The sequence below is a fragment of the Oryctolagus cuniculus genome, chromosome 4 (genome assembly GCF_964237555.1).
Source record: "Oryctolagus cuniculus chromosome 4, mOryCun1.1, whole genome shotgun sequence".
NCBI lineage: Eukaryota > Metazoa > Chordata > Mammalia > Lagomorpha > Leporidae > Oryctolagus > Oryctolagus cuniculus.
In genome coordinates, this window is record NC_091435.1 from 155,465,345 (window position 1) to 155,567,705 (window position 102,361).

Genomic DNA, 102,361 nt, shown 5'->3' on the forward strand with positions numbered 1-102,361 from the left:
GGAGCTGGATCTGAAGTGAAGCATCCGGGACTTGAACCAGTACCTATATGGGATGCCAGGATTGCAAACAATGGTTTAATCCACTTTGCCACAACCCCAGCCCTGCAACGCTGGCACCCCATTTGCACTCCGGTTCGTGATCCAGCTTCTCCATTTCCAATCCAGCTCCCTGCTAGTGGCCTGGGAGAAGCAGTAGAAGATGACTCAAATGTTTGGGGCCCTGCCACCTACATAGGAGACCTCAAAGAAGTTTCTAACTCCTGGCTTCAGCCTGGCTCAGCCCTGGCCATTGTGGCACTTGGGGATTGAACCAGAAGGTAGAAGCATTCTCTCTCTCTCTCTCTCTCTCTTTCTCTCTCTCTGCAACTCTTTTAAATCAATCAATCAATCAAAAATGCATAGTTTATAGCTCCATTTAAATGAATACGGAAATTTTTATTTGTTGGTATTGTTTAGTCAAAAGTCATTTCCTTTAAATCAAGGCCACTTTAATCTGAAATAGTGGGGCTGGCACTGTGGTGCAGTGGGTTAAAGCCCTGGCCTGAGGTGCTGGCATCCCATATGGGCTCCAGTTCTAGTCCCGGCTGCTCCTCTTCCAATCCAGCTCTCTGCTGTAACCTGGGAAATAAGTAGAGGATGGCTCAAGTCATCGGCCCCCTGTACCCATGTAGGAGACCTGGAAGAAGCTCCTGGCTCCTGGCTTCGGATCGGCACAGCTCCAGCCATTGTAGCCATCTAGGGAGTGAACCAGCGGATGGAAGACCTCCCTCTCTGTCTCTACCTCTCCCTGTAACTCTGTCTTTCAAATAAATAAAATAAATCTTTTTTAAAAATCTGAAATAGTGACTCCACATTTAAATGTTGATTGTGCACATTTTCCTGCTGTTTGTAGCTTTTCTTCTTGATAATTTTTTAGAAGATTTATTTATTTGAAAGAGCTGCAAAGAGAGGGAGGGACAGAGAGAGAGAGAGAGAGAGAGAGGGATGGATCTTCCATCCACTGGTTCACTCCCAAATGGCCACAACATCCAAGGCTGGGCCAGGCAGAAGCCAGAAGCCAGGAGCTTCTTCCAAGTCTCCTACATGGGTAGCAGGAGCCTAAGCACTTGGGCCATCCTCCATTGCTTTCCCCAGGCCATCAGCAAGAAGCTGGATTGGAAGTAGAGCAGTCGAGACACAATATACTTTCAAAAAAAAGAAGTTTCTAACAGAACAAACCATATAGGCTGCATTCTGAACAAAACAGTATTCTTAGTGTTAATCTAAATAACTAACTAACCATCCTCTAACCACTTAGATACAAGATATTAGCTGCGACCTTTTTTTAAGATTTATTCATTTGTTTGAAAGGCAAAGTTACAGAGAGACAGAGGCAGAGAGAGAAAGTGAGAGAGTTCTTCCATCCACTGATTCACTCCTCAAATGGTTGCAATGGCCAAAGCTGGGCCAATCTGAAGCCAGGAGCCAGGAGCTTCTTCAAGGTCTCCCATGTGGGTGCAGGGGCACAAGGACTTGGGCTATCTTTCACTGCTTTCCTAGGCCATAGCAGAGATCTGGGTTGGAAGTGGAGCAGCTGGGACTTGAACCGGAGCCCAAATGGGTTGCAGGCAATGCAGGCAGTGGCTTTACCCGCTATGCCACAGAGCTGACCCCCAGAGTCAGTTAAAGATATTGATATAGTATATGAGTTCTCTCCAGGAAAGAATGAAAAGCTTTTTCCTTTGCCCCAGTGAAGGTATGTTCACCTCTATCCACAGAGTGGAAAATCAGGCAGAGTAATTACAGGTAGAATAAAAGCTGTAAGCTCCCGATTACTCTCAGGAAACATTTCTTAGTCTAAATGCACTTTTTAATTAGATCTTCCAATAGCATCATGCTAATTGGCTAATTTGGGAATGATATGAGACCCTGTGTGCTTTAAAGAAAATATGTTTGTTGACATATTTATTTGCAACTGAGACTGTCTTATTGCTGGCAGGACAGATATTATTAAAACAGAATCACCTGCTTATTTTAACCAGTTTTTTTTTCACTGAACACACATGAGTTGGATTATCCCTAGGGTTTCAGGAGGAAATATTAGCATTTTGAGTGATGGGAAATTTCCACTTAACTGGGAAATAAATGAGCTTTAAATAGATCCTATTATTTTTTTACATAGTTATTATTGTAAATGTTTCATCACAAAAGAATGTCCTTCCAGTCCATCCTCATTGTTGGTTTATGATTAGGGTGTTCACCTCTCACTAGGCCAGCTCTTCACATCAAGCCATGATGAATTTTCATGAGCAATTATTATGTTTAAAAAATTACCCTTTATCGGCTTACATAACAATTCTAACAAGTTTCTCAGACTGTTAGCTATGTTGTGAATAAAATGTGCCCAGTCCATTTGCTGAGGCTGGAAACAGCAGTTTTTAAGCTTTTAGCCATTTGATGTATTTTACTCCTAAGACTATACTGAATACTATGGATACAAGATTTATGGAGAATGTAGTGATACATTTGCATATTTGTTACATACCACCTGACTATTTCACACTGCTTTACCTGCTTCCATAAGAGATGGATGACACTCCATGATCTCTGTTGATCCAAACAAACCTTGCCTTTAACTTACTATTTAAAGTATTCCTCTTCAACCTAACTTCTACTGCTAAATAATCAAAGAAGGAAACTACATGGATAACTCTGATTTCTGTGAAGTTCAGCAATAAACATTCTCCTTCTTTCAGTTTAACATCTCTGTATCTGAAAGTACCTAAAATTCAGTAGGCTACAGCTCTATTCCAAAGTCAGTTAAGGCTCATTGCTAAGTTTGGAAATGCTAGAGTGCCCCCTGCCGTTGAAAATGGGGAAATATGTTTCTTTGCCTTTCCTTTCAGAGAACAGCATTCTTCCAAACAGGGCATGTAATCAAAACACAGAGAAATGAAGATTAATCAGATGGATGACGGAAGATGGATGGATAGATGTGTAGATATATAGACAGATAACAATGACATATACTGTAATTACATTAGGATAAATTTTAAATTTTGGAGCCAGAAGTATTTTTTTAAAGATTTTTTTTATTTATTTGAGAGGTAGAATCACTAAGATTGAGAAGGAGAGGGAGAGAAAAAGGTCTTCCTTCTATTGGTTCACTCCCCAGATGGCTGCAATGGCCAGAGCTGCACCGATGTGAAGCCAGGAGCCAGGTGTTTCTTCCTGGTCTCCCATGTGGGTGCAGGGGCCCTAGCACTTGGGCCATCTTCTACTGCTTTCCCAGACTGCAGCAGAGAGCTGGATTGGAAGAGGAGCAGCCAGGACTAGAACCGGCGCCCATATGGGATACTAGCTCCACAAACAGAGGATTAACCTACTACACCACGGAGCCAGCCCCAACCAGAAGTATTTTTAAAGTTCACCTGATATAGAGTTATCCAGGGGAAATGAGGAAGTAAATATTACATGATCAAAAGCTTCTGTGTAGGGGTCAGCACTGTGGGGCATCAGGTTAAGCCACTGATTGTGACACCAGCATCCCATATGGGAGGGATGATTTCAATCCCAGCTCCTCTGCTTCCAATCCAACTTCTTTCTAGTGAACCTGGGAAGATAGTAGAGATGGCCCAAGTGCTTGAACCCATGCCATCCAAACGGAGACCAGGATGGAGTTTCTGGCCCCTGGCTTCAACCTCTCCCAGACATGTCTGTTGCAGCTATCTTGAGAACGAAACAGTAAATGGAAGATTTCTCTCTGTCTCTCCCTCTTTCAGTCACTCTTTCAAATAAATAAATCTTTTTTTAAGTTCACAGAAAATTGGATTTTAAATAATTTTATTTAAAAAATTGTATGTGTATATGCATTGTTCTAAAATAATAGGATGTGTAAGTTGCATCATAATTTCAAAGGAATATGTAACCTGGGTCACTATCCTTTTCTACCACCTTCCTATATTCTCTCTCAGAGAATATATTCACCTCCATGTGGGTGACCCATGTATTGTAACACCAGACTTTGCCTTTCCAGAATTCCTCTCTATCAATGATCCTGTTCTTCACCTGCTTCAGTCAGTCAGTCCTAATATCACATCCAAAACATTGCCATTACCAATAATGCTACCACCTCTACTCTGATCGCTAACCCCTATTTCTCTTTAGAGAGATAGATAGATAGATAGATAGATAGATAGATAGATAGATAGACAGACATATATATGTATGTATGTATATGTATATAACTCCTCTACCATTTTTTGACCCACTAGGATGACCCAATACATCTGTCCTACCATTTTTTTCAGTACCAACTCTTTTTTAAAAATTTTTATTTATTTATTTAAGAGAGAGAGTTACAGGTAGTGAGAGGGGGAGAGAGAAGGTGAAGGTCTTCCATCTACATCTATTGGGAATCACTCCCCAAATGGCACAATGGCCAGAGCTGAGCCAATCCAAAGCCAGGAGTCAGGAGTTTCTTCCGGGTCTCCCACGCCAGTGCAGGGGCCCAAAGCATCTGGGCCATCTTCTACTGCTTTCCCAGGCCATAGCAGAGAGCTGGATCAGAAGAGGAGCAGCCAGGATATGAACTGGTACCCATTTGGGATGCCAGCACTGCAGGCAGAGGATTAACCTACTGAGCCACAGCACCGGCCCCCTCAGTACCATCTTATCTCTGAACTCTCTCCTTCCACATCTAGTTTCTACGGTACATCCCTGGAATCATTTCCTTTGAGTAAATGCAACTCCTTTGTCCCTCCCTCCCACTATCTAATTCAACAAATGAAATTCACCCTGGATTATTTATTTGAGAGAGAGAGTTACAGATAGTGAGAGGGGGAGAGAGAAAGGTCTTCCATCTACATCTATCGGGGATCACTCCCCAAATGGCAACCTGGATAAAACCAACAATTTATATGAACAAAACCAACAGAAGAAAAACACAATGCCAAGTGCTCAGTCTCTCTTTAAATTTGCCATCACAAAATTCAAAGGGGCTGGCAGTACTGCTATACTTCCTTAGTCAACTCACTGCAGCACTCCCTAAGAAAATCATTTCATACCTTCTCAGATCTCTCCCAACTTTCAATACGCCCTTCTCTGCCTCACTCTAGCCAATGAGCCTTTCATACATTTAAGCTGTCTTCCTCTTCTCTTCCTAGCCAACAGGCAAGTGACCCAGGGAAATGACTCCACCTTGGCAGTATCCCAACCTTTGTTCCCAACTCAACAACATTGCTCCTACGAGTATTTGCTCTTACTTCTGCGTCACAACTTTGTTCTTCACTATAGCATGATTCCCATAAATACCGAAATGTGCAGGAACACACCTCATAGTTTTTGCTTTTAAGATTTATTTTATTTATTTGAAGGGCGGAGTTATAGACAGAGGGATCTTCCATCTGCTGGTTCACTGCCCAAATGGCTGCCACAGCCAAGGCTGGGCGAGACCGAAGCCAGGAGCCCAAGAACCAGGAGCCAGGAGCTTCTTCTGGGTTTCCCACATAAGTACAGGGGCCCAAGGACTTGGTCCGTCTTCCACTCTTTTCCCAGGTGCATTAGCGGGGAGCTGGATCAGAACTGGAGCAGCCGTGACTAGAACCAGTGCCCATATGGGATGCCAGCATCACTGGCAGCAGCTTTACTCGCTATGCCACAATGCTGGCCCCTAATCTCATAGCTTTAAAAGGCTTCATTTCTCTGTCCTCTTTATAGTAAATACTATAAAAGTGTTTTCTATTCTCACTCCGCTAGTTGCCTCCTAATCTTCTATGGGCCCATTTTCATGAAACTGTGACCATCACCAGAGGCATAAAAGAGCTCTTGTTAAGGCTGCCAGTGACGTCTGCATGCTCTAACCAATTCTTAGCTTCCTTAATGGTTGGTTTCTCCCTCCTTCATAAAATACCTTATTCATTTGGCTAAGTGCTCCATAAATGTCTATTGAATGAATATTCCTCAAAATATATCAGTGCAGAATTAACCCTAGGAACCTAATGTACAAATGTTAAAAAAAAAAAAGAGGAAGAGTTTAGTATTTTTTCATCTAAGTCTTACACAGGTTATAGATGGCTTAGTCAGGACTTTGTGTGTATGATCTTCTCATTCCAATACTCTGTGATTGACTGCATATTATTGTGGCTGTTTAATCTATTAAGTATATTTTCCATTAAATCACCAAAGATTTATTGACAGATTACTATATGCCAGGTAATGTAAATCAAGAAATTTATCAAATTTAGATTATGTTGTCAAAAGTATATTCTACTGTGACTTAAGTAGAATTTAATATATAGCTAATTATCAATACAAAATACAAAGTGATCATTGTCTTACAAAGATACAGAGAGGATTAAGCAAGTTTAGAGAAAAAGTGGATTGTTTTTTACTAGATAATAATTCTAGAAAATTGTGTGGCAAAATTAAATCTTGAACTGCTCCTTAAAGAAGACATAGAGGCTGGTGCCATGGCTCACTTGGCTAATCCTCTGCCTGCAGCGCTGGCACCCCAGGTTCTAGTCCCAGTTGGGGCACTGGATTCTGTCCCAGTTGCTCCTCTTCCAGTCTAGCTCTCTGCTGTGGCCCAGGAAAGCAGTGGAGGATGGCCCAAGTGCTTGGGCGTCTGCACCCATATGAGAGACCAGGAAGAAGCACCTGGCTCCTGGCTTCGGATCAGCGTAGCGCCGGCCGTAGTGGCCATTAGGGGAGTGAAGGAGTGAACCAAGAGAAGGAAGACTTTTCTCTCTGTCTCTCTCCTCACTGTCTCTAATGCTACCTGTCAAATCAAAAAATAATAATAATAATAAGAAGAAGAAGAAGACATAGAATTTAGATATGCAGGTGAAGCAGGGAGAATGGAAAGATTCCAGGCAAAAAATTTGAGCATGGTGGTTATCAGTCACAGGACCACTATATAGTTCAGTTTTTGCAGAAGCTAAGACTAAATGAAAAGGGACAGTATGAAATGATGTCATAAAGAAACACTAAGAATACATAGAGCCTTTAACTGTTAGATTAATCATCTATATTTTATGCTCTACAATACAAGAAAATCTTTGAAAAGTTTTAAGGTATAGTAGTGACAACATTGTGCATAACGGAATGGATGGAGAAGACATTAGAATCAGAAGAAAGAACAAAGGAACAGGTGAAACACTACAAGAATACTAGGGATTATTGAAGAGGTAACAGATTAACAATACTCCAGAAATTGAGTGATTGTAATAGAAGACAAGAACAGGGAATTTATGACTTGAAGCTGAGGTTAGAGCTAAGTTTAATTTAGAATGAGATAAGATATCCGTTCCCCAAACTTATCTATTAATTTGACACAATCCCAACCAGAACCCAAGCAATACCTTTGAAGAAATTAGTAAATTTTAAAATGGAAAAAAATAATTAGGAAGGCCAAAAGAATGCTGAATAATAAACAAAGGTAAAGGATTCACACTGACTGACTCCAAGGCTTATTCCAAAGCTCTCATAACAAAGACAGTGTGGTACTGGTGAAAGGATAAGCACATAAATCAATGGAACAGAATACAGAGGCTGCAAATAGACTCACACAAACATAACCAATTAACTTTTGGCATGTATGCAAAGGCAATTAATTCATGTGAGGATACTCTTTTCTGAACAATAATACTGAAACAATTCAACATCCATAGAAAATCTTTGATGCTGTAAATTAGGCTAGACTTTCTTAGAAAATGCTGGCTTTAAATAAAGGTAAATTAGAAAGTTTCCAATTCATCTGACATTAGGAAAGACAACCTTTATAAAGAAAGTCCCAAGAGGCGTCAGTAAAATTCTCAGCCAGACATCTGGCAGCCAACACCAGCCAGCAGGCCTATAATAGGCAGAGGAGGCTTCTGCGTGTCGTCTGATGCAGCTTAACTGTAAATTTCACTTAGAACACTTGGTGTACTCTGTGGGTGGCAGTGACTTCAAATGATAGCAGGGTTGCCAAGATCCAGTAAAAAAGCAGCTGAGACAAGAATTTGATTCTAGAGAAGAGTCTTTCCGTGTACATAAACCTTCTAGACATTAGGAGAGGGGAAAATTTAAAGATTTATTTACTTGAAAGGCAGAATGAGAGAGAAAGAGAAAAATCTTCCATCTGCCAGTCCACTCCCCAAATGGCCACAATGGCCAGGGCTAGTCCAGGCTAAAGCCAGGAAAGTAAAACCCCACCCAGGTCTCCCAAGCAGGTGCCAGGGGCCTAATGACCTGGACCCCTTTCTGTTGCTTCCCCAGAAGTAGAGCTGCCAGGACTTGAACCAGCACTCTGCTATGGGATGCCAGCATCACCCTGCTGCACCACAACAGCCATTAGGTGGTGAGAATTTTAAATGGTCAGTAATTCATATACTGTTATGCTACAGAGCAAAGCAATGAGGCTCAAACCTTTAATTGTGGTTGCCCAGAGAAACATCACAAAGTTATCCTACATATAGGGCAGGGAGCAAACCATTAATCAGCTCAACTTGATTCATCTGAATCAAGAATCACCTCTGTTACATATCCCAGTTTGATTCTAGATGGTTTAATTCATAGGAGAAGCAAACGTCGAGGAGGTGGGCTTCTGAATCTTAAGCAATTCCAAAGCAATAATCCACAGAAATAGCCATTGAGCATAGGATTGAAGGAATCCACTCAATTCAGCCGAGAAATTCAAAGGAAAATGAATACTTAGAGTTACCAAAAAGGCTGTACAGAGGACGACACTTCATAATAAGTTATGACCAAGCTCCTGTTGCAAATTTGTAAACATTGCAAGAAGGAAATAATGTCTCAGAAACCACTCCTCAAAAAGAGGAGACTATAAATATAAATAAGTGGATTCTCAGCCCAGATGTGGCAAATGCTTGGTTCCATAAGTAACCTCTTTTCTCCCAAATTAGTTAAAAGTCTAAGGGTCGTAAATTCTGGCTATGTGACAGACACTATGAGCATCCTAGTGAGGCTGAAATCAAGATTTTTCTCCATCTTCCTCCTACACTCAGATACCATGGAGTCTCTGCTGTGACACACGTACTGGGTTCTGGAAGCATCATCTCCACTGAACTAACTGCTGTCAGGGCTGAGGATTGGTTTGTTTCAGGAAATTGATGAGTTATCTGAAATCCCATATGTCATATGATACATCTGGCCTCCTAAAACTGCAGGTCAGGAGGCAGAGCAAGACCACAGTTGAGTAAGATGCTCCAGTGATTGTCCCACAGATAGACAGCAATTTGAGCAGATATTCATGCACAAATTCACCTTCATAAGACCTGCAGAAGCCAGGCCAGTGCCTGCTGATGTAGTGCATAGACTTGCCCCAGTTTCAGATGAAGACCTGTTTTCCAGTCAGAAGGACCTATTTTGGCTTGTATCACCGCCAACCTCACATGGATCTTAAATTGTGCAGGGTCTGGTGACCATGAGGTCGAGGTATGGTGAGGCTTATGCTGCCCTGGGCAGCCAAAGGACTGTCCTTAATGTACCTCCCTCAATCTTGGGCAGACAGAAAGAAAGAAACCACAGGACTATATTTAGAGATTCTAATCTTGGCTGATAAAACCAAACACTGGGAAGATACTAACAGTCCCCATCTCTAGTCCAGTGCTTGCAGATGGAAGCTGTGGACATGCCCTGGTGCCAGATGCAATCCTGTGGCTTCAGTTGATCAGTTTTATATCCCATCCAACACTACTTGCCACTGCTGGCTAAGGCTGGGAGTATACCTCAGCAACAGACAGACCACAGTGGTTTGGGATTTGGCCCCGCCCCTGTGCTCCACTAATCTCTGGGATGTGATCCAGTATTGTGGCATTGGTGGCTACTGGACCAGACACCTGCGTCCACTGTAGCCCCAGAAAGAAGCCTGTAACTATCCTTTCTAGACACTTCTCCAGTTCATTCTGAACAACACATCATCTGAAGATTTGAAGCACATCTGAGATTGGACATTCTCTAGTACTAAAACAGTGACAACACAACAATAGCAGACTGGCCCAAATTTTGACTTAGGGTGCCATCTAGTGCTGAAATAATACAAGTGTCCATAGACTCAGAAAGTAAGCGTACTGCTTTGGGGTAGCCGGTTAAAGCCCTGGCCTGAGGCGCCAGGATCCCATATGGGCGACGGTTCTGGTCCCGGCCGCTCCTCTTCCGATCCAGCTCTCTGCTGTGGCCTGGGGAGGCAGTGGAGGATGGCCCATATCCTTGGGCCCCTGCACCCACATGGGAGAGCTGGAAGAGGCTCCTGGGTCCTGGCTTCAGGTCAGCACAGCTCCAGCCATTGCGGCCATCTGAGCAGTGAAATAGTGGATGGAGGACCTCTGTCCACCTCTCTGTAACTCTTTCAAATAAAATAAATCTTTAAAAAATAAACACACTGCTTACAATTCCAATTAGGACAGCCACAAATGAAGTATGAAGGACAGAAAAAAAAATAATCCTTGATGTGTAGTGATGTCACAGGCCACATGTATCAAGAGCTTCCAAAGAGGCTCACAAAATAGGTGGCATAAACTGACCAGATAACAACTGACATTTTCAGATGAGTGAGCCAAGACAACTGCTTTAAAGAAACTCAGCGAACTTCAAGAGAACACAGAGAAATGATTTAACATCCTAACAGATACTTGAAAGAGATATAGAAGTAATTTTAAAAATTAAACATAAATCATTCAAATGAAAAAGACGTTAAGCAAGATTTAAAATGTGACAGAAAGTGTTATGGGTATGGTAGGACTTCTTGCCCCAAAACTCATGCAGATGCTTAGACTCTGATGTCTTAAAAAAAATTATTTATTTATTTGAAAGGCAGAGTTACAGAGAGGCAGAGACAAAAGCAGAGAGAGGGAGAGGGCTTCCATCCATAGGTTCACTCCCCAAATGGCCTCAATGGCTGGAGCTGGGCCGATCTGAAGCCAGGAGCCAGGAGCTAAGAGCTTCTTTCAGGTCTCCCACTACTGGAGAACCCAAATATACAAAACAGAGATAGACTCAAATACAATAATAGTTCAGGCTTTAAAATTTATTTTTATTTATTTGAAAGGTGAAGAAACAGAGAGAGACAGAGACTAACAAACAGATCTTCCATGTCACTCTATAAATGCTGGAGATGAGCCTGGACAGAGCCAGGAGCCTGGAACCCAACCTGGGTCTCCCATGTAGGTGACGGGAAAGTATTTGAGCTATCACCTGCTGCATTCTGGGGTAGCCCATTAGAAAGGAAGCTGAAGTTGGGAGTGGAGCTGGGACTTGAACCCAGAACCTGACCTCAGGGGCTCTGATATAGGATGCAGGCATCCCAAGCAACGTCCTTGCTGTTTTGTCAATGGCCCACTTCCCATACAAGACTTTAATACCCCTCCCATTTTTAGAAATGGACAGATCATTAGACAAAAATCAACAAGGAAACAGGAGGGTTAAACTGCATCGCAGAGATCAACTGAACCTAAAAGTACATTCTTCTCAACAGCACATGGCAGAAAAATAGTAGGTTACAAAACAAGTCTCAACAGATTTAAAAACACAGAAATCATATCAAATATCTTTTTTTCTCCATGTTGTAACACATCTAGAAAGCAGTAACAAGGAAAACTTTGGAAGCAATATAAATACATGGAAATTAAACACTGATGACCAATGGATCAAGGAAGAAACTGAAAAGAGTGGCCAGCGCCTTGGCTCACTTGGTTAATCCTCCATCTGCGGCGCCGGCATCCCATATGGGCGCTGGGTTCCAGTCCCGGTGGCTCATCTTCCAGTCCAGCTCTCTGCTGTGGTCCAGGAGGGCAGTGGAGGATGGCCCAAAGTGCTCAAGCCCCTGCACCCGCATGGGAGACCAGGAAGAAGCACCTGGCTCCTGGCTTCAGATCAGTGCAGCACCGGCCGTGGCGGCCATTTGGGGAGTGAACCAATGGAAAGAAGACCTTTCTCTCTGTCTGTCTCTCTCACTATAACTCTACCTGTCAAATAAATTAAAAAAAAAAAAAAAGAAACTGAAAGGAAAATTTTTTAAAATCTTGAAATGAATGAAAATTGAAATACATGGTAATAATTATGATTATTTGTCCATAATATTTGGATTAGATTTGATATAGTTCAAAAATAAATTTCAGAGAGCAAAATGTATGCTTCATAAATAATCGTAAATAGCTTAATTAATTTCTATATTAAATTTTAATTTAATAAGGTGTATTCTACAGAATAATTAGCTTGACTCATAAATAAGATCCAGGGTAATAAAGCTTAAAGACAGAATCAGGGCCACAACTTTGGCCATTACAGCCATTTGGGGAATGAACCAGCAGTTGGATGATCGAGAGAGAGAGAGAGAGAGAGAGAGAGAGAGAGAGAGATCTTCCACCCACTGATTCATTCCCCAAATGGCAGCAACAGCCAGAGCTGGGCTGATCCAAAGCCAGGAGCCTGGAGCTTCTTCCATGTCTCCCACATGGGTACAGGGCCCCAAGGGCTTGGGCCATCTTCTGCTGCCTTCCCAGGCCATAGCAGAGAGCTGGATCGGAAATGGAGCAGCCAGACTTGAACCGGCGCCCCTACAGGATGCCAGTGCTTCAGGCAGTGACTGTATCCCAGAGCACTGGCCCCATAAAATAAATTATTAAAAAAAGAAGAAGAATCAGGGCCAGCCCTCTGGTGCAATGGGTTAAGGAACCACTTGGAATCCTGGCATACCATATTGGAGTGCTTATTCAAGTCCCTGCTGTTCCGTTTCTGATTCAGCTCCTGCCAGTGTGCCTAGGGCAGTGGAAGATAGTCCAAGTAACTGGGCCTCTGCCCCCTAGTGGGAGATGCACATGGAATTCCTGATTCCTAGGTTTGACCTGGCCCAGTACTGGCTGTTGTAGCCAGTTAGGCAGTGAAACAACAGATACAAGATCTCTATCTCTCCCTCTCTCTCTGTTGCTCTGCCTTTCAAATAAATAAATAAATCTTTTTTAAAAAAAATAGAATTGTCAGCCGGCGCCGCGGCTCAATAGGCTAATCCTCCACCTAGCGGCGCCGGCACACCGGGTTCTAGTCCCGGTCAGGGCGCCAGATTCTGTCTCGGTTGCCCCTCTTCCAGGCCAGCTCTCTGCTGTGGCCCGGGAATGCAGTGGAGGATGGCCCAAGTGCTTGGGCCCTGCACCCCATGGGAGACCAGGAGAAGCACCTGGCTCTTGCCTTCGGATCAGCGCAGTGTGCCAGCCGTTGTGGCCATTGGAGGGTGAACCAATGACAAAGGAAGATCTTTCTCTCTGTCCCTCTCTCTCACTATCCACTCTGCCTGTCAAAAAAAAAAATAGAATTGTCTCAGATATTAAAGAGATACGACCATTAAATACATCAAGTGATTATAGGCTGGATGCAACATAATATAGAGTAAGAAAAAAATCATCACTATAAATAACATTAATAGGATTATTGGAGACATTTGAATAAAGTCTATAGGTAACACCACCATAGCAATGTTAATTTCCTGATTTTGAAAATTGTACCTGTGCTTATGTTTGTTTTCAGGAAATACACACAAGAGTATTTAGCACTAAAGGGTAATGTGTCTGCAATCTACTCTTACCTCGTAAGTGTGTGTGTGCATATAGGTAGGTGGTGGTTACATGGATGCCTTGGTCTGATGGTAAACTTTTAGCCAGTTCTCCGGGAGAGAAGGAGGATAATCCCTGATTTTTTGGAACTTGTTGGTTTCCTTGGTGTAAATATTTCCACCATAGCTATCCATGTGATGTCACTAAACACAGACTGGGAAAAGATGCTCACACATGGCTTTCATGAGCCATTAAGAGCAGGTCACAGCAGGGTTTTTTTTAGATGTGTTTATTTGAAAGACACAGTAACAGAGACAGACACACACACACACACACACACACACACACACAGTCAAAGAGAGTGAGATCTTTCATTCACTGGTTCACTCCCCAAATGGCCATAACAGCTACAGCTAGACCAATCTGAAGCCAGGAGCCTGGAGCTTTTTCCCAGTCTCCCACATGAGTGCAGGTGCCCAAGCACTTGGACCATCCTCTACCACTTTACCAGGCCATTATCAGGGAGCTAGATAGAAAGGAGAGCAGCTGAGACTCAAACCCCTGTCCATATGGGTTGCAGGCAATGCAGGCAGCAGCTTTACCTACTAAGCCACAGTGCCGGCCCCTGCATTTCATATCCGAGTGCCTGGGTTTGAGTATCAGTTCTCCTTCTGGCCCAGTTATTGCTAATGTTTATCCTTAGATGCAGCAGATGATGGCTCCACACTTGTAGAAGACCCAGAGTGAGTTCTAGACTCCTGGTTTCAGCCACCCAGACACAGCTGTTGAAGGCATTTGGGGAATAATAGGGGATGGAAGACCTCTCCCTCTCTCTCTTTCTGCCTCTCTTTTTCAAATAAGTAAAATAAATAATCTTTAAAAGTTTTTTAAGGACCAGTGCTATGTCATAGCTTGTTAAGCAGCCACCTGCAGCACCAGAATCCTATATGGGTGCCAGTTAGAGTCCTGGATGCTCCACTTCCAATCCAGTTCCCTATTAATGATCCTGGAAAAACAGCAGAAGATGGCCTAAGTCCTTGGGTGCCTTCACTCAAGTTGAAGACCCAGAAGAAGCTCCTGGCTCCTGGCTTTGGTCTCACCCAACATTGGCTGTGGCGGCCATTTGGGGAGTGAACCAATGGATGGAAGATCCCTCTTTCTCTCTCCTTCTCTCTTTGTAACTCTGCCTTTCAAATAAATAAAATAGCCGGTGCGGCGGCTCAATAGGCTAATCCTCCACCTGCGGCGCCAGCACACCGGGTTCTAGTCCCGGTCGGGGCGCCGGATTCTGTCCCGGTTGCTCCTCTTCCAGTCCAGCTCTCTGCTGTGGCCCAGGAAGGCAGTGGAGGTCTCTCACATGGGAGACCAGAAGAAGCACCTGGCACCTGGCTTCAGATCAGAGTGCTGCGCCAGCCGCAGTGGCCATTGAGGGGTGAACCAACAGAACTCTTCACTGGCATGGGGTGATGTCTCAAGCTGCTGTCTCCTGGGTAGGGAGCCAAGTATATCCCTGTAGCAGCATTTGGTTGACCGCAGGGTTGGTGAAGGCCTTGATTCATTCCATTATCAACTCCTGTAAACACTTAAACAGACACTGTAGTATAAAAGACAGGGTGAGAACAGTAACCAATGATCCTAAGAGTGGCATTAACCAGGTAATGAGAGGATTTCATAGAGGAGAGGAAATGGGGGAGGGGGGTCTCTGGACCCTTGTGAGGACTGCTTGATGGACGTGGTTTAAAGCTGATCCCAACCAAGACTGGGAGAAAGGCCACTCAACTTTTGCAGGTAGAGGCCACTCAACTTTTGCAGAGAAAATCCTGAACAATCATACAACATTGAGTAGGGGAGAGGACCATCAATAGACACAGGTCAGGAGTACAGCCATTGATGTTAGAGTAGAGGCTATGATTATAAAGGAATGAGGGACAGTACTGCGGCTCAATAGGCTAATCCTCCACCTGTGGGGCCGGCACACCAGGTTCTAGTCCCGGTCAGGGCGCTGGATTCTGTCCCGGTTGCTACTCTTCCAGTCCAGCTATCTGTTATGGCCCGGGAGTGCAGTGGAGGATGGCCCAGGTCCTTGGGCCCTGCACCCGCATGGGAAACCAGGAGAAGCACCTGGCACCTGGCTTCGGATCAGCGTGGAGCGCCAGCTGCAGCGGCCTTTGGAGGGTGAACCAACGGAAAAAGAAGACCTTTCTCTCTGTCTCTCTCTCTCTCACTGTCCACTCTGCCTTTCAAGGAAGGAAGGAAGGAAGGAAGAGGAAGAAAGGAATGAGGCCCCAGTGATCTAGACAGGGTCTAAAACAAAGGATAGAGTCATTATTGGAGAACATAAGAAAGGTGCTATCTAAGCCACAACTAAGTTTTCTGATTGAGAGGCAAATAGAAACTGACAGAAGGGGCTTGATAATAATCTGGTGGGTGGGGTACATCATAAGGGAGATGTGACTCTCTTGGGGAAGGCACTCTGTTGAATTCCATTACCTAGCTGGCCTGGGAGGAGAGCTGGCCAGGTAAAGGCAGGTGGCAACTCCAACAGGAAATTTACAGTTCTGCCTGCAATGTTACTGAGCCTACTTGGCCGTCCCCTCCGCAGCGGTGGTCACTTTGGAAGCTGGGCCAAGTGAAGGGCTTTTCAGCCTAGAGCCAACAAGGTCTGTGGCTCTGACCTAGGTGTCCTTTTTAAAAATAGGTTCCGGCGCCACCATAGCTCAATAGGCTAATCCTCCGCCTGCAGCACCGGCACACAGGGTTCTAGTCCCGGTCGGGGCGCCAGATTCTGTCCCGGTTGCCCCTCTTCCAGGCCAGCTCTCTGCTGTGGCCCAGGAAGGCAGTGGAGGATGGCCCAAGTGCTTGGGCCCTGCACCCGCATGGGAGACCAGGAGAAGCACCTGGCTCCTGGCTTCGGATCAGCACGGTGCGCTGCCGCGGTGGCCATTGGAGGGTGAACCAACGGCAAAAGGAAGACCTTTCTCTCTGTCTCTCTCTCTCACTGTCCACTCTGCCTGTCAAAAAAATAAAAATAAAAATAAAAATAAAAAAATAGGTTCCAGCACATCTTACATAATTCCGTGTATTACTTCTGTAAATCTTCTGTAAGTCTGAAATTATCATCAAAAAAGATAAAATTTTAGCATAAATTATCCATATAAAATTTATTATAGAATTATTTTTTCTAGAGGTTAGAGAAAACAATTTTTTAAGCTTTAGTGCTCCTTCTATTTTAGTAATAGTAGCAAAACCATAACATGTAAGTTAAACGGCATTTTTTCATTCTAATAGATGGCAAACTGCTCAAGGTCTACCACCAGGAAACACTGAATTTATATTACTGATCATTCAATCAAGTTATACTGAAGAAGCTTCAGTCATGAGTCCACCCCACACAAGTACCTATTTGACATACAGAAAGAACACATCATCACCATTACCACCCCATCCTGGCCTGGTTACTGAATTTGTACAGCAGTCAAAACACAAGGAAGGGGGCCACGTTAGGATGCATCAGGTTAAGCCACCACTTGCAATGCTAGAATCTCATATTTAAGTGTTAGGAGTCCCAGCTACTCTGCTTCTAATCCAGCTTCCTGCTAACATGCCTTGGAAGGCAGAAGATGGCCCAAGTGCTTGACCCCCTGCCACAAGTGGGAGACCCAGATGGATTTGATGGAGTTCCTGGCTCCTGGCTTCAGACTGGTCCAGAACTCACTGTTGCAGCCATTTAGGGAATGAACTAGTAGAAGGAAGATTCTGTCTCTGGGGCTGGCGCTATGGCACAGTGGGTTAATGCCCTGGCCTGAAGCGCCAGCATCCCATATGGGCGCCGGTTCAAGACCTGGCTGCTCCACTTCCGATCCAGCTCTCTGCTACGGCCTAGGAAAGCAGTAGAGGATGGCACAAGTCCTTGGGCCCCTGCACCCTCGTCGGAGACCCAGAAGAGGTTCCTGTCTCATGGCTTCAGATCGGTGCAGCTCCAGTTATTGTGGCCAATTGGGGAGTGAACCATAGGATGGAAGACCTCTCTCTTTCTCTGCCTCTCCTCTGTCTGTGTAACTCTTTCAAATAAATAAATAAATAAATCTTTATAAATCTTTAAAACAAAAGCACACACAGGGCAGGACTTTGGCACAGTGCTTGGGTTACCTTTGGGATGCCCACATCTCATATTAGAGTGCTGGGTTCAAATCCCAGTTACTTCACATCTGATCCAGTTCCCTGCTAATGTGCATTCTGAGAGGCAGCAGACAATGGCTCAAGTAAACTTGGATCCCTGACATCCATGTGACAGAACAGCACTGAGTTCCAGAGTCCTATCCTCAGCCTGGCCAAGTCCTGGATGTTGTAGGCACTTGGGGAGTCAACCAGCAGATGAAAGATTCCTCTCTATCCCTCTGCCTTACCCAATAAAAATGAAAATTAATTAATTAATTATCTAAAAATCCACAACGGGGAATGATTCAGAAAATTTGCTACTAATAACCCTCTAAGGCTAGCCGGTACTGCGGCTCACTGGGCTAATCCTCCGCCTTGCAGCGCCGGCACAACGGGTTCTAGTCCTGGTCGGGGCGCCGGATTCTGTCCCGGTTGCCCCTCTTCCAGGCCAGCTCTCTGCTGTGGCCAGGGAGTGCAGTGGAGGATGGCCCAAGTGCTTGGGTCCTGCACCCCATGGGAGACCAGGAGAAGCACCTGGCTCCTGCCTTTGGATCAGCGCGGTGAGCGGGCTGCAGGGTGCCAGCCGCGGCGGCCATTGGAGGGTGAACCAATGGCAAAGGAAGACCTTTCTCTCTGTCTCTCTTTCTCACTGTCCACTCTGCCTGTCAAAAAATAAATAAATAAATAAATAAATAAATAAAGTAACTCTCTAAGGCTACATCTAATGGCAAGTCAGCTGTTTCTCTTCAGATACATCAACGATGTACTTTTCTGGCCATAAACAGCTATTGAGAATTAATGGCCTTTATATAATTGCTAGAATTTCCAGTTTTTGTATCAAAATTCTGCTCCTTTTGATCAAGTTTATTTTCCTCAGATGCTCATAGACTAAAATACTTATTAAGCTCAAGTCATATCATAGTGAAGACTAAAGAGAAGAATAAGGAAATGTTGAAAGAAAAATAAATTTGGCATCAGACTTCAGACTTCAGACAACCAACCAAAATAGATGGAATTCTTAGGTCTACTTACTAAGTATTACCAAGCTTCTCACATCATCCTGAGCTATGCCTTTTGAAAAGATGACAGTTAGGCCGGCGCCGCGGCTCACTAGGCTAATCCTCCGCCTAGCGGCGCCGGCACACCGGGTTCTAGTCCCGGTTGGGGCGCCGGATTCTGTCCCGGTTGCCCCTCTTCCAGGCCAGCCCTCTGCTGTGGCCAGGGAGTGCAGTGGAGGATGGCCCAGGTGCTTGGGCCCTGCACCCCATGGGAGACCAGGAAAAGCACCTGGCTCCTGGCTCCTGCCATCGGATCAGCGCGGTGCGCCGGCCGCAGCGCGCCGGCCGCGGCGGCCATTGGAGGGTGAACCAACGGCAAAGGAAGACCTTTCTCCCTGTCTCTCTCTCTCACTGTCCACTCTGCCTGTCAAAAAAAAAAAAAAAAAAAAGAAAAGATGACAGTTAACTCTGCAAGCACTTGTCAAGTTCTTTGATACTTGAAAGAGAACAATAAACTACAGAATCCAAAGTTTAATTTATTAGCAACACATAAAGGCATATGAATCCTACCACACTGTTTGCTGAATTCTTACAGAATAGCTAAAACCACTATAGATTGAACATTTTAGATGAACACAGATTTAAGAATTCTTGTGTTCCAATTAATGAAGTCCAGAATATCACATGGTTGCTTTGTACTTGATCCGTTCTGCATGCTGTAGCTCATCTAGAACATTCCTGATGGTCTCAACACAAACTTCGCCTCTGTGATGCTTTTTTGATGCGAGGTCCCATACATTTTCAAATTCTTCCTCAGAAAGTTTGACACCAATGTTACACAATATCTTTGCAATCTACAAAAAAGCATTTAAAGGCAGACCAAGATTTATATATTTGAAAATTTGTACTAAAAACTTTTGTAACATCTACAAATATTGAAGTTGATTCAAAAAAGTATTGTATACACATGTATTTGCTTCTATGTGTGTGTGTGTGTGAGTGTGTATCATATATATAAAATGAGAAAAACATCAAAATTCCAGTACTTTCATCTCAGGAATCATTTTGTTATGTTGCATATAAGAATGTTCAACTATACTAGCTAATATATAAATTCAATTCTAAGTGTTTCTGGTCCTTTTAAAGACAAGCAGAAAGATTGAATTAAAAAGAATTTAACATAGAAGACTTAATAGTTTTGAGTTCCATCTCCATTTCTTATTGTCACTATGACCCTGCATATGCCACAAAAACCCTTTGAATGTTAGTTTTCTGTTCTTTAAAATAGAATCATTTATAAAATGTATCTAACAGACCCGTTGTAAACCTTAACTAAAACCATAGGTGAACAGATGCCAGAGAGAGAGAATGCATGCACAATCCAGTCAGTACACTGCAAACCAGTAAACTGCGTTACTCATAATCTCTCTGCAGTGATAACTATTAGGAGAGATTAAGGGAGTGAAGAAACATTGTTTTTAATGTCCCAGCAAAAATATAAGAAAGGAAAGTAAGAACTAGTAGCAAGAAGAAAGGATAAAACGAATGCAAGAAGAAAAGATATAATGAGTAGAGGGAATAACAGACATGAAAACAAAATTTTAAAAATAAATTAAATTTACCAGAAGAAAGTCACTCATTTTTATAAAGCATACGAGGAAAAAAGTGAAAAGATTAAAGAGCAAATTGGAAAGCCAAAGAAACAGATGAGTTGCAGAATACATTCATTAAATAATCACAATTAAAAGAATCCCTAGAAATGATGTGCCCTAGTGCCCTAAACAGCACTCTGGGCCTCAGAATCAGCCCTTAAAGCATTCAGATCTGGCTAAAAAGCCCATGAGATCATTTTAGGCATGGAAAGCCAAAATATTGTGGCAAAAAAATGACCTAAATGAAAGATATCTGTGAGTGAGGTCCCAGCGGAAAGAATGGGCCATCAAAGAAGGACGTACCTTTCTCTGAAGGGATGAAGAGAACTTTCTCTTTGATTATGGCCTTGTCTAAATAAGGTAGGAGTTTGTGAACTCAAGAGGCTTCCATAGCCTTAGCAGCTCACAAGAGCCTCGGGTAATCACTGATGTCATAAATAAGAGTGTCAATTGTTAAATCAACAGCAGGAGTCACTGTGCACTTGCTCCCCATGTGGGACCTCTGTCCTTAACGTGTTGTACTATGAGAATTAATGGTAAAACTAGTCTTCAAACAGTACTTTATACTTTGTGTGTCTGTGTGGGTGCAATCTGTTGAAATCATTTCTTAGTATAGAGTTGATCTGCTGTATATAAAGATAATTAAAAATGAATCTTAATGAAGAATGGGATGGGAGAGGGAGTAGGAGGTTTGATGGTTTGGAGGTGGGAGAGCAGGTTATGGGGGGAAGAACAGCTATAACCCAAAAGCTGCACTTATGAAATTTATATTTATTAAATAAAAGCTTCCGGCCGGCGCCGCGGCTCACTAGGCTAATCCTCCGCCTAGCGGCGCCGGCACACCGGGTTCTAGTCCCGGTTGGGGCACCGGATTCTGTCCCGGTTGCCCCTCTTCCAGGCCAGCCCTCTGCTGTGGCCAGGGAGTGCAGTGGAGGATGGCCCAGGTGCTTGGGCCCTGCACCCCATGGGAGACCAGGAAAAGCACCTGGCTCCTGGCTCCTGCCATCGGATCAGCGCGGTGCGCCGGCCGCAGCGCGCCAGCCGCGGCGGCCATTGGAGGGTGAATCAACGGCAAAAGGAAGACCTTTCTCTCTGTCTCTCTCTCTCTCACTGTCCACTCTGCCTGTCAAAAAATAAAAAAAAAAAAATAAAAAAAATAAAAAAATAAAAGCTTCCAATAAATAATAAAAAATAATGTGCTCTTATGGGAAATCAGCAGTGTAACCAAATACAAACCAAACACTGCTCAAATTCAAATCAAATACTGAAATTCCAAAGAGTAGAGCTTCCAGGAAGTACAACAACAACACGGCAAAAACAGCGACTTTCCCACCCAGGGTAGGTAAAGAATGTCCTGCAATGTGAAAGAAAGGGCTCCCAGGCTGTCCTGGTCATGCCAGACTTCCCCACTTCCTCTCCCACTCCTCAGGAGGCATTGCTCCAATAACTTAGCACCCCATCAGCAGTGTAGTGGCCAGCTACAAGACCTGGGTGGGTGGGGTCTCCCTGGAACCCACGCATTCCCAATTTAACACTATTATTCCAACCAGTATTTCAGTTCTTACTTTTTAATCTAGAATGAAGAGCATGTTTAGGCACCATGAGATAAGCAGGAGGTCTTCATTCCTTTTGGCAATCCAAGGCCAAAAGATTGAAGAATCCTTTATTTGAGAGAAGGAAAAATACAGTCTGGGGGTATCTCCTCTCTGATCCCCTAGGAAAGATACTGGTTCCCTCATCTGGGGGCCTCTGCTGTTCATTTCCCCTCCCTCTCTCCCTTGTCAGTGGGAATGCATTGTTGACATGAAACTGTCATTCATTACGTCAGTATTTAGTAAGCTTTGAAGTCAACCCTTCTGGGTTGAGAGGGTAGCCTACGTCTCTTTCTATTCTTTCCAAATCTGGGTTTGAAGGTGCTGAAGAAAATGTTGCTCCCTGGATTTTGCACCTGCTTTCCATGAGTGCAGATCTGGACGGGCTGGGCTGACCGAGCTCCATAGTCACTCCCGGCCCCCAGGACACCAGTGGTTATTCTGAGACGATTGCTTCCAACTTCTCCTAAAGGAGAGGATCACCAGGGATATGGGACCACATTTTTTGAGTTTAAAAAGAGAGAGAGGAAAAAAAAAAAAAGCCAGATACATGACCTGATGTATAATGTGGCAATGGGACAGAGTGTTTTTAATCAAAGTGTGTTGCAGATAATCTGAGCTGTGTGGTAGCAGTAGACAATCAGGGTGGCAGAGTGGCCGTTCTCATGCTGCCTTGGTTCTAGAGGCCCAAAGCCATCAGGAACTTACACAAGGAAGAGACTGGCCCTTTCTCTTTTTCTCAACTAAAAATAGTACTAAATGTTTTGGGAAAAAAAAATTTTAAATACAAGGGTCTTAGTGAGTATATAACATGAGTGAAAAACTTCCTATAAAATTCTACTTCAAGAAGATTCAACAAGAATCTCAAACATGAGAGATGGAGGAAGCTGAACATTATTTATCAAGAATCTCACATATTGGTAGATAGAGAAAGGCAGTGGTGGAATAAGAAGATCCTGCAGCATTGTCTCCCCACAGAGACACTAATTTGAACAGCTGTTCACATACCAGTCTACCTTTACAAGGGCTGAGGATGTCAGGTGAGAGACTACAGTACCTGATTTTAGTATAATTGTAAGATTCCTTGAAGAAGGAAAAAAGAAAGAGTTGCTGTATTACCCCCTCTTCAATTCCAAGAGGTACAGAATAGGGGAAGAGCTCCATCACCAGAGAGTAGAATAAGAAAGGGAGCACAAGGGGCCGATGCTGTGGCGTAGCAGGTAAAGCTGCTGCCTGCAGTGCCAGTATCCCATGTGGGCACCAGTTCACGTCCCAGCTTCTTCACTCCTGATCCAGCTCTCTGCTATGGCCTGGGAAAGCAGTACAAGATAGCCCAAGTCCTTGGGCCTCTGCACCTGCGTGGGAGACACAGAAGAAGCTCCTAGCTCCTGGCTTCAGATCAGATCAGCTCCAGCTGTTGTGGCCAATAGGGGAGTGAACCAGCAGATGGAAGACCTCTCTCTCTCTCTCTCTCTCTCTCTCTGCCTCTTCTCTTTCTGTGTAACTCTTTCAAATAAATAAATAAATCTTTTTTGAAAAGAAGAGAAGAAAAAAGAAAAGAAGGAAGGAAGCTCAGGAAATTGCAGAGCATGGAGATACAGGATGACTTTATACAGAAGGTAACTAAGCACACAGCCCCTGCCATGTGCTCTCTAGATCAGCCCAACCTAAAAGGGACTTCATTTCACAAGGCCCCCAGCAGTTGCCACTCACACCACAGACACCTGAGGCATTTACCACTGGAGAGCAGCGGGGCTCTTACAGATCATTAGCCTAGTATGGCAGCTGCTGGATTACTGGACTTAACTACAGAAAACCATGCTGAGACCCCACCCACCTAGTTCTTATGAGGCAGCTCCTCCTAGCAGCTCTATAGCCTAGCCCTGTGAACTTGATAGGAGGCCCTGCCAACACTCACATACCTCTAGTTAGAACTCGAGAGCACACTTTAAGTGGCTTATTCTGCAGAGGTTCTCTGCATACAGCTAGACAGCCCCATCTACCCTCTTGCTGTCCTACAGGCAGTCAAGTGGCTCCAGTATTTCACCCTTAGCCATGGAAAGCAATGGATTAGCCTTTCCTGAGTGGATCAACCCATCAAGGCCCCAGAAAGCCACTGAGCAACCCTATCTGGTTCTTGTGGCCCCAAGAAACATTTCATTGCCCATTCTCAGAAGTTTAGCACACTGAGACCCCAATAAGTGACACTCAACCTTGTATACCCATCCTTGGCCCCAGAAAGGAGCTGAGCAGATTCTAAGTAAGTAGGGCTGAAACCTCTACATGAAGTTACCTGTGCAGCTTAACAGACAGGTATCCCCACCTGGGCACGCTATTTGCACAGGTCCTGTACAGACATCAGATGCAAACCAGCACCCCATACTAGACATACTCACTGCATCCACCTAGGCCTATGGGGTGGCACCACACTCATATAACCCATAAGACATGGATGTGAGCCCTACACCCACAGCCAAGTCCGTTGTACAGAGTTGCCAATGAATCTGCCCCTGCAGCCTATTCCACTGAGACACTTGCAGACATCACAAGCAATGATCATAGCTAAAGAAGCTATGTGGATGCCACACTAGAAAATCCACTTGGAGCCAAAACCAAGATAGCATATTGAACCAATATCCTAGGGTACATTGCCAGAAGAAACCTTAATACTTTAATGGCCACCCTCTAAAATTGGTAGAAGCAACTGACTCATCAGAGGCACAAAAACCAATGTAGGGGCACAAGAACCTTTCAAAAAACAAGGCACATGACACCTCCAAAGAAAAATAATAGCTCTCCAGCAACAGAGTGCAAAGAAATGGAAATCAGCTAATGTCTGACAAGACTTCAAGAGAATGACACTTAGGAAACTTAATGAGATACAAGAGTATACAGACAAACTATAGATGTTAAAAAGACAATGCATGATATGAATGAGAAAGTTAGCAAAGAGATAGATTAAAGAACAAAAAAGACCCATCAGAAATCTTGGCATTACAGAACTCAATAAACAAAATAAAAAAGTATAGTTGACAGCCTCAACAGCAGAATAGAACAGAGGAAAAATCCTGACCTTCAGTGTAAGTCTTTCAAAATAATCCAATTGGACAAAAACTGAGTTAAAAAGAATGAAGAAAGGAGGCCGGTGTTGTGTGGCAGGTAAAGCCGCCATCTGTGACACTGGCATCTCATGTGGGAGCCAGTTGAGTCTCAGCTGCTCCACTAAGCAGCAGAAAATGAGCCAGGTCCTTGAGCCCCTGCACCCATGTGGGAGGTCCAGAGGAAGCTCCTGGCTCCTGGCTTCAATCTTGCCCAGCCTTGACCACTGCAGCCATTTGGTGAGTGAAAAAGTAGAAGATCGCGGCCGGCGCCGCAGCTCAGTAGGCTAATCCTCCACCTTGCGGCGCCGGCACACCGGGTTCTAGTCCCGGTTGGGGTGCCGGATTCTGTCCCAGTTCCCCCTCTTCCAGGCCAGCTCTCTGCTGTGGCCCGGGAAGGCAGTGGAGGATGGCCCAAGTGCTTAGGCCCTGCACCTCATGGGAGACCAGGAGAAGCACCTGGCTCCTGCCTTCGGATCAGCGTGGTGCGCTGGCCGCAGCACACTGGCCGCGGCAGCCATTGGAGGGTGAACCAACAGCAAAAGGAAGACCTTTCTCTCTCTCTCTCTCTCACTGTCCACTCTGCCTGTCAAAAAAATAATAAAAATAAATTTTAAAAAAAGTAGATCACTTTCTGTCTCTCTGTCTCTCCCTCTCTCTCTGCAACTGTGCCTTTAATGAAATAAAATAAATCTTTAAGAGAAAAAAGAAATGAAGAAAGCCTATGAGACTTACAGAACACTAATAAACAAGTAAACATTCACATGTCTGATATTCCAAGATATGAAATCAACCTTACTATCCATCAACAGATAAATGTATAAAGAAAATAATATTCTATACCTCTTCTTTTGATCTGGTCTTGAAGAAATCTCTTTCAAACACTCCTTTCTGGGCAAAGATGGTGGGCTGTAGTAATGAGTAAGCATTTCCCTCCTCCCCATAGTTAGTTCTATCACTGATGCGACGAATTCGGGGTGCAGGAATATCAGATCGAATGGTAGGTATGCCACAAATAGGATAACCTAGGTCATTAATGAGGGAGGAAAACAAACATTTTAAAACTAAACTGCATAATACATTCTAAAACTAAACTGTATAATACAGTAGCCACCTACCACAAGTGGCTACTAAGTACTTGAAATGTGCTTGAAAGTATAAAAATATAATGAGAAATATTTAATAGTTTTATATTGATTAACAGCTGAAATAATATTTAAAAGTTTACTATGAAAATTACTTTCTTTTACCTAGAAATCTTTTTATTTAAGATATACAAACCATGCATTGAATATAGACAAATTTAGAAACAGTAATTCTTCCCACCCTTCTCCCTCCTCCCTCTCCTATTCCCATTCTTATTTTATACAAAGATTTATTTTCAATTCATTTTATCCTCATAAGATTAACCCTATACCAAGTAAAGAGTTCAACAAATAGTATGGAAAAATAAAAAAAAATTAAAAATCTGTTCCTCAACAATCAAGACAAGGACTGTTCAAAAATCATCACATCTCAAAGTGTCCATATCATTCCTGCAAGGTGTCCGGTGTGTAACAAATCTTCCCAGGCAGACAAATCAATTAATTCACAAGCTTTTATTGGGATTCTGCTCCCGGGCGAGGTTCACTGGTCCCAACAGAGCAACAGAGCGGAGGCAGGGGAAGTCATGCATCAGAGGTTGTGAGGGCTCCTTTTATAGATACAGGGTATGGGGGTTAAAGGTTGAGGCAGATCTGATCCTCATTGGTTGACCTTTAGGCTCCCATGGGGACCTTGACAAGGACTTTTCTTCACCAGAAGTATGGGTAGGGTCTCTCCATTCCCAGAAGTGTAGGCCTTCCCTCCTTGTGGATCCCAAAGCTACCAATTTCTACAGATTACATTTTAAGTACTCTATTAGTTATCCCAGATCAAGGAGAACAAATGGTATTTGTGTTTTGGGGACTGACTTATTTCACTAAGTATAATGGTTTCCAGTTGCATCCATTTTGCTGCAAATAACCGGATTTCAAGTTTTTTACCACTATGTAGTCTTCCATGGTATACACATCCCATAATTTCTTTATCCAGTCTTCAGTCTATGGACATTTGAGTTGATTCCACATCTTAGCTATTGTGAATTGAGCTGCAATAAACATAGGGATACAGATAACTCTTTCATATGCTGATTTCATTTCCCTTGGGTAAATTCCCAGGAGTGGAATGGCTGGGTCATTTGATAGGTCTATTATCAGATTTCTGAGGTATCTTCATACTGTCTTCCACAGTGGCTGCACCAGTCTACATTCCCACCAACAGTGGATTACTTTTTCTCCACATCCTCACCAGCACTTGCTGTATGAAAGCCATTCTAACTGGGATGAGGTGAAATCTCACTGTGGTTTGGTTTTGATTTGCATTTCCCTGATGGCTAGTGATACTGAGCCTTTTCATGTGTCCATTGGTAATTTGAATTTCCTCTTTTAAAAAATGCCTGTTCAAATCCTTTGCCCATTTCTTAATTGGATTGATTGCTTGTTTTGTTGAGTTTCTTGAGCTCTTTATAGATTCTGGATATTAGTTATTTATCATTTGCATAGTTTGCAAATATTTTCTCCCATTCTGTCAATGGCCTCTTCACTTTTCTGAGTGCTTCTTTTGCAGTGTAGAAGCTTCTCCACTTGATGTAATCCCATTTGTCAATTTTGGCTTTGATTGCCTGTGCTTCCAAGATCTTTTCCAGGAAGTCTTTGCCTATGCCAATGTCTTGCAGGGTTTCCAAATGTTCTCTAATAATTTGATGGTATTGAGCCATAGATTTAGGTGTTTGATCCATTTTGAGTGGACTTCTGTGTTAGGCATGAGGTAGGGGTCTTACTTCTGCATGCAGAGATCCAGTTTCCCAACACCATTTGTTGAAGAGACTGTCCGTGCTCCAGCGATTGATAAAACTACTTTCACATTGTCTTTGTTTTTTAAGTTTTAACTTTTAAAATATTTCTTTTCATTTTTATTTAAATAACAAAGAAAAAGAGGGAGACATAGAACAGAGAATGAGAAGTGAAATAGCCAGGACTAGAGCCAGGAACTCTGACAGGGGAAGCAAGCATCCCAATGGCAAGTTAACCACTATGCCAATGTCTCTCTCCCCATATTTTTTGTTTGTTTGAAAGATAGAGTGACAAAAACAGAGAGTCAGAGATCTTCCATCTGCTGGTTCACTCCCCAGATGCCCACAATAACCAGGGTTGGGCTAGGCAGAAACCAGGAGCCCAGAACTCCACTCAGATCTCCTTCCTGTATGGCAGGGACCCAAGTACTGAGCCATCATTTTCTTCCTCCCAGGGTGTGCGTTGATATCAGGAAGCTGGATAGACAGCAGAGCACAGACTCAAACCTAGGCCATGAGTCCCAAGCGGTAGCTGAACCACTTGCCAAATGCTTACCCCCAAATTTTCTTTCTTAGAATGTGCCATTTTTAATGTGCTAGAAAATTTTAAGATGCAAAAAAAGACTCCAATTATATTTCTATTGAACAGTACAATTCTTAAGTAGCTAATGTTATCAAAGGAACTGCTGAGCTACAGCCAGCCCGTGAACAGTACAATTCTAAAGGGAGTGGAAAGATTCATAACACTAGAATGCAAACTCAAGGCCTTGAGAAACTTAGGTCTAATGGAGAGGGAGGCTGAGGACAGTGCAAGGACTGACTAATGACACTTTGTTTCCATGCCTACTGATCATTTCAGAACTCATCAAACAATGTGGCATACTTACAAACAGAAGGCACAGCTCCTACCACAGCGCTGATCTCAGAAGAAGTCGTCGTGTAATGCTTAGAAACCCTATCGCTTGGTCTCAGAAGTGTCCGGAGAGTCTTCTCGGAGCTCCCTGGTTCTTTCAAGACAATATCTTCAGGCTTTACCAGGAAAGTTGGCTCAGATGCTTCAACACTAGCCTCAGTCAGGCTTGCACAATCTGGTTTTCTACCTTTAAGAAAAAATAAAGAAAACATGTTCAGGAAGACATTACTACTTTTGGTGCTTACTGCTCTACCACAAAATGAGCTTTCTCAGTGAATCTCTTCCTGCCAATGGAAACTGAGCCAGTGTGAACCCTCTGCCAGTTCCACAGTGGAATGGAAGTTCAGGCTAACGTCACATAGCAAGAAATCTTAACATAGTCTAATGTTTCCTTTTGCCTCCTCACTCACTTTATTCTAAAATAAAATTTCAAATTGGAGAGACAAAATGAAAACAGAATCCATTATTTTATTTTCTTCTTTTTATTTTGTTTAAATTAGGGCTTTTTTATATCTAACATGAACTACATGAGTTATTTCTATGACTGTATCCTAGGGAGAGATTAGAGAAGACATTATTTGGAGTTGAAAATTCCACACATAGTTGATGGGAGTAGGAAGAGCATGTATTATTGCAATACCCAGAGAGGTTATCAGAACTCACTGTGAGCCCAGAAACTGATTATTTAACTAGCATCCACAAAACCCTGAGGTAGAGCTGAAATTGTAAGATAGATTTGCATTATTTTCATATTTTTCAATATTTATTTAGGTGCTTTTTATTTTTAACAGATTTAATATATTTCATAAATACAATCCTAACAATATAATGATATTCCTTCCCTTCCTCACTCCCTCCCAATCTCTCCCTTTCTTTTTTGATGGATTTGCATTGTTGAGTCAGTACCGAAGTTTAGTTTTGTCAATTCCTAAGACATCATTTTAAAAGATGCAGCTATTACACGGATACCACCAGAGGGCGTTTCTCCCTCCAGAACTGGAAAGCAGAGGGAAGTGTGCCCCAGGCCAGGATCCTGGTTCAGCTAGGTCTCCCACCCCATCATCACCATGGGAGTACTCAGACCCAGAGTTCCAGATCATCTCATCCTACCTCCCTACCCTCACCGCAGAAAGCTAGGCAAAGTTTGGGAACAATTCCTCAAGAAACAGAAAGCTACTCTCAGAGGGTACCTGAGAGTCAACAGTTAAGTTAGCACCTGTTGTAAGCAAATTCTTGACTGAAGATTCCTGGGCCCCTTCTGTACCTACTGAGTACTGTTGTGCAATTTTTAACCTGAAATTCAAACAGAAAATTTCTCATGAACTCTGCTGAACATAGTTGATGCCATTAGAATCCAAAAACCAGGGAAAAAAAATTGAAGAACTATCTGCTTTGACTACAAGCCTCTTCTTATCCTCCACCCCTTTGTGAGTTGAGCCAAGAAGATAAAAACTCCATCATCCCCTGTTAATTTGTGAGAGGGTTTCTGTAAAATATGTCATTAAGTAGAGAATATTCTGGCACTTTCCTAGTGGTGATAGGGAAAGGTTGTCCAGGACACCCTGCCTAAGGGTTCACATCAGCATTAAAGACCAAAAGCTGGTTTTGACCTTGCAGAAAGGCTTGATCCAGGAATAAAAATGAAAACAGTAATACCTTCACATTTTAGAGGAAAGATATTCCGAGAGGAAATAAAAGTATACACAACCTTTTAAAGTTAATACTAACAATCCAAACACAAAAATTAAAGCAAGCACTGTACCATTATATAACAACTAAATTATAAGAATGTTTGAAATAACATACAGTGGTAACAACACTGATATAAAATCTTTGCTTAGCTTTGGTTGATAAGGTTGCAAATTGGTATGATCAGTTAGAAAGGTAAAATGAAAACAGAAAGTTACTTCTGGGACCATAATAACATTCATAAGAAAGGAAATATAATTAGAAATCTTTTTGAGAAATGATAATCATTGTATAACCCATATTCCTATAAAAATATCTAGAAACAACCTGAATTTCAAAGAGTGTAGAAATAATATTCTCACATTAGCATGAAAGAACTAAAAATAGAACTGATAGAATTCATGAAAATATCTCTCATGTAGAAATTTTAAAGTTAAATTTTAAAAAGATAAAAAATACATTCACTGTAATTTTAGATATGTTTAAAATAAGAATTACTTCAAAAGGTTCAAAGAAAAATAGAATTAAAGGTAGGTTTATTTTGATTCAAAAAACAATTTAAATCCATGCATATAAAAAATCTTCAGTAAGTTCGTGGAAAATGCATTATTATGAAAAAATTATGCATGGATTTCAAAAATCTTCCCACCAAAATAAACTTACCTTTTAATCTCATTTTTCCATGAACTTTTTGAAGACTCTTCATATATAAACAGACACATTACATATGTATATATTAATCCTCATATATGGTTAATTATTCAGGAAGATAATATGTAAACACAAAAATATTTGAACCAAACATAAAGACTATTATAACTTTTGTACAAAATTTTAAAAATCAAATTTTCTTATGTCAAATTCTGTTTCACTATTAATTTCTCCTGAGGGAGAGAGGCTAATTACTCTAGTACAAAGGTTTTCTTTTCTTTTCTTTTTTTTTTTTTTTTTTTTTTTTGACAAGCAGAGTGGACAGTGAGAGAGACAGAGTGAAAGGTCTTCCTTTGCCGTTGGTTCACCCTCCAATGGCCACCGCAGCTGGCGCACCGCACTGATCCGATGGCAGGAGCCAGGTGCTTCTCCTGGTCTCCCATGGGGTGCAGGGCCCAAGCACTTGGGCCATCCTCCACTGCACTCCCTGGCCACAGCAGAGAGCTGGCCTGGAAGAGGGGCAACTGGGACAGAATCTGGCGCCCCGACCGGGACCAGAACCCGGTGTGCCAGCGCCACAAGGTGGAGGATTAGCCTAGTGAGCCGCGGCACTGGCCTTAGTACAAAGGTTTTCAAACACTTTTCTGAGGAACTGTCTTTGTTGTTTTGAGCTTCTATGTAAAAATCTTGCTTTTAATCTTTTTGAATGAAAAATACAAAGTTCCAAACTCAAAAGATACAAAGACAGATTAAAGAGTGAGACTCTGGAACTAAATGTTATCATATGCCTTCCCACCCTTCCACAGATATTTTATGCATAAATAAATAAATAATTATGTAAATACGTATGTTAAAGTTGACATTAAAGTTGACAAGAGTTGGGTTCCTTAAAAAATGAAAATATCAAGAATTCAGCAAACCTTTGACAGTTAAGTACCTTTAATAATGACCCTCTCTTCATACTCTTTAAGAAGCATTTTGTCTTTCCAGTTAAGAAAATTTGCAAATTCTAGGTAGTTAATAAGGCCGTCATTATCCACATCACAGTAGTGAAACAGCTGGTCCAGGAGGGTCTCATCTAAATGCAGGCTGGCCTGTTCACAAGCTTCCTGCAGTTCTTCTTTATCTATCATCCCATCTCCCTTCTGTTAGACAGGAAGCACAAAAAAGAAAGAAATGACCATTGTCTTCCAGAGCAGAGCGGGCAGCAGCTCTATCGTTTTGCTTAAGAAAAAAAAAATACCTCTAACGCATAAATTCAAATACTTGATTTCCATCTTCACAGAAGAGGAGTTAAATGTTAAGTGACAGTGACCCTCTTCACGTCGACCTCATACATACACACAGTACTGGCTGGAGAAGGATGTGGCTCAGAATCTTTCATCCTTTTTGTTTAATCATTTTCTTTAAATCACGCTGTCTACATTGTGAAGGCGCAGATAAAACCACGATTTGGGTTTGACATTTCTTTTGCCCAGTGTTGTGCGCTTTTGACAGCTCTCTATGACTTCATGCTTACGAAGTTTTCAGCACCTCATGTGTTTCCACTGGGCACTAAGTGGTCGTTTACTGCATTGCCTGTTAATGAGGAGGAATTGGGAAGCTAGTTGAAGGCCAAATACAAGGGAGGTGGATTCAATGACAGTTTCCTTGTTTTGACAAAACGCATATAGACAAGAAGGACACATTATAAGTCTGGTGTTCAGCCCTCATGGCAACAACTGTCCCTAAGAGTTTCTGGAGGCTGGTGCATAGCAGGTAAAGCTGTCACCTGTGACGCCGGCATCCCATATTGGTGCAGGTTGGAGTCCTGAGTCCTGGCTGCTCCACTTCTAATTCCAATCCCTGCTAATGGCCTGGGAAAGCAGCGGAAGATAGTCCAAGTGCTTGAGTCCATGCCATCCACATGGGAGATCCAGAGTAAGCACTGGGCTCATAGCTTTAGCCTGGCCCAGCCCCTAGACCTTATAGCCATTTAGGGAGTGAACCAATGAATGGAAGACCTCTGAAGAGTAACACAGTGGATAGACCCCTCTGTGTGTGTGTGTGTGTCTCTCTCTCCTTCTCTTTCTCTCTCTACTTCTGTCACTCTCTGTAACTCTTTCAAAAAAAATAGCCATTTGCAGAGGGTAGGGGGCAGAAGTCTTGCCTCCTCTCAGACAACAGTTATGTGCAGAAGGACCACCCCTGAGTGTGAAGACATTTCTGAGGAGCTAATTCTTGTGGGAGATGAGGGAGTGGTGCACACAATGCTTGCTACGGAGGAATGGCAATAGCTGGGGCAGCTTATCATTCACCCTCCTGCATTCTATCAAGCCAAACTCAAATCCATTCACGGATCATGGTAAAGGTCTAAGTTGGGGAAGAGGGGGTGTTTTTTTGCAGTGGATCATACTGCTGTAGCAGGTAAAGCCGCCACCTGCAGTGCCAATATCCCATATGAGTGCCAGTTCAAGCCCCAGCTGTTCCACTCCCAATCCAGCTCTCTACTATGGCCTGGGAAAGCAGTGGAAGATGGCCCAAGTCCTTGGGCCCCTGCACCTGTGTGAGAAGACCCAGATGAAGCTCCTGACTCCTGGCTTTGGATCAGCTCAGCTCTGGTAGTTGCAGCCAATTGGGGAGTGAACCAACAGATGGAAGACACCTCTCTCTCTCTCTCTCTCTCTCTCTCTCTCTCTGCCTCTCCTTCTTTGTGTAATTCTGACTTACAAATAATAAATAAATAAATATTAAAAAAAAAAAAAGAGGTATGGCCTCCCAGGGAGATTTTCCAGAGAGGAAATCTCTCCCAAAGGAAACCATAAATGAGTCATTGAGTAGTAATCAAGCTCATACCATCCAAGACTAGATTTACAATGCTGGGGGAGGTGACCCCTGGAGAATGAGAAATTGCCCAATGAGATGGACCCCATGAATTCTAGGCAAATTCTTGACAGTGAGACCTTCATCCCTAGAAAGCTTTCCTATGCACTGTGTTGAAACAGAATGAAACAGTATCTTGACAATGGAGCTGCAAATGCCCCAAGTAAGGTAGGTTCCTTCTTAAAAGTCTGCTATAAGGCTAGGTAACCATAATTGCAAACCCCAATCCCTGGCTGAAAAGCAATATGGGGTATGGCTGTTGAATCAAGAGATCCCCAAAACTGAAACAGATGTTGTCAGTAACAACTTTGCTACTTTAAACAGGGCTTTCAGTGGACCGCAAACATTGGTGGTTTGTTTCATTGAGCTACATGACACCACTATACCACCCAAAATTCAGAGTTAGCACTTCTTTTTTTAAGATTTATTTATTTACTTTAAAGGCAGAGTAACAGAGAAAGAAAGAGAGAGAGAGAGAGAAACAGAGAGAGATCTTCCACCTGCTGGTTCACTCTTCAAATGGCTGCAATAGCAGCCAAGCTTGGTCCATCCTGGTCTCCCATGTGAGTGGCAGGGGCCCAAGGACTTGGCTCATCATCCGCTGCTTTCCCAGGCACATTAGCAAGGAGCTGAATGGGAAACAGAGCAGTCAAGGTTGAACTGGTGCTCAAGTATGGGATGTTGGCGTGGCAGACCAGTGGCTTAACTAGCTGTGCCACACTGCCCAGCCCCAAATGTTTCTCTCTTCTTGGTGCTGAGCCATCCTAGCCCTCTGTACCTTAGTCTCTCCCTTGCCCTTACCCCAAATTTAACTTTTTTAAGCAGAAAGAAGATTAGGAGTGAAACCAAAGTCTCTCTGTCCCCAAGGAGTATCAAAGGTCCCATGTATCAGATACGCATGTATGTGGAAAAACTGTAAGAGGGTAAATACTGAAATTATCATAACTTTGGATATAGTCCCAGGTTGGGCAGGGGAAAGAGGTGTCTGGATTCAGCTATTGGGGTTGCTTTATGATGCTACTATCCTCAAGAATTATTACATCTTGGCTGCCTCCTGGACAATAATCAGAATAAGTGAGGGTTTTAAAGGCCTATTTTGAAAATGCAAGATTCTATCATAACTGTCCCTCCTGTTATGATACATCTTTTCCCCCTGAGTAGCAACCCCAAGGCAGCAGGGGTGGTCTACCCTCTTGGTAGCAGCCAGACACAAAAAGGATTTTAAGGGATTCAAATATTTCAGCCACTTGATTCTTTTGTTGGGTTGATGTGGTCTTGGGTTTGATGGAGTACACTGCTCACCAAGTCCTATAATGCCCAAAATAGCAAATGAAATGGGCATCTGAAACTTTGCTAAAAATTCCTTTGTCCCTCTTGCACCCAAAGGTCTGAGTGAAAAAAGGGAATAATCAAGAGAAAAGGTGAACTTACAAGAACCAGTGCTGTGGTGTAGCAGGATAGCTGCTGCTTACAATACTGGCATCCCATATCTGAGTACTGATTTGAACCCTGGCTACTCTACTTCTGATTCGACTTCCTACTACTGCACCTGGGAAAGCAGCAGAAGATACTTTCCCAATACCTTGCCATCCAGGTAGGAGACCTATATGGATTTCCTTTCTCCTGACTTCAATCTGGCCAAGCTACAGCTATTGTGGACATTTTGAGAGTGAATCAATGGGTGGAATATGCTTCTGTATCTCTCTCTCTCTCTCGCTGATGCTCTGCCCTTCAAATTTATAAAAAATAAAGTTATAGCTACTGAAATGGGATGCACCAATTTTGTGATAACAGAAGGAAAGTAGCAATGGTGTTCTTGGTGAGAAGACATCATAGACCTAGGATATTCAGGGAGTGAGAGACATTAAGATACTTTATCTTTCAGAATACCCATTGAAGATCACAAAATAAAGAAAAATGCCCTCACGCAGTTCTTCCAAACTGTCAGAAGCACTACAAATAGAAATGAATGCCAGGCAATTCCAACCACAATTTGAATGCTATTCTCCACAACCACATCAAGAAATCCTTTGGAATTAGCAGAGAGTGATCCTGCTACTGCATTTCTCACATGGTATACCTTTGGATGTCTTCCCCGCCTCCATCATCACCACTTAACAGGGTGAGCAAACACCCTTGGCTGGTGGCATGGACAAACAAGTTGGACTGACTCCATGCAGCCTGTCCAAAAGCAAGGACTGGGCACAATTATTGAACTTAACTGAGAATACCAAGGCCTATCAGCAAATTCATTTTAGCAAACTATTCTAGTTTTAAGTTAACAATGTTTACATATTGGCAACAAATGTATTCCTTAAGTGAGCATGAATTACTGAGTTCTACACATGCTTATTAGACAATTGTTTGCACAAAGAGAGAATCATCAGCTGACTTGCTAAGACCATCCATCATCAATTATATAGTCTATGATAGCTAACAGCCAAAATCCCTGGTTGCATCTCTGACATTATTGTAGCACTCAACTCTCACTCTATTCTACCACAATGGTTCGAACTGGGCCAGGCCAAAGCTAGGAACTATAAACTCCATCAGGATCTTCCAAGTGCTTGGCAGGGACCTCAGTACTTGGGCCATTTCCCTCTGCTTTCCCAGGCATGTATGAAGGGAGCTGCATTGGAAGAAAAGCAGCCGGGACTTGAACCATAGTTTTCATATGGGATGCTGGTATTTCAAGCAGAGGCTTAGCCCACTGCACCATAACACTGGCCCCTTTAGTTGTATTTTGAGTGCTCAATAAACAATAGAATTAATTTTATAAGCCAATAAGATTCAATTAGGAAATAATTGTTTGGTGCATTGTTTTTTCCATTAAATTAAATTTAGCCATTCAGTAATGCAGGATTGAAATAAAACTTATCTACAGCTGTACTAGACCCTCATTGCAGCCTCTCAGAAAAAAAGCTCCTTAAGGACTCTGAGCGCTACACTATGCGCATTAAAATTTAACTGTTTAAATGGCATATCAGCATTAAATGACTCTAAGTAATTTCCTTCCTGTTTAATTTAATTTCTTCATAAGGAATGTGCCTGGTGGTTTACTCAAATAATCAACAACTGTTAAAGTAATCATATTTCTTACAATTACATTTAAAATGAAGAATGTTTAAAAGCCAGGCACTATGTAGTGTGGCAGCTTCTCTTATGCATGTCACTACTATGAAAATTTCCTCAAACATCATATTTGGGAGATGTCCAGACTTGAGGAAAGTGTGAAACGTAGTTATTTGAGCTTTCTTGTTTTAATTCTGAAGATTCATTCTGAAGCTATTAATAGAAATTGGTCTCAGGGCTGGCGCTGTGGCTCAGTGGGTTAAAGCCCTGGCCTGAAGCACCGACATCCCATATGGGCGCCAGTTTGAGTCCTGGCTGCTCCTCTTCCAATCCAGCTCTCTGCTGTGGCCTGGAAAAGCAGTGGAGGATGGTCCAAGTCCTTGGGCCCCTGCACCCACATGGGAGACCTGGAGGAGGCTCCTGACTCCTGGCTCCTGGCTCCTGGCTCCTGGCTTTGGATCGGCACTGTTCCAGCCACTGCAGCCATCTGGGGAGTAAACCAGCAGATGGAAGACCTCTCTTTCTAGCTCTACCTCTCTCTCTGTAACTTTGTCTTTCAAATAAATAAAATAAATCAAAAAAAAAATAAAAATAAAAATAAATTGGTCTCTACTAAAAACCAAACACTTATTTTTCTAAATGTGGTTTTGAGGAAAATGTAGTTGATTACTACTTTGTAGATGGTTGTCCTTATACAGTTAGTAAAATTTTATTTAAGATTTTATTTACGTGAAAGACAGAGTGACAGAGAGAGATGGAAAGGTAAAGAAAGAGAGATCTTCCATCCAGTGGCTCACTCCCCAAATGACAGCAAAGGCCAGGGGTGGGCCAGGCTAAAACCAGGAGCCAGGAACTCCATGGGTTCTCCCATTGAGTGGCAGGGGCCAGAGTGGCTCACTCCCCAAATGACAGCAAAGGCCAGGGGTGGGCCAGGCTAAAACCAGGAGCCAGGAACTCCATGGGTTCTCCCATTGAGTGGCAGGGGCCAGAGTACTTGGGCCATCATCTACTGCCTTCCTAGTGCATTAGCAGAAAGATGGCAGAATAGGGGTAGCCAGGACTCAAACCAGTGCCCAGATATGGGATGTCAGCATCAAAGCAGAGACTTAATCTGCTGTGCCACAATGCCAGCCCCTCTCCCCATCTCTCTGTCACTCTGCTTTTCAAATAAATAAATTTTTTTTAAAGTGTCGCATTTCAATGTAAATCTCTTACAATTCTCTTTGGTGTAAGCTACAGGAAGTACAGTTTCATAAAAGCAGTTCTGTGATGGCCTAAAATGATATAGGATACTGATCTATCGAGCTAGTACTGTAGTGCAGCAGGTTAAGCCACTGTCTATGACACCAGCATCCCATATGAGCACCAGTTTGAGTACTGGCTATTCCACTTCTGATCCAGCTCCCTGCTAATGCTCCTAGGAAAGCAGTGGAAGATAGCCCAAGTAGCTGGGCCCCTGCCTGCCATGGGGGAGGCCCAGATGGAGTTCCAGGCTCATGGCAGCAGCCTGGCTGATCCCCAGCCATTGCCATTGAAGCCAACTGGGGAGTGAACCAACTAATGGAAGATCTTTCTCTTACTCTATTTCTCTCTCTCTCTTTCTCCCTCCCTCCCTCCCTCCCTCCTTCACTCCCTCTGTAACACTGCCTTTCAAACAAAATAGGTAAATCCTAAAAAAAAAGAAGAAGAAGAAGAAGAGAGAGAAAGAGGTCAATAATGTGCCATAGTGGGTAAAGCTACCACCTGCAATGCCAGCATCCCATATGAGTGAAAATTCAAGACCCAGCCGCTCCACTTCTGATATAGCTCCCTGCTGATGGCCTTGGAAAAGCAGCAGAGGATGGCCCAAGTGCTTGGATCCCTGATACTCATGTGGGAGACCTGGATGAAGCTACTGGCTCCTAGCATTGGCCTGGTCCAGCCCAGGTCATTGAGGCCACCTGGAGAATGAACCAGCAGGTAGATCTCTCTCTTTCTGTCTCTCCCTCTCTTACTATAACTCTGATTTTCAAATAAATAAATAGATTTTTTTAAAAGAGAGAGAGGTCACCTGTAGCACCCACATTCTATATGGGTGCTGGTTCAAGTTGTGGCTGCTCCACTTTTAATTCAGCTCCCTGCTAAAGCACCTGGGAAAGCAGTGGAAAATAACCCAACTCCTTAGGCTCCTGCAGCCACATGGGAGATGCTGATGAAGCTCCCGGCTCCTCTTCAGCCTGGCCCAGCCCTGACCGTTGTGGCCACTTAGGGAGTAAACCAGCAGATGGAAGATATCGCTCTCTCTCGCTTTCTCTCTCTCTCTCTCTCTCTCTTTTCTCTTTGTGCCTCTCCTTCTCTAGTACTTGGGCTCTCAAATAAATAAATAAATCTTTAAAAAAGAGAGAGAGAGAGAGAGATAATGAGGTAGCCCTAGACTGATCTGACTTTATCAAAGGATGACCTTTAGAGTAGATTGAAAATTGAATCATCTGACATTTTCAAACTGAAACCACATCCTGCTTCCAGGGGAAAGGACAGTCTACGTTTGGACCCACACTAAGGGTGCTGTGTGTATACATTCAGATTTAGGCATAAGTTGTGGTATCTTCCTCAAGAATTCATAGTGCTACCTCTGCCCCCTTGCTCTCAGCACACTTCAGTTCAACAATTCACAATAGTGGTTGTCAAACTGGAGTGGACATCAGAACCATCTGTCAAAATCGCTAGGCTCCAAGTCAGAGTTCCTAATTCAGCAAGTTGGGGGTGGGCCTTAGAATGTGCATGTCTACGAAGTTCCTAGGTAATGCAGATGACAGCAGCGGAACCACATGTTAACAATCACTCATCTACAGACATTTTCTTTTGCAGGCTACAGTCTTTGATACTACCATGCAACTTCTGCATTTGCAAAAGCAACCACAGGCCTGACTTAAAACAACATGGGCACGGTTGTGTTCCAGTTCAACTATATTTGCAAAAACAGGTAGTAGCCCATGGGCCCGAGTTGCTGAGCCTTGATTGACATAAGCTTGCTGGGAACTACAAACCCATGCATTACACCACAGCCTCTGCTCTCCTACTTGCCTTGTCGTAGTGCCTAAAGGCTGCCAGCAAAGTGTCAAAGTGTTGGTAATTAAATTTCTTCAAGTGGTGTCGAACTGCTGCAATCAGCGCTCGCTGTCTATCCTTGCCTCGAAGACATTCACTGGGAAGTCTATTATGGATGAGGTCACCAGCTCCTATTGAAGAGAGAAGGAAAAGTAAGTCTTTCATATGAATTAAAAGTCTGTCAATACTGTTTCCATTTAAGAGAGAGATTTAGCAACCTCTGTGAATTGAAAAAAAAGAACTCATATCTGACACTATTGTGCAGCACGTCAAAATCCTTGTATGTGAAAAAGTACATCAAGTAATTGATAAAAATCAATATTTCTGTTTTATGTTACTTCTCTGTTACAAAGAAATCTAGGGGCTGGTGCCATGGCACAGCAGGTTAATCCTCTGCCTGCAGTGCCGGTATCCCATATGGGCGCCGGTTCTAGTCCCGGCAGCTCCTCTTCCTATCCAGCTCTCTGCTATGGACTGGGAAAGCAGTAGAAGACTGACCAACTCCTTGGGCCCTTGCACCCACTTGGGAGACCCGGGAAGAAGCTCCTGGCTCCTGGCTTTGGATCGGTGCAGCTCTGGCTGTTGCAGCCATTTGGGGAGTGAACCAGCAGATGGAAGATCTCTCTGTCTCAGTGTCTGTAACTCTGCCTCTCAAATAAATAAATAAATAAAATATTTAAAAAAAAATCTAAAAAATGAATGGTAGGGGCGTCATTGGCCCCACTGGGCTGTCAAGGCCCTTTCCTAAGACAGTGAAGCCCTCGCGTGGCTCCTGGGTGACATTCATCTAACAATTCAAGGATACGAAAGCTAGGGGCCCCTCAGTGTGCCCTGGAGTTAGCTGAACTTCTAGGACCCTTGTAAAAGTTAAACTCAAGTTCCTTACTCCCTCTTAACGTGAGTCTCCAGTTGGCCTTTAGTCTGTATATGAAGTTCCTGTTTCTCGGTCCTGCTTCCTCTATATCACCACTGGCCCTGAAAGCCTGGCTCATCCACAGTTCCATTAACTAAGAGACCTAGGCTGCCCACCCACTTAGAGTTCACCACTCTGCTTCAGATGTGGTAGACAGGTGAACGTCACCAGGGAGACCTCCTCCCTCTGTTCAGCTTCCACTGGCCTACACCTTTTCCCACTTCCTACAAGAACTCTCGGGCCGGCACTGTGGCTCACTTGGTTAATCTTCTGCCTACGGCACTGGCATCCCATATGGGCACCAGGTTCTAGTCCTGGTTGCTCCTCTTCCGGTCTGGCTCTCTGCTGTGGCCCAGGATGGCAATGGAGGATGGCCCAAGTGCTTGGGCCCTGCACCTGGCTCCTGGCTTTGGATCAGCACAGCGCTAGCTGTGGTGGCCATTTGGGGAATGAACCAACAGAAGGAAGACCTTTCTCTCTGTCTCTCTCTCTCTCTCACTGTCTATAACTCTACCTGTCAAATAAATTTTTTAAAAAAAAAGAAAAGAAAAGAATTCTCAGCTTTCCTGGAGCAAGCAATGCTGGCAGTTGGCTGGGATGCCCTGGATGGATTAATTTAAATTGCAGCATTGGTTGCAGTTTAAGACAACTAATATTATACCTACTTTGCATGAGGTATGCTTAATTCCTAATGGTTGAATCAAGGATCTCTCAATAGTTTCTGTAGTTCCTGCAGTTGCTTATTTATTATCAAACCAAGAACTAATTATGCACATGTTGAGAAAAGTCTTGTTTTTTTGGATAGGTGCTGAGTGTGTGAGAAACTCACAACTAATGCTGGTTCCGGGGACAAGGCAATGCCTCAGACCAAGGGCATCTGAAATGGGGTCAGTTACCATCAAGTCATGCTCAAGTGGACAAGATATAAGAAGGGTTCTGGGGCCAGCACTGTGGCATAGCAGGTAAAGACGCTGCTTGCAATGCCAGCATTCCGTATGGGTGCCGGTTCAAGTGCTGGCTGCTCCATTTCTGATCCAGCTCTCTGCTATGGCCTGGGAAAGCAATGGAAGATGGCCCAAGTGCTTGGGCCCCTGCACCCATGTGGGAGACCCGGAGGAAGCTCCTTGCTCATGGCTTCATATTGGCACAGCTCCAGCAGTTGTGGCCAACTGGGGAGTAAACCAGAGGATGGAAGACCTTTCTCTCTCTGTCTCTCTGCCTATGCCTCACTGTAACTCTGCCTTTCAAATAAATAAATAAATCTTTAAAAAGAAGAAGGGGGGAGGGGAGGGAAGGGGGAAGAGGAGGTGAGGAGGAGGAGAAGGAAGGGTTCTGGGAGTGAAATGCAACATTGCTAGGGCAGAGTTCTGATAAATATGCATGGCCTCTTTTCCTCCTCCACACCCCTTCCTCTGACATAAACTCTTTGGGTGGTTATTTAGGTAAGGAAGGTCTTCCTTCTTCAACCAGATGGCTCTTGGTTGAGTGTTTCTGTATCTTTAGGGTGCCTTTCCTCTCCATTAACATATAAAGAAAAGTCATTTCAGTGGTTTTTTTCTCCCATGTTTCCCACCAAGACCCCATCAGATTTAACTGCCTGGTATGTGAGACCTATGCTTATGCCTTCTTTTAGCCCAGCCTCAAAAGAATATTTATGAAGCTGATGTCAAATCACTTGCAATTTCTCAGGAACTATTTCAAAAGAACTGCAATCAAATGTGCCAGAGAAGGCAGCAAAAGATGGCCTAAGTACTTGTGTAACATGTGGGAGACCCAGATGGAGTTCTGGGTTCTTGCCTTTGGCCTGCCCAAACCTGGCTGTTGTGCTCACCTGGGGAATGAACCAGCAGATCAAAGACCTCTCTCTGTCTCTCTCTCCATCTCTCTCTCTCCTTTTTCTCTCCCCCTTTCTCTCTCTTCCTTTCAAATAAAAGAAAAAGTACAAGCTGTGGCCCTAAGAGAGATCCTGACTAGCTGGCAGTCAGAAAAGCAGAACAGGTTCCCCAACTGTACCCTTTTTGCAGCCCATAACCATGAGGCACCACTGTCTACTCACAGCATCTTCTTCACTTTGCCTCTGCCCTGGTGCCTTTCAGGGACAGTCACTGCACTCTTCCTGGAGGCATCTTAATATAGTCACTAACCCCAGGAAGGAGGCATTCCTTGTGCAGCTGCCTTAAGTTTCCTGAATAAAGAGAAAACTATACCCATATGTCCCTGGAAGTATGCAAACCCTGTAGCTTTCCACAGAATGGATGCTTATCAGTTAATCCCAAACATAGTTAGAAGCAGCCAAACCCAAAGTAGAATTAATCTGTGCCCATTTATGGATTCCAAAAAAAGTTCTGTTTTCACAGTTACACTATAAAGCACCAAGGCTGGTATTTATTATTTTTTGAAATTATTAATATTTGGGGCAGGCATTGTGGCACAGAGGGTTAAGCTGCCATTTGGGATGCTGGCATCTCATAGGAGTGCCCATTTGAGTCCCAGCTACTCAGCTTCTGACCCAGCTCCCTGCTAATGCACCTGAGAGGCAGCCAATGATGGCTCAAGTACTTGAGCTCCTAGCACTCACATAGGAGACCTATATGGAATTCCTGGCTCTTAGCTTCACCCTGGCCCAGCCACACTGTTCCAGCTTTTTAGGGGAGTGAACCAGCAGATGGAATGATTCTCTCTCTCACTCTCGCTCTCACTCTCGCTCTTGCTCTAGCTCTCTCATACACATACACACTCAGCATTTCAAATAAATAAACAAACCTTTAAAAAGAAAACCACTGATATACAGCCCAGTCTTGATAAGCTGTAGCGCATTTTCTACCCCACTTTGGCTTAGAAATAAGACAAATCCTTATACGTTTCTTCTGTCACTTTATGGACCAACTGGCTGATTGCCTGGGGCAAGAGTGGGTCTGAACTATGTGGTGATAGAAGGGTGCTTCCTCAGATTTCAATGTGCTTACAATTCATCTGAGAATACTGTTAAAAATGCAGTTGCTCAGGGCCAGCACTGTGGCACAGCAGGTTAACGCCCTGGCCTGAAGCGCCAGCATCCCATATGGGCGCTGGTTCAAGACCTGACTGCTCCACTTCCAATCCAGCTCTCTGTTATGGCCTGGGAAAGCAATAGAAGGTGGCCTGAGTCCTTGGGCCCCTGCACCCACGTGGGAGACCCGGAAGAAGCTCCTGGCTCTTGGCTTCAGATCGGCTCAGCTCCAGCCGTTGGGAAGTGAACCATTGGACCGAAGACCTCTCTTTCTCTCTGCCTCTCCTCTCTCTGTGTAACTCTGACTTTCAAATAAATAAATAAATCTTTAAAAAAAAATGCAGTTGCTGGGACAGGCACTGTGGTGTATCGGGTAAAGCCACCGCCCGCAGTGCCGTATCCCTTATGGTCACCGGTTCAAATCCCAGCTGCTCCACTTCTGATCCAGCTCTCTGTTATGTCTTGGGAAAGCAGTGGAAGATGGCCCAAGTCCTTGCGCCCCTGCACCCATATGGGGGACCCAGAAGAAGCTCCTGATTCCTGGCTTTGGATCTGCACAGTTCTGGCCATTGCAGCCATCTGGGGAGTGAACCAGTGGATGGAAGCTCTCTCTCTCTCTCTCTCTCTCTCTCTGTGCCTCTGCCTCTCTGTAAGTCTGCCTTCCAAATAAAATAAATAAACCTTATATTTAAAAAAATGCAGTTGCTGATTCAGTAGGTCTGGGGTGGAGCCCAAAATTGCATCTAAACGACTCCCAAGGACTCCAATAGTAGCAAAAGTCCCTAGAACAACATCTGAATTCATTCAAAAGCTGTCTCATTTCATTTGGGTATGTTGAATACAGTCTAAATTTATTTTGTTTTTTTTTAAGATTTACTTATTTATTTAGAAGGCAGAGTTACAGAGAGGCAGAGAGAGAGAGAGAAAAAGAGAGAGGTCTTCCATCAGCTGGTTCACTCCCCAGATGGTCACCACAGCCAGAGCTGCACCAATCCAAAGCCAGGAGCCAGGAGCTTCTTCCAGGTCCCCCACATGGGTGCAGGGGCCAAAAGATTTGGGCCATCCTCCACTGATCTCCCAGGCCATAGCAGAGAGCTGGATGGGAAGTGGAGCAGCAAGGACTGGAACCCGCGCCCATATGGGATGCTGGCGCTGCAGGCAGCAGCTTAGCCCACTACGTCACAGCACCAGCTCCTAAATTTACTTTCTAAATAAATCTAAAGCCTAACCTACACTTATGATATTTATTGCAAGGGCTTTAAAATGTACCTATTTCAAACATAAAATGAAAATTTTTTTCTTGTGTTACACATTTTTCTCATTAATGCAAAATATTAAGCCTTTAAAATTAGAAGCTTTGAAAGAAGAAGACAGTGAACTTAACATATAACTTTGAGGGTTTTGATTTAGTTGTTTATTTTTAAAGAGAGTTTGTATACTTACCATATTCCTCAGGACGGAGACAGGCTCCAAATGTGTGGCCTGGGGGAACATTCATTGTTTCTGCAATACTGTCAAAGAAAACAAAGCCTTTAGTTAAAATACCCACCACAGGGTACCCCTGGAACTTCAAATATGTTTGCCATATGTTCTTAGTAGCCTATATTTTTTCCCATAGCCAAACTACAAAGATCAAGCAAAAGTTCTCCAACTGATCTTTTGTCTAATCTTCCACTTCCATGAACAATGGCAAATGCTTTCACTGCCTTTCACAGCCAAGATTAAAAAAAAAAAAAATCACATTCAAAGCAAAATGATGGAAATGTAGAGAGTGAAATAGGAACAGAGAAGACAGAGCAAAATGTAAACACAATGAGTTAAACTTCTGACTTCCCAGAAATAAATCCTTACATAAAATTCTCCCTCCCTGTTCTCTAAAGGCTATCTCCTTACTGGAGAACTCACCATTCTCCTGGAATCTCAAATTCTAAAGAAACTACCAGAGTTCTGCTAATTAACAACGAAAGAATATTTTATTTAATAGATAGAATCTAAAAAACTAACATTTACCACAAGAGTGTTTTTTAATTTGATGCAAATACACTGGCACTATGAAATTAATCATTAACTTACGGATCTAAAACTCTTCCAAGTTTATGCTGAAACTTTTCATTGAAATCATCAACTCTCTTGGATACAATCTTGGCTCCTCTTTTCCTGTAAAATTAGAAAATAATTAGGTAACTCTAACGTTAAGAGCTAAGGCTTAAACCCCCAAACCCGATTAAACTGGGCACAGATAGATCATCCAATGGCTACTACAATGTTTACTGCTCAGGAAAGCCCCTCACCTGGGACATTCCAAACTGCTAAGACCATCACTGTAAATTTCACCTCTTTGATGCTCATCCCCCACCCTCCTTATCAGGGTCCATGTAGCACTAAGCATCTCCCCCAGTAAGCAGTTTAAGAAAGGATTCAGCTTGCTACTCAAACGGAATAAGCCCTAGCTACAAAACCCTGCCCTCTGTCCTGGCAGGCTCAGTGCCCACTCTCTTTACCCTCCCCAATCTACCCCTCCCAAAAAAAAGTCTTTCCTTTAGCTAACCGCCTTCTCACCTCCTTGGAACCCTAAAATCCTAAAACCTAATATCTAGTACCTAAAGTATCTGCAGCTGCTAAACATGCATATGGTATCATTGTAACTTAAATAGAACGAATGTAGTTTCAAAAGAAATTCTATGCTGGGACCAGCATTGTGGCATTGTGGCTGCAATGCCAGCATCCCATATGGGTGTCAGTTTGAGTTATGGCTGCTCCACTTCTGATCCAGCTCCCTGCTAATGGCCTGGGAAAAGCAGCAGAAGGCTTAGGCCCCTGTCACCCATGTGGGAGAAATGGAAGAAGGTCCTGGCTCCTGGCTTCAGCCTGGCTCAGCCCAGGCCATTGTGGCCATATGGGGAGTGAACCATTGGATGGAAGACCTCTTTCTCTCTCTCTTTCTCTCTGTTTCTCTCTCTCTCTCTCTCTCTCTCTCTCAGTAACTCTTGCAAATAAAAAAATAAAATTTTGTTAAGAAAGAAAGAAAAAATTCTAGGTTAAAAAGAAAGTTTTGCGGCCAGGACTGTGGTGTAGCTGGTTAATATACCACCTGCAGTATAAGCATTCCATAAGGGCATTGATTTGAGTCCTGGCTGCTTTACTTCCCATCCAGTTCCCTGCTAATGCACCTGGGAAAGCAGCAAAAGATGGCCAAAGTGCTTGGGCCCTTGCACCCATGTGAGAGACCCAAAGAAGCTACTGGCTCCTGGCTCCTGGCTTCAGCCTGGCCCAGCCCCATGTAGCCATTTGGGGAATGAACCAGCACATGGAACATTCTCTCTCTCTCTCTCTCTCTCTCTCTCTCTCTCTCTCTCTCTCTCTCTCTCAGATTTATCTACTTATTTATTTGAAAGTCAGAGTTACACAGAGAGAGAAGGAGAGGCAGAGAGAGAGAGAGAGAGAGAGAGAGAGAGAGAGGTCTTCCATCTGCTGATTCACTTCTCAGACGGCCACAATGGCCAGAGCTGCGCCGATCCAAAGCCAGGAGCCAGGAGCGTCTCTCCAGATCTCCCATGTAGGTGTAGGGGTCCATACATAGGATCTTCTTCTACTGCTTTCCCAGGCCATAGCACAAAGCTGGATCAGAAGTGGAGCAGCTGGGACTTAAACTGGCACCCATTTTAGGATGCCAGCATTGTAGGCGGTGGTTTTACCCGTTATACCACAGTGCTGGCCCCTCTCTCTCTTTTTTTAAATGTTTATTTTATTTTTTATTTATTTGAAAGGCAGAGTTACAGAGAGAAGAGGAGAGGTAGAGGTAGAGGTAGAGGTAGAGGTAGAGGTAGAGGTAGAGAGAGAGAGACAGAGCGCAATCTTCCATTTGCTGGTTCACTCCCCAAATGGCTGCAATCAATGGCAAGGGCTGAGCCAGGCTGAAGCCAGGAGCCCGGAACTTTGTCTAGGTCTTTCAAGTGGGTGCAGGGGCCCCAGAACTTGGGCCATCCTACACTGCTTTCCCAGGTGCATTAGCAGGGAGCTGGATCAGAAGTGGAGCAGCCAGGTCTCAAACTGGCGCCCATATGGGACACTGGCATTGCAGGCAGAGGCTTCACCTGGTAAACCACAACTCCAGCCCCACTGGGGGTCTCTATGTCCAACTAGGGCTCTTGATATCCACAACATAATTTAAGGATTACCATCCCCACAACAAGAGGATATAAAAAGATAACTTGAGTCCAACATTATGGTGTGGTAGCTTGACTGCCACAGGAGATGCCAGGATCTCACATGAGCACAGGTTCTAGTCCCAGCTACTCCACACTTGATCCAGCTACCTGCTCATGCACCTGGGAAAGCAACAGAAGATGGCACAAGTGCTTGGGCCCCTGCTACCAACATGGGAGACCAGGATGGAGTTCCAGGTTCCTGGCTTCAGCCTGGCCCAGCCCTGTTAATTGTGGCCATCTGGGAAGTGAACCAGCAGATGGAAGATCACTGCTTCTGTCTGTGTGTCTCTCTGAAACTCTACTTTTCATATAAATAAATAAATCTTAAAAAAAAAAAAAAAAGAGGAGGCAGCACTGTGGTGTAGTAGGCTAAGCCTCCGCCTGCAGCACCGCATCCCATATGGGCACCAGTTCAAGTCCCAGCTGTTCTTCTTCCAATCCAGCTCTCTGCTAATAGCCTGGGAAATCAGTAGAAGATGACCCAAGAGCGTGGGCTCCTGCACCCACATGAAGACCTAGAAGAAGCTCCTGGCTCCTGGCTTCAGATCAGCCCACCTCCAGCTGTTGCGGCCATCTGGGGAGTGAACCAGCAGATGGAAGACCTTTCTCTCTGTCTCTCCCTTTCTCTGTCTGTAACTCTACCTCTCAAATAAATAAATAAAATTTTAAAAAAAGATAACTTAGTAACTAGTAAGCAAGTGTATGGAGAAGTTATAATATGCTTTAATAATAACTGCAAAATAAAATAATAACAAGGTGTTTTTCTAGTAAACAAGTATATATATTTGTGTGTGTATAGATATACATACATACATACATACATACATATAGTGAGAGGGAGGAGGAGGGAATTTAAAGTTGGGAAAATTCTGATAAAACACTCAGTTTGTTAATACAATTTCCTATAATTCATCAATATGAATCAAAAATTATAAAAATGTTTATGCCCTTTTATCCACATCTGAGAACCAATAAAGTAATAATACACACAACAATTAAAAATGTTGAAAAGTCTTATGTATAAAAATGTTTGCAGTCTCTTAGACTATAATGGAAAAAGGAAAAATAACTATAATGTTGTCATGAACACTAACAATGATTAAATTAGGTCACATTAACAAAAATGAGCTCTACATACTTTTTAGATGTTAGTTATGAAAAACATACAGCTATATACATATGTAGTTATTTTATGTTAAGTGAAAAATCAAGACATAAAATGGGATTGCACCACAGTGAAAACTACACAAAAATCTACATAGAAATCCACACAAGAAAAATACCTACATTAAAATTATAATAATGGTTGAATTAAGGTGACAACATTATGGGTGATTTTATTTTGCCAATTTTCTGTAATACAATTTTGTTACTTCTATCATTATGATTCAGTGAATAAAATTTATTTATAAAACCACAAAATTACAATAGCACTATTTAGTAACATTAAAATTAATAAATTCTCTATTGTTTTGGTAAAACTAAAAATAATGAACATTAAATCCTTAAACCTCCATTTGCTTTAAAAAAATATTTCTCATACTATTTAAAGACTGAACCGAATAATTTTCTGGAGAAGAGTGACACTCTGTGGAGAAACAAAAGAAGAAACATAAAATAATTCACCTCTTATTTCTCTATTCCTCTCCTACTGTGAGAGGAGAAGGAGAAAAGAAAAAGAACGTGAGCAAAATCAAAATCAATGGCAGTTTAAAGGTCATAATTTGAACAAACAGAGTTGAAATCTATGAACCAGCTCCAAGGGGAGTAATTAAGAGCATGCAGGGAAGATAAAAACAAAGACTGTACGACAGAACTAACGTTTTTATTCTAAAATGTCTTGGATTATGCTTTGGGGAGAATCAGAACGTATCTATGGGCAGTCACATTATGTCAGAATATCAATAACTGCATCATCATTACACAGCCTCACAGCCCTCACCAACCAACTCAGATCAAGTCTTTGTGTGCCAGTGAATTCACTCATTCAGTCACTCAAACACACACACTACCATCTTATTATTCAAACCAAAGGTCATAGACTAGAAACAGACAGTGTCTTACAGAAGAAATATATCCCTCAAATTAGATCCCCAAAATGTAAAGAAACATGTTTGGCTCCAAGTTTATAATAGAAATCACACTGAAGAATGAGGTGACGAACTTTCTTTTACACCCAGCAAAACAAAAGAATGAAGATTTGTGCCAGTATTTGTGGCACAAGTTAAGCTGTCACCTTTGTCACTGGCAACACAGTTTGAGTCCTGGCTTCTCCACTTCCAATCAAACTCTCTGCTAAGGTGTGTGGGAAGGCAACAGAAGATGGTTCAAATACTTCAGACCCTGCCATCACATGGGAGACCTGGATGGAGTCCCTAACTTTAGGCTGGCCAAGCCCTGAACCCTGTGGCCATTTGGGGAGTGAACCAATGGATGGAAATTCTCCTCTCTGTCTCTTCCTCTCTCTCTCTCTGTCACTCTGGTTTTGTGTGTGTGTGTGTGTGTATGTGTGTGGTTTTTTTTTTTTTTTTTTTTTTTTGACAGGCATAGTGGACAAAGAGAGACAGAGAGAAAGGTCTTCCTTTTGCCGTTGGTTCACCCTCCAATGGCCGCCACGGCTGGCGCTCTGCGGCCGGCGCACCGCACTGATCCGAAGGCAGGAGCCAGGTACTTATCCTGGTCTCCCATGGGGTGCAGGGGCAAAGTACTTGGGCCATCCTCCACTGCCTTCCTGGGCCACAGCAGAGAGCTGGCCTGGAAGAGGGGCAACCGGGACAGAATCTGGCGCCCCGACGGGGACTAGAACCCGGTGTGCCGGCGCCGCAGGTGGAGGCTAATGCCTAGTGAGCCGCGGCGCCGGCCAACTCTGCTTTTTAAATAAAAAAAAAAAAATCTTAAAAAAACAAGTGTATTTCTACTCCTTTAGCAGTAATATTCCAGTTGGTTTCATGACACAAAATGTATTAACAAATAAAACATTTTCCATGAGTGAAAAATGTCCTCTTGAAGGAACTGACAACACACTGCATATTACTCTCATAAACTTAGTATTTGTCTATAACATCCCAAATCTTTGATAAATACATCCTTGTTAATGGCCCTAGGGTGCTGCTCTAAGAATGTTCTTTTTGTTTGGTTGGTTTTGTTTTTTGCTAACCTGCTGTGCCACTGCACCAGCCCTTCTCAGGACATTCTTGAAGGTCACACTGTTGTTAATGTAATTATTTCACATCTTTCATAAATGAGAGCAAGTCCATATTCTAAACCTTTAAAAATTGATAAGCCATATTTGTTATCTCCTTAAGTATACATTTGCACATTATATTTATTTATAAATCCTTATAATATAGTCATTAAATACTTAAATCATAAAAAAACTTAAATCATATCTTCATGCTTCCTTTGTGCATGATTTAACCATGTTAGTCATGATAAATTAATGAATACTTGTTATGAATATCTCTTCTATATCCTAAAAAAGCTATTTCACACAGCCTTACTATAATGTATAAATTTCTTCTGTGTGTGCTTCACCATGTTTATTTTGAATAATTCAAGTATCAGAAACTCCTAACAAAGGAGTGGAGAGGAATGAAAATCATATTCCAAGCCTGTAAGCAGGTGGTCAGAGTTGCGGCACAGCAAGTTAGATGCCACCTGCAACACCCACATACCATATGAAAGCCGTTTTAGTCCCAGTTGCTCCACTTCTGATCCAGCTCCCTGCTAACTGCCTCCCAAAGCAGCAGAAGATAGCCCAAGTGGTAGTTCCTGCTCCTGGCTTCGGTCTTGGCCAGTCCCTGCCATGGCTGCTCTTTGGGGAGTGAACTAGCAGATGAAAGATTACTCTCTCTTTCTCTCGCTCTCTCTGTCTGTGTCTCCCTCTCTCTGTTACTCTGCCTTTCAAATAAATAAATAAACCTTAAAAAAGAAAAAGCCTGAAAGCAGGTGAACATACAACCCGTGCCTGTAAGCCAGGTGCAATGGTAAAGAGCAGTTTCTGGAACTGAGCTGCCTGGGTTTCCTGCCTACCCCAGTCCTTCTGAGTTGTCAGCTCTTAAGCAAATGATTAAAACCCTGAGGCTGGCACTGTGGCGCACTTCATTAATCCTCCGCCTGTGGCACTGGCATCCCATATGGGCACTGGTTCAAGTCCCGGCTGCTCCACTTCCAATCCAGCTCTCTGCTATGGGAAAGCAGTGGAAGATGGCCCACGTCCTTGGGCCCCTGCACCCATGTGGGAGACCCAGAAGAAGCTCCTAGCTCCTGGCTTCGGATCGGCACAGCTCCGGCCGTTGTGGCCAATTGGGGAGTGAACCAGCAGATGGAAGACCTCTCTCTCTCTCTCTGCCTTTCCTCTCTCTGTAAAACTCTGACTTTCAAATAAATAAATAAATCTTAAAAAAAAAAAAAAAAAAAAAAAAAAGGCAGAATAGATCTACCCCTACCATCACACAGGACTGTGGTTATTTATTTCCTTTGGTGGCTATGATAAACTACCATAAACTGGTACTTACAACAACAGAAATGTATTCTCTTATACCTCCAGAGGCCCAAAATATGACACAAGGTGTCAGCAGGTCATGTTTCCTCCAAAAGCTCTAGGGGAGAATCCATATCGCACTCTCTTCCAACATCTGACAGCTGCTGACATTACTCAGCATCCCTCTGTTTATAGCCAGCCGCATCACTCCATCTCTGCTTCCTTGTTCATATCACCATCTTTCTGGACGTCTTTTTCTCTTTGGTGTCAGTTTTCCCTGTGCCCTTCTAAGGATATTTATCATTGTATTTAAGGCCCACTCAGATCATCCAGAATGACCTCTTCATCTCAATACCTGGAATGTAATGACATCTCAAAGACCTTTTTCCCACATAAGGTAATACTAATAAATTCTGGAAATAAGAACCAGCACTTATCTCTCAGAAGAAAGTGGCACCACTATTCAAAATCTTCAATTCACTACACTACTGTTGACAATCAGAGTTTTTTAAGATAACAGAAAATCTCTTAAAGTTTAAGCATTGCTTTAAAATAAAACATAACACAAGAAATGAAGAACTGATCCCACCTTGATTTCCTGGGGAAGAAGTCACATATAGAATGACAACATTAAAAGGTCACAATTTACAAAAGTAAAGTAAGATAATCAGATGCTGAATGATAAATGTCAGGTTAATTACATGTGACATAATCATCTTGGTAGAGATTGAAAAGCCCATTATCTTTAAGAAACACAAATAGAGTTGATCCCATATATTTAAAATATATATTCATGTATTTACATTTACTTATAAAGGCATGAAGTAACTTTGGAAAGTTACTTCAGAAACACAAAGGAAAGTTTCATGGTTATCTCTAGAGGACCAGACATTTCACTATATATTTCTATTAATTTTATGATTGAATCATGTCAATTTATTACCTCCTCAAAAAATATAGAAAATAAACTTTCCTTTAGGTCCAGGTGTTGAATATCTAATACTCATTCCTGAATATAGTATAATTAAACTTACATTTGTAGTTCATGGAGCCAATGTAAAGTTTTAGCCATAGTCCGTCCATCATTAAAATGTGGTGTTGCAATGCCAAACAAGTTAAACCTGTGGAAACTTGATGGATCATACTTTCGGTTCTTTGCTTCTCCTGTGGGTGTGGGGGTCAAGGAAATGGAAAGGAAAACTTCTGACTTAAGTAACACAAATAATCTTATCTTGAAACAAGCACAGTATGTTCCCAATGGCATTAAAAAATAAGTGTTGGACAATGGTATTGAAACAGTGCAGGAAATTGCAGATTTAACTACAAATGATAAAAGCATTTCTCTATGTGAACTGGAAGACTAGTGGGATGCTACACACAGAGTTCCTTACATTAAAATTTCAAAAATCATTAAGAGAAAACCCCAAAGACTCCAGCAAAAAAAATAATAATAAAAAAATAAATAAAAAAGCTGTTAGAATTAATATATGAATTCAGTAAAGTTACAAGACACAGTCAATACACAAATATCTGTGGCATTCTATACAAAAATAACGACCTAATCACAAAAGAAATCAAGAAAATAATCTCATTTACAATAACAACAAAAATTAAATGAGGGGTGGGCAATTAGCTGGTAGTCAAAATGCCAATTAAGATGTCCACAGCCCATTCTGGAGTGTCATCTTGGCTCTAGCTCCCAATTCCAGCTTCTTGCTAATGCAGATCCTGTGAAGCAGCAGTGGTGACTAAAGTAATTTTCTTCTTGTCACCCACATGAGAGACCAGGAGTGAGTTCCTTACTTTGGCTTGGGTCTCAGCCCAGGGTCATTGTGGACACTGGGGAGTGACCATCAGATAGGAGTTTTCTCTCTCTCTCTTACTCTCCATACGTGCGTCCTTCTGATTCTCAAAATAATTTATTTAATTTTAATAAATAAAATACTTAGGAATAATTTAACCAAGGAGTTGAAAAGTCTATACAGTGAAAACTATAAAACACTGATTTAAAAAAATGAAAGAGGACATAATGTATGCAACTGGATGACATCATGTTAAGTGAAATAAGCTGTACACAGAAAGACAAATACCACATGTTCTCCCTTATATGTGGGAGCTAAAATTCTTAAAAAAAAAAAAAAAGAAACAAAAAAAAAAGAAATATCTGTGTGTATCAGTATTGCTGCAAATATAGCTTTGTAAAACTTGGTTTTATACTGGGGCCAGAACTGTGGCTGCAGTGTCAGCACTCTATATGGGCACCAGTTTGAGTCCCGTATCCTCCAATTCTGATCCAGCTCCTGCTAATGTGCCTGGGAAAGCAGTGGAAGATGGGCCAAATGCTTGGGCCCCTGTACCTATGAGGGAGACCTGGATGAAGCTCTTGGCTCCTAACTTTGGCATGGCCCAGCTCTGGCTATTTTGGGCATTTGGAGCGATCCAAGAAATGGAAGACTTCTCTCTCTCTGACTTTTCTTCTCCCTCTCCGTGACTCCTCCTTTCATATAAATACTTTTTTAAAAGAGTTTCGTTTTATACCTTTGTCAAAACAATGGTTAAGAATGTTACATTATTTTAAAAATAGTACATATGATGTGATTATGGCAAAATGTTAAAAAAAATATTAAATCTATGTGTGTTAATTAAAAAAAGAGGACACAAAAAAATGAAAATGTATCATATTATTAAAATATCCATACTACCCAAAGTAATATACAGATTCCATGCAGTCCAGATCAAAATCTCAATACCATTATTCATAGAAATACAAAAAAAATCCTAAACTTCACATGGAAACACAAAAGACCCAAATAGCCAAAATAATTGAAAAAGAAAAATTTGAAATTAAAAAACATATTACAATGCCATAATAATCAAAATAGTATGGATGTGTCATAAAAGCAAGACACATAGACCAGTGAAACAGTGAGAGAGCCCAGGAATAAACCCAGACATATAGGGTCAGCTATTTTCTTTTTTTTTTTTTCTTTTAAAGATTCACTTATTTAAATGGCCACGACTGCTGGAGCTGGGTCTATCCAAAGCTAAGAGCCAGGAGCTTCTTCCAGGTCTCCCACACAGATCCAGGGGCCCAAGAACTTGGGCCATCTTCTACTGCTCTCCTAGACCATCAGCAGGGAGCTGGATCAGAAGTGGAGCAGCTGGGACTTGAATTGGCAGCCATATGGGATGCCGGTGCCACAGGCATGCTTAAACCACAGTGCCAGCCCGGGCATCTAATATTCAACAAGAACACCAATAAGACACAATTGAGAAAGGATAATCTATTATTTAATAATTAGTGCTTGAAAAAATCAGATTTCTACAAGCCAAAAAATGAAATTGGATCCTTATACTGTAAGCAAAAATCAGCTCAAATTAAATAAAAGACCTAACTGAACCATAAAACTCCTTGAAAAGGCAGGAAAAACCTCTTGACATTAGCTTTAGCAATGATTTTTTGGATGTCATGCAAAAACAAACTCAGGCTACAAAAGCAAAAGTAAACAAATAGAACTACATCAAACTAAAAATTTCTACACTAAAAATTTCTAAACAACAAAGAAAACAGTCAACAAAATAAAAAGGCAACTTACAAAAAAATTTGTCAACCATATCTCTGATAAGGGAATAATATTTAAAATTTATATAGAACACATACAACTCAATAAAAAAAAATGTACCCCAACTTAAAAATGGCAAGGGATCGGCACTGTGGCACAGAAGGTTAAGTCTCTGCCTGCAGGGCCAACACCCATATGGATGCCAGTTCAAATTCCGGCTGCTCCACTTACAATCCTGCTTCCTGCTAATGTGCCTGGGAAAGCAGTGGAGGATGGTTCAAGTGCTTGGACCCCTGAATCTACATGGGAGAAATGGAAAATCTCCTGGCCCCTGGCTCCTGGCTCCTGGATCCTGGCTCCTGGCTCCGGATCAGCCCAGCTCTGGTTATTGTGGCCATTTGGGGAGTGAACAGCGGATAGAAGAGTTCTCTCTGCCTCTCTCTGTCTCCCTCTCTCTCTCTCTCTCTCCTTTTCTCTCTGTATCTCTGCCTTTCCAATAAATAAATCTCTTTTTTAATGGCAAAGAAACTTAATATTTTGAAAGTAAGTAGGGAAATTATACTGAAGGAAGATATTAGTGATAAAAACACAGGTCCTTGCATTGTTACAGAAATCCTGAAGATCAAAGGAAGAATTGCCACACTTTGGGAACCCAGCAGAATTTTCCACTACGCTAAGACTGAAGAGGCTGGAGTTTAGTAGGCGTTCTCACAAAGCTTTAGTGAGCTTATCAGAACATTTGCAATCTGTGTTTCACTGTAATCACTTAACTCATTTTGGAAACACTGAAAGGATGACTGTTGGCTGAGAATCCAATAGTGAAGTCTCCTTTATTTAAGGTCTGATGCTGAAGTTTTTTCAAGTCTTTTTTTTAAAGATTTATTCACTTGAAAGTCAGAGTTACAGAGAGGGAGACACACACACACACACACATACACAGAGAGAGAGAGGGAGAGAGAGAGAGAGACTAAGAGAGAGAGAGAATTTTCCATCTGCTGGTTCACTCTCCAAAGGGCCACAAGGGGCAGGGCTGGGCCAGGCTGAAACTGGAAGCCAGGGGTTTCATCTGGGTCCCCCACGTGAATGAAGGGGTCAAAGCACTTGGTCCATCTTCCACTGTCTTCCCAGGTGCACGAGCAGGGAGCCGAATTGGAAGTAGAGCAGCCAGCACTCAAACTGGTGCCCAGATGGGAGGCCAGCACTGCAGACAGCAGCTTAACTCGCTAAGCCACAGTGCTGGCCCCTAGACTTGATGTGGTGGTAGTTTTCTATTTCTAGATAAGAAAGTAGCATTAAAACTAGAGAACAACCATGAGGGTAAGACATGATAGGGAAAAGAAATTCAGTCTCAATAGTAACCCAAATAATATAAATAAAAATAGTAACGGGGCAGGTATTCTAGTGCAGCAGGTTAAGCTGTTGCTTGCAATGCTAGCATCCCATATCAGAGTGCAGCAGGTTCAAGTCCTGACTGCTCTGCTTCCAATCTAGCTCTCTGCTAATTTGCCTGAGAAACCAGTGGATGTTGGCCCAATACTTGGGCTCATGCCAACCATGTGGGAGATCAGGATGGTGTTTCTGGCTCCTGGCTTCAACCTGGCCCAGCACCAGCTGAGGCAGGCCATCTGAGGAATGACTCAATATATGGAAAATCTCTCCTTTCTTGGTCTTTCCTCTCTCACTCTCTCTCTCTCTCTATATATATATATATATATGCCTTTCAAATTGTGAAGGCAAATTAAAACAGTTATTCAGGCTGACAATTTGATATCTAGAGTGAAAATTTCCAATGTTCAGAAACCCAGGAATGAAACCTAAGGGAACACCAGGCCCCATCCACAAAGCTATATATTGGGGCCAGCACTGTGGCGTAGTGGGTAAAACCGCCGCCTGCAGTGCTGGCATCCCATATGGGTGTCTATTTGAGTCCAGCTGCTTCACTTCTGATCCAGCTCTGTGCTATGGCCTGGGAAAGCAGAAGAAGATCCAAGTGCTTGGGCCCCTGCACCTGCATGGGAGATCTGGAAAGAAGCTCCTGGCTCCTGGCTTTGGACCAGCACAGCTCCAACTGTTGCGGCCATCTGGGGAGTGAATCAGTGGATGGAAGACCTCTCTCTCTCTCTCTCTCTCTGCCTTTACCTCTCTGCTCTCTGCAACTCTGCCTTTCAAATAAATAAATAAATCTTAAAAAAAAAAAAAAAAAAGCTATATAGGCTGGCGCCACAGCTCACTAGGCTAATCCTCTGCCTGTGGCACCAGCACCCCGTGTTCTAGTCCCGGTCAGGGCGCCAGACTCTGTCCCATTTGCTCCTCTTCCAGTCCAGCTCTCTGCTGTGGCCTGGGAGTGCAGTGGAGGATGGCCCAGGTCCCTGGGCCCTGCACCCGAATGGGAGACCAGGAGAAGCACCTGGCTCCTGCCTTCGGATCAGCGCGGTGCGCCGGCTGCAGCGTGCCGGCCACAGCGGCCATTGGGGGGATGAACCAATGGAAAGGAAGACCTTTCTCTCTGTCTCTCTCTCTCACTGTCCACTCTGCCTGTCAAAAAAAAAAAGCTATATATTAACAATAATATAGTTTTTTAATATTGAAAAATCCAAAATAGATACTGATACAAAAAGATAATTCAAATATTTCATAAGACTAAGAAAAAACAACAAATGGAAAAAAATGTATTATCAATGGTGTGAAGTAACACACACATATGCTCATACAGATGAACATGTAAAGAAAAACATCAATGAAAGGGTCATCCGTGGAAGAGTGGGAATTGTAGGTGACTTTCTTTGAATACTGTATATATCTATATACCTTGCATTTTATCTATCACTTCAGCCAAGACTACAGTTAGGTGTGTTTGAAAGATATTATAGATCTATACTTATTGCTATTGAATGTTGCCCTTGACATATTATTTTAAGTCAAAGAATTTAAATGTATATAGCAGGTTCCTCAAAGGCATGGAGAGTATCATCCCATTTATCTAAAGATAAATGGCTAATTGGATGAGGATTAGAAAAATGTTCAATTTATTAATTATAATTATCTCCAGCCAATGGGATTTCAAACTTATATTTGCTTTCTCCTTGTTTTTTTTTTAAGATTTTATTTATTTATTTGAGAGGTAGAGTAACAGACATTAAGAGGGACAGAGAGAAAGGTCTTCCTTGTGCTGGTTCACATCCCGAATGTCCACAATGGCCGGAGCTGGGCCAACCTGAAGCCAGGAGCTTCTTCTGGGTCTCCCACGTGGGTGCAGGGGCCCAAGGACTTGGACCATGTTCTACTGATTTCCCAGGCCACGGCAGAGAGCTGGATTGGAATAGGAGCAGCCAGGACTAGAACCAGCTTCCATATGGGATTCCAGTGCTTCAGGCCAGGGCATTAACCTGCTGCGCCACAGCGCCGGCCCCTTCTTGTTTTTTTAAATGATAGTTAAATTGTCTACAATTATAGATAGATAGGTAGATAATAGATGGATAATAAAATAATAGATAAAATGGATAATAAAAAATACTTTCCTGTGTAAAAATAAGGACAATATTTAAAAGATCAGATTCTATGACTTTTCAAGTTACTGAGGCCATCCAATGGGGCTGTGGGTCTGTGGGCCCCTCAGACATAGGCAGAATGTCTTTAACAAGCAAGCTGTCAGCTGTAGCTGGAAAGCCTGTCTCCACACCAACTGACATCTCCCCAGCTAATAGCTTCTTGTGCTGCATGTGTGACCCTATGGCTTTAAATCACACCTTAAGGGTGGGTGCAATCTTTCACTCAGAGCTGGCAGGGGAAGGGGCTGAGCCCCTGGGGAGAGTCAGACTGGTTCCAGGAGATCCAGGCTTCTTGTGTGACCTTATGGCTTTAAAACACACCTCCAGGGAGGCTGCAATCTTCCACCCAGAGTTGGCAGAGGAGGGGGCTGAGTCTCTAAGGAGACGGACAATCTCCAGGAGACCTCTGCTACCTCCTTGAGCGCCAAGCCAATCAACATACATATGTGAACCCCCTGTCCAGTGGGCACCCCCACAGGATGACCCAATAAACAGACACTAATGCTTTAAGAACCCGGGACACTTCCTCAAAGCCAGTGTCCCATTCACGCACTCTGCCTGGTCTCCTCTCGGACCAGATGCTTTCTCTGTCGCTTGCCAATTGAATAAGTGTTTTCCTGTTTGCAAATTGTTTCCCGGCTTTTTATTTCTATACTACGCTGAGGAAAAGAACCCACGAGACTCGCTCCAGCAACTGCCTTCCCCTCTGTGACCGGTAACACTAATGAAACTTTATAAAACTTGATAAATGAAGGTAATATCGGTCATGTTATGGCACATTAAAGTTCTCAAAATATAAAATAAAAACTTGCACTAATTTTCCTTAAATTATTAAGTGATATCTCATTATAGGTTGTCTATATTGGTACATATGTACATGCGTTTATATATAATAGTATACATATTCATTGACACAGTTCTTTTTTAAAAAATTAAAAGGCATTATACTAGATTGTTCAATAGATGCTAAAATTTTCCAAAAGATGAATAAACTATTTTCACAAGATAGGAAGGGAGAAAAGGAGGGAGGAAGGAAGAGAGGGAGAGATGAGGCTGAGGAAGTAGAAAGGGGAGATACAGAGAGCAGTCAAGGTTGTGAGAAGGAATGTGGTGTCCAAGTAAGTAGAAACAGTGGCAGTCTGAATGGGAGGGGAAAGAATATCAGGTCTGGGAACGAGTTAGGGAGTGAAGGGAACTAGCAAAGATTGGCTCTGAAAAAAAAGCAATGGTAGACAGACAGTAGAGGAAGAGGGGCAGGAGACAAGCGTCAGCTATGAACAAAAGTTTAGGAGTAAGAGCATAGAAAGCCAGTACGGTGTCAGAGGGCAGTGAAGTTATAGGGAAGAAAAGTAAAGAGATAAAAAATAAAGAGCAAGGAAGAGGGGGTGTTGTGCTGTGGCTCTTGTTCTAGCTCCCGCAGACTGAGTGCTTGAATCATGCACAATCGCTGGGCTTTTTCAGGACAGATATCAGAGTCTAATTCTTAATACTCACCAGGAATGTACTTAGCATTAACATACTGGCAGTTAAATTCTATTTTACAACACTACAAAATATAATGCCTTTTAGTTCTATAGAATAATTCTAGCGATATGCTACTTATTATAAGACACAATCACTTAATAATGATAGCTAATAGTTACAAACACTATGTTCCAGGCATCATGTTAAATATTTTGCTGTACTCACTCAATCCACACTATAACCATTTGAAAGGTAAGAATAGATGATGAGGGGGCCAGCGCTGAGGCGTAGCAGGTAAAGCCACCGTCCACAGTGCTGGCATCCCATATGGTTGCTGATCCACTTCTGATCCGGCTCTCTGCTGTGGCCTGGGAAAGCAGTAGAAGATGGCCCAAGTCCTTGGGCCCCTGCACCCGCATAAGAGACCTAGAAGAAGCTCTTGACTCCTGGCTTGGGATCTGCCCAGTTCAGCCACTGTAGCCATTTGGGGAGTAAACCAGCAGATAGAAGATCTCTTTCTCTCTCTCTCTCTCTCTCTCTCTCTCTCTCTCTGCCTCTGCCTCTCTGTAACTCCACCTTTCAACAAATAAATAATTTTTTTAAAAAATAGATGATGATCAGATAAGTATATTGCCCAAGTTCTAAAAGACAGTAAATGAGGCCGGCGCCGCGGCTCACTAGGCTAATCCTCCGCCTTGCGGCGCCAGCACACCAGGTTCTAGTCCCGGTTGGGGCGCCGGATTCTGTCCCGGTTGCCCCTCTTCCAGGCCAGCTCTCTGCTGTGGCCAGGGAGTGCAGTGGAGGATGGCCCAGGTGCTTGGGCCCTGCACCCCATGGGAGACCAGGAAAAGCACCTGGCTCCTGGCTCCTGCCATCGGATCAGCGCGGTGCGCCGGCCGCAGCGCACCGGCCGCGGCGGCCATTGGAGGGTGAACCAACGGCAAAGGAAGACCTTTCTCTCTGTCTCTCTCTCTCACTGTCCACTCTGCCTGTCAAAAAATAATTAAAAAAAAAAAAAAAAAAAAAAAAAAAAAAAAAAAAAAACTGTAAAAGACAGTAAATGGAGGAGTTAGGATTTGAACCTGATTTTCACTATCACTCAGGATGCCTCATATAAAACTAAGCACTTAGAATAAGCTTGACATTTGAATAAATACTGTAATCTTTTGAGATTTATTTATTTATTTGAAATACAGAGCTAGAGAGAGAGATTTTCCATCCACTGGTTCACTTCCTGATGGCCACAATGGCTGGAACTGGGTTGGTCTGAAGCCAGGAGCCAGGAGTCTCTTCCTGGTCTCCCACAGGAGCCCATGCACTTGGGCCATCTTTTGCTGCTTGTACCCATAAGGGATGTCAGCACCACAGGCAGAAGCTTGACCTATTATGCCATAGTGCCAGCCCCAAGCACTATAATTTTCTAACCTAAAAGCACTAAAACAAGACTAACATTACATCTTTCTTAACAGCTTCTTTCCTTTTATTGATACATATATTTCTATACTTTACATATGAAACACCTAAGTATATATGTTCCCATCTATTGGGATGTGTGGCCTTATGAACAATATGATGCTATCATTTATTGGGCACCTATAATATGTCAGGCATCTCATGTTATGCACATTACCTCCTTTATTATTCTTCACAAAGCTAAGGATCCCAGATTTTACACTGATGGACACTTACCTACGTAATAATCATTGTGAGAAACAACATACAAATCATGTCCTTCCTTCCTTTCTTTATATACTTCTTCATAGGACTTTGGTGGATTCACCACATCTCTAGCAGAGGATTCTGAAGGAAGAATTAACGAAATCAGTTTTAATGTATTTTTTCATTTATTTATAATGTATTTTATTTGACTAAGACAAATGACAAGTGAAGCACACTGATCGTACAACTGCAGAGATAGTCTGGAAGACCACAGAGTCAGTGTAAATACAGATTTATCAGGAAAATCAAAAACAGTCTAGGTGCTATAGTGCTAGGGAATCCCACTTTACCTGGTCATTCCCTAGACTTCTAACGAATAAAAAACCCTGTCTTGGCTAATTGTTTACATTGTCCTGAACCATGTTCCAAACCAAGTTAAATTCCCTGTCCTGAGAATCTCTGGGCAATTTTTATTTTAGTTTGCTCCAGACTTCTCAAGATGATCTAAGCAAATCTGATTCACAAATTAAAAACCCTTTGGGTTGCCACGGCGCGAACTTTGGCAGCTGTGGGCTGAATCCCACACCATGAGGCTGCTTTCATCTGTGTCTCCATCCTCAATGCAGTAAGAGGCATGGGGAAATCTGAAATGAGGCAGAAAGACTTTTTCTAGTACTACTTGTCTCAAATCTAGGTAAGAAGTCTGTTTAATGGCTGCTTTCCCATAACGGGTGGCCCCACTTTTAGGTACAGTGAATTATTTCATTTTCATTTTTTTATGCAATAATTTTTAAAGGTACCCACATTCACAATTGTATTCTTCCTTTCTACCTCATAGTACATATGAGTAAGTTTCCTCTCTCTTGAGAATACCAGAAAGGTGACCCCACTCAAAATAACACTGTGAAGCAACATCTCTCTCTCTCTCTCTCTCTTTTTTTTTTTTTTTTTTTTTTTTTTTTTTTTTTTGACAGGCAGAGTAGACAGTGAGAGAGAGACAGAGAGAAAGGTCTTCCTTTTCCGTTGGTTCACCCCACAATGGCCGCTGCGGCCGGCATGCTGCAGCCGGTGCACTGCACTGATCTGAAGCCAGGAGCCAGGCACTTCCTCCTGGTCTCCCATGTGGTGCAGGACCCAAGCACTTGGGCCATCCTCCACTGCACTTCCCTGGCCACAGCAGAGAGCTGGCCTGGAAGAGGAGCAACCGGGACAGAACCGGCGCCCCAACCGGGACTAGAACCCGGGGTGCCAGCACCACAGGCGGAGGATTAGCCTATTGAGCCGCAGCGCCAGCCAAGCAACATCTCTTTTTACATTCACCAAACTTATTTTCCTCTAAGAATTTGCTTCATAAACAGTTAATTGAAATGAACACATCAGAGGTATTAGTGGAAATAAAACACACACATGTATGTCTAGTAGGAAAAAACTGCAGTCCTCACAGCTGGGGAGCCAACTTTCTCAGTCTCCTTCCTGTCTTAACCTATGTCTGCTCTCTTCACTGACATCTCTACTCCAAAACCTGAATTTCTATTGCCTTGGCACATGTAAACTCTAAGGACTTCAGTTCTAAGAGTAACTTTCTTGCCATGATCACATCTTTCATTCTAGAACCATCATTTATACCAAGGGTGGGGAACGTCCAGCTTGAGAAATTATTTGGTCTGGCCCTACCAAAGCAACTGAAGGTTGGACAGAAAATTCATTGAATCTGAAGCAGTCTAATTTTCAAGTTGATAACAGTATATGGACACAAATGATGTTATAAATATCTAAATGATCCCCAGGAGAAAACAGGTTTCCCCACCCCCTGATTTAGACCATCACCAAATACCAAACCAATGTTATATTAAATCCAATTTTCCAAGAAGACTTGGAAAATTATTTTTCCAGTTATTTTTTACTACCTCTGACAACTGCTGTCCCAAATGTAGTATTGATTACATCCAGTCCTTGAGGCAATGCTGGTGCTTGATCATATGATTTCCCTAATGGTGCCCGTTGGTTGGTAAAATATATAGATTCCTTTTTATCTTTAATTTTCTGTTGAAATGCGGTAATAGGTTGTGGGTTTATCAACGTGCTTGCCTAAAGAAATCATATAATGCACAGATGTATTAACAAAAAGCATGCTAAGTGGAAAACTGACCTTAATCAATAGCTGGGGAGAGGAAAATAAATAATTATGGAAGAAACATTTTACCATCACACAGGCTTTGTTCCCCTTCAAATGAACTGTCAGAATCTCTCAGGGAATTAAGATTCAATTGACTAAAAGGTTTAGGAAAAGAGCTCCAAAATTACTGGATTCAAATAGTCAAGAAAAGTGATAAAAACAAGCACAAGAACCATTTTATTTCCAGATACAGAGACCCGATCTTTTGAATTAAGACTGTCCAGTCTACCATTCTTTTTTTCTTTTTTTTTTAAAGATTTATTTATTTGAAAGTCAGAGTTACACAGAGAGAAGGAGCAGCAGAGAAAGAGAGAGAGAGAGAGAGAGAGAGAGAGAGAGAGAGAGGTCTTCCATCCAATGGTTCACTCCCCAATTGGCTGCAACAGCTGGAGCTGCGCCAATCCGAAACCAGGAGCTTCTTCCAGGTCTCCCATGCAGGTGCAGGGACCCAAGGACTTGGGCCAACTTCTACTGCTTTCCCAGGCCATAGCAGAGAGCTGGATTGCAAGTGGAGCTGCCGGGACTCAAACTGGTGCCCATATGGGATGCTGGCGCTTCAGGCCAGGACGTTAACCCACTGTGCCACAGCACCTTTTTTTTTTTTTTTCATCCTTTATATTTAATTGGCTATTTTAATAAAAGCAGTGTCAGTCAGATATTCAGCAATACTTTTCTTACCCTACCTGGTATTTTCTTATATGAGACATGGTAACGTACCAGCAGATTTATCATTTTTATTCATTTCATTTCTATAGTAATTTACAATACACTTTTTTCCACATTTAACTCACCCTTGTAACAACACTTGAAGATGGTCGCACATTTTAAAGTCACACATTTTTTTTTTTATCTTTTATTTAATGAATATAAATTTCCAAAGTACGTCTCATGGGTTACAATGGCTTTCCCCCCCATACCGTCCCTCCCACCCACCACCCTCCCCTTTCCCACTCCCTCTCCCCTTCCATTCACATCAAGATTCATTTTCGATTATCTTAGTATACAGAAGATCAGCTTAGTATACCTTAAGTAAGGATTTCAACAGTTTGTTCCCACACAGAAACATAAAGTGAAAAATAATAGATGATTTTTTTTTTAAATGATGATGAAATCAGATCAGACCTATTGTCATGTTTAATCCCAGTGAGAGTCAAGTTGGGAATTGATAGTTTCTTTTCTTTTTTTTTTTTTTTTTTTAACAGAAGATCAGTTTAGTGTACATTAAGTAAAGATTTCAACAGTTTGCACCCCCATAGAAACACAAAGTGAAATATACTGTTTGAGTACTCGTTATAGCATTAAGCCTCAGTGTACAGCACGTTAAGGACAGAGATCCTACATGAGGAGTAAGTGCACAGTGACTCCTGTTGTTGACTTTACAAATTGACACTCCTGTTTATGGCATCAGTAATCTCCCTATGCACCAGTCATGAGTTTCCAAGGCTATGGAAGCCCCTTGAGTTCTCCGACTCTTATCTTGTTTAGACAAGGTCATAGTCAAAGTGGAGGTTCTCTCCTCCCTTCAGAGAAAGGCACCTCCCTCTTTGAAGACCTGTTCTTTCCACTGGGATCTCACTCACAGAGATCTTTTTGCCAGAGTGTCTTGGCTTTCCATGCCTGAAATACTCTCATGGGCTTTTCAGCCAGATCTGAGTGCCTTTAGGGCTGATTCTGAGGCCAGAGTGCTATTTAGGACATCTGCCATTCTATGAGTCTGCTGAGTATCTCACTTCCCATGTTGGATCACTCTCCCCTTTATTTATTCTATCGGTTAGTGTTAGCAGATACTATACTTGTTTCTAAGTCCGATATTCTCTCTTCTGCTTCACCCATTCTGTTTTTAAGGCTTTCTAATGTGTTTGTCATTTGATCTATTGAGCTCTTCATTTCATTTTGATTTCTCTTGACTATTACACTTTCCTGTTCTACTAGTTTCTGAGTTTCATTTTGACTCTTCCTTAAAATTTCATTTTCACGAGAAAGATTTTCAATCTTGTCCATTAAGGGTTTCTGTAGTTCAAGGATTTGCTTTTGAAAACTTCTAAATGTTCTTATCATAAATTTTTTGAAATCCGTATCTTGCATTTCTTCTATCTCATCATCTTCATACTCTTGGCTTGGGGTGTTTTGCTTATTTGGAGGCATCATAGTGTCATCGTTGATCTTGCTCCCTCTATTTCTGTGTTTGTTACTCGGCATAGTTAATTCTTCTTGCGTCACTGTGCGCTTTTTTTTTTCTTTTTTTTTTTTTTTTTTTATACTGTGTCCGTGTTAAGTGGACTGCCTGCTGTTGGAGGAGCCTTGAAGGCTTGAGATGGGTGGGGCCTGAGAGCTCTGCCTGGTTCTTCCAGGTTAAGGGTGTGCAAAGGTGACACCCTCAGGTTATGCGTGGTAAATCTCTCTCTTTTTATTTATTTATTTATTTTATTTATTCAGGGGGTAAGTAACACTGCAGGGCAGGGCTGTGCAGAATTGATGGTATTTAGCTTCCAGTCTTTGGCTCCTCTGGACTCCCACTGGGTTGCCTAGGCTACTGAATTGTAGTGTAAAGTCACACATTTTAAAGATGGACAGACTTCGAGGTAGTAATGGAAATCATCCAACAAATTATTGCTCTAATTTTGGTAAAATTATTGAGTTCAACGAGGGTAGTGGTAATTGCAAGTCTTTGATAGAGTCTTGAGTGGGTACAGCACTGACCAAGAGATAGAGTGGATATAGCAATAACCAAGAGAAACGCCTCTGCCTTGGTAATTTGGATCCCTTTCTCTCTCATTGATGGAGCAGGATAAGAGTCCTATTCTGAAGTTGGCATACCTCCAGTTCCCCACTGGGGTCAAAGGCAAGGCCACTGCCACATTTTCACACCACCTTTGTTTCTGGGTCCTAATGAACCTCAACTCAGGCCAGTCACTTGTGGCCACCACTTCATACCCCACGTCCATGACACAATCTGCATTGTAAGCTGAGACTGCTCAGTCAGCTCTCATCGTAGATGTTGATAGCTCTGAATGCCCTCTCAATTTCTCATTCATCCACTGATCTTGCATCCTCTCCTCTTCGCTCCAGCTCTCCTCCCAGGCCAGCCAGGTAATCAGGAAATAACATTCTGACTGCACCTGCACTCCTGTCTACATAAGTACTCTGTAGTGCCTGTAGGGTCACCGAGGCTCTGTCCTCTTCATTCTCTAAGGAAGCCTGACAGCACTTCTCTTGACTGTGGAAAAATGAGGTGTACAACTTGGTTTTCAGCATCTGAGGGCAGAATACTTTGTGACTTAAATAATTAATTCCTTCACACCACCTGGGCTGCTGCTGCCTAGAATTTGTTCACTGCTCAACATAAACGGTTTAAGAGGACAGATTGAGAAAAGGCTGATTAAAAAAAATCTGGCAGGAAAGGAGACTGGAACGGATACATTTCACTAATACCTCATGAGTGCATTGTCACCTTGGTATATTAATAACACACACGGAAAAAAAGAAAAGAAGTTACCGGTATTGAAATTTTAGATCTTATTCCATGTGTCAAGTAAGGTGCAATTTGGGGATCATTTGCTCTGCCATAAAATACTCTCTCTGCTCCAGGAGGTGGATATCTGAAGTTGCAATACTTTTTTGCTTCTTCTGGAGTAATTGGCTACAAAGAGTGAGGCAAGAAAATAGAATTATTAATGATAGTTTTAAATATATTAACAGAACTGAAATACACTAATCGATGAACATTCCTAATTATACACCCACACTAAGTGTTTGGGAACAAAGGCTCCAAATACTGAAAACATTTATTTATATAAAACCAAGAACATGTTTAAAAAGTTACATTTAAGGAACAAGCAGGAAGTATTATCCAGGTTAGAAGTATACCATTATTCTTAATGAAATAAATTGAATCCCTTGTAGTTGTTGTGGAGCTAGAAATTCTAAACCTGAAGTTTCCTCTTGGATGCTATCAACTTAAACACATTAAATTTATACATCCATACGGCACATTGAGAATTGTCTCTCTCTTAAGACTTATGTGGAGGGGGCCAGCGCCGTGGCACAGCGGGTAACGCCCTGGCCTGCAGTGCCGGCATCCCATGTGGGCGTCAGTTCGAGACCCGCCTGCTCCATTTCCCATCCAGCTCTCTTCTATGGCCTGGGAAAGCAGTACAAGATGGCTCAAGTCCTTGGGCCCCTGCACCCATGTGGGAGACCCAGAAGAAGCTCTTGGCTCCTGGCTTCGAATTGGCACCGCTCTGGTCGTTGCTGCCAACTGGGGAGTGAAACATTGGATGGAAGACCTCTCTCTCTCTCTCTCTCTCTCTCTTTCTGCCTCTCCTCTCTCTGTGTAACTCTTTCAAATAAATAAATAAATCTTTAAAAAAAAAAAAAAGACTGATGTGGAAATCAAAAATAGAAATATAAAGGTATATTGGAAGTGCTCACCCTAGGAAGTTTTTCAGTTAAGCAAGTTGCAACTCTGTGTCCGATCGGAATAACTTTCCCGGCCTAAGGAAAGAAGACATAATTGATCATGGTCAGAGAAGAAGTGGAGCATTTTGAGGAGCAAAATAAAATTTACTTCAGACTTGGCCAATGCTTCCGATGCTAAAAAGTTTCAACTACTTACATGAAAAAAAGAATGAATATTAATTCTAAAGCAACCCAGATTCAACAAAACACAATAAAATACATATATTTTAATCCTAGGTATCTTTTTATGCTACCAGCATTGTTAGTGATGCATACAGTTGCAGAACCTCTGCAATTGGGCCTGGCACTGAGGTGTAGTGTGTAAAGCCGCCACCCGTGGCACTGGCATCCCTTATGGGCACTGGTTTGAGTCCTAGATGCTCCACTTCAGATCCAGCTCCCTAATAATGCACCTAAGAAAACAGCCAAATAGGGCCCAAGTTCTTGGGCCCCTGCACCTATGAGGGAGACCCAGAAGAAGCTGCTGGCTCCTGGCTTCAGATCGGCCCATCCCAACCATTGAGCCCGTTTGAGGAGTGAACTAGCTTATCAAAGATCTTTCTCTCTGCTCTCCTCCCTCTCTCTCTGTATCTCTGCCTTTCAAATAAATAAATAAATCTTTAAGGAAAAAAAAAGGAACCTCTGTGACATGCTCATGAATTCAACTTTCAGAAGCAATGTTGTCACAGCTCACAGGATAATTATCCATTAAACTACATCATCAGTGAAGTGGAAATGAAGTGGCATTAAAGCTAAGACCAAAAAAGAATTAAGTGTGTCTAATTAAGTGCGTATGTTTCTACCAATACACTAACTTTGACACACTTCTGGCCCGGTCCCTTCAGTGAATGGCCCAAATCCCACTTGGCTTTGTCTACTTGATTCTAATTTCGATCTTATCTGTCCTTCCTCTGCCCAAAACAAAGATTACAGTGGCTCATTGTGTCATTCCCAGAAAGGCAACTCTTATCTATTTTCCCTTTGTCTATTTTTGGGAGTGTAAATTTTTCTCTTAAAAACCAAGAGAAAGAAATTTCTCATAAAGAATGTTCTGGGTCCCTGGAAAAGGAAGAACGGAGAGAGAGAGAATTTCAGAGAGATCGAGAATTGAGGGGAATGGATGGATAAAGATATACATGTGGCTGGCAGGGGGTGGATTAATTAAATAAATGGAGAGATGAATGGATGAATATATAAATAGATGGATGTAGATGGATAAGTGAAAGGTTTTTTTAATTATGTTGGGTGTTATGCACAGAATTCCTCTTACAGGGAGAACCATCAACATTTAAGAGAGAATTTTTTGTTTTGTTTTGTTTTAAAGATTTATTTATTTATTTGAAAGGCAGAGATACAGAGAGAAAGTGAGACTTTCCATCTGATGGTTCACTCCTCCAACAGCCACAACAGCTGGAGACAGGCCCATCTGAAGCCAGGATTTAGGAGCTTCTTCTGGGTCTCCCGCATGGCTGCAGGGGCCAAATACTTGGACCATCTTCCTCTGCTTTTCCAGGAACAATAACAGGGAGCTGGATCAGAAGTGGAGCAGCCAGAACCTGAACCAGCGCCCATATGGGATTCTGGCACTGCAGCAGAAGCTTAACCTTCTAGGCCACAGCTCCAGCCCTTAGAGAGAATCTTGATGACATCTCTGGAGATAAAAAAGGAAGTCTGCTGACAATGGGTAGGCAGACAGTGAAACTGCTTTGCAAAAAATGTAATACAATATGAACTTCTGATTGGATAGACTTAGAAGGATTCAACAAGATTAAATAAATTTAGAAAAAGGGGGATGGTGATAGAAGACATGAAGTATCCTGGGTCGAACGGTAGGGTTATATTCAGGTTTCTGAGGAATCTCCAGACTGATTTCCATAGTGGCTTGACCAGTTTGCATTCCCACCAACAGTGGGTTAGTGTCCCTTTTTCCCCACATCCTCTCCAGCATCTATTGTTGGTAGATTTCTGTATGTGAGCCATTCTAACTGGGGTGAGGTGAAACCTCATTGTGCTTTTGATTTGCATTTCCCTGATTGCTAGTGACCTTGAACATTTTTTCATGTGCCTGTTGGCCATTTGGATTTCCTCTTTTGAAAAATGTCTATTGAAGTCCTTGGCCCATCTCTTAAGTGGGTTGTTGGTTTTGTTTTTGTGGAGTTTCTTGATCTCTTTGTAGATTCTGGTTATTAACCCTTTATCTGTTGCATAGTTTGCAAATATTTTTTCCCATTCTGTCGGTTGTCTCTTCACTCTCCTGACTGTTTCTTTTGCAGTACAGAAACTTCTCAATTTGATGCAATCCCAATAGTTGATTTTGGCTTTGACTGTCTGTGCCTCCCGGGTCTTTTCCAGAAAGGAGTTTAAATTGATAAACAAAAAAGCGGTCTGCACCCTAATGTTTATTGCAGCACAATTCACAATAGCCAAGACCTGGAACCAACCTAAATGCCCATCAATGGTAGACTGGATAAAGAAATTATGGGATATGTATTCTTTAGAATACTATACCGCAGTAAGAAACAACGAAATCCAGTCATTTGCAACAAAATGGAGGAAGCTGGAACACATCATGCTGAGTGAAGTAAGCCAGTCCCAAAGGGACAAATACCATATATTCTCCCTGATCGGTGACAACTGACTGAACACCAAAAAGGAAACCTCCTGAAGTGAAATGGATACTATGAGAAATGGTGACTTGATCAGCATAGCCCTGACTGCTAATGGACAACTTAATACATTATCCCTCATAGTATTTTTTTTTTGTCTGTTCTACTTAATATGACTGGTTTAATTCTGTAATTATCACACAGTTATTCTTAAGTGTTGAAAATTAACTGAAATGTGATCCCTGTTAAACATAAGAGTGGGAATAAGAGAGGGAAGAGATGTATAATTTGGGGCATGCTCGGGCTGACTTGTCCCAATTGGTAGAGTTGGAAACATACCAGGGGATTCCAATTCAATCCCATCAAGGTGGCATGTGCCAATGCCATCTCACTATTTCAAGTGATCAATTTCAGTTCACAATTGATCATAATGAAAGGACTAAGAGTCAAATGGAGCACATAAACAAGTCTAATATCTGCTAACACTAACCGATAGAATAAATAAAGGGGAGAGTGATCCAACATGGGAAGTGAGATACTCAGCAGACTCATAGAATGGCGGATGTCCTAAATAGCACTCTGGCCTCAGAATCAGCCCTAAAGGCATTCGGATCTGGCTGAAAAGCCCATGAGAGTATTTCAGGCATGGAAAGCCAAGACACTCTGGCAAAAAGATCTCTGTGAGTGAAATCCCAGTGGAAAGAACAGGTCTTCAAAGAGGGAGGTGCCTTTCTCTGAAGGGAGGAGAGAACCTCCACTTTGACTATGACCTTGTCTAAACAAGATAAGAGTCGGAGAACTCAAGGGGCTTCCATAGCCTTGGAAACTCATGACTGGTGCATAGGGAGATTACTGATGCCATAAACAGGAGTGTCAATTTGTAAAGTCAACAACAGGAGTCACTGTGCACTTACTCCTCATGTAGGATCTCTGTCCTTAATGTGCTGTACACTGAGGCTTAATGCTATAACGAGTACTCAAACAGTATATTTCACTTTGTGTTTCTATGGGGGTGCAAACGATTGAAATCTTTACTTAATGTACACTAAACTGATCTTCTGCAAAAAAAAAAAAAATTATCAATTCCCAACTTGACTCTCACTGGGATTAAACATGACAATAGGTCTGATCTGATTTCATCATCATTAAAAAAAATCATCTATTATTTTTCACTTTATGTTTCTGTGTGGGAGCAAACTGTTGAAATCCTTACTTAAGGTATACTAAGCTGATCTTCTGTATATTAAGATAATCGAAAATGAATCTTGATGTGAATGGAAGGGGAGAGGGAGTGGGAAAGGGGAGGGTGGTGGGTGGGAGGGACGGTATGGGGGGGGAAGCCATTGTAACCCATGAGTCATACTTTGGAAATTTATATTCATTAAATAAAAGATAAAAAAAAAAGAAGACATGAAGTATCAAGAGAGGTTAGGGCAGCTAAGGCACAAAATTAGTCTGTGTAAAATGGACTAACCTCAGTGCCAACCTTTGAGTAAAATCTACTCACAGAATTATAAGTGAAGAACTTTGTGGAAAAAGAGTAAGGGGCAGAGGTGGGAGGCATTTGGCCAGCAGGTAAGACACCACTTCAAACACTTGGATTCCATATCTGAGTGCCTGGATTCGCATAGTGACTTTGCTTTCAACTCCAGCTTCCTGCCAATGCATACCATGCAATGCAGCAGGTAATTGGGTTCCTGCCACCAATGTGGGAGACCCAGATTGAACTCCTGATGTAGGCTGGGAGGTAATGAGAAACAAGATGGCCAGGATCTGCACAACAGCCCCACCCACCACCCAAGCCTCACCCCCTTCCATGCAGAAGTAGCTTTCCGGGTGGTACTAGCTAGAATATCCAACATGACTGCAGGCTCTTCACGCCCATTACAACTATGCACCCGACCATCAGGCACCACTGTCACAACACTTCTGAAATTTGCAAAAACAAGGGCAATGAAATGGGTGGTACTTAAGCCCTGTCCAAACACTGCCCTCATCTGAACATTCAATTGTGCCCTCTCCCAGACACCATCCCCTATCCAATGAAAGGATGACTCTGAAATTTCTTATCATTTATTTATTTTTTAAAGATTTATTTATTTATTTGAAAGGAAGAATTAAGAGAGAAAGAGAGACCCTCCCTACACTGGTTCACTCCCCAGATGGCCTCAACAGCTGCAGCTGGGCTGATCCAAAGCCACCAAGAGCCAGGAGCTTCTTTGGACTCTCTCAAATGGGTGTAGGGGCACAAGAACTTAGGCCATCTTCTGATGCTTTCCCAGGCACACTGGCAGGAAGCTGGATCAGAAATACAACAGGCTGGACTCGAACCGGTGCCCATACGTGATGCTGGTGCCACAGGTGGCGGCTTTACCCATGAAGCCACAGTACCGGCCCCAATTCTGAAATTTATTGACCGTAGCTCTCCCTCATAAGTTTGCCCACAATCATAGTGTATACTATCCTTTTCTCTTAAAATAAATCCTGCTTTACTGCTCACTTCTATCTATGTCTCCTCCTTGAATAGTTTCATACATAGAGACAAGAACCTGGACAAAGTCTAGCCAGGGTCCTCCATCCCCCCATCCCATCCCACCCAACTCCCCCCACCCCGCCAACATTCTCAGTTTCTTGCTTTGGCCTCACCCAGACTCTGCTGTTGCCAGCATTTGAGGGGAGACCCAGCAGATGAAGAACTTTCTCTCTCTCTCTCTCTTTCTCTTTCTCTCTCTTTTTCTCTGCCTATCAAATAAATAAAAATAAAATAACTTGGCCTAAGACAGGGCAGAGAACAGGAGACAGAAAAACTGTGACTTCTTTTTTATAAACTATAAATTTTAAGAAATCCCAGTGGTACTACAGAACATTGTCTTTCACTATATTTGGCAAAGGAACTCAAGCCATTCATTCTTTTAAATATCCTGAAGGGGGTCAGAATATGCCACTCAAAAATATATCATTTTAGTATAAATATTATGGAAATGGGGATCCCAAAATTATATTGTGAGGATTGAGAGCCCTGGCTGAGCTCAGTTGAGACCTCCAGGCTAGACTTAGTCCCCAATTTTGTTTTCCTGTGTGTAAGAATACAACTGGGAGACACAGGAAGAGGTGAACAGAGCACACGTTTTATTGAAAGGAAAAAAAAAAAGCAGGGGTGGGCAGTATCATGGTGTTGGGCCTCGACTTGTGGCACTGGCATCCCATATGGGCGCCGGTTCAAGCCCTGGTTTCTCCACTTCGGATTTGGTTCCATGCTAATGTGCCTGGGAAAGCAGTGGAGGACAGCCCAAGTGCTTGGGCCCCTACACCCACGTTGGGGTCCTAGCTTCAGATCGGCCCAGCTCCAGCCATTTCGTCCATTTGGGGAGTGGGCCAAGGGATAGAAGACCTGTCTGTTTCTCCCTCTCTCTCTCTCTCTCTCTCTCTCTGTCTGTAGCTCTATCAGATGAATGAATGAATGAATGATCAATCACTCACTGGAATAACTGCCAAACTTAAAAAAAAAAAAAAGGGCAAAAAAAAAGTACACACTCAAATGTCACTGTGGGGAGCCTCAAAAGAGAGAATTGACCCCACATAGGTTCAGGTCACCCCTTAAGTTAGGGGTGGTGCTCAGGGCCGGTGTGATTGAAGATCCAAGAGAGATAAGATTTTGACAGGGCTGCGGTTCATGTGCAGGTCTCTAGGAAGGTGTCATGGTGATGGGAACATGATGGAAAGTGAGGCTTACCTACATGATGAACCATTTTGAAATGCCATGGAAGATGATGGGATTTTGATGGGATTTGCATAGGGCACAAGGCTTGGGTGTTGGCAATCCTTAACTCCTTATCCCTTCCTGACTCCCTGCCTCATCCACATCAAGAATCAACAAACAGACAGTTCTCTGTCTTCTCCCTTTTCTGCTTAAAGGCAAAGATGTATTTCCTTTTGTCAAAGTGCCTACCATTAAAACACAGATAAGAGCAACTCATCACATGAGAGGAATAGTTGACCAATATAAGTTTGCATAAACACATCTTACTAATCTAGTTCTTATCTTCCATTAGTTCCCCCATATATTTCTTTTTACTTTTTTTTTTTTTTTTTGACAGGCAGAGTTAGTGAGAGAGACAGAGAGAAAGGTCTTCCTTCCGTTGGTTCACCCCCAAAATGACCGCTACGGCTGGTCCAAAGCCAGGAGCCAGAAGCCAGGTGCTTCCTCCTGGTCTCCCATGCGGGTGCAGGGCCCAAGCACTTGGGCCATCTTCCACTGCCTTCCTAAGCCACAGCAGAGAACTGGACTGGAAGAGAAGCAACCGGGACAGAACCAGCGCCCCAACCAGGACTAGAACCTGGGGTGCCGGTGCCGCAGGCGGAGGATTAGCCTAGGGAGCCGTGGCGTCAGGCCTCCCCCATATATTCCTAGTCTTTTCTTGTTAGTCTTTTCTTAATTTAATTCACATGTTCCCAGTTACTGACCCAGGGCGGAGGAAAAGTGTTTCCTTTCTAACAATTCAATGGAGAGGCAACCTTGTAAGACTGAAGATAATAGGGATATTCCAGCAACCACCATCTGGGTGATAGATGGCTAAAGAGATAGAAGAAAGCAAAGAATAATTGTTGGATTGGCAAATCCATGGTCTGATAGATAATTTTACTCATGCCTGGTCTACTTTCCTTCCAAATATTTGATAATACACATTCTACATTTCCATCATTACAAACATTCTGTTGTCAGCAGTGCCCTTCATATTCATCACAGATTCGCTCACATGAAAAACAATTTTGAGAATCAGTTGTGATTAGGTTTCTATGTTGTCTTGTGTTTTGACTGGGCACACAAAAATTAAATCCATTTATATCTGCTTTCTTTCTACTATGTCTTTTAAATTTTTTTTAAGGCCGGCACCATGGCTCAATAGGCTAATCCTCTGCCTGTGGTGCTGGCACACCGGGTTGTAGTCCCGGTCGGGGCACCAGAACCTGTCCTGGTTGCCCCTCTTCCAGTCCAGCTCTCTGCTATGGCCCGGGAGTGCAGTGCAGGATGGCCCAAGTGCTTGGGCCCTGCACCTGCATGGGAGACCAGGAGAAGCACCTGGCTCTTGGCTTCAGATCAATGTGGTGCGCCGGCTGCAGCGGCCATTGGAGGGTGAACCAACGGTAAAGGAAGACCTTTCTCTCTCTCTCTCACTGTTCACTCTGCCTGTCAAAAAAAAAAATTATTTATTTATTTATTTAAGAGAGATGCCCATAACAATGCCCATAACAGAAGGCAGGCAGGGATGGGAAGAAGGGTGCTAAAGCCTGGAGCTGGGAACTGACCCTGGTCATAATCATCAAGATGAAGTGAAGAACCAGAGAAAGAGTTAGGTATCAAAAGCAAGTATTTCATTATAGGATGCAGGCATCATAACTTCTAGACTAAACATGAACCTCTATAGTGTCTTAGTATGTTTAACAAGTCTCATCCATGGCTAACCCAGTCATAAGTGTCTCTTTAAATTCCAACCCACTGTTGAATTTAAGGATGTATTCATTTATTTATCTGAAAGGGGGCGGAGAGAAAGAGATTCCATCAAATGGTCCACTCCCCAAATGACCACAACAGCAGATCTGGGCCAGGCTGAAGCCAGGAGTACAGAACTCCATCTACATCCCCATGAGGATGGCAGAGACCTGGGTACTTCAGCAACCATCCAGTACCCTCCCAGGCACGCTGCAGGCAGCAGGACTGAAAGCAGAGCAGCCAGAACTTGAAATGGCACTCTGACAATGAATGCTGGAATCACAACTGGTGGCTCAATTCATTGCACAGCACCCACCCCACTTTGTTAATTTTTTTTTTACAGATTTATTTATTTATTTGAAAGGTAGAGAACAGAGAAGGAGAGACAGAGAAAGATCTTCCATTCATTAGTTCACTCACCCAAATGGCTGCAATGGCTGGTGCTGGGCCAGACCAAAGCTAGGAGCCCGAGGCTTCTTCTGAATCTCCCATGTGGGTAGGAGCCCAAGTATTTGGGCCATCTTCTGCGGCTTTCCCCCGCACATTAGCAGGGAGCCAGTTTGGAAGTGAGTGGAGCAGCCAGGACTCAAACCATTGCCTACATGGGACGCCAGTATTGCAAACTGTGGCTCACCACCAGCCCCTCTGTTAAATTTCTATTTATTTATTTATTAAGATTTTTTAATTTATTTATTTGACAGGTAGAGTTACAGACAGTGAGAGGGAAAGACAGAGAGAGAGGTCTGCCTTCTGTTGGTTAACCCCCCAAATGGCTGCTACTGCCGGAGCTGCATTGATCCGAAGCCAGGAGCTTCTTCCTGGTCTCCCATGCAGGTGCAGGCACCGAAGCACTTGGGCCATCCTCCACTGCCTTCCCGGGCCACAGCAGAGAGCTGGACTGGGAGAGGAGCAACCGGGTCTAGAACCCGGCGCCCATATGGGATGCTGGCGCCGCAGGCGGAAGATTAGCCAAGTGAGCCACGGCAACGGCCCCCAAATTTCTATTTTTATTATATTCAAATCTGTTTAAGATGTATTTATTTGAAAGAGTTACAGGTGGAGATAGAGAGAGCGAGAGCTTCCATTCGCTGTCTGACTCCCCAGACGGTTGCAATGGCTAGGGCTGGGCTGGACTGAAATCAGGAACCAGGAGCTTCATCCAGGTCTCCCATGTGGCTAGCAGGGGCCAAGTGCTTAGACCATCTTCTTCTGCTTTTCTCAGGCCTTTAGCAGTGAGCTGGATTAAGTGGAGCAGCCAGAACACAAACCAGCACCTATATGGGATGCCAGTGTCGCAGGCCACAGCTTTACCCCCTATACCACACTACCAGCAGCTATATTTAAATTCTACAAAGTTCCGGTGATATCTCAAATGATTGGGTCTCTGCCACCCACAAGGGAGGCTTGGATTGACTTTCTGGCTCCCAGCTTTTGGCCCTGGTCCAACCTTGGCTATTTGAGGGCATTTGGAGAGTGAATCATTTCTCTCTCCCTTTCTCTCTCTAATAGAATGTTTTTCTCTAGTTGTTTTTTAAAATATCTAATCTTGTTTTACGGATATAATATGTTTTATCTTTCAGATAAATGGAAAATGCTTACATTTTAATCTCAGGTAAATGTAAACATGTGTTTATTTTTCTCTGTTCCCTCTACATTTGTGTATATATTTTCTGTTAATTTGTCTTCCCTCTCCCTTTCAAACTTTAAGGTGATCCTTCACATTAAAACACTAAGCACCACAAAATAATTATCAGCTCTGTGTGTCTTGCAGGGCTTATTGACTGGGTTTTTGTTCCCTATAGGCGAATAAGGTGATAAGAAAGTATTTTGGGAGGGTCCCCAATATCAATTCTTTTATACTCTATGCTGCTCCAGTTTTCCAGAGAGCACCAATAATGGTAATGATAGTTGAAATTTACAAGACACATAGTATGTGCTAGACACTGTTCTAAACATTTTATATATGTATTCATTTAATACTCATAGTGGTCTCCATGAAGTTGTTATTGCTATTGTCACCATCTCCACTGTGAATTAGCTAAGCCATATACTTATTTATTGGCAGATATTTGAACACAGGTAGACTGGCTGCCAAATCTCTCTTCTTTTTTGTGTTTTTAAGATTTATTTTATTTATTTGAAAGGCAGAGCGACAGAGAGAGAAAGGGGGTCGGGGCTAGACCAGGCTGAAGCCAGGAGCCAGGAACTCCATCTTGTACTCTCATGTGAGTGGCAGAGCTCCAACCACGTGGGCTATCTTCTGCTGCCTTCCCAGGCACATCAGCTGGATGTGGAAGGGAGCTGGACAGGAAGTGGAATGGCCTGGACTCAAACCGGCACTCATATGGGATGCCTTTGTCGTAGGCAGCCCCGAAATCCCTTTTCTTAATCACAAAACTCTAATGCTTCTCCACCCACGGCCTGTTGGCCCAAGGACTGGCTCCACTCCTGGATACTGGCCCTTCAGGGATCCAGTGGTTGAGGAAGGTAAGGGGACTGCCTTACAGAAAGTACACCATTACTCACGTATGCCCAATTTTCAGCCTAGAGCTGCCTCCCAGCATTTCCTGGGCTTGATGCCTCTGATTCCAAAAACCCCTCTAGAGAAATAAATCCACAGTTTTGGTGGAAGGTATTGGGAGCTGATGTGGAAGAGGAGGGAGTTAAGAGTAGCACAAGACAGAGAAGGGGAACTAGGGCCCCAAGTACCCTAAATACAGGCTTCCAACTAATCCTTCTGTTTTCAGTCTCACACCTTTCCATTACACCCTCGTCCAAGTGCTGAGCTTATTAGGGATTATTATAAGCAAACTGGGTCATTTGTGGTGGTAATCATCCCCTGATTTTCCTCAAATTTCATTCTTCCCTGCGCTGCTAAATCAGTTGCCATATCTCCATCTTATTTTCTGAAGTTTATTGAAATGTCTTTTTTTAATTAATTAATTAACTTGAAAGAGCTACAAAGAGAGAGGGAGAGACAGGGAGAGAGAGAGAGAGAGAGAGAGAGAGAGAGAGAGAGAGACTGAGAGAGAAAGAGAGATATCTTCCATCTGCTGGTTGACTCCCTAAATGGCCACAACAGCCAAGGCTAGGCCAGGCCAAAGTCAGGAGCCAGGAGCTTCCTCTGGAACTCCCACATGCATGGTGGGGACCCAAGCACCTGGGTCGTCTTTCATTGCTTTTCCAGGCCACTAGAAGGAAACTGGATTGAAAGTGGAGCAGCTGGGACACGAACTGGCATCCATATGGGTTGTCAGCCACCCAATCTGCTATGGTACGATGCCTACCCTCCCTTACTGAAACTTCTTAATGACTATTGATTGCCTCCTCTTTTACATTTTCTCATTTTTTAAAAATCTTTTACAAGCCTCAAAAATTAGGAAATTATCATCGATATAATATTAGTAACTGAAGTAAGGATGTGGGGTCAGCATTGTGGAGCAACAGGTTAAACCACTTTTCACACCAGTGTCCTGTATCAGAGCTTTGGTTCAGTTCTGGCTACTCTGTGTGCTTCCAATTCAGCTTCCTGCTAATGGGCCTGGAAACAGCATTTAATGACCCAAGTTACATGGGCCCTTGCCACCCACCTGGGAGAACAAAATGGAGTTCCTGATTCTTATCTTCAGATTGGCCCAGCCCCACTGCTGCGCCATTTCAGGATCTTTCATTCACTACCTATCTTCCTCTCTGATTTATTAAAATATTTGTTTATCTTTAATATTTTTATGTTTAATTTTATGTTTAATATGTTTATCTTTAATACTTCATATATTAAAAATAATGACAACTTTCAATTTTTAATAGGTATTTTAATAATTTTTAATTTTTAATAATACAAGGATACTTCAAAATATTCATGGAAAGTGGAGTTAAAAGATTTTCATTGTTAGAAATGTGCCAGGGGATTCCAATACAATCCCATCAAGGTGGCATGTACCAATGCCACCTCACTAGTCTAAGTGATCAATTTCACGTCACAATAGACCATAATGATAGGTCTAAGAGTCAAAGGGATCACATAAACAAGACTAGTGTCTGCTAATACTAACTGATAGAATCAAAAAGGGAGAGAACGATCCAACATGGGAAGCGGGATACACAGTAGACTCATAGAATGGCAGTTGTCCTAAACAGCACTCTGGCCTCGGAATCAGCCCTTAAGGCATTCAGATCTGGCTGAAGAGCCCATGAGAGTATTTTAGGCATGGAAAGCCAAGACACTGGAAAAAAAAAAAAAACTAAATGAAAGATCTCTGCGAGTGAGATCCCAGTGGAAAGAACAGGCCATCAAAGAAGGAGGTACCTTTCTCTGAAGGGAGGAGAGAACTTCCACTTTGACTAGGGCCTTGTCAAAATAAGATCAAAGTCGTCGAGCTCAGGGGGCTTCCATAGCCTTGGTAACTCATGACTAAAGCCTGGGGAGATTGCTGACGCCTTAAACAAGAGTGCCAATTTGTTAAGTCAACAACAGGAGTCACTGTGCACTTACTCCCCATGTAGGATCTCTGTCCTTAATGTGTAGTTCAATGTGAATTAATGGTATGACTAGTGCTCAAACAGTATTTGGCAATTTGTGTTCTGTGTGGGTGCAAACTCTTGAAATCTTTACCGAATATATACTAAATTGATCTTCTGTATATAATTGAAAATGAATCTTGATGTGAATGGAATGGGAGAGGGAGCGGGAGATGGGAGGGTTGCAGATGGGAGGGAAGTTATGGAGGGGAAAAAGCCATTGTAACCCATAAACTGTACTTTGGAAATTTATATCTACTAAATAAGTTTTTTAAAAAAGATGTTTATTTTGGTGCAAAAAGAAAATTGAAATTCATGCATAGTTATAATGTCCTATATAGCAAAAGGAAGAAATCCATCAGATCAGACTGTGATTGGGTTCTCTAAGAAACAGACACTATGGGACCAGCGCTGTGACTTAGTGGGTAAAGTCACCGCCTGCAGAGCTGGCATCCCACATGGGTGCCGGTTTGAGCCCTGGCTGCTCCACTTCCAATCCAACTCTCTGCTCTGGTCTGGAAAAGAAGTGAAAGATGATCCAGGTCCTTGGGCCCCTGCACCCACATAGGAGACCTGAAGCAGGCTCCTGGCTCCTGGCTTCTTATTGGTACAGCTCCAGCTGGTGCAGCCAATTGAAGAGTGAACCAGCAGATAGAAGACCTCCCTCCCTCCCTATCTACCTCTCTCTCTCTCTCTCTCTCTCTCTCTCTCTCTCTGCTTCTGCCTCTGCCTGTCTGTAACTCTACCTTTCAAATAAATAAATAAATCCTTAAAAAAGACACTATGATATTATTAGATACCTAAAAGGTTTAATTTGGAAAATACTTGTGAAGGATGAAAGGATTGGAGTGGGCAGGGAGGCCTTTAACACCATCATAAGGTCTGACACCAAAAAAACGGAGAAAGAAGACCTTCAGACTACAAGATAGTTCTGAGAAAATCTTGGCCAACCCAGTGTGTGGTCTTCAAAACTAAGTTTCCCATTACAGGAACCCTATGTTGGGCAAACAGAATCAGTTCTTGCATCCAGTCATGTTCAGTCATTGGGACTGTGGTCTGCTGAACTTTGAAGCAGATCCATGAGGGAAAAGGGTAAAGGTCATCAATCAACTATGCACAGCAGGTCCTCTGAAGCAAGATCTGAGCCAGATACTTTCATGACAACCATACATGCATGGCGTCTATTTGTCATGTCACTTTTGTCTCCTTCAGTCCAGAAGAGTTCCTAAGCTTTCCTTGTTTAACATTTCTTGAACAGTACAGTGATTTCGTAAAATGTCCCTCAATTTGGGTTTGAATAACGCTTTCTCTTTTTCTTAAAATTTATTTATTTGAAAGAGAGAAAGAGGGAGGAAGGGAAGCGAAGAGACAGAGAAAGACAGAGATCTTCCATTTTCTGGTTCACTTCCCAAATGACTGCAACAGCCAAATCTGGCCCAGGCCAAAATCAGGAGCCTGAACACCATCTTGGTCTTCCACATGGATGGTTGGGGCCCAAGTACTTGGGCCATCCTGGGCTGCCTTCCCAGGGATATTAGTAAGAAGCTGGATTGCGAGTGGAGTAGCCAGGACTTGAACCAGCACTCAGATATGGAATGCCGACATCACAATCAGTAACTTAACCAGCTGTACCCCTTGAGTAATGTTTTCTTAGATTTAAGTTATGCATCTTTAGTAGGAAGATTAAAGACACAGTACTATGTGCACACATTGTCATTTTGTCTTACTGGTGTTACTTTTGATCACTAAATGAATTTTTCTCCACCATGAAGTTATTTTTCCTTTGTCACTAATAATTATTCCACATAAAATATCCAATTACCCCACAAACTTTCACTTACTGTTTAATAACTACTGATGAATCTTGCCTAAATCATTTTACTATGATGGTTGTTAATTTCAACATTCCTGTTACCTATTAATTAGCATCATGCTGCAAGAAAGCTTTCTTTTCTCATTGTTCATTTATTCATTCATATATTTATATCAGTATGAGCTCATGGATTTCTTTTGTATTCACTGCTCAAATACCCATTTGGGATCGTGAAAACCCCTTCAAGCTTCTTTCATATTTACATCATTCTTTAACACTTTCACTACTTTTCATCTTAGAAAGGTGTTCCAGGCCCATGTTATATATGCCTGCATCAGTGCTACAGACAGCTATTTTCCAAGCATCCCTGATTCCTTTTAATAGAAAATGGTATTTAGGTATCAGGATCTGGATTTTTGTGTGCTCACTACAACTACAAAACATTGTTTCTAAAAAATAAGAGTGGGAATAAGAGAGACAGGAGGAAGGGGGTCGGAGTGTGGGTGGGAGGGTAGGTATGATGAGAAGAATCACCATGTTCCTAAAGTTGTAATTATGAAGCGTATGAAGTTTATAACTGTAAAGCTGTATAGTTCTACATATATTCCTATGGGCTTACTTCTAAGGGTACAGTTTAAAAACTTGCCATGGGACCCCAAATTCCCTAAAACTGGATGGTACGAATACCATTTTAAATGTTAAAGTGATCATATGGATAGGATTAACTGTTTGGTAAAAATAATAATAGAATTAAAAAGGAATGAATGCTACAACATGGGAAGCAGTACATACAGCAGACTCAGAATGACAATCATTTTAAGTAGCACTCTGACCTCAGAATCAGCCCTCAAGCTCTTATGGGCTTTTCAGGCATGGAAAGCCAAGACACTGTGGCAAAAGTGTCCTACATGATTGACCTTGGTGGGTGAAACCTCAGTGGAAATAAGTGGTTATCAAAGAAGGATGTACTTTTCTCTAAAGGGAGAAGAGAACGTCTACTTTGCTTATGGCCTTATCTAAATACTGATGGAGTTTGTGGATTCAAAAGGCTTCCATAGCCTAGGCAGCTCATGTCAAGAGCCTCGGGTGATCACTGACATCATAAATAAGAGTGTTAATTGTTAAATTAACAACAGAAGTCACTGTGCACTAACTTCCCATGCAGGACCTCTGTCCTCAAAGAGTTGTATTATGAGAGTTAATAGCAAAACTTGTTCTAAAAGATTTATTTCATTTTAGTGTATTAAGTGGAGGATATTCTTATGTCTCATAAGTTATAGTTCTGTCTAAGTGCTCACAAAAGATGTGTCATTCTTGGGTTCCTCTATAAAGTTAACTAAGTTTCTCAAAAAAAAATGCATACAAAAAGAAGTTAACTTCAAGATGTAATGACTTTGAATTGCCTTTGTCTTGACTGCTGAGGAACAGTTTTTTTTTTTTTTCATACAATTTGTTGCTCTTTACCTAGTATAGAGTTAATCTTCTATGTATAAAATTAATTAAAAATAGATCTTAGTAAAAAATAAGTCTGGGAATAAAAGAGGGAAGAGGAAGACGGGTGGGAGTGTGGGTGGGAGGGCAGGTACAATGGGAAGAATCACTATGTTCCTGAAGTTATATTTATGAAATCCATGAAGTCTATATTCTTTAAATAAAAGATTTATTTGGGGGGGAAACAAACATTGTTTCTAGGTCAAAGGATAGAATTAGAAAATGTATAGGTATACACACACTTCAGAAATACATGCATCTGTTAAGAAGTATATAATATTCTTTCTAGTTAAATGTGTATAAACAGCATCTATGGACACAGACATAGATATATCGTAAGTTTCTACAAATACTGCCAACTACAATCCAATACAATAGGATTCATCCTATCCTTCTTCTTTCCACATCTACCTCTTCTCCATCAGTAAGCAACTTTGCATTATTGTCCTAAATATATTTATTATATGCTCAGGCTCAGTGTTTGTAATCAACTCCCAACTATACTAACCATCTCAGTCCCTAACCACACCCAGTGCCACCTTGCTTGGTCACCTCCTCCCAGAACCCTCAATATTACAGTTTTCAATGACCAACTACCTCTTTCACTTCTCACACAATTAATTCTTCATATTCAGGTCAGCTCAGGAAGGTTGATACAAGATCATTTTCAGCTGCTGAAGATGTACAGACTCTTAATCGTCATGCTGCCTTCTAACTTTCCAAACTCACTATAGGTGTTAATGGTTCCATCTCTCCTATTGGTCCTTGGTCAAGATCACTATTTTATTCACAGAGATCACCAACTCTGAGTATCTCAGAGTTAGGAGTGATTAAATCAACTTCTTTTTGCATAGAAGTCACTAACTTCATGAAACAAATGATACCACCCACTTCCCAGAGTTCTGCAGAAATTGGTTTTGCAAATTCAGACAAAACTAATTTAATTTTTGCACATTATTTTCCAGTGCCAGTGCCTGCATAACTAGGAAAGTCCCACAAAATTTATAAATGGGCGGCCCGTTTTCCTCTACCCATCGTCAAAATAGCTACCAGATTCTCTTAATATAGGGGAAAATATTAGACATCACTCTGCATGATACTTACAATATTATAAAATCGTATGTCTACTGGAACTTTCTACTCTGAGACTTGAATGAGCTCAGGCATGTCAAATACTTTACCATTTGTGTTAGTCAACTTTTTGCTACTTTAACTAAAATAACTGAAAGGAACTTCTTATTTCAGCTTATGATTTGGAGGTTCACAGTCCAAGATTTGCCAGCACCATTAGTTCATTTATCTGGTGAGGTCATACATTGGCAGAGGGATGAACACATGGTAAGCCAGAAAGCATAAACACACAGGAAGCACACTCTGCATATATAACAAACCTTCTAAAAGGAACTGCCTTCAAATGGCAAGCTCCAAATGACTATGAGGTCTTCCTCTCAGAAGCCATAACTAGATCAAGTATCTACTCATAATCTATCAACCATTAACAGTAATCCATTAATCATTAATGCAAGACTGTGGGGACAAAGTCTCTAATATGCGGCCTTTGAGGGACATCCAAACTATTATCCAACCCATAACACCCATCCCATCCTTTGGTCAGAATGTTGGATATCACCTCCGTTTTTTCTTTCAGAGGTATGTGTTCTACCAACCCTACAAGAAGTAGATAATATGTACAATATATAAACAAAGCATGAAGACAGCTGGAAAGACAGAATATGGGGGCCAGCGCTGTGGCGCAGTGGGTTAATGCCCTGGCCTGAAGTGCCAGCATCCCATATAGGCATCAGTTCTAGTACCGGCTGCTCCACTTCCAATCCAGCTCTCTGCTATGGCCTGGGAAAGCAGTAGAAGTGGCCCAAGTCCTTGGGCCCCTGCACCCACATGGGAAACCCAGAAAAAGTTCCTGGTTCCTGGCTTCAGATCAGCGCAGCTCTGGCCATTGCAGTAAATTAAGGAGTGTACCAGGGGATGGACGACCTCTCTCTCTCTCTGCCTCTCCTCTCTCTGTGTAACTCTGACTTTCAAATAAATGAATAAACCTTTAAAAAAAAAAAAAGACAGAATATGAAACCCAGAAAAAGACAGCAAAAAGGGAAATTGCTGTCTAAACTTGACAAGAATTAAACATGCAAAAATCCTAGTAAAACACTGGCAAATCAAATCCACGAATATATGATAAAAACAATATATCACTGGACCGGCGCCGCGGCTCACTAGGCTAATCCTCTGCCTAGCGGCGCCGGCACACCAGGTTCTAGTCCCGGTCGGGGCGTCGGATTCTGTCCCGGTTGCCCCTCTTCCAGGCCAGCCCTCTGCTGTGGCCAGGGAGTGCAGTGGAGGATGGCCCAGGTGCTTGGGCCCTGCACCCCATGGGAGACCAGGAAAAGCACCTGGCTCCTGGCTCCTGCCATCGGATCAGCGCGGTGCACCGGCAGCAGCGCGCCGGCCGCGGCGGCCATTGGAGGGTGAACCAACGGCAAAGGAAGACCTTTCTCTCTGTCTCTCTCTCTCACTGTCCACTCTGCCTGTCAAAAAAAAAAATAAAAATAAAAAAAAAAAAAAAAAACAATATATCACTGGCCAGCACCATGGTTTACTAGGCTAATCCTCCACCTGCAGCACTGGTACCCCGGGTTCTAGTCCCGGTTGGGGCGCCAGTTCTGTCCCGGTTGCTCCTCTTCCATTCCAGCTCTCTGCTGTGTCCCAGGAAGGCAGTGAAGGATGGCCCAAGTGCTTGGACCCTGCACCCACATGGGAGACCAGGAGGAAGCACCTGGCTCCTGGCTTCGGATCGGCACAGCACGCCAGCTGTAGCAGCCATTTGGGGAGGTGAACCAACGGAAGACCTTTCTCTCTGTCTCTCTCACTGTCTAACTCTGCCTGTCAAAAAAATTTAAAAAAAAAAAACAAACAGTATATCACAACCAAGAATAGTTTAGTCCAAAAATGTAAAGATAATTATATTAGAAAATCAATCATTTTATTTATTTTTAAAGACTTTTAAAAATTTATTTAAAAGCAGAATTACGGGGGTGGGAGAGAGAAAGAGAGAAAGAGAGAGAGAGAGAGAGAGAGAGAGAGAGACATCTTCTGTCTGCAGGTTAATTCCCCAAATGGCCACCACAGCCTGGGCTGGTACAAGTCGAAGCAAAGAGCCTGGAACTCCATCCAGGTCTCCCACGTGGTTGGCAGGAATCCATACACTTGGACCATCTTCTGCTGCTTTCCCAGGCACATTATCAGGGAGCTGGATTGGAAGTGGAGCAGCCAGGACTTGAACCTGCACTCATATGGGTTGCCACCATCACAGACAGCAGCTTAACCTCCTACACCACAACACCAGCCCCCATAGACAAATTCCCTTGATAGAAAATTCTGAAAGAAAACTAAATACCTACAAATAAACAGAATCAATTAAGTAAATAATCAAATATTTGCTTAAAGGGATTTTTTTTACCCTTCAAAAATGTTGATGAAATATTTGTAGTAACAGTGAAATGCTTATTAAATATTAATAAATGAAAAATATAAATAATTTTTATGCTCAAAAGGACAACATTGTAAAAATGGATTTGAGAACCAGTGTTGTGGTGTAGTGGGTTTAGCTACCACCTGCAATACCAGCATCCTACATTGGTACCAGTTCATGTCCCGGCTGATCCACTTCCAATCCAGCTCCATGCTAATGTGCCTAAGAAAACTCTGGAAGATGGCCCAAGTCCTTGGGCACCTGCACCCACATGAGAGACCTGGATGAAGTTCCTAGCTCCTGGCTTCAGATCTGCCCAGCTCAGCTGTTGTGGCCATTTGGGTAGTGAAACAGTAGATGCAAGATCTCTCTCTGTCTTTCCTGCTTTGTCTACAATGCTGCCTTTTAAATAAATAAATAAATCTTTATTTAAAAAAAAAAAATTCAGAGTTTCATGTCAGCATTTTGTGACTTCAAATCTTACCAGTTTCTAATGCTATAATTTTGGTGATATTAATTTGTCTATTTTCTCACTTGTAAAATAGAATTTAGTAGTAGAAAATGCTTCATAGAATTGTTCTAAGAGCAAATAAAGTAATACTTGTGAAGCTCCATGAATAGTGATGTTGATACAGTGACCACCAACAAGTGCTAATAAAAATGCATCAAGGGGCCAGCGCTATGGAATAGCGGGTAAATGTCGCTCCCCCTCTTCGTGGAGGAACGACACTAAACCCTGCCTAGGCTTCATATCCGAGTCACGGCACCATTATGTCGCTCCCCCTCTTCGTGGAGGAGCAACACAGGACCCTGCGCTGTTCTTTCTGTCTGCTCGGCCCTCCCCGGGTTTGCTGCTGGTTCTTCCCGGGTTGGCTACTATCCCTTCCACCTCCGTGGAAGGGCAGTTCCCCCTGGCCACATTCCCCACTTCCGCAGGGGAGTGGCACACCGCCGGCCGGCTTTCTCAGGGGCTGCACGGGTTCCCTTAGATGTTCCCCATAGATGTTCCTGGTGCATGCCGTCTCTCTCCTCCTTTATAGTTCTCCTCCGCCAATCCCAACTCGGCTGCCCACACGCCGAGTACGCTGCTCTCCTCCAATCAGGAGCAAGTCCTACAGTTTATTAGCTGAACTGGAGGCAGCTGTGCGGAAGCTGTTTACTTCTCTCCCAGCGCCATATTGTGGGAGAGCAGATGCATAGAATAAGTCTTAATTCCAGTAACAGTCTAGTCCGGTTTGCTCCCCACAGGTAAAGCCGCTGCCTGAAGTGCTGGCATCCCATATGGGCACTGGTTCGAGATCCAACTGCTCCACTTCTGATCCAGCTCTCTGCTATGGCATGGGAAAGCAGTAGAAGATGGCCCAAGACCTTGGGCCCCTGAACCCACGTGGGAGACCTGGAAGAAGCTCTTGGCTCCTTGCTTCGGATCAGCCCAGCTGCAGCCATTGCGGCCATTTGGGGAGTGAACCAGATCTCTCTCTCTCTCTGCCTCTGCCTCTGCATCTGCCTCTCTGTAACTCTGCCTTTCAAATAAATAAATAAATATTTTTAAAAAACGCATAAAAGTGTTAACAGGCACTGAAGATTACAGTTGTTTTCATAATTTTCTGTAATATTTTGGTTTAAAATAAAAATAGCCAGCGCCGCGGCTCACTAGGCTAATCCTCCGCCTTGCAGCGCTGGCACACCGGGTCCTAGTCCCGGTCGGGGCGCCGGATTCTGTCCCGGTTGCCCCTCTTCCAGGCCAGCTCTCTGCTGTGGCCCAGGAAGGCAGTGGAGGATGGCCCAAGTGCTTGGGCCCCGCACCCCATGGGAGACCAGGATAAGCACCTGGCTCCTGCCTTCGGATCAGTGTGGCGCGCCGGCCGCAGCGCGCCAGCCGTGGCGGCCATTGGAGGGTGAACCAACAGCAAAAGGAAGACCTTTCTCTCTGTCTCTCTCTCTCACTATCCACTCTGCCTGTCAAAAAAAAAAAAAAAAAAAAAGTTAACATTAAAAAATTACTTAATGCAGGCCTAGTGGTTAAAATACCAGTTAAGATACCCTTGCTCCATATTGAATTGCCTGGATTCAATTCTTAGCTCCAGTTCCTGATTCCAGCTTTCCATTAGTGCAGACCGTGGGAGGCAGCAGATGATGGCTCAGGTAGTTGGGTCCTGCCACAGACTTTGGAGATCTGTTGAGTTCCCAGCTCCTAGCTTTGGCCCCTGGCATAGTCCAAGCTGTTAGGAAACTGGCGCAGTTGTAGCCAGGTGGCCGCATGGCCCAGCAACCTGAGCCAGGCTCCACCCCCATCCTAATGGGATTCGCTGCTCCTGCTTCCCTGCCTGCCCTCAGGCAAAGTTTTAAAAAGGCCTGTTCCTGCACACGTGCTCTCTCTTGGCCTCTCTTGGCTTCTCTGCTCTCTCTTCTCCCTCCTCTGTCTCTCTCTCACAGTCTCCTTCTCTCTTTTTCCTTCACTGCCCCTTCACTCTGGTCTGTAGGGTGTTCCCCAATAAACCCTTTCCCTTACTCCGGTGTCCGGTGCGCTTTGCAACGGCTAACATTAAGATATAACACAAGGCCGGCGCCACGGCTCACTAGGCTAATCCTCCACCTTGCGGCGCTGGCACACCGGGTTCTACTCCTAGTCCCGGTCGGGGCGTCGGATTCTGTCCCGGTTGCCCCTCTTCCAGGCCAGCTCTCTGCTGTGGCCCAGGAGTGCAGTGGAGGATGGCCCAAGTACTTGGGCCCTGCACCCCATGGGAGCGCCGGCCACAGCGGCCATTGGAGGGTGAACTAACGGCAAAGGAAGACCTTTCTCTCTGTCTCTCTGTCACTGTCCACTCTGCCTGTCAAAAAAAAAAAAAAAAAAAGATATAACACAAGCCATTGCCAGCATTTAAGGGAGTAAACCAGTGGATGAGTGTGCTGTCTCTCTCTTTCCCCTTCATCCTATTTGTGTGTGTGTCTGCCTCTCAAATATATAAAAACATATTTTTTAAACTTTTATTTCATAAATATAAATTTCCAAAGTACAGCTTTTAGATTACAGTGGCTTTTTCCCCCCATAACCTCCCTCCCACCCACAACCTTCCCATCTCCCGCTCCCTCTCCCATCCCATTCACATCAAGATTCATTTTCAATTATCTTTATATACAGAAGATCAATTTAGTATATACTAAGTAAAGATTTCAACAGCTTGCACCCGCACAGAAACACAAAGTGTAAAGTACTGTTTGAGTACTAGTTATACCATTAATTCACATAGTACAACACATTAAGGACAGATATTCTACATAAAAACATATTTTAAAGAAATTATTTTAAGAGGAAGATATTTTTTCTTGTGAAGGATAATACCTTCTCTTTCCAGTGTTCCTAATTCCATTCCTTCCTGCTTATTTAGAATCTGATTCCACTCATTTTTCACTTTGTGTTATTTCAAACTCCTAAAACAAACACTAAATAAATAGATTCCTAATGAAATCCTTATTCCCTTCTCTTCACTGACACATTTCTTTGGGGAAAAATTGCACAATAGTCTCTAATTCCAATATTCTGTTCACTTTTTGGTAACATAATATGAATTCTCCCTTTATTATGCTATTCTACAATGTTGCTTATTTCCTTAAGATCCAAAGTTAACCAATCTTTATCCTATTTGCCTTATCAGAGAAGCTTTAACATTCCTAGTCGCTCTCTCCTTAACCCTCTTTTCTGTTTTGTTAGCTTTAGAAAGGAGGGTGTGAAAAATAAGAGGAAGTAGAGATTTTAGAATTGCCTGTTTGGAAACCAGAAGCTGGAGTGTGAATCTGTGTGAGATCAGATTAGAAACCATAAACTGCAGAACCAACACAGAAACAGGAAGCAGGTATGGTCAAGTAAAAAGACAGTGGCTGGGGAAATCCAATGATGGAATCAGAAAGCAAAGTGGGTCAAAGGCAAAAGAGTCCCCCAGGGAACAAAAGTCTGCAGATTCAGCCAAAATTCAGCAGAAGCAGAGTTCAATTCTCAAATCTCAGGATGTGGAATCTTTCTTCACTTCCAGAATGACTTAAGGATGCTTCTTTTATGTTCCTCAGTACTACCCTCTCCGACTTGCCTGTTTCTTCTTTGATTGACTTATTCCCCCATTTCATTATCTAGCCTTCCTTCCACTGAACAAAAGAACAGATTTACTGAATGACCACAATTTTATATGCCTTGAAGGTAAACAATAAGTAAATCTTTGCTTCAAAAACTTACATTGTCACTTCTTTCGCTGACTGCCTCATAGTGTTTTCCAAGTTTCTTGCCTTTATCTTCTTTTCCATCCTTACTCAGGGTTTCCACTTTTTCACATTAATAATTATATCCCTAGCTTCTCCTCCAGCTATTTCAAGATAGCAGATAGGCAACACTGGATATTTATTTGCCAGACTTCCAAAGAAACTATTACTAGTGTAGAAACTCCTAGGTTACCCACCAACTTCCCTCACTCTCACCACATAGATCCACAACACTTTCTAGTTTCATTTTCTATTTTTACTATTTCTACATCAATTTCAGCACATCATTATTTTGGAAGGGTCTTCTAAAGTTCTACTTGTCACTGAATATCTCTCCTTTCTAGACCATATTATCAGAATTATATATATATATATATGTATATATATATATTAGATTTTATTTATTTATTTGAAAGGCAGAGTCACAGAGAGAGAGACAGAGATATCTTTCATGTGCTGGGTCACTCCTCAAATGGTCACTCCTCAGCCAGAGCTGAGCTGATCTGAAACCAGGAGCCAGGAGCTTCTTCCAAGTCACCCATATGGGTGCAGAGGCCCAGGGGCTTGGGCCATATTCTTCTGCTCTCCCAGGTACATCAGCAGGGAGATGGACTGGAAGTGGAGCAGCCAGGACTTAAACCAGAGCCCATATGGGATGCCAGCATCACAGGCGGCAGCTTAATCCACTACACCACAGGGCCGGCCCCCCAGAATTATATTTCTTTAATAAAGATTTATTTAGGGGCCAGTGCTGTGGCGTGGTGGGTAAAGCTTCCGCCTGCAGTGCTGGTATCTCATATGGTTGCCTGTTTGAGACCCAGGTGCTCTACTTCCGATCCAGCTCTCTACTGTAGCCTGGGAAAGCAGTAGAAGATGGTCCAAGTCTTGGGCCCGTGCACCCACGTGGGAGACCCAGAAGAAGCTCTAGGCTCCCAGATTCAGATCCGCACAGCTCCGGCCACGGCAGCCCAGCTGAGGAGTGAACAAGCGGATGGAAGACCTCTCTCTGCCTCTCTTTCTCTCTCTGTGTAATTCTGACTTTCAAATAAACATGTTTCCACATGTTTTATCCCATGTATTCTTTACCTTCAGATTCCTTCTATATATTTCTGCATCTTTATTTCTCAACACCATCCTGGTTAAAAAAGAATTACTTATGGTTCCAAAACACAAGAAGCTTTGGTTATCTAGCATGTCCTTCTTTGTCCAAAATGCTTTAATCTCATTCTTTCATCTTCTAAATACTATACTGCCATCTTTCACTGTCAGCTAAGCACTACTTCCTGTTAGGCCTTTCCCATCTCCTCCAAACAGAGTTGTATAATCTTTCCACTGAGCTCAGGGCATCTCCTAGGATGCAGTACTCACATCTGTTTTCCAATCATTTAGACATGTATATAATATTAATTTAGTTCTCTGTCTCCATCACTGGCATAAGCCTAACCTTAGAGGGCAGAGGTCATGGACTTTTCATTTTTTATTGCTCTGTGTCCAGAACAATGCCCACTATCAGTCTTTGCTCAAAGAAAAATAACTCACCAACTAAGCAATGAGTGGGAAAAGAAATGTTTCCATTTAGTATTAATATTAGGATACAACTTATATTCCCATATGTCTTAACATGCGAGACATTTGAGAAAATGAAGATTCAAGGATTTAATGAATGTCAAAAGGGGAAGTCAGGAAGAACCACTGGTGTGCACAGAAAACAAAACTGACATCTAGGAGGGGGCAGAGAATCCAAGGTGGTCAAGGTAACATCTGAAAAGAGTTCAGTGGGGTAAGGGATAGTAGAACCCAAATAAAATATTTGAGAGGTTTTTTTCTCCACAAACCCAAACAAGTCTCTTTTTTATCCTCTTAATCAAGATATTATTTATATAGTTGTTAGAAAGTATTAGAAAAACTTACACTTGGCCAGCAAGGCGTCCGATCAAAAAATTTCCCGTAGTATATGGGCCTGATGCGATCTGGAGGTTCCACTCCCGGCTCCATGTTCTCGGCCTCCTTTTCCTCCTCAGGTTGCTGTACAAAGTGGCACTGGGGAGGTTCTATCACCAAGCCCATTTGGGGCTCTGTATCCTTAGTTTCATCTTGTTCCTCTGCTTGCGGTAGCCCAATATCAACCTCCACAGGAGGCTTCATCTCCGTGCTGGGTTTCATTACAACACAAGTGGACTCTTTTTCCAGTTTTTGTCTCTGTTCCATACCCAAAGCAGGCTGCTTTCCCACTAAGGCTTCAATCCCTTCAGAGCCACTAGCCACAGAACCTCTCCTGCTATTTATAGCTTGTGGACCTCCACACACCATACCCTGGGGAGGCTGTGTTATCTTTCCATGAGGATACCCTGCCAGAAGACACTCACTCCCTAACCCCACTCTTCCTGGTAACACACCCAGAGAAAGTTTTGAATCCTGTGAGGCAGAGACCCTATCGACTCCTAAATTATCCTTCTCCATAGGGATCCTAGAAATATTCCGTCTTTCTAATTCCATTTCAAACCTCTTACTTAGTGGAGATTTTGTTTCTGGTAATGCCATGCTGTCATAGTTAGAACTAACCTCAGGGATCTCCCCACAGCGGGAATCTTTTCCTAATCCTACAGTCCCGACTGCAAGGGAGAGTTTTTTTCCCCTGAAGACCCTCCGGTTTCTTAAGTCATCCTTTCCTTCATTTTGAAGTCCAACCTCCACACCAAGAGAGTTCCCTCCAGACACCTTTATTTCTCCAAGAGCACTCGTCTCTAAGGGAAAAGCTGTGTCTGGCTCCAAGGAAGTTCTCAACACCTTGGGGGTCCCTACTCTCACAAAAGAGCTCTGACTCCCTGCCCACAGCTTCCAGCTTGCCTCTCAACACCTAGTGGAGTTCACAGCGGGAAAGCCTAAGGAGTGTGTTTACCCGGTTGCCAGGGAAACAGGGGCGGGGCCTGGCGTGCAATTCCTCCTGACACAGGTCCCCGCCCATCTCCCCCTGTCCCCTGTTTCGTTACTAGATATTGGGGGCAAGAGAACGTTAGTAATGTGACTATCGGCACCAGAGCAAAAATGTTCCACCTTTCTTCTGTCTCCCAAGCAACGCGGTCCTGCCAGAATAGTTAAGCCACTGGCCTCTTCCTGGTCATTGGCCTTTTAATTTTACTGGTGACCAAGGCACAAAAAAATTTTCTGGTAGAGACCGCTTCTTTCAGGTACCTTCTCTGCTCAGGTACCTTCACACTGCATGTAGTTATTTTAGTTCTCAAGAACTACTTTCACAGCTGTGGTACAGAAATATCTTAAAGTCCTTGAGAACATCTAAAAGGTTAATAATTAGACTTTAATGCACATTTAAAGTGAATATAATGAAGTTTCAGATATACTACACAATAATACATCCTGTGTTTTAAAAATCTTGTGACACACTTGGTTTATTTAAATGGAGTTTTCTTTACATTGAGGTTACATTTCTATCATATTTTAATGAAAGTATATTTGATAATTATTTGTCATGCTCTACACATAGGCATGTGGGACACCTCACTTAGAATTTGGGATTTACAGGATCCCAGTCTCTATGAAAACATCATAAAATCCTGTATTTAGGAGCCAGTGCTGTGGCATAGTAAGCTAAGTCTCCACCTGTGGCGCCAGCATCGCATATGGATACCGGTTCCTGTCCTGGCTGCTCCACTTCTAATCCAGCTCTCTGCTTATGGCCTGGGAAAGCAGTGGAAGATGGCACAAGTGTTTGGGCCCCTGCACCCACATGGGAGACCCAGAAGAAACTCTTGGCTCCTGGCTTTGGCCTGCCCTAGCCCTGGCTGTGGTGGCCATCTAGGGAGTGAGCCAGTGGATGGAAGATCTTTCTCTCTGTTTCTCCCTATTTCTCTCTCTCTCTCTGTAACTCTGCCTCTCAAATAAATAAATAATCCTATAATTAAAATGTATATAGTATTTCACATTTATAAAAACTGTAACTTTCTAGGTCATGAATATGTTCTTAAATTTTTTAAATGACTTGACAGTGTATAATTCAGGATGTTTGTATAAGGGCTCATTTAATTCACACATTCTACAAAATGTACTAAGTCCCTACTTTGTGTCAGTGCTGAGAATACAATGGAATATTACTAAATCCCTAACTTATAGAATTTATATTTTAGTAAGGATAGATAACCATTCAGTGAACCAATCAATAAATCATTTCAGGCAGTGTGATATGTTCAGAAAAAAAAAAAAACAGGATGTTTTGTTATGGAGACCTCTTTGGAATTAGTGTCATAAGTGTCCCTTACATAGGTGACATTTGAGCTGAGACCTGAATGATGCCCTCAGAAGACACAGCTTTTTGTTGTTGTTTTGACAGGTAGAGTTATAGACAGTGAGAGAAAGAGACAGAGAGAAAGGTCTTCGGCCGGTGCTGCGCCAATGGGAAGCCAGGAGCCAGGTGCTTCTTCCTGGTCTCCCAGGGCCACAGCAAAGAGCTGGACTGGAAGAGGAGCAACCGGGACTAGAACTCGGCACCCAGATGGGATGCCGGCGCTGCAGGTGGAGGATTAACCAAGTGAGCCACAGTGCTGGCCCTGAAGACACAGCTTTTTAACCATGAGGAGCTCAAGGGTACAGTCTTTTTCCCACTGCCTTGGCAACATGACTAATGTTAGTTATCACTTGGTTTTTCTCCATTTAAAAAAAAAACTGTCTTCATGTAGTCCCAGTTAAAAGTAGATATAATCATTTATTGTCATCTATGCAAATTCATTCTTCACCTACACAAGGGAGAAGAGATTTCCAAGAAAAGATAGAGGATAAGGGGTGTTATGGGTGGTAAGTTATGCAATGGAACCTGTGACTGGGTGTTTGGGCAACATATTTGAAGGCAACGTAATCACTAAGGGAAGAGATTAAATCTTTATGACTTTCTTTAAGCCTATCCATTTTGTTGCTCCCTTTTGTCTTTTTTAAGATTTATTTTTATTTATTTTATTTTTATTTATTTTAAATTCTGAAAGGCAGAATTTACAGAGAGGGAGGGAGGCAGTGAAAGACATCTTCCATCTGCTGGTTCACTCCCCAAAATGGACAAACGTCCAGAGCTGGGCTTGTCCAAAGCCAGGTGCAAGAAGCTTCTTCCAGGTGTCCCACATGAGTGCAGGGGCCAAGCACTGCTTTTCCAAATGCACTAGCAGGGAGCTGGATTGGAAGTATAGCAACCAAGACTTGAACTAGTGCCCATATGGGATGCCGGCATCCCAGATGGCAGCTTTACTTGATATGACACAACGTTGGCCCATTTGTTGCTCCCTTAACAAATTGTATTAATTGGTAGGAGTCCACATTTGACAATGAAATATATACAATTGTCAGTCCTTCTCAGATATTTGGGGTTAGGGAAAAGAAATCATGGGCATAATCTAAGTGGAAATATAACAGTAAAGCTTTACTGTGGCTTTTCATCTTTCTTTTTCATTTATTTGAAGGCAGAGAGACAGACACACAGAAAGAGGTTTTCCATCCATTTGGTTCACACCCCATTTGCCCACAACAGCCAGAGTAGGTCAAGCCAAAGCCAGGAGCCCAGAACTTCATCCAGGTCCCCCACACTGATGGCAGGGACCCAAGTACTTGAGCCTTCACCTGCTGCCTCCCAGGGCATGCATTAACAGAAAGCTGGACTGGAAGCAGAGTCAGGACTCAAATGCAGGCACTCTAAAATGGGATGTGGGCATTCCTTAGGTGTTTCAACCTCTGTGCCAAATGCCCACCGCAGGGGATTTTCAGTTTCTCAAAAACTATCACAGGATCTTTATGAATGACAGTCACTGAGGCATTACCCTTCAGGGCAAATATAACTAACCTGTAAAATACTGTGGGAAATATTTCATGAAGGAGATAATAAAAAGGCAAAATGAAGGACCTGGAGTTGTAGCACAGCTAATTAAACCACCACCTGTGATGCATGACTCCCTCATCCAATGTGAGTGCTAGTTTGAGTTCTAGCTCTTCCACTTCAGATCCAGCTCCCTGCTAATGTACCTGGGAAGGTAGCAGAAGTTGGCCCAAGTACTTGGACCCCTACCACACATGTGGGAGACCCAGATGGAGTTCCAGGCTCCTAGCTTTAGCCTAGCTCATCCCTGGCTGTTAGGCCATTTGGGGAATGAACCAGTAGATGCAAGATCTTTGTCTCCCTTGTTCTCTCTGTAACTCTGTCTTTCAAATAAATAACAAATAAATGTTTTTATTCTTTAAAAAAAGAGGCAAAATGAGGATGGGCATTTAGCCTAGTGGTAAAGATGCCAGTTAGGATACTGCATTCTATATTATGGTACCTGGGTTCAAAACCCAGCTCCACCTCCTGACTTCAGCTTCCTTCTAAGGCAGGTGCTCGATGCCTCAAGTAATTGGTTTCTTTCCACCCACACTGGAATCTTGGATTGTGTTCCCAGTTCCCAGTGCCAGCTGAGTATTCGGGGGGATGATCCAATGGATGAGAGTCCTCTCTCTTTCTACCTCTCAAATAAACATTAAAAAAAGAAAAAACAAGTAGAGAAAAGTGAAGATGGAAGGACAGAGTTCACAGCAATTTATAAATTCTAGTACCTCATGTGTTGTGTTGCCTTCTTATGTAAAATGTTCACAATTCTCAATATAATTAAACTCACACTTTGGTTCCGAGCATATCTACGAAAGGTCTTCTGTGAGAAACTGAAATGATGACTGATGGTCTCAGTCCTTAAAAACCTGTATAATCCTAAGCGGAATGAAAGGCTGAGGAAAATCCAGGCATTCTGTATATAAAATAAAGCAGTTTTAGCAACACCAGTATAGAGTAAAGCAAAGGACTGTGAAACTAGAGAAAAAAAGATCAAGTCCAGCAGAAATATCCTCAAAGACTGTCCAGAGGAGCTGGCATCTTGGTAGAGGTGACACCAGAAGAGAGATCAGTAATGTCATTCAAGGAAGAGAGAATAAAATGATCCAACTTGCCAAGTTGGGAACATGCAGGCAATATATACAGAGCAGAGAGACAGAGGATAAAGCAAGAGTTTGGGGAGAACAAGACAATGGAAACAGAATGAAAGAAACATGGGTTGGAACTAGCATCGAAGTTTAGACTCAATTTAGCAAATAATGAAAAACCACCAAATATTTTTGACTAGCTGAGTGACTAACTGTAAAGAGTAGATTGAAAAGGAAGGAATATGCATTCACTCTGCTTCTAAGAATGCTTCGGGGCGGCGCTGTGGCTCAGTGGGTTAATGCCTTGGCCTGAAGCGCCGGCATCCCATATGGGCGCTGGTTCTAGTCCCAGCTGCTCCTCTTCAGATCCAGCTCTCTGCTATGGCCCAAGAAGGCAGTAGACAATGGCCCAGGACCTTTGGCCCCTGAACCCACCTGGGAGACCCAGAGGAAGCTCCTGGCTCCTGATCAGCACAGTTCCCGCTGTTGCTGCCAGTTGGGGAGTGAACCACCGGATGGAAGACTCTCTCTCTCTTTCTCTGCCTCTCTTCTGTGTAACTCTGACTTTCAAATAAATAAATAAAAAATTTTTTTAACAAGAATGCTTCTATGGTCCAGGCATTTGAATTAGTTCTCAAATTTGGGGATTTGAGGATTTTTAGAAACAGAATGGCCAGTGCTTTATGGGGAAGAAAAGAAGAGCTGAAAATGATTCTGTAGTTCCAAGTCTGGGTGACAGAGGTTCTTAATGGCACTGAATAAACAATGCAAACAGGCTTGCAGTGGAATAGGTTTGGCTTGGGACATGCTATTGACATGACAAGACTAACATGACATATCCTATTTCCTGATTCTTTCTGGGATCGTCCTAGAGCTATGACCATGACTTATGCAACATCAGAACAGGCCTTTCAGGATGCAGTGCCACAGATACCATTCACAGATGCCATATTATGCTCTTCTAGTAACTGGGGAGGTGCTGAAAGACGAGCTAGTTAGTCAAGGGTTCAAATCATCTTCATTGCACAATGTTGACCGAGCACTCACAGGATACCTTAGCCCAGGTACACTCCAAAGACAATATTCATGCCTTCACAGCAGGACTGTAAGTTGTAAATTATAAACTGCAAAGCATCCCTTATTCTGGGGAAAAAGCAACGATCAAGGGGAGAGGGGTTGGTTTTAGACGCTTTCCAGAAACTAACTATGATCTGGGATTTTACCAAAGCATGCTTAAGAGGATCTGCTGCAGAGGGCAACAACCAGCTCAGGTTGTGGTCTTTCACCGGAACTTTGTATAAGAACTGACATTCTGGGGCCAGCATTGTATTGTACGCAGCACAGAGGGTCAAGGCACAGGCAGCAGGTTAAGCTGCCACTTGCAATGCTGAGTCTCCTTTTGAACAGCTAGTCTGAACCCAGGCTGCTCTGCTTCCAATCCTTATTTACTAATGCAGGGGATGATGGCCCAAGTACTTAGCCCCTGATACTCTCTTGCGAGACCAGGAAGGAGCTGAAGCCTCTTGGCAGCATAGGCCAGGCCCTGCCATTGCAGCCATTTGGGAAGTGAGTCAGTGGATGGAAGAAATATTGTTACTCTGCCTTTTGAATAAATACATCTTTAAAAAGAATTCCCAGTCTTGTACAAGTTACACAATCTCTGTGCTTCGAGCGCGTTACCTGTAAAGCAGGCACGCCTCATTCATTAATCCCAAAGCCATGCCTGAAGATTCTTAGCTGCCTGGCCACGTGCTAGCCAGGTTCACAGAGGTGAGGACCAGTTTGGGAAGTTAGTGTTAATGTGCCCACACGACGATTCACAAGCTGGTTTCACAAAGACTTGTACCTACTGTAAAACGTTTAGTACTGTAACTCCCAAAGGGAAATCTGAACAACAGGTTTGCTTAACATGTACCCTACCAAAAACAGGTAAGCGCTTCTTACGTGCCAACTGTTTTAATGCTTTGCCACTAAAGACGGCTTTAGGATGCAGAGGGTCCTAGCTTCCTGCCGGCGGTACAAACGACTTACCTTCCTTTACAGACACACCTGGCCTCAGGGACACAGTAGGCGTGTCTCCTGTTACAACCTCCCTCAAAAAAACCCCTTAGGCCAAGTCACCAGGATTGGG

At 42.8% G+C, this 102,361-nt stretch overlaps 1 protein-coding gene across 1 annotated transcript; it reads right to left on the bottom strand.

The window, feature by feature from the left end:
• Positions 1 to 19,198: 19,198 nt before the first annotated feature.
• EFHB (EF-hand domain family member B) lies at positions 19,199 to 95,964 on the bottom strand. The gene is made up of 13 exons (XM_051859157.2): positions 95,200 to 95,964; positions 69,605 to 69,667; positions 68,670 to 68,813; positions 64,905 to 65,085; positions 63,028 to 63,138; positions 53,798 to 53,927; positions 46,146 to 46,229; positions 45,516 to 45,583; positions 40,147 to 40,301; positions 32,087 to 32,294; positions 28,784 to 28,996; positions 25,868 to 26,049; positions 19,199 to 19,536 (listed from the first exon to the last, which is right to left on the bottom strand). Exons 1-13 carry the CDS (start codon positions 95,827 to 95,829, stop codon positions 19,363 to 19,365), a joined length of 2,343 nt encoding a protein of 780 aa, XP_051715117.2. The 5' UTR covers positions 95,830 to 95,964; the 3' UTR covers positions 19,199 to 19,362.
• Positions 95,965 to 102,361: the final 6,397 nt, after the last annotated feature.

Excerpts from the sequence above, each read along its gene's own strand:
- EFHB (XM_051859157.2), bottom strand. The coding sequence starts at position 95,829 with ATGGCATTACCAGAAACAAAATCTCCACTAAGTAAGAGGTTTGAAATG. Across the intron at positions 65,086-68,669 it reads GATCTAAAATTTCAATACCG|GCAAGCACGTTGATAAACCC; the intron begins GTAACTTCTTTT and ends TGATTTCTTTAG. Across the intron at positions 53,928-63,027 it reads TCACAATGATTATTACGTAG|GAGAAGCAAAGAACCGAAAG; the intron begins GTAAGTGTCCAT and ends CCACACCCACAG.